At 38.9% G+C, this 144179-nt stretch overlaps 2 protein-coding genes and 1 long non-coding RNA gene across 5 annotated transcripts; 2 read left to right on the forward strand and 1 right to left on the reverse strand.

Moving 5' to 3' along the window:
- The first annotated feature begins 9278 nt into the window (after positions 1-9278).
- mvb12ba (multivesicular body subunit 12Ba) lies at positions 9279-24094 on the forward strand. 3 transcript variants are annotated; one of them, XM_042395411.1, is made up of 10 exons: positions 9279-9576; positions 11878-12000; positions 13442-13549; positions 14545-14641; positions 14797-14926; positions 15556-15699; positions 17434-17528; positions 18876-18931; positions 19293-19352; positions 20837-24094. In XM_042395411.1, exons 2-10 carry the CDS (start codon positions 11890-11892, stop codon positions 20921-20923), a joined length of 888 nt encoding a protein of 295 aa, XP_042251345.1. In that variant the 5' UTR covers positions 9279-9576; positions 11878-11889; the 3' UTR covers positions 20924-24094. The 3 variants fall into 3 exon arrangements, with proteins under 3 accessions (XP_042251345.1, XP_042251344.1, XP_042251346.1); XM_042395410.1 differs by lacking the exon at positions 9279-9576 and adding an exon at positions 9626-9742; XM_042395412.1 differs by lacking the exon at positions 9279-9576 and adding an exon at positions 10879-10949.
- A 10894-nt stretch (positions 24095-34988) lies between these two features.
- On the forward strand, positions 34989-104337 carry LOC121885148 (LIM/homeobox protein LMX-1.2-like). Its single transcript, XM_042394332.1, has 8 exons — positions 34989-35091; positions 36600-36786; positions 89522-89754; positions 89863-90041; positions 91743-91820; positions 95538-95604; positions 97951-98115; positions 103712-104337. The coding sequence occupies exons 1-8, from the start codon at positions 35040-35042 to the stop codon at positions 103864-103866; spliced, it is 1116 nt and encodes a 371-aa protein (XP_042250266.1). The 5' UTR covers positions 34989-35039; the 3' UTR covers positions 103867-104337.
- Positions 100935-103794, reverse strand: LOC121885150. Its single transcript, XR_006092476.1, has 3 exons — positions 103709-103794; positions 101197-101316; positions 100935-101082 (listed from the first exon to the last, which is right to left on the reverse strand). It is a non-coding gene; the product is annotated as an uncharacterized LOC121885150 (long non-coding RNA).
- Positions 104338-144179: the final 39842 nt, after the last annotated feature.

Here is a 144179-nt window from a genome sequence, read left to right on the forward strand (position 1 = left end):
CTACCAGACTGAGATAATTAATATAAATTATTATTGCTAACAAAGTCTTCTCTGTATATGAGTAATAAGAACCATCAGGAAGGCCTCTTCCGCTGCAATAATTACAGAAAATGACAAACAGCAAGCTCATTATACATCATTTTCAAAATTTTGCAGTGTGAGGGGAAAGAAGCATTTGTGGAAGGAAAGGGATTAGAGCAGGATGAAGAGAAAGGGGGAATAAAAACTAATTAAGACTCTGGGTCTCTGGTACTCAGAAGCAACATGTCTTTCCAGAAACAATGTACCAAATGTGTCAAAATTATCTGCATGGCTACAGTGGATACCATGAGGGATATGTGGAAAAATATGGCATTTTGTAATTGTAAGAGAATTTATGCCAAGTAAGTAATGGAACACGCCAAGGTTCATCAAAGTAAGGCAAGTCAGGGTGAAAACATATTTGAACAACAGTCCCAAAGAATTAAATAATTTTAACCCTTCAATTATTTTTGAAGGGTGGTACCTTATCTCACCAGATAAGACTGACTTATACAAATAGGCAAAACAATGTATGATTGACTATTAATCAATCCCAAATCTTTACCGAAAGTCAAAAGTCTATTAATGTTAAATCAAAAAGGCCCAAGGATTGGTTCTTGGGGAACTCCACAGAACATGTTAGTTGGTTGGATAGTTGCCAAACTAGACAAAATAATTTCTGTCCTGGAGATGGAACTTGAACCAGTTTAGGACAGTGTCTTAGAGTCCAATCCAGTTTACCAGTCTGTCTAGCATTATTGTATGGACAACCATGTCAAAGGCAGCTTGAGGTCCAAAAGGACTAGGACTGAGATTTTGACTGAACCAGTTTCTAGACAAACATTCTTCAGAACCAAAATGGAAGGAAATAGTGTGGTGAAATCCTGATTGAAAGTTGTCAGAGTAATCATTTGAGGTTACATGTTTCTTGCCAAGCTACTCTTCTTTAGAAGCTTGACAATTTGAGCTTCCAAGGCATTAGGGAATTACTTGATGATACAGCTATTCAGTATTTGGTAAGAGGGTTATTGACTATTTGCTGCAAATCAATACCATCACCATTTGTCATGTTTACTAAAGTTCTTCTATGCAACACACCTTCTGAAACTGCTATTACAAAGATAATGCTAAAGATTCATTCTACTGTTGCTATACAAGCAGTTTCTGGTTCGCACCACCACAACATCTTAATGAAGAAATGCTGTTTAATGTTGTTGAATGGCTAGTATACTAACATTTAACACTGCATTCATATTCAATGCTACATTCCCATTAATAACACATGAAACTTTGCTGACTGTTCAACAAGCTTGTTTCTAATTTCCTTAAACTCTTTTATGCATGCACTCTCCTCATGAGCATTTTCATACCAGAGGTAGTTTCCATGGAGATAATGCCTGAGGTCATGGCATTTAGTGAATTTGGTTATCATTAAAGTGGGCTAATAATGATTGACCTTTGTGTTGTCCCTGCTGCAATTTGATTCACCAGACATTAATTGTCTCCTGATGTATGAAGTAGTAAGAGGCACCAAAATTTCTCTGATTCCCCTGGAATGAAGGCAAAATAGTGATAAAGTTAAAGATTTAAAGTGACATGGCAATTATTTAAAACATTTGAATTTGTTAAAATAATGTTTGTAATGTACACTCTGCACAATGTAATTTGGGGAATCCATGTGATGTAATTATTTTGTGTTTCATTAATCCATCTGGTTAATAATTCTGTGCATCTTGGCATCATGGTACCAAACCTGGAATTCCAAATTGTGATGACAAAGGAGCTGCACACAGGCATTGTGCCTGGCTGTTGTTTGTCAAGAAATAGTTACAGCACTTAACCCAAGCTAAAACCACAAATTGTCATTTTTACATTTCTGTTTGTTTGGGTTACACAAACAAGCTACAATATGTTAACTTACTGTTGGAATATTTATTAGTTTACGACATTTTGCCTGTTCGACCTTCATCAGGTATGCAGGCAAGCATCATAACATTTCCATATGGAAGCTGCCTCAATTATCCAATCAGAGGACCACAGAAATTATTTCAACTGAAGAACAAACATGTTGAGAAAGCACAGCCTGTCATCTGACACACCTGTAAGATATTCAGGTATGCAGAGACTTTTTCAATTTTTTCAGGTTAGAAACTACAACATGTGGTTAATATAAGGTCAGGCAAACATTGTGGTTAGGTTATTAAATAAACAACCCAAAAGATTTATTGCAGGTTTGTGATGAAAGACAGACTGTAGTCTTCCACATCAAATTGGACCCAACCTCCACAACTTTACTTTTCTTCTCCTAGGATACTGGGCTGGATCTAAAAAGTGCACAAAGGTTTATTTGGTGCTGTTGTTGAGTTCTGTGGAATCTGAATTGCGGGATACCCGAGTGAGCCTTTGGGGTAAGGAACACAACATTCAGCCCACAGGTTGAGGTTGGTGAGTAGCTGAATTTTACAGTAAACCTCACTAAATTTCACCAGTGAATCATCCATTGATGGCATGGGGTATTCATCAAACATGGACAGACCATTGAGCTCTCTCTGATTATTAGAGCCTTTGTATTTTGTAGTTAACATTTACTGAAAGGTCACTAAATGCCTTATGGCAACACGTGTTCACATAGCTTTCTCCTCAGATGCCCTCTCTTTTTCCTGGACACCTCCCCCATGCTCCACTAGCTATCAGCCCATGGTCTCTTAAAAACACTGCAAGATTGTAAAAATGGATATATTATTGAATGTTGGTGCCTTTCCTCGGCTGTAAGATATTTGTGATCTAGTACAGGTCAGGTTCATCAAATTAACATCCTAGATCATGGAGAACATTCTAGGTTTGGTAGGTTGCAGACTGGACCAGTCTCTTTTGCAAGTAGTATACACATTATAATCTAAATCCATCTTTTTCTCTTTCCCCATTGTCTTCCTATCCAACCCCCTCACCCCCACCCCCAGCTGCCCATCACTGACCCCACCTCATTCAAACCCCATCTGGGGCCAGTAATCATAGCAGTGCAGTGAAGGGATGATGGTTGTGGTGGCAGCAGATGTGACTGAGACACATTTCTGTTCTTGAGCCCTCCCCCTCTTTTTCTTTTTTTCCCCAATGGCCAACAAGTTCCCTGTGCGCCTAATGCGAGCTGACACATGGTAATAACAGTAAGAAGCCTTTCCTGTCCCGTGTCATGCACTGAGAGATTGGATCTCTCTTTGCAACGCTAAGGTAATTTTCTCTTGCTGGAATACATTTGTGGGTGGTGAGTGTCAGGTTCGGCCAGGGTTACACAGGAAGAGAGAAATCAACAACCCCTCCCAGATTCTCCTCCCTGGTAAATGTTTTGAATGATATAATACATCTGAGCAGTTTCTTCTTTTCCTGCAGCGTTATATTCATGAAACCTAGCACTGTCATTTGTGAGCCTTCAAAGCATGTTTTGCTTAGTACCCTATTGTTGGTTATCACCTATCCCTGATTCACTGATGTCTTTGTAGTCTCAACACAGTGATGATGAATGAAAAATAATTGTGCACACTTTCAGAAAGTCTGTCATCAAAGGCATTCAAGGTGCACTCAAACACAAGAAATGACGGACAAAGAAGACTGAAAAAAGAGAGCATGAAAGAGAAGTTCACACATTGCCTTCTGTCACACCTCCATATACCTCACCAAATGTGAAAGTGGTATGATTGTCAGATCATCTTTCAAGCCGGTAATTTGCTAGTGTAGTCATGGCTAGATTAAACTGCTCGGGGCTCCAGGGCAAAAATCAGCCACTGTACCTTAGAGGAGACATATTATGCTTTTTCTGGTTTTCTGTTATGTATATACTGTTATGATGTTGGATGTTAAACATGGTTCCCAAACTTGAGGTTAGTGTATGTAGAAATGAGCCCTTCAAGTCAAAAGCCAGGGCTTCAACCTGCTCTGAATGCTTCATTTGCAATGAGTTTATGTTGGCTTTTTGCAAACTAATGCATGCGCATGAATGGCTGGTTGCTAAGGTTGTTGCTAACGTTTTCCATGTGTTGTTTGTCTTGTCCATTTTGAATAAAGAATGAGAAAGAGTAGTGAAATCCTACTACTATAGTTTACGGTTTGTTGATGTAGCCTCCTGAGTGCAGCTTCTGGAAGCTAACCAATCAGAAGAGAGTGGACTCATCAGGAAGGGGGCCTTAAAGAGACAGGAGCTAAAACGGTCTGTTTCAGACAGAGGCTGAACTGAGGGGCTGCATAAAGGGCCAGTATAAGGTAAATAAGGAGTTTTTAACTGGAAATAATGCGAAGACATTCCAGTAGAGTCACGGATTAAAAATATGGAAATGTGCAGAATATGTCCTCTTTAACCTCCCATTTTTCCCTTTGTGCATTGTGTGCAATATTTATATGCTGGCATAACCTAGCATAGATTGCTAGATGTACGCACAATATTGAAGTGTCAAGGTATTAAAACACAGGGACATGGGGGCCCTCTTCAAGCCAGGGCCTCATGACAAGGTAATAAAGGACCCCATTGAAAGCCTTATCATATCAGTTGAACTTGTACATTAGTTGAACACATTCCCAGACAAATATTACATTTATCGAATTACCACTTTTACACACTTTTTGCCCAGAGCAACATATCACAGCATCTAATGGTCAGATCTATATGGCTCAAGACATTTCATCTAATGCCACCATCTAGCCAAAACTTTCACTGAAACATATGTAATATTAAAATCTAATGGACAGACTGCACTTCATGAATTTTCTGCTAATTTTCTGCACCCTTAGGGCAAAATGTCACTTTTACACACAAGATAGGTAATAATCAAATAGGCTAATTGCTGTGAAATTGACTGAATAAATCCATGTTCCTAAGCAGAGAAACTGTTTTGAATTTAATGTCCTCATGACCTTTCCTATAGCACCACTATCAGGTCAAATGGCTTCATTTTAGTCCTGCTATTAAAAATTCACCAACTGTTTTAATGTTCTTAATTCTCCAAGAACACCAAAAATCATCATCAGAATGTTTTTATTGTTTTTTTGTCTAACATTGCCTTATATTCCTTTATGCCATAGATAGACCTTTTGATGCTAAGAATTAAAAAGTTTTTTATTGAAAGAAGCATTACATTATTTGAAAGTGATTTAAAAGATTCTAAAACTTGAATAGCCTATTGACCACTAAAGTACTGGACATTTATGCTGAGAAAATACACATTTTACTGGCTTATGGCTGACATTTGATACTAAACTGAGGTGTGTGGCTTTGTAATTTTGTGTCGATGCTGCCCTCTTGTGAGCAGAGAGCAGAACTGTGGAGTGAGGGCATCAAGAGTGGGGACTGAAAAAGAAAAGGGAGAAACTTTAATTCATTAAATAAGAGGCTTTGCCCTCTGTTATTCAGTATTCAGTGCAAATCAACAACATGATTCCAAAATATGCTCAGCAAACAATTAAATTTTCCAATAGAAACACTGACTGATTTGTACCTGTGCTGGAGCTCAAACAGCAGTCAACAGTTGTTGTTCACCTAATGCAACTCTGATTCATGATAGTAGCACTGTGGATCATGATAAGTGAATAAAATTTAAAGTGCATTAGTTAGTTAACATCACACAATCATAGACAAAATCTTTAAACGTCTGCCCTCTGATAAAACACAGCCGATCACAGTCAAGCCAACAACACAAAGCTGCTTAAAAAAATCTGAACTTCTTCCTTAAGTATTTTCCCATACAAATACAATTGCAGCATCGAGATATAGTATCATCACATTCACTGTGGTGACGAGTCTTTAAACCTTTCCACGCTTGAGAGCCATAACAACAAACAGTTACTAAACAAATTTAAACTGACTCAATAGTTTGTCTTGATTTATGAGGAACAGATGACAAAAATACACTCTGCAAAACTTTATCAGTATTAATCCATAATTGAAAACATCTTCTTAACTAACTTAAGTTCACAAACCAGTCCACGCACACAATCTTCAAATTGCCATAACCCACAGGTGTCCCCACACCTGTCCATGCATGAGTGTTCAGGGGCGGGGAGAGATTTTAAATAATATAATAGGCCTACATATTTTCTTATCACATTATTGTTGCCTCTTAAAATACAACCAGTATCATGATGTGCTCCGATGTTGTTTAATATAATTAATACAGTATATGTAGGGTGTGTGTGGCACTGAGAATGAGAGACAGAGAGAGAGAGTTCAATATCAAAACTGCTCTTGCATTGTGTTTTTGCTCATCAGCATTCACACTTTTGTTCTTCAAATCTTTATTTGTTATTCTTCTGTATGTTTTTCAATCGCTAACTACTTCTACATACTTTCAGTGACAGAAACCATTCAAATATCAAAATGTTTGGCTCTTTAAGGATATTTATGCTATGCTAAGAATGTCAGAGATATAACCCTTATTTTCTATGCAATTAAAAGTCTAAATATGAAAATCTGATATTTCATATTGTTTGCTGTGTGACATGTTGGCTCAGTGCATAGCATGGCTGTCTTACAAACATGAAGTTGTAGGTTTGATCCGACCTGTTGGCATCATTAGTCTTGGTAGATTTTCAATACTATTCAGCTTTGAGGGGGAGCTAAAGTTACATTAAAAGATTATATATCTGAAATACTGTTGTCTTTAATAAAATGAAACTTGGTACACACGTTCTCCATGAGAATGTGCACAACATACTGAAGCATGGCACCAACAGCCCCACCCTATGGCCATTAGTAAAACACCGCCATACTACTTATTAACTGCCATATCTCTTTAATGTAATGTTTCATGGTAACCAAATTCAGCAAAGTTGTACACATGGGGATGCTGAACAAGTCTGAAGCATTAGATACAATTTCACCTGTAAGTGGTGCTACAAGATTTAAAACCTTGCTGCTGGAGCAGCAGCTGGCAGCAGCAGTAGCTGGGAGCAAAAGCAGCTAACAGCTTCCAACTCACACGCATCCTCTTCAGAAAATACACACTCTAGTTTTGCATGTGATTTGTTAAGTTTGTGGCGATCAATCCCACAGAATAAAAAAGATAATAATAATGGGGATTTGAACTATGTTCGGGACTAGGCAAATGCCTTACATTCATGCTGTAAATATATGTTATGTTTTGGTATACGATTGCCCATTCTGTTTTCTGTTGTTTTTTTACTTACTTCCACACCCCACTAGCCCAGTCAGCCAGTGAGCTAGCTCCACGTTGCCACTCCCTCGGAGTCCCGCCTCTTCCGTCTTTCTACCAGTAGATTTAATTCAGTATGGCGGGGGTCGCCGGTGTGTGCAACAGCAGGAGAGAAACCCTCATGTCCGGAGTAAGCCTATCCTTGGCGATTAGCGCGCGTTTCAGTCCGCGTCGGTAAATCTACCTTGGTTGCCCGCGAGCCGTGGATACTGCAGCCTCTCTGCCTATCGCCACGAATACACCAAATCGTCCGTATTTTCAACGCCGGACAACGCACGTTGCCACCCGTCCCCTGAACCGTGAGTCGGCTTAGGCCGGGTGACTTCACTGTACTCTTTTCGTTATCTTTCTTCTTTTTTTTTCTTTCGACTGGGCTTTTGGGGTGAAGAACTGAACTGACTTCCTTATTTTTGTTTGGAATTCCGGGAAAACCCGAGGCGGATTATTTTGTTGGAACTGGACTGTTTAAACGGAACTGTATTGAGAAACGGGGAAAACCCGGAACGGAGCACTATTTTTGTTTATGGACCTGGTCAGATTGGGGCAGCAGCTGGAGAAGGACAAACTGAGCCAGGCACAATATGACCTGCGGAAGAAGCAGGGGAGCAAACTAAAGGAAAAAGGAAATTCAAATGGTGGTGTGTTTGTCCTTATTAACTCTATTTAAGTGTTCATTTTGTGTTATTTATATTGTTTATACAATACCACAAGGTCTTTCGAAAGCATTTTTTTTGTGGGTCATGAGTTAACCATGTATCCTTTGTGGGGTTGAGGATAATACGAATTGCCCAAACCGCTACAAGTTGCAGTGCTCTGATTTATTTTACTGTAACCACTTTGTAACTCTGTTTATAAATGTGCTATATAAATAAATCATTATTATTATGTGGCTTTGGAGGAGAAAATGTCCCTAATTATGTCATTGTGATGCCATTATGGTTATTTTAGCTTACGCTTGGAGACTGCTCCTTTAAAACAGAAAACCTGCTGGAAGTGTGGATTTTGAAAGATGTGGGAAATTACCAGGCAGTAGGGTCAAACATCAATAAGATACTATTATTTGTATGATGGGGAATGTAGGATCCAGTGCTTTTGGGGCTTGACTCATAGGGACTGAAAGTGAGGACATATTATCCTCTGCTGCTTTGATTTTGATTATTCTTAATTTAAAACTCAAGTTTGTGATCATAGAGTGTGGTACCCTTTGTGGTTTCTGAATGACTATGCCAAGATTTTCTTTACTAACCAATGAACCCCTCTGTGAAATAAAACTTGCTTATAAAACAATCTCATTCCATACTCTGACACTAAATCATCTCTACACTGCAGCACCCTGTATGGCCTGAAGAGCTCTAAGACTGTTCCGTGCATATTTGTGTACTGGGCCCAAGCACTTTAAGTGTTTGACGAATGGTTTTAATGCTCTTGAGGGAGAGATGAATTTGATGCACATGTGTTTGTTTAGAGTTACCAAGATCCTCAGTTCATCTCTTCAGATAGATTATGTTCACTACAGCCTGTTGAACATTAAAGGTCATAGCTTACATTATTGAAGAAATTCTTCTCAGGCCTCTCATGAAATGTATGTATGAAGTTATTGATTACTAGTTGCTGGTTACCCGGTTACCTAATTGAGCACAGTTTTATATAATAGAATGCCCCGTGTAAGCACAATAATAATAATAATAATAATAATAATAATAATAATAATAATAATAACACTAATAAAGGCCGTATATTTTTAACTTGGGGGCCCCTATAAGATGGAGCCTCAAGATCATAACAATGCAGGTTTTGCCTTGAGAACTCTATCATTTCAGTTTATAGTGTGATTTAGTATAACATACAGTATCAACACATACATTTGAAAATAATTAAATTACCATAAACTAAGTGCATGGTGCACATGGAGTCTTTATTGAAAGACTTTATTATCATTAATCTGTTGTGGTGAAACGCATGTATGACACTGGAGACAGCCCTACAGTCACTGCCAGCTTTTAAAAAGAATTTAAGAGAAAGCGTCCAAACACACATGATATTGCATTATTAGCAGATATGTTTGTTTACATGTATGTCCAATACGTAGGCTCCTGGCAGGCGATGGGGAGGGCTGGCTATCACTCCCCCGCTCTCAGTCCTCCCCACCGCCCCACTGACGGCCCCATCCTGAACCCGCTAGCTGGGGCACCACTATGCAAAGTAAATATACAAAACAGCTCATGTTTTGGATCGGCTCGCTGATAACAGGAATTCCGTAAAGATGAGATTCGCTTCGGAGCTGTGATTACGTCTGAGAGAGAATAACACACAAGAAAATAAACGGAGACCGGTCGGATTCAATTGTTATCCGCGCCTGGTAAGTGGACTGCCCTAGCAGTTTGCTAGTTATCGTTAGCTAACATGATCGATGTCGCAAATAGCAGTTAGCAGTTACTGCAGATTCGGCCTTCGTACGACGCTATGACATGTAAAGCTGCCTTTGTCTCAAATGATGGGATACTAAATTGAATAAAGATTGTATGGTGAGCTCTTAAATCGTCTGGCTGGATAACGTTTGCCAAACAGACTGGCAAATAACAGCCTAGCTAACCTTAGCGTCGGGTAGCTGGTGTTTGGATAGTTACTACTATCGTGCTAGCGTTAGCTGACTAGCTAGCAAGCTACTTTGTCGCATAGCTAAGCTATCTAATATATAGCTGACAAACCTCAAGAGCGACTAGCTCAAGCTGGTTATAATTTAGTGTTCATTTGTTATTTTGACGTTGATTGGATTAGTTGGGTTACTTAGCTGTCAACAGAACCATTGCGCTCCATGCCTAGTATGTAGAGAAGGACATGCTGAATTAATTTGACATATGGTCGTAGTTAACGATGTTTACTTAATATAAAATTATCTGGTAAATGCTTAGCGTGTGGTGGTGAACTCGGAACACAGCTAGCATAGTTAATGCACAAAGCTATGTGTTATTCAACATTTTTTTAGACATGAGGTATATATATATACCTGTCTTTAAAATATGTAATTAAGTGAAAATAGTATAGTAACTTAATACACTGGTTGTAAAAGTAGCAATTTGAATATGTTAAATACACGTGAACTGAGTCTTGTCTTACCAGTGAATTGTTTCTAAAAAGAAATTGCTAAAGACGGCTTTGAACGAACTTATGTTTATATTGAGTTTGGTGTTATGTGCATGCACACATCTTCCATATGTGTGTTGAGAGATGACAAATATACTTAAAATTTAAATTTAATGATTTAAATTGACTCGTTTTATGTGGATGTGTCGAGCTACTTGATGTGCAGACAACGAAGAAAATATTTTCCCAAAGTGAACCAGGTTTCTCAGTTACTTGGATGTTTCTAAAATCATGCTAAGTCTGCATATGAATGCACATTCAGCTACAGATGCCTGTATGTGCTGTCTGGATATGGAAGTGATGTCAGGAATCTAGTGTGTCAGCTCACTGGTCTACAGCCTTCTTTCAGTCAGCCTTTAACTTGCTGTCTTTGTGTCACTTCCTTAAAGAGAGTACCATGGTAGCCAAGGAGAAGTTATGCAGGACGCCTCTGTTGTCCAAACAGCTTCAAGAGGGTCTTCTGCTCTGTGTAAATCCCTCATTGCTCAGTACTCATTAATATGCTTCTGTGTTGCAGTATCTTCCAAGGTTGGATAGTTGTTCTTTCAGTCAAAGCTGTAAGAATGCTCTGCACTAAACAGATTAGAAGTGAGTGAAGTCACATTTACAAGGCACATAAAGAGGTGGCATGTGTAGCTTTGTAGCCACTTTGGCACACAAACCCTTCTCTTTATACACTGTAGACCCCAGTTGTTAGCAACAATCTAACACTGTTGCAGACCATGAATTCTGAAACCTCTACAATCAACTGGATAATGACAGCTTCATTAAGCTTTACAACCACAAACTAGAGACCTAGATCATTCAGAGAATGTATGGCTTCCCTAGGTATACCTACAACAAGGGGTTTTCTGAGCAATTTCCAGAACAGAAGTGCTCACCATCCAATTGCCAAAAGATACAATTCTTACAGAAATCTCCAAATGTCAAAACTTTTTGAGGCTAAATCACAGCATGAATTTTTCTATGGTGTTCCTCAAGGTCTTGGTGTCTTAATGTGGTATTTTGGAGGAATGTTTGACCATTTTTATCAATTCTTGAGTGGTCTTGAGACAACTTATGAGACATTACTGAACATGGGAATGGCCATCATATACTTCCATCATAATGTTCTAAGCCCTTACACACTCTAAACTTTCAAAATTTGAATAGACACCTTAAAAAAACACAATGTTTACTACAGATTTATGACTAGAAAAACTTGACACACAATGCTGAGCTGCATCTCAAATTATTCTTCATTCTTCTTCCCAGCTTTCAGATGATGTATACCACTTCTGTGTGGCATATACTGTTACCTACTATCTCCCCCTAAACATCCCTTTCCCTAGAAAAGACAAAAATGGGTTGATGGGGGGGTGGAAGAGGTTGATATATTTATCCTATGTAGCCTAGAAGATGTACTCATTAGAGATAAACTGAATTTGAGCAAGTTATTTCTGCATTCTCCACCGCTGTCTTACTTTTTCTGACCAGTTTCCAAAATGCTAATTTGTCATGGTGCTTTTTGTTGCAGACCTCTACAAAGATGCCTGAGGTTCGGGAACTTTCTGAAGCGTTACCAGAGATGCCCATGGACCCTATCACTGGAGTCGGAGTTGTAGCCTCCAGAAACAGGGCACCCACCGGATATGATGTGGTAAGTCCCTTAATACGACTCAGGTCAAATAATACGTTTTATTTACACAGCCTAAAATCCTAAGTTTGTGGCACAAGGCTTTACAATTTATACAAAACACAACACCTGCCGTCCTCAGGCCATGGGTCAGTATAGAACTTTTTAACTTGCTGGTTAATATCTAAATACTTCTGTCAGAGAAATCTGCTACCAGGACCTACATAGAGTCCTGCACTGTGTGGTACACTCATCTTAATACAAGAATGAATATATAATTGCAATAGAATTGTACTTACAGGAGATTGTAATGATTAAGTTTTGATTATTTCAGGGAGGACAATGAAAAATCGAGGTGGTCACAAAACCAGAGGGAGTCATTCTGGGTGTCCTTAAGCTTTAGAAAGATGGATTCATTAAGAGTGTTTTCTGAAACCAAAAGCAGCAACAGCTGTAGCACCACGCAGTAAACTTTAGGGGTGGGTGAAAAAATCAATTCACATAAGATTCTTGATTCCTACGATTCTGAATCGATTCACAAATGTCAAAAATCGATTTTGTAAATGTTAGTTAATATCGTGATGTCGACGGAATGAAAAAGGCGGAACTCAGCTGCAGCACCTGGACAATCTACAGCGCACACACACGCTGGAGTTATCTCGCGGTTCATCTTCAAACAATGCAGCAGTTGCAAGCATGTTTTGATTTAACGACTAAATAATCAGCTTTGCGAGATGAACGTAAAGCATATCGTGAATTTTCTACGCCATCGCTCGGAGACAGAGTTTAGAGGAGCAGCGATCGGCGGTAACAAGCAAGACCAGGTGACCAACACATACTGCAGCATTAAACAACTTAAACCAACTGTGAGGTGAAGAAATGAACTCGGTGCTCAGTCACTTCAGAAACCCTGCACCTGCTCAGCATCTTGGACAGCAATGTTCTTCCCTGGAGCTAACGATGCAGCACACAATAAACTGGAGCAAGAGACTGGAAATAGTGCCTTTTTTTGTATATATTCACTAGAGTATCAGTTTTGAATCGAGAATCTATTCTGAATGAAAACGGCACCCATGTATTGTTATAGTATGGAATCGGGAGATAAGCATATCGTCCCAAGCCTAGTAAACATTCACCTTTACTGCTAAAAGGGAACTGTGCTGAGTTTAGACATCAGAATCACTTTCCTTACACTGTTACCTACATAGCTGAAGTGGATCCATTTTAATTATTAATATAAATTATTTCCATTATCCAGCTTTTATTTGAGCTTAATTAAAAACTACTGATGAGTAGCAGTGACATGCAGTCTGTCAGAGAAATTCAGTGTTCTTTTTCTTTGGAAAGTTGACAAAACATTCGAGTTGTCAGGTGATCTTAACAGACTCAGTCATGTTAAATGAATCCTGAGGCACCCAGATACTGTAACAGTTTGATGACCCCAGCCTTCTCTATCTGCCTCCAGGTCTCTACAACAACAGACGGCCTGGATGCTGACCTGTGGAAAGATGGCCTTTTCAAATCCAAGGTGACCCGCTACCTCTGCTTCACCAGGGTCTTCTCTAAGGAAAATGTAAGTGATCTGACTTCACTGACCAGCTGTGCCCAAAACAATGTCATGATAATATGAAGTTATGGCATTTTAATAGACTGGCCCATTGATAACCATGGTTTTGAGCCTTTCTAGTCTTCGGACCACTCAAAGCACTTTTACACTACAAATCACATTCACTCATTCACACACATTCATACGCTGAATGGGTACAGGGGCTACCAGCAAGCAGCAACCTCCGGGGCTGAAAAATGAAGCCAATGCTGAAGTGCCAAAAACTGCAGTTCCTTGAACGGCCACTTGAGGCTCCAAAAGCGAGTCGATCCACATAGACCCCCATGTTAAAATGCCCAACTTTACAACAGAAATAAACATGTTTCTTGCCTGGTACAAAAAACGCTTTTGGTCTCTATAGCTAGTTTCCCCTTTCATGACAACTGTACTTGAGGGTGAACTTTTTTTTAACTCACTCGTTTAAATTTTATTAAGCCATAAAGTTCTGCATAATGAAGGACATGGCTGCTTTGAGTGACAGGTCCGCCAGCCGCTAGGTGGCTTATTTCAGCCATTCGGCCCGCCTCTTTGCCCATTTTTGATTGGCTGGGAGTGAGGCAGAGTCACGCACTGCCAAGATGGCGACGGCCGGAGCGGCTCACTTTGAGCTCCCAAACCGCTCTTCAGAAAGAGTGACGTCACGGTAACGACGTCCATATTTTCATACAGTCTATGGCTACCATGCAAGGTCCCAACCTGCCCATCAGAGGAAATCTAATCATTCATACACATTCACACAATGATGGCACAGCCATCAGGAGCAATTCGGGGTTAAGTATCTTGCCCAAGGAGACATTAACATGCAGAGTGGAGGAGCCAGGAATCGAACCGCCGATCTTCCGATTAGTGGACGACCCGCTCTACCTCCTGAGCCACAGTCTGTTCTTATATCTTCCTTGTCTTTTTTTCTCCCCAAAGTCTCTTGTGTTTTCATTTGTCCTCTACTATTCTTTTCTTTACAGAGCCATTTAGGCAATGTTCTTGTGGACATGAAGCTGATAGATATAAAGGACACCCTGCCTGTGGGCTTCATCCCAATCCAGGAGACTGTTGACACTCGTGAGTTGCCAAATTAAGTATTATTGTTATTGACCCCAAATAACAACTGTTGTGTTAATCTTTAAAGAATAGTTCATAACTTTTGTGGCATCTATGTATGATTAATGAAGAGTGTTTACAGTGAAATGGCTCTGTGTGTCTCTTGTGTTGTACAGAGGAGCAGGCCTTTCGGAAGAGGCGGCTCTGTATCAAGTTTATTCCACGGGACTCCACAGAGGCAGCCATCTGTGACATTCGCATCCTGGGACGCTCCAAGCAAGCCCCCCCTCAGTACACCTTCATAGGGTGAGCATCATGGGGATCACATGATGGGATGTTGTGGTTGTAGACTTGACAAATAGTTTTGTGTCTAAGGCCCTGTTTACACCTGGTATTAACATCCCTCTCGGGTGATTCGATCACGAGTGGACAGCTCTAAATACAGATGTAAACGCACCCAAGATGCATTGAGGATGAATTGAGATCCAATCACTCAGACTCTCTCTCTCTCTCTCTCTGACACCTGGTTCTCTTGTCAGTTAATAACGGACGAATTTGGTCTTTGCAAACAGAAATGATGTCCATGTTTATTTTCATACAGAGCGGGGAAGTGAGATCCGATCACAAGTGGTCACTCAAGACGCATGTTAATGCCAGATGTAAACAGATGTACTTAAAGCTGTCCACTTGTGATTGGATCACCCGAGACGGATGTTAATACCAGGTGTAAACAGGGCCTAAGTGAGTAGTATGTCTATGTGCATCATAGAGAAGCCTTATATCCTCAGACAAAGTATTAATGAGAGGAGAAAATATGGGATGTAACTTTGAGAGGCCTTTGTGTCAAGTGTGTGTTGTGTCCACTACTCCACATCATCTGTGGAAGTCTTCAGCTTTTTCTGCTCATCAGTACTTCTGACTTTTTTTTTTAACAGAGAGCTCAACAACATGGGAATCTGGTATCGCATGGGGACCGTTCCTCGGGCCCAGGACTCCCCACACACACCAACCACTAACAACATCCAGAATGTGAACTCCACCTCCAGCTCAGCCCCAGTCCCAGCAGCTCCTATGCCCAAGTATGTCTACTCATATTATGTTGATTTCAACACATGTCCAGCTGCATGCTTACATATGTGCAATGTAAGTAACTCACATACTATTTGTCCTGCATTACTGACAGGGCTGAGGCTGTCTGTTCAGCCCTGAATCAAGGAAAGAGGATGTTCACTGTCCTTCAACATCTTTTCCTCGAGGAAATGACTCTATCTTTAGTCATAGTGAAGCAGGAAAAAGTGACATTTCAGCTGGAAACCAAAGAAAAGTGCACGCATTATGTACAATGTGTTCTTGGAATTGTCAAATTACTTTTGATATAATTTTGTAACCTGAACTATTGTATGGAGAAAAGTGCATAAATTGAAATGAACTCCCTTATCTACAGAAGTACTTTACTGCTACTAATCACTAAAGAATACACTGTTAATCACAAGATGAACAGTGTTATAACGCCTAGTTGTAACAGCCTGTATTTAAAGGATAGGCTCACATTTTTAAAGTCTGTCTTAAAACAACTCTAACGTGCTCATATATTCAGTGAAAGAGTTATTGACCATGAAAAGATCCCCCCCCATAACCTGGTTTCATGGAGGAGATGGAGAACAAACTCTACCGCACTTATTCTGTTTCAAAATGCATTACAAAGTTAAATTGAAGTTAATAAGAGGCTCCAGCAGTCTCAGTTTGACAAATTATTTGGGTGTCTTCCAACGCTAGTCTTTTTAGTACAAAACTACCCCTCCACTGCAGCTCAGCAAGAAGGGAAATGTGTACTTTAGAAGAGATACCCAGTTGAACTCTCATATTAAAGTTACTACAAGGAACTTTCATTTTTTTGTTGATTTTAGCGGCCCCTGTGGACAATAGTGGTAGTGTTTTCCCAGAATGAAGGGAATCTCTAGCTTGCTTGACCACCGCTGCTGTCTCTTTCTCGTGCTGTCAGCTCGCTTGTGCTCTCTCTCTCTTTTTCTCACATCTTTTTTTTAAAATAAGTGGAGAAGCCAACAACAAGTTTAGTCTAGTCTAGTAACTTTCAAGCTAAACTTGGATCAGATGGAGGACTGTGTGTTTGTCCATTATCTCTAGCAGTGTAGTTCTGCTAGGAAGGAATCTCTACACAGCCAGTATGGAGAGGAGGAAAAATGAGCTATATCTCTTCCTGTGTAAAATAGTTGTCCAACAAGCATGTGCATGTATTGTATTAAGATATTAAATGGAAAACGTTGAGGTTTATATGTTGATAACATTTTTCACAGTCCTAAAAAGAGAAAACAAATGTTCCTGTGGTTGAAATGTCCTCTGTGAAACAGGTTGGAATAGTATCACTATGCTGTCTGTTTGCACCTGCTTCTATCAGCCTTTAGGTTTTAGTCCTCTTTAGAATGGTGCAGGTTTTGTGTGAATCCATGTTAAAGTTCATTTGGTGACAATTGCATGTAATGCAATACAATAATGTACTTTCTCATGAGAGGAAATCCTCAAATAAGGGCAGGTCTCTCAAAGCCCAAAGACAGGAGAGAAATCATGAAGAGACGACACCCCAGAGGGTCCAGCTGTTTCCTGTCCTCTCTGCTCTTCTAGGTTTAGAGCTTAGTGTACATCAGAATAACCATGCAAGGACTTAACTGCTCCAAGTTTCTTCACAAAAAATAAAAACACACAACAGTGAACATTAGCTTAGCAAGGATGCATAGATTCAGTGTTTGTCTCCATCACTAACCAGATGCTGTATGTGTTTTTTCATTTTGTCCCAGGCATATTTCCATGACCCTGCCGGCCAGTTTCAGAGGGAAGAACACTACCAGACCAGACTATGAGCACCAGAACTCCAACTTGTATGCTATCTCAGGTTAGCAACAGTTTGTTACTGTCTTCTCCTCAACATCCTCTCCCCAAAATCACGTCTTTTTGAAATGTGCCATTGAAAGACATGCATCACATGGCGTTGCTAGTGTGTGTATAACTGTACTTAAAATGCTACAATGTCTCCTGTTGGCTTCAATGTAACAATGGGCTTTATGAGATTAAATTTGGAAAAGGAAGTCTGAAGACAGCAGCCTCCCAGTTACATGTTTTAATTAGTACGCTGGTAGGGGTGTAATGGAGTGTGTACTTGTCCCAAACCCTTTGATACAGGATGTTCGGTTTGGTTTGCTCTGTGACCCAAACAATTACTGTCAAAATCGTTTTATAATCCACTTACTCTGACATGCCGAACAATAATTATAGAGCACGAGTTCCACCCAGGACATTTTGGCAGCGCACCACTTAGCTTTAGGATGCTCATGGATGTATGCTAGCCAGTTTAGCCAAGTTAGCTTGGTTACCCTGGTTACCAATGCTCATGTTGTGTCGCTGCCATCGGAATGACAAACAAGGGACCTGAGCTGGACGATCCTCCCGTGACACTGACTGAGCGCAACACTATTATTAAAATATGCACCGTTATCCCTGTAGTTAAATGATATGACGTCTCCCTGTCACCCTCCTCCCTCTGTGAAGGTCATCTGCCCATCCCCCTCTCCCCTCTGTGACGGTCGCCTTTGAGTGAAGCCATTCAGAACAACTATAAATACATTGGATTTACAACATTGTCGAACACGTCGGAAGAACCAGTTCTGAGCAACCATAAATCAGCATAAAACAGCTGTCAGCAGGTGTCCTGACTGAACTGTTTCAGTCATAGTTAGGACCAATCAGCCATTATTGGATGTTTACATTTTTCAAAATAAAAGACCAAAATGTTATTTTCTACCTTTCTATTTTCATTTCTTTTTTTTCTGCTGTACTGAAATCATACTGAGCTGTGACCCCAAAACCAAGGTATATACTGAACCCTCAATTTTGTGTACCGCTACACCCCTTTATGCTGATGATAACACTATGTCAGCGCAGTGCGGTTATCTGAATATAATGTTCAGCCAACTAGAATGAAGTATTGTGTGACCATGTTATTGTCACGGTTATTAATCACCACATATCTATCTATCTTTTCACTTTGCACTGCTGCACATAAATTAACCAAAACGGCAGGTGAAGACATCACACAGTCTGACCACTAAGCACCAGTCCATGTGATTGCACCATAAAAATAGGGCCATTTTTTTGTAAATTTGTAAATTTGTAAATTGTTATTTATTTGCTTCTACTGCAATTGTCATATTTATTTAGCATTTATGTGAATTCTCTTTTTCAGCAATGGATGGAGTGCCCTTCATGATCTCTGAGAAGTTCGCCTGTGCCTCATCTGATGTAAGTGTCCTGAGTTGAGTCTTGAGTTTTTTTGTTGGGTCACAGGTTTAATCCTCCTATAGCTGAGGTGTCTAGCCCTGCGTTGACTCCTCTCCTCAAGCTCTGCATCTATCTTTAATATAATGTGTAGAGCTGCAATGATTAGTCGATTAAACTGTCCAAATTCTCTGATTCCAGCTTCTCAAATGTGAATATTTTCTGGTTTCTTTAGTTGTCTATGACAGAAAACGGAATGTCTTTTGGTTTTGGACTGTTGGTCGGGACAGAACAAGACAGGATGTCGTCTTAGAGTTATTGAAATTGAATTTGTTTACATGACTGGACAACTAACCAACTTCACTTTAATGCTCTCCATGTTCAGCTGCAGCAGGTAGACCTCATGGGCATTACAATCAAGTCACTGGCTGAGATTGAGAAAGAGGTGAGTATTTCAAGAAAAGTCTTGTTTATTACAGATTGTCCATAGTTTCAGTCATCAGTTATGATGAGATCTGTCAACACAGCAGCACCTCCACAACAAAGTCTGACTTATCCCACAGGTTTATCCATTTTATTTCTCTTCCAGTGAAGTTTGGCTACCTTACTGCTTATCAAATTCTTATCTTTGTGGTGCCAGCTGATATGCTTTAGTACTAGGGATGCAAACAGTTAACCGCCGAGAGTGTTTTTTGACCGGTTACACATGTCAGTCTATAGGTTAATTTGCATATTAGGGTTGGGTACTGAACTCATTACTTCACGTTATCCATGTTAGCTCAGTCGGTGTCAATTTTTGGTACCTTTGCGGGACTGAGAATGAGCACAGCCCTGAATTTAGGGTCGTCCACTAATCAGAAGATTGGCGGTTCGATTCCCGGCTCCTCCAGTCCGCATGTCGAAACGTTCTTGGGCAAACCCCAAATTGCTCCTGACGGCTGTGCCATCAGTGTGTGAATGTGTATGAATGATAGGCAGGTTGGGACTGTGATGGAATTTTCCATCTTTAAGGGTTACAAATTGGGTTACATTGGGTCAAACCTGGGTCTTGAGGTCACAGAGTAAGAAACATCAAGTCTTGCAGAGAGAGACACTGCCTCTCCTTGGATATGCAGCTGTCTGTGATGTTTGGGGAAACAGAAACCTCTCTGGTAAAGGGTAAATCAGCATTGCTACGGTTACCAAGGTCGGAGGAGGCTTTCCTAGACAACACAGATAGGTGAATGCGTAGACTCTATTGACACAATCAGACATTCAAACCAGAGTGTGCTGACAGTGACCTGAAGTTCCATGCAACGTGACCTGAACCAACACAGGTAAAATGCAGTTCCTTGTTTAGAAACTAGTGAACCAATTAGACTAATTTTTCATATTGTAGGCTGATCTGTTCAGGTTAAAGACTAAGAGTCAGACCTTCAGAGGGCAGAACGGAAAGAGACAGCAGTTTGGCTAGAACACCTTGATGTGTGCTGTTTCAGTTCTCCGCTTGATCAAGTGCTTCAATGAACATTTTCAGCTTTAAGACATCAAAGGCTCGTGTCCGCTTTTCTCCACTGAGGTGCTGACCATTGATCAAAATATCCACAACAGGGACCTTGCATGGTAGCCCCTGTACCCATTCAGCGTATGAATGTGTGTGAATGGGTGATGTGGCTCGTAGTGTAAAAGCACTTTGAGTGGTCAGAAGACTAGAAAGGCGCTATACAAGTACAGTCCATTTACCATTTGTAGTCTCAACAAATAGAAATGTTCCTGTTATTGCACAGTGTGTCCACCAGAGGTCAGGGTGGTCCTGAGTTTGATGTGTTCATGTAAACCCTACACATAACTTACAGATGATGTGATGAATGTTTGATTCAGTGTAGTGTTGGATGATTTCTGCCAGGTCATAACACAAGGTAATAATCTCTGTCTTTCTCCCTTGGTCAGTATGATTACAGTTTCCGCACAGAGCACAGTGCAGCCGCCCGCCTCCCTCCAAGTCCAACACGAACCTCCCTTAGCTCTGAGGCCTGAAGGACTGTACCCCTCCCCTCCCTACAGACAAACCAGCAGGACAGACCAGTACACAACTACTGAGGACCTGCCCACAAAAAGCCATCTCTTCCATTTTCCACTACACCCCACCTCTCCACAGTGACCTGTACTGAGAAGAAAAAAACAAACAAGATGAATTTCCCAGCCTCTGGGAGATGTCGTGGTCTTTTTGTGTTCGTTATGCTGTTAAAAAGTAAAGGAGGAGTTTAACTGAAAACATTCAGAGACAGAAGCTGAACACAGAGGAATCAAATGGGTCTGGTGAAAACCACTACGTGCAACGTTGATGAGCCGGATTTCACAATGTGATTGCCTCATCCATTGTTGGATAACACAGAACTTTCTTGCTGAAGGAAATGGAAACAAATCTCCTGATTTAAAAATACATTTCCTTGTTAAAAGAATCGTTAAATGTTGTTCCCCTATGATACAAATCACCACATCCCACGTGAAGGACTTGTTTGAAACAAGATAGTGTGTATTTGAGTGTGATGGAGAGCACCTGATAGGCCTTTGCTCTCTGAAATGAACTGTTAGTGTCTGAGAGCAGCCGTTATATCGGCCTTTCTTGTTCATTACTCACCTGCTGGGCAAATGATCCCAGCTTTTTTTCTGGAAATACAAAAGGAAACATAATGGGATTTTATTTTCGAGCTTCTTGATGGGGAATGATTCTCATTGTTCTCTAGATGTTACTGTAATCTAGTGGTGTGACTGTGAGCGCACTTTGTGTTTGGGAATTTGTGTGCTTGCTGTTTACCATAGATAGTCAATTAACCACTCCTTCACTGTCTCCGTATATGAGCCAGAACCACTGTTACTGTGTGAAGTTTGTTAGACCAGGACTGCTGGACTACACATACCACTGATATCATTTCTGCCAACTATAACCCTAGTATTTGCATGTTTGTCAGGGCCGGGTATCAGTTTCCATACTAGTTCCAGTACAACACCTCCATTTTTGGTACAGATAGAAGACAATTCTTTTTTCACTACTAACATTTGTAAACCCCTTTTTTATTTAAAGAGCATATTAACACACCTTAACATGTTCAAAAAAGCTGAGTTTCAGCTGTGTTTTCAGTCATCTGTAGTGGCAGCATAACAGAGCATGTAGTGGCTACATTATGCTTGAAACAAACTTCTTCATATGAAGTGTTCTTCAGCCCTAAGGCACAAGTGTTTCTACATGTTTTGAATGGCCACACTGGTATCATAGAAAAGGACAAGATGCTGTAAATGGTACAAATAGGGATAAATGGTGCTCAGTATCAGACAGTCTCCAGACACACATTCATGGTGTTACACTCTGTTGTTCACAGAAGTTGACAGAGGTGTGAAGAATGACGACTGCTGTTACTACTGTTGGTTGCTCACTGCATCTTGATCTCTCTTCATATTACAACTCCAGTCAAATATAAGAGTTCTACATTTGAGCATGGCTCTATGAGTTCTGATGACCACCAGAGACTGTATGTGATACCTGGATCTCTTGCAGTCAAGAAGTATCTTGAACTCCCTCACTCTGTTTTTTTTCTCTAGAAAAGGGCAAAGAACTGCAGTTGCAGTGAACTCTGTTGACTGAGGCCACATCTGTTGATGGCATAGTTAAGTGACTAAATTAATAATTACTCTAAAAGGAATATTTGGTGTTCAATTACACTGGAACAAAAGAACCAATGTTCTCTAATGTTAAGCCGCTGTATAAGAACGTCGGCTAAAATGGGCACAAATTTGATTTAAATCAAATTTTCTGATCAAAGAATGATGAAGATTATGAATCTGAGCAGATATTTGTATTTGGTATCATACCCGGCCCTAGTTTCTTACTTTAACAGAACTATCTTCACGTGTTAAACAAACAAACATCTTTCAGTATGTAAGTATTTGTTACACATTCTTAAAGTATTCCTACATGAACAAAAACAATGTCCAGCAAAAGTGCTCTTTTTGTGTTTGAGTTGACTTGTTACATGTGAAAAAGCTTTGTGCCTACAAGTGCATATGTGTCCTCTGTTACAGTGGCAGGTCTTTGATTCTGCTTGTTCCTCCTCTTTACCCTTGTAGCTTGAAGCTGTTTAGAAGTTTGACTCTTCACATGAGTTATTTTTATTTTTTTATCTGTGTGACATGTGAAGCTCACTACCAACTCTGAACCACTACAATCAGTTTTAGTGAAACCGAAGGGACAGTGCTGGGTTCGTAGAAAATGCAACTCTTTAAACCAGGCTGCATTTCTATTGGTCCACAGTCGCTGTTCCCTAGCAACAAAAGCACTGCATAACAATAGTGAATGAAAACTACTTCCCCGTGTTTTTCTGTTAGCAATCTATAATAAGCTAAAATCAACTGATTACAACTCAACCTTGAACTCAGTAGACCCTCCATTTAAAAAAGATACTTTTAAAATCAAAGCCTGCATTGAGACAGTGTTCTGATTTCACTCCAGCAACATCTCTCAGTAGGCAGTCAATGTGTTTAAAAAGACTTTTCCTTTACGTTCATGCAGTATTGTCCCAAAAAACACCAAGGATGTTTGTGAACAACAGTGATTTAGGGTTTTATTTTGCTTATTTCGCTCCATTTTTTTTTCCTAGGATGGAAACTTGCAAGCGTGTCTTTATATTATCAAGTCATTAATGCATGGATTAACTACTTTGACTTTATATTTTTGTTTGTCTAATTTATTAGTCATTTCAGTTTTGTGACCATGTCGTCCTAAATGCTCTGTTGTTTTCAGAAATGTGACATCCAGTTGTCATTTGCACTGCTGACATGTTTGCTTGGAGTGAGAAGATGAGCAGATGGTGTGTGATTGAAGCTCAGTGTATCTGCCTGCTCTGTGAGAAGTTACATGTATCATTTCTCAGCTGTGGTGTTAACTTTCACACAGTTTTGCTGAAACACATAATAGCTAACTAATAAGATGTCTGCATTAACAGCAAATAACAACCCTGCTTTGATATGTCTGTTAGTTTGCATGCACGGTGACATGAGCTGTCAGAGGTTTCAATAGGAAAGTTACTTTTGTAGGTTATTGTTCCAAAGTCACAGTTTTTGTCTCATAAATAGATTTTATTCACTGACCAATGAACAAAACATCAGTTGAATTTGTATTAAAAATGTTTTATTAAACTATGATGAACTAAATACCTTGACCTGCCGCTGGATTTTATTTTGGTGAGAAAGGAAAAACTCGAGGGGTAGAACTTTTGCACACCTGCAGATGAATGAAGACCATGGCCCGACAATAATAGAACAGAGAACTCCTGCACACTCTCCTCTGTGCTAGCAATTAGAAGGACATTATTGCAAACAATGTTTTGGTACACATACCTTCATCAGGTTATTTCACAAGACAAAAGGAGAGACCATCTTAAATAGGTGCATTTTGTATTTTTTTGTCTATTCATATTGTCAGCATAGTGAACCATGACGTGATCTTGTATGATGCTCGATTCAAATGAGTGATGTCATTCTGTTGTGTGACCTGATTGGCCCGTGTGGGTCAACCAACCTATCTAACATGGTTTCTCCTTTTGTCTTGTTAAAAAACCTGATGAAGGTCTGTGTGCCGAAACATTGTTCTCAATAAATCTCCTCGGCAAGCACAGAAGACAGAGAAGACAGACAGATGTCTAGCAAGGCCTCAGACTTAACTGTGTCCCATTAAAGTTTCAAAGCCCAGATCACAGTTAGCCTCAGAGAGCACAAGCCAACAAAAACCCTCTTACTGTGGTTGTCTTCTATTGCTTTGAATGTGCAGAGAACAAACTGCTGGTGGATTGTTTCTCCTGCACTGTTTCATCTCTCTGGTTTTTTTTTTTTTTTAATTCCATGGTTTACTCACAAACATGAGTCAATTAGCTCTCCAGCTAACATGTGGCTTCTCCTGTCACTGCAACCACCCAGCAGCTTTATAGAGCTGATAGACATCTGGAGCTGCATCACTGCACCACCACGGAGGCAGAGGTGGAAACACAAAGGTTTTATGGTTATGTACTGTATGGGCAATTCACAGCACATGGTTAAGATATCTGTATCGGTTAAATATTGGAAAAGTGACACAATGTGTTGACTTTTTCAATATTTAACCAAAACCACTGCAATCATGTTTCCTCCAAAACATATTAGATAAAAGCATTTAGTAGTTTATACATTGCAGGGTTGCAATGACAAATCTGATGGCAACAATAAAATAATGAAAGAATTCATATTTTGACTATGGAACATGTATAGTCCAAAGTAACTCAAGACTTCAAGACTTTAAAGGGAGCAGTGCTTAAATGGAAAAACAGAACATTTCTCCCTGCAGAGTGTTCCAGGAAGTGCAGGATCATTTCTCTGGTTTTTCACATTTGCATTAGCATCAACAAATAAAATCCAGTCATTCCTTTTTAAAGAATATTGTCCTTCTTGTCAACAAATCTCATGATTGGATCTAAATCAACAATGAACTGCTCTACTAACAAGTATTGTGTGTGTATCCAAAGCCTGATATATCTTATTCCATTGTACCGTAGACCTCCAAAGACTAATAACAACGTCACAATTTCAGTCTCAGGAGAGTAGTGCTGTGTAAGGCAGACGCCATGGCACATGACTTTGTGCTACATTGTAAATTTCTTAAAGAACTTCAGTACAAAGTCAAGAGGTTGTGATATGTAGCACAAGAAGCTAGTGAAGCTGTAAACAGAACTGCATTCCTGCACATGCTCAGTGGCATCTGTGGTATAACCATAGTCATCATGATGAAGGAACATGTGAGCCAGTGCAGCGGTGTGGCTCATTCATGTGTTTTAATAGTTTTTGGACAACAATGGAGCTCTACAGCACAGAGGAATAAGATATGTCAGGCTTTGGATACACTCACAGTACTGGTTAGTAGATCAGTTCATTGTTGGTTTGGATCCAAACATGAGATTTGTTGACAAGAAGAAAAATATAGAAAATTGCCAACCACATCTTATAAACGGGTAACAATTTACTTAACTAATCTTTGTCATTAATGACTAATTTACAGCAAACATCTCATTAAAATACACAAACACACACAAACAAGTTTTTTCAGTCAGCATTCTTTATATAAAGTATACAGTTTATATATGCACACATACATATTGTTGGGGAGCCTAGCCAGAGTGTTGATGAAGGTTCTAGGAGGCAGACTCAAGACACTTGTTGAATGACTGAAAACAAGGGTGATATATTTACACTGAGAAACCAAAAGAACACGTGTAACTACAGTCAAACCAGTCTTAACTGAGGAAAACAACTCAAATCAACTCAAGGCATCACATGCACACAGCTACACAAACATCCTTCTCTCCCTGATCTCCTTCTTCTTCTTCCTGCCCTCCAATCTACTGCAGTCAGTTTAGGTAGATCCATATTTCTCTCAGAGTGTCTCAGTCTCTCACACCTACAAAAGCCAACTGACAATGTTACTTAGTTAATCAGTTAACTTTATCCAAACATACAAACAATACTCATATATATTCATATATTCCTCATCATAAGCCAAATACTAAGTACAAATCAAACAAATACTAATCAACAAAAGATTCAACTCACTACAATCCCACCATACTTGGTTTAATCTGTGACATCATTGATGACATCAGCAAGAGCATAAAACAGGAAATATTCAAAGGCCTCCTCATTAAACTGCTGGAAAGCATGGTGAGTATGATCAGTTAGAACAAAGAACGCTATTAAAAATGAGTTTTCTGTTGTCAATTAACCAGAAAATGTTGATGTAACCAACAAAACACAATGCTAAACACAAACCAATGGTATAGCATGCAGAAGCTATGCTGTAAAGAAACGTTAAAGGTCAGTATTTCTCCATTAAATGTAGTGCAGTAGAAGTATAAAGTTGCATCAAATGGAAATACTCAAGTACTTCAAAAAGTACAAAATTTGTTTGTAGTTATTTTTCATCACTTTTGTAAATGATAGGTATTTTTCATCAAGTCTGCGTTGTTTCTGACAAACATGTGCACATGAAAACAGTTGGAGTCTCATTTCAACAGAGAGAAAGTAATAATATAGTTCTTGTAAAACTGCACTCATTACCCTGAGCTGTCTTTATGCCTGTAGTGAAGTTCACTATAGTGGCTTCATCACTGTTATTCCACACACACACACACACACACACACACACACACACGTTAGCCTTCAGTCCTCTTCACAGTTGTACATACAGTCCACTTCCTCCAACAGAACTTGGAGGAGTGTGAATGAGATGGATTGTCATTATGTGTAATTAACATGTCAGTGATTACTGTTAGATGAATACCTGTGCTGGATTCAGTTGATGATGAATGTTTTCTCATAAATCTACAGGCAGCCTGGCCTGAGGGCAGCACAGACACACACTGAGGAGCGATGAAAGCTGGTGCAGCTCAGCTAGATGACAGGCTTTTGGTTGTCGTGGTTGCACTAAATTTTGCTGTATCATTAGCAGTCACACGTGAGTAAGATCTTCTTTATGATCTCTATGAAGTAAGTGCTTAACTTCATTAGTGTGCAGGAAGTGACTGACGTGTAGATCCGTCTTCATCATTGTTTACATTGTTACAATTTTGATCAGAGAGAAGAGAGAAGACTTGTATTAGTCTCCTCACATCAAGAAGGTTTGGGGCCAGCTGGGGCCTCTGGCATGTTCCCTGTGTTGCCTGCGTGAGTTTCATCCCACACACTAAAAACATGCAGTTCAGGCTGATACTAAATAACCCGTAGGTGTGAATGTGAGTGTGTATGGTTGTCTGTCTGTGTGTCAGCCCTGTGCTAGTGCTAGACTGGCAACCTGTCCAGAGTGTACCCCACCAATGTGAGCTGGGATCAGCTCCAGCTCCCTGTGATCCTCTAAAGGATGAGCAGGTAGAGACAATGGATGGATGGACTTCAAATGCTGATCATTTTTAAGGCCTAAGAACTTGTAATTGTTATTTATGTCAAAGAACATACGTTGGTGTTCTGACAGTGTGGTTGGAGCCAAAAGGGGCTTCTTGTTCATCCCTTCACAACCATTTATTCATGGAATTCAATAAATGACGGGTGACAAATTAACATAAATCAACATAAAGGTAGTTAGGTGTTGGGCCACCATGTGCTGGCAGAACAGCTTCATTGCACCTTGGCGTTGATTTTACAAGTTCCAAAAGATATTCCCTCATGTGGTGTTGTGATGATGGTGGTGGAGAGTGCTGTCTAACACGTCAGTCTAAAATCTCCCATAGCTGTTCAACTGGGTTGAGATCTGGTGATTGTGAAGGTCATAGCATATGATTCACATCATTTTCACGCTCATCAAACCATTCAGTGACCCCTCGTGCTCTGTGAATTGGGGCATTGTCATCCTGGAAGAGACCACTCCCATCAGGATAGAAATGTTTCATCATAGGATAAAGGTGATGACTTAGAATAACTTTGTATTGATTTTCAGCGTCCAAATGAGTCAAATCAAGTAGATATCTTTCAACATTAGTCATTACATTATCAGTCTTTTTTAGTGCCAAAGTTCCTCTTTTTGTTACTTTACTTCCACCACAGCTCAACAGAGAAACACTGTCTGGAGGAAACACAAAGAGAAATTTGATGCTAACTATTGGTACAACTGAAGGTGACCTAGATGAGGTGGTGTGTCCACTTAAATATAAGACAAGCAGTGAAAATAGATGCATGAGGGAAAATATAAGATGAGCAATTGTGGCTTGATTTTCCAAAACGTCTCGAACACATCACATAGCCAACATTTATCAAAAAAACATGTTTACAAGGCTGTCAGCTGCTGACGACTTCCTCAGAAAGAGTTTTACAGCTCGCTTTGACAAAAGCTGCTTGTTAAAATCATAGAAATGATGGAAGTCAATGTGTGGGCCACATTTCATCAAACAGCCTTTACTGTGCTTTGACGCTCTTTTATTGTCTTGTATACGTGTATAACACTACATTTACAGGCAACAAGAAGCATCTGATGGTTAAGATCAAAACTCCTCTTTTCTTTTCCTCTGTTTTAAGCAACAGCTGTTGGCAAATTAGACTGAGATGAGTTTGCTTAATTAGGCCTCCAAAAAAACAAGTATGGCACTATCCTATGGGAATAATAATGTGTCTTCATATTTAAGTTCACCGTAAAGGCACATTATTATCACACTGTTCAGAAACCTGATCAAGATATAAGTTCCTGAAGGTGATTTGAAATGGAGTTTGTGTACTGTACAAATGTTGTCACGTGTGATTTTTCTCTGTGAATAATATTTTATTAGAATGAACTTAACTTTTGTTTTTTATGAGAAATCATTTATTTTTTGTGCATTAACCGTAATTAAAAAGGTGGATCACAGTGTCATAAAATATTAAAAAATGAGCACACACTTACCACACATACATACACACGGAGCTACTGTATCATAATATAATCTTTAGATTAAAGGACGAGTTCACAATTTTTCAAGTCCATTCTAAAATAATAGTCAGGTGTCAAAATGAACATTGAAAGCACATTTGAAGGGGATCCTTTAACACTCTCTTTCACTGTTCATATGGACACCTGATTGTCAATCCGTCTCTTAAGATTTCTTTACTGGTTGATTTGGTGACACTTGTGGTTACTGGTGGTAATGGCAAGTGTGTGTTAATACTACAGGCTCCAGAGTTCTGTTTTAAATGATACTTTTGCAGCTACTCTCTCAGAAATGCAACAGAGGCAGCAGTGCAAGATTGGGCAGGTTTTTATTTGAAATAAATACTTAAAATACTTTTGGGTGGTTTGTGATAATTTGGGTAATTTTTGTACCTTCTGGGCGGTTTTCCATGATGAAAATGATTCTAATGAATCAGGCCCTCCTCTCTTCCAATTATGATTGAGCTTGACAGAGCACTAGTAGGCTTGACATGTAATGACTGATAACTGATAAAAAGCTAATAAAAGCTTAAATTTTTCCATATAATGAAGATAATAATATATAATTATCCAATAGACTTGGTGGAGATCATTTTTCAGTACTGTAACCGTGGTTTTGGGTTCACCTCATAGTAATAAATAGTAGAGCAGGGTCACATCTTTGGACCCAATACTTTATTTCTCCTCTTGCATTCCTATTCAGTCACAGAACATAACAGAGAGGCTCTGAGGTGCATGCGTGCATGTTGGTATTCTGTTGAATGAACTTCTGTACCACAGTGTCAACAAAAAGTGAAGTCAGAAATTGCCTGTAATAAATTCTGTTATTGTGAAAAGACTTAAACTTATCTTACCTTGATAAAGCTGTGATAAATCCTGTCTTTACTATTTAATTCCAGTAGTTTATTTGGCAGAGACAATTTATGTGACTGGTTGTCTGCTCATTCAGACCAAAGCAACAGCCAATCATATAACTGGCTCTTTAGGCCTCCACACATTCTGACCCACAGTGAACTTCTGGTTTTGACCACAGGGCGTCAGGATTGGCCACTGTATGAGGCTGACTTGCACCCTGCCCTCAGACTCTACCTTAAAAAAAGGAAACATTGATTGTATACCTGCACATACACATAGAGACAGAATGCAACAGGTCATACTCTGAAAACCACGCCCACTGGAAGGGAAAACAATTGGCGCTATAATATGCAACCAAGGGCTGAAATACTGACAAAATGCCTGTAGCTAGCTGAAAACATTAGATTTCAGCATATCAAAGAATTATTTTAGAACCCAATGTCTACCAGAGAGGAAAAGGTAGTTTATAGTACATGCTGAGAGGGTTATATTGTATAGCTAAGATGCAATACATGAAGGCAAGGGCTGACATCATGTCTACAGTAGAGATAGCACAACTGTATAGCAAACTCCACCACATAACAGTCTGGCATGACACTTTTCACAGCTGATATGGCGAGTACAGTTTGTTAACATAGGCAGGAAATTACACGCACAGACATGCTATCATTTCCCTTTCAGGGTCTTTTTACTGTTTCAGCTGAAGGAAGCTATTCTGTGATTTAAACATCTATTACATTTCAACCAGCATGTTCTCTGTGACTAACTGTGTGTCCAGGTATATGTGACATTTTCACGGAGGTTTTTTTAAGCTGCAGGTTGTCCATGCAGCTCAGGTTAGGTCTGTCTCTCCCACCGCTCGGTACACAGCACTGTTACATTATCCATTGTTGTCTTCTTAAAGGCTCAGTTTTTTGGTTCGGCAGCTTATAAAAACTTAGTTCTGCGTTCTTTACCTTGATGGTACTGCATCCCACCACACAGCAGCTTTTAGGCATTTTTCTGTTTGTTAGCAGACAGAAGTGACAAGGAGGCACCTTCACTCAACACAAAGTCAATGGAGAGCAATGAATTGTTTTCCCCTCCGGGGTGGGCGGGACTTAATTGTCTCTATACTAACACGATGTCTATTCAGCCCAGTATCATGCCAAAGCGTGTAATACACCTGCTGATCCACTAGAGGATACCGTGTCAGTATCATGTTTTGCTTCACCTAGGCGTGAAAAGAACACGCATGTACAATTTTCAAAGAGCCTGTCAAGTGGCGCAGTTCAGATGACGTTTTCCATATTTGGAGCATGGATGTATAAAGAGAACTGGATACAGGAAGAGCACCAGGCTTTGAAGCAAATTTGACATAGCGGCCAAATCATGTAATTACAACGTCATGTGATGCACACTGGCCCAAAAAGACTTTTTCCCATAGACTTACATTGTGAAAGAGACGTCTATAAATCAGTGGATACATTTTTTTTGAGCATCACAACCCCCGCGAAATGACTTGTCTCACTATCAGAATTAAATCCATTTGGTCCGATCACATTTCAAAAGCCTAGAAGAGCCGCATGATTGAATTGTTTTATCCTTATTCAAGTTAGCCGGAGGGCTAAACCTTAAGTAGTCAACTCGGCCTGCGAAAGTCACTAGTGTGCAAGCTCTATGGGTCGCACAATGCAGAAGATCTGGGTACTTTCATACCAGGAAGTCGATTTTTTTTTGCTTCATGCGCCACTGAGCAACTTTCATAGGAATGAACAGGGCCCTGCCTCCGATGCTGTATCCAGTTCTCTTTATACATCCATGATTTGGAGCGGCGGGTTGGGTGGATGGTTAGATCTTAACTTGCAAAAAATGGACAGTTTTTTTAAAAAGCGTAACTACAATTGTTGTGGTGTTTACTGTTGCCATGACAGTGAGGGTTGCCTTACCTTAAGGAAGTAGTAAATTAAACCCATACCGTGTTTCAAGTGATCATTTTAACCCAAACCCGAATCAAGTGGTTTTTGTGCCTAAACCTAACCAGACCTGAACGGTAACCACAGCGTTGTCACAACATAAAACAGCATTATTATTTAACAGTGATTTGTAACAGTTTTGGAAAGCAAAGACAAATGATGTCCTGCAGATTACTGCTGATAGAGGCGCCATATTAGAAACATTTATGCCCATGTAGAAGAATCTATAGATTAAATTTCATGAGTATTTCACGAACTGCTGTCGCCCCCTGCTGGTAGTCTACTGCACCTTCATACATGCCTATTTTTCAAGCCTAGGCCAGGCAAAACGTGACACTCAAGGTGTTCTCTAGTGGATCAGCATGTGTTGGGTTGGTCTGTGACAGTTGTATTATTCTGCTGTTTGGTTTCTTCATTAAAAAGGAACATTTGGAGGTCCAACTGATTTATTAATATTAGATTCTCTCTCTTCTAAATGGAAATAGTATAACTGAGTTTTAGTTGGACATGTTGATTAGCATTATATTATAATATACCTCATGCCCCCTTGATTACTTTCTACAAGTTGCCAAGAAATAATGTCCTGATAATACTCACATAAAAAATCAGACATTTTTCAAAAAAAATTTCAATCATCTGACCCATTTCTCAACAGGCTGAAAAACTAGATTACTGTTTGCCAGATGTGTGATGTAATTGCATGAGATATTTTCTGTATTAAAATAAAAAACACTTTTTTTCTTTTTACTTATGGGCACAAATTCACAGGCCTTTATTTTTAAATCCTAAAAATCATTTTTATTCAATTTGCCAATGACTCTTAAAACTTCGACGAAATTTTGAGTGATTGGTTATGCAAATCTAGCTGTTGTCTTCAAGACAATATTCTGTAAATGAGCCGATAAAAAAATCGCTTTTACTTATATGTTTCTATTTTTGCAATTTCTCCCATAAATGCAGATTATGTTCAGCATAATAATCCCGTCAGAGGTTTCCTGTGTGTTGGAGAGGCAGGAGGCTTTAATCCAATCAGCTCATTAATGTACTCCACAACCTCCGCATTTTTATGGCATTGACTGGAGGACAGACCTGTGCTATAATCTGCCACTTTTGATTAGTCTTCGTCTCCGTTAATTGAACCTGACCGTCGCGCATCATTCAATATTTAATTTCCCGTTAATAAAAGCTCCTCTCGGTCCTCGTATATCATGACGATTTCTATCTGCCAGCTGACTTTGAATGCAGCTCGAACAAAAGAGCCGACAGCTGATGAATATTGCTTTTTATTGCCTCTCTCACAGCTGATATCAGGCCTGCAGCGGAGAAATGATCAATCTGCGACGGTTTATTTGAAACTCCCGGATATCGTTCCCGTTTCATATCTGCCCGTTTAGAATAATGTGATGTTATATAGCGATTAGTGGAGATGTGATTGTGGGGTAATATTTCATATTTGAATCTGTGTGGTGAATGCAGACTGAAAAAGTAGTTGAGTCTAACAGTCATTATGCAAATACTAAATCAGGATCCACGTGCACAGATTTAATTTTGGGTCTACCGAAACTCATCTTATATTATTCAAACTCACACATGTTTATTCTAAATTCTAGGCAACATCAATACAATTAAAAACATATCTAGAAGTGTAGAATGTGTAGAAAATTATTCACAAGACATGAAAATATTTTACATATGAAATCATACGAGCTTTAAACAAATCGCGTCCTGAAGATTTCAGGTGACCTTCAGTGCATTGTTTTCCACAAGCAGACACACAATATAGTCCCCCAACACACCCCTCACCACCTCTGAGAAAAATCTGTTCTTTTTAAAAAATATATTATTTGGAATTTTCATAATTAAAAATCCAGTGAAATATTATATTTATTATATTATAGATGCTAATTCTCCCTGTGAAGGTTTAAACTGGTGGTTCTGAACCTGGGGATGAGGAGCCTCTCATGAGGTCTCATTCCCTCTCATTTTTTCCATTAAAAAATAATTTCCCTTTCTAGTGATCTTGGACACCTCAGGTGTATTTTTTCATTTTTGTCATATTTATATAATATTTATTTCCTTTTCAAATACTTTCATGTCTTCGGGCCTCTAAAAACTCTTCCTATGAAAATAATCTGAGAAAGAAGAATCTTTGTTTTTTTTTTGGTTGAACTGCTAATAACTCAAGGTCAGGTGATGTGCGGGGTCACAAGTAGATATTGATTAATTCCAAGAGGTCACAAGCATCAAAGGTTGAGCCTCTGCTGTCAAGACCAACCTGGTGCAGAAATAATGAATTCTTTATTCATTATTGGCCTACAGGCAGAATTAAACATATTGGGAGCAAACATGCTGGAAACAGTTTATAAAATACCCACCATGTGTAGGTTTCCAGTGTAAAGTAGGCTACTTGTTAAATTCAGTATTGTGGAGGCGGATCCATCCAGAACTGCGGGCACCAATGCCGCCGCAGCGCGCTGGAGGAGAGCTCTGCGGTGGGCAGGGGGAGGGTTTCTGTCTCCGCTGCTCCCCTCTTTGAGAGAGAGAGACTCGGGATCGCGATGGCACATCAAGTTCAGGACAGCTGGACCCTTTTCTCTCCACACCTCTGGATTTACATCAGCTGCTGATTCCCTCCTCTGTCGATCCTTCTTGAAAACTTGTGAACGTTTTCAACTTTGCGGATTTTACAAACTCATTTTTTTTTTTGCTCCGTTTTATTTTGTGCCGCTGCTCTGCTTCTTTTGTGGTGGTTTCGGAGGTGAGAAAAAAAAAAAGCTCACAGTCCGGAATCACGCGGTTTATGGAAGTTGCAACAGGTCTGCAGCGCGCGGAGAGGCGCGTGTCCGCCGGCGATCACTCCGCGGCCTGTTTAAAGATGCTGAACGATCGTCTGCGGACTGATGCCAGCTCTCTGGAGGGAATGATCGGTGAGGCAACTCTTCTTTTCTTTGTGCGGGCTAGAGCTGGAATATAATCAGGTTTATGATCAGTCAACATCAGAATTGGACGCTTTGGCAGGTTTTTGGAGGGTGTGAACTTCATTTCAAAACCTCCTTTGTTTCTGGCTGTTTCTCCTTTTGGTAGCCTGTTAATTTGTCATTTTAATGGCGGAAGGTAATTCGGCGAAGCCAGTTCAGAACATATATATATATTTATTATTTATTCATTTCATATAATCTTACATCATTGCTGCTCTATTATTTTCTAGTATTCTAATGTTGAATTTATGCAATTTGTTTTTCTAAAAATCGAGTTCAGGTGAGAAACTGCTTCGGAGGAAAGTGTTGAGTTGGAGAGTTCTGCTGCAACTCCATCAGAAAACTTAGAATTAAAACATGAACCTGTTTTATGTTATAATCTAATCTTGTATCGCATCAATTCTTCATCAGTTTCACTGATTGTGCAGCTTCCTCATCATTTTATCATATGCTTTTTATTTTTTTAAATTCTTTTTATATCGGCCTAAATGCTTCTGTTGTAGTGTTCGTGTAGACTGTAGTTTAAAATTCCAACTAAATTCTTTTTACACACATTTTTTTTATACTTTCAACTGCATCACACATGACCTGTATGTCAATTCAAAAGGCTTCCACGCGAGATTTTCAAAGTGTAAATTAATGCTTGGTCCTATATGAAAATATACTTAATGTGTGATGTCACCATGGTGACTGTTGATAGACCACTTCTATTGATTGAGCGGCTATTAGATGACGCTGATCATGACAGAAAGACTACAGTGTGGGTGCACATTTGTTACAGCATTGCATTTGCTTTTTTTTTTTTTTTTTTTTACCGTATTTACACTGAAGAAATAATGAAAGAGAGAGTAAATATCAGTCAGTACAACCAGGTATTATTTGTTTTATGTATTTATTCATATGACACATATAAGAGACAAAAGACAAGAGAACACGAGGGACAAATGAAACCCTCAATAGGTTCTTGGCAGAATATTTTTCTTTATATTGAACATGACAGATGACTGATTCAAAACAAAACAAAACAAAACATCTTTGGTATCTGGAGTCACAGTTTTGGTTTTATTTATTGGTTCTCACTGTATTAACAAGTAATATATTAAATTCAGTGGCAACTTTTCTCTCCAGATATAATTCACTGTTCTAAATGTGAAGCGTTGGTAGGCACTTCCTACCCAATGAGAGAGAGAAAAATATTGTCAGTTATAAAACAGAAATATTGTTTGTCTCTATCATAATCCTGAGAATCAAACACAGTGCTCGTCACTGCCTCACTGCGTCTTTACGATTCTAGTTTTTGGTGGTAAATTGTGCAGTGATGACTTGTATCATATTATTCCTGAGTTACAGTAACGCTGACTCCTTCCTCTCACCTGCCATCTGCTTTTATATCAACTGTACCGCAACAGTTGAACGACGCAGTGCGTTTGATATAGTTTCCCCCTCCTCTCCGTCAGGCGGTGACTCTCCCCAGCAGGCCGTGTGTGAGGGCTGCACGCGGATCATCTCAGACCGCTTCCTGATGCGGGTCAACGATGCGTCCTGGCACGAGGAGTGCCTGCAGTGCGCCGCGTGCCAGCAGCCGCTCACGGCCACCTGCTTCTGCAGAGACTCCAAACTGTACTGCAAGACTGACTACCAACAGTAAGATCCTCCCTTTCTTTCAACCAGAGGCTCAGCGCAGCGGGCCTTCATGTCGGCTTGTAAAATTAATAAATAAATAAATAAATAAAACAGAAAAAGATTTTGCAAACATTTGAGCCATATGCAACATGTAAAGGGTAGTCTTATTCAAAAAAACATATTTCAAGTTTAGTAAATGACCAAAACAATTTTAGTCTCATATTCAGACATTTGTTTTTGACAGCGATCAAACAACTGGAAAAAAACTTGATGTGTTAATAAAATGACTTGAAGATTATTGAAATCAGAATTCAGGGAAACTAGGCCCTAAAAAATGACTTGAAGGTGTCATTAATTTGTTGTTAATGCTACTGGCCTGATGGTGATGAAAATAAAAGCAATCATGGCTTTTTTGTGGATATTGTTTCTTTTTGACCTCAGACTACCTGGATGAAATATTAATATAGTTTTTTCCTATTTCAAATGTAAATGTTTAAATATATGACAATTTCCATAACTTTTATATTTTTAACTTACTATTTTGTATTGTTAATATAAATTATAAGTCAAATTATATCGGTTGAAAAAATACTTGTTTTAAATATTTCCTTTTTTATTTATAGAAAATAGACGTGAATTTCATCCTTTTAATAATTGAATAATTATATAACCAATCAACTTTTGAATGTATTAGTTAATAAAAGGCTTAGTATTCATGGAATGGTATATTATTAATAAAAGATAAACATGTACTGTAGTGCATTGATATGAATTATATGCTTTGGTTGAGGAGATATTGAAAATCTGGTTTTCAAAATAATTTGTTAAATATGAAAATGACACAAGACTGAAATCTAATCCTGAAGAAGATGCGTGTGATCGCTGATGACTGATGATGTTCAGGTGACTTTTTAATTATAAAAACTGAACTTGATGTGTTGGTTGAGTTACAGATGCAAGTGAGTGAATGGGGTGTTTCAAAATAAATTTACATCCGGCTTTCATGCATAATGGTGTATAACTCAAACTATACATGTCATCAAAATGATGACATCAACAGTACTGACAGTACATAAATATGGACGTGTCTCCACTTCCTGCTGCTATGCAAAAGCGAAGCCAGAATATCTCCTTTCTGAGAGCTGCTATCTTGCTTGTGTGACATCATTTGGAGCAGGAGTCTGTGCAGTAGAGTTGGGCGGTGGGATGACTGCCCGCTGGGATACGCCCCTTCAGCCGTCTCGCCACCTAATGGAGGTTTGAGAGTGGTTGTCACAGCTGTCAATCATGAGGTCACACCCCCTTTTTTATATCATCAAATAACTAATTAAAAAAATTAGAAAAACGAGCACTTCCCACATTGTTGGGAAATATTGATTTGACGCGTTCCATCCGCTGACATGGAGGGGGGCGGGGCTTATGAGCCATACTGCAGCCAGCCAACAGGGGGCGATCGAGATTTTTTGGCTTCACTTTTGTGGCGCTGTCATGACTCCATATTTATATACAGTCAATGGTCTACAGTTGATTGGTGTGCAGTATTTTGATATTTGAATGGCGTTTTTACTGTATACAGCTGTGTTATGATACAAAAGGACTGAGTGAGATCATCATTATCAATAAGAAAAGTCATAGCACCCATCTAAGAATGATTCCTGATTTGACATATGTATTGTTTTGTTGGCAATAAGGAGATCGTGTTTCTCAGGATAGTTTTCATCAAATATGCAAATGTATGCAAACCTTGTGAAGACACAAAAAATTACACTCTGTTCAACAGTATTTGTGTGTTTTTGAGTTATAGGTGAGCAAAAAAGAAAAAGACAATATGAGTGTAGATATAGAAATCACACCAGCTGAAAGTCTTAACAGGGGGCTGTTTAATGTGTTGGATGTGGTTCTGGTTTAACAGTCCTGTGTTGATATGAGCAGTGTTTTTGGTGTGTGTGTGTGTGGGGGGGGGGGGGGGGGGGGAGTCTTGCTGTTGGGTGGTCTTGCCTGTTGTCTTCAGGTTTTTTTCCAGACAGCCTGGGCAGTGTGCTGACAGCAGGCCGTCTGACTGTCAGTCTCATCGCTCTGCTGGGTTTCTCTGTGAGCCTGTCAGCTTATCTTAAAGAGCTTTTGTCCAGTCGTGGAGCTTTAAACAGCTTTAAACACTGAAGCCATTGCATCAGTGTCACTGCTGCATGCTGTAGTTTTGGTCACCAACAGCAGAGAACATGTATCTTCAATAACATTACACTGCAGAGAAAACCCAGCCTACATTTTCAGATAACAGACAATAGTGAATTTCAAAGCACCAAAACCTTTTCAGTTTGAAGTTGCAGTAGTTTTTAAAAAAAATACCATCTAAAAACATTTAACTGTTACATATAAATTGGGGGAAATATTTAAATTAAAGTTGTAACAGGATTAAGATTACAACCTGGAAAATTCATACATTTGTCCTTTTTTAGGATTCCATTGATAGTACCCATAAGTCATAAAAGCAAGAAATGCACATTAAATAAAATACAATTAACAATTACAATATAACATAAAAGGCAGCTCTAAAAGTGTTGCTCTGCTTGCCAACATCTTGTCTCATCTGGTTTTAGTCTCGCTCAGGGAACGACTAACAAATACCTACCAGAGGAGCAAATTCCATAAAAGGTGATATATTTAATGTTTATATTATTTAATATTTAAATCTATTTTAAAACATACAGGTAACATATGATGTCATTCTGACCCAGCTGGAGTTTGGTTTTGAGTCTGATATAAATATAAGGAATGTCTATAATCTAAATGGGATATGATGACAGTTTCCAAGTGCTTTGCAGATAGAGAAGATGAGGATTTTTTTGAAATGTTGAGAAAGTGCAGGAAGCAATGATTTCACAGTGTTGATTAAAACTAAGCTTGTTATCAAAAATGACACAGAGGGTTCACCATGGGCATAATGTGAAATATGAATTTACACAGAAATCTGCTTTAATTATAGTGAAGCATGGGAAAGGAACTTCAGTATGTATGGCAAACAATACAAATAAATCATGAGATTTGTTTGCCAGTGTTGTGGTGGGGTGATGCACTTACTGGTTTACATGAAGGCTTTTATTAGGAGTTTCAAACAAGGAAGAGTATCAATTTCATATGCACAGACAAAGCTGTGTTTTAAAGTAATTCTCCAATTGTTAATACTGGAACATGCCTCTTAAACGGCGCAGTGTATGGTCAGAGGAGGATCTCATTTGGATGATCATTAATTACTCTCCAGTATGGGAAATGTGTGTTGTATGAAAACATTCTTCATGTGGACAGAGTTGTAGAGATGATGTAGATTTGTGGAAACTAATGGTGTCTGGCTGCTCACTGGAATGTAGATGACAGTAGTTGAATACTGAAATACAAATACAGATGGATGTAATGTTTATTATGAAGGAAAAACCCAACAGACAGCTAAAATGCTACCATTTGAATTTCTGGATGTGGACTTATTTTACACCATTTTCATAATGCTCTTTTTAGATTCTTTGCTGTGGATTTTACCTCATCCTTAAAATGCCCCAAATCTAATCTTCAATGTGTATTTTTTAATTTGAAATGTAAAATTTCAATGAAAGAAAAAAGACCCTACAGTCTGGTTAAAATAAAAAATAGTTGCTTTGTATATTCATTTATACAAGAAAGCAAACATATCTCTTTCACAGCCATTTGGAGAACCTCTGGGTAGCACACATGAACTGAGGCTGTAAAATAAACTACAAGGAAAGCATGAAGGATAATGTTGTGCAATTTAAACAGTCTCTGTAATATTAGACTGATATGAGAAAAATAGCCATTGTTGAGATATAACAGAAAATATCATATAAATATGTCATCTAGTGTAACACTAACTTTTTTAAATACATGTAAAGCACTTTGAAATTGCCTTAAGTGTATGAATTGTACTATATAAATAAACTTACCTTGTAATAAAGTGATAGCGTATAAAATAACAAAAACACTTAATGAGCACTTTATTAGGAACACCTGTGCAATCTAACACAATCAAAATCAAAAACTCTGCCATAAATTCTATATTTACAAAGTTTATACATTTTCAGTTTTTGTTGACATTTTCAGAAAAATGATAATTCTACTTTATGTTTATTATTGAGGGCGTAGTGGGTGGTGGTGGTGTACTGCAGTGCATTTAAAAGTGTTACTAATATTTTGTCCACCCCATTAACATATATTAGGGGTAAAAATATTAAGAACACTTTTTATGGTAGAATTTATGGCAGAGCTGTTGGATTGGATTGCATTAGATTGCACAGGTGTACCTAATTAAGTGCTCGCTGAGTGCATCATAAGTGAATATAAAATCATTGGAGTGTCATATAAAATAATTATTAAATACAAGATTTTATATATAATTATTGTTTCTCATGCAAGATGAAATGGAACTTAAATAAACCACTTTATGAATGAAACACAATAAGTAAGCCACTCTGAAGGTGTAGGAGAGAAGTGCTGAGACAGTACTGTTTGCTCTGCTAATAATACTCACTATATGGAATAAATCTCTAATATAAGAGTCAGGTTCTTTCTATCAGCTTCAGCTCTGAATGACTGCGTGTGCCAGTGTAAGGTGAGAAGCAGAAACACAGAGAGCTATGACGCTCACTTCAAAGTGTGAGGGTTTGACAGAGATCAACGGAGGTCATGTCTTCCTGTATTTTTTTCTTCAGTTTTTATATACATTTCCATTTTTCACACATAGATTCTATGGATGACAGGTGTTTAATATTATAAAAGATGTGTGTACAACTTAAAATGCGTTCTCAGCTCAGTTTCAAAACTGAGGAAAAAAAAATTGTGAAACCCCCAACACACACACACACATCACACTTCTCACTACCCCTGCTGAGTCTCTTGACCTCGATATACTTCAGGTCCTGGTTATACACCACGGGCCTCCACTCAAACACAAACAGCCACAGGAAATTCATTAATAAACACCATCTGTAGAAGTCAGTTGCTAAAGAAACCTTAACTATAGTGGTGGCAGATGAGAAAACGCTATGAACCATTTTCACAACAGTAATTTGTATGAATTTTGGAAGGCATTGACAAACAGTGTCGTCTTGCTGGTAGCGGCACCAGATTAGATGATGCTCGTGTCATTTTGTCAGGCCATGACAAACGATGTGGTTTGTAGTATAGTTCAGAGGACTTGTTGACACCTCAGCCTGCTTCCCACTCATATTTTATACAATTACAACTGTGATTCATTACCTGTTACAGATGCTTCACAGGAGGACTTATAGAGGAGTTGACAAATACAAATGTGCTTATTTCTACTTACAACCGCATTACAGTGAGTTATAAACAATTTATTAATTGTATATATACTTCTTATAAATGTTAAACAGGGTTTTTTTTTGCATTATCATACCTGTGTGTGTGCTGCAGTCTGTGTTGTGCTGCATGATGTAGGCTTTCTGGACATTGACTACTGGGGCATCGTCTTATTAAATGTTGTTTTTAATCAAGTGCAGCTCAGGAGCAGCTTCACAGATACTGATGGGAGGATTTCTCCCAGGCCTCTGTGTTTTATACAGTAGCTTAAACGTTTCCCCTCCTCTTCCTTAGCTATTCAGGGAGAAAAATACTTATTTATCAGCAATAAAAGAGAGTAGTCAGAGGTTAAATCAAAGCTCGTCAGTCCTCACAGACTCTGTTTGAGGGGAGGTCAACTCTACCCCTCTGTAGCTTGTAGGTTTATGGGGATATTTTTACAACCTGGAAAGAAAAAAAAATATATCAAAAAATATTTTACAAGGAGCCTCAAAGCGCTGACAAACACAGTTACATTTACTGACTATATAGTGTGTGGACATTTATTAAAAGGTCGCTTCAGATCGTATTTATTTTACATATTCACAAGTCCCCTTTAATGTCTCAGTAAAACTGTCTCACTGTGTGTTCAGTACTTCACCACACAATATGCAAAGTATTTCATGAAGAACTAACCTCTTGTCTTTGGACCCATAGTTTGCTTACTCGTATCTGGCTGAATAGTTGATAAAGTCACACAGTGGCTTCTTCCTCATCACTCTCGTGTGAGGAGATGATGCCAACATGTTGCAAAGTGCTACTAGGTTCTTTGGACACCCTTTTATAAGTAGACACATGCTGATGTCTGTGGAGAATGTATCAGGGCTGTTTTGACCTGTAAAACACATCAGCTCATCATGCAGTGGAAAGCATAATGAGGAATAATTGAGCCTATTAGACTTGGCATAAAAGATATATATGTTAGTGTTTAAACAGAAATTGACATCAGTTGCTTATTTGTGTGAGTTATGTTATGCATGAAGTTGAATATCTGTATTATAAGTTGGAGTGAATGTTCTGGTGTTTCTATATGTTTATTATTGTCAACAAGTTTGTGAAAAGACCAAAAGCATCAATGTGTTAATCTGTCTTTTTTTTTTTTTTTTTAAGGGTAATTCATTTCCTAACTCAAACAGGAGGAAATATTGCATTTTCTGGGGACTATTTTCAGTGGTGCATGAATCCACATTTGGTTTTGAACTGCCTGGGAAATAGAGGGCGCTGTTGTATAGAGAATAGTGTTGTCCATGTACAGATGAATTGTACCGTTTCTAACATTTTCTCCTAAGTTATTTATAAAAATTGTGAATAAATGTGGTCCTAGTATAGAACCCTGCGGCACACCTTTTGTTAAAACTCATAAAGCTGGACTGATAGCCATCAGCTACGACAGCTTGTGTTCTACCACTGAGATAATTTGCAAACCACTTGATTTTTCATCAAATCAAAGTAGATTTCAAAAGAATTTGATGATTGACAGTATCGACAGTTTCTTCTACTGGGGGTGCGCCCGAAGCCAAATACGTTATTTGGCAAAGCACAAATAGTGGTTTTTTACAAACATTCATTTCATACAAATATTTAATTTTTTTTTTGTTTTCGGGAAGAAAAAAAAACCACGTCAAATACTAGTGTGCTCGTCGGTTACATCACTATCTCACTTTCTCTCTCCTCTGCTCCGCTGTTACGTCTATCAGCAGGTCTCAACGAGGGGTGTCACATCCACCTGCTACATGACGCACATTTCCTCATTTGGACATCACTCCCAGACACTTTAACACTTTAATATCTTAAAATTAAAAGCTTAACAAAAACAAAAACTGTATTTTTACATCTATTTCCACTTTTATTAAAATACAAATACAAATATAAATAATTTTGCTGCCACAACAAATATAGATACAAATACTGGGCTCTCTGCACATCCCTATCTTCTACATACTTTTTCATTCATAACAATATAGTGTCTCACGAGGCCATGCATATCAATTATTTAAAGAAGAATAACTTTCCTTTGTGTTTTGGGAACTGCTGCTCACATTATTCTAGTGATGTTACTTATGAAGCTGGATAATTAGTTTAGGCAGTAGAGTCTCCCAGGAGAACGGGACCTACTGTATGTTGGGCTTATTTACTGGGGTGAAAACGAGGCTAAAACAGGTGCTAAAAGATGCACAAACAAATCTCATCAGTGTAAACCTTCCACACAGAAAATGTCTCTATGCCCCTTCCCTCCATGAGCTCTCTTTGGCTTTATCTGCGTCAAAATGCATGAAGAAGACACTTAAACTTCCAACATCCAACAAATACAGAGAACAACAGGACAAATCTGTGTTGTTTTTTCCTCATGTGAATGCTGTGTTTCAAGCGCAGCAGGTGAGGAGAGAGAAAGAGAGAGAGTGAGGAGAGGGAAACAGAAAGCCTGTGAATGAGATAAATGACTGACCAATCAGTGGTCTGCAGTGTTTTCATGTCACCTTTTAGTATCAGCTCAGTTCAAGAAAAGTTTTTACACATGGCATGCTCTAAAAAGAGAAAACTAGACAGCAAAAACAGAGCTTTTAATCAAAAATGGACAGACTCTTATGCTACTTCCCACAGGCAGATCAAAGCCAGTATATCTCATATAAGCACAAATCTTTTGAGCACATATACCCACTCATATGATCCAAACTGAAGCTGCAGAAAATAAACAGCCCAATATGATCCAGCCCGATATGATCCATCCTCTTTATTTTACGATCCACTTTTTTTCAAAAGCTGTTATGTATCTTATTTTTAAATGCAGCCCTTATTATACTTGAAATGAGAAAAGATTCATTTACAGTACTTAACATCTGTGTATAATAGAATGTTAGTTTCTTTCATGTTGTTCACATCAACTGTATTAATTTTTCTACGTGTTGAAGTAGTGGCCAGAGGCCAAGCAATCAGCCTGTTCTGAACAGGCACATTTTGAAAAGGTGCTGCACTAGTTATCTCTAATTACAGAGGAGAATCCCAGGAATCTCAGCAGCTCAGGTCAGGTATTCACAGATACTGATTTGTTATGCTATTAGTGATGACTTTAAAATTTGCTCTGAACATTGTGGAGAATTTAAGATCAATAATAGATTTCTGTATGCAACAATAACTGTTTTCACATCTTGCTCCTTTGGGAAAGTATTGTCTTTAGAACCATAGAACCATAGTATATTGTAATAATTGTGCTCGTACCTCTGTGTAAGCCATCCATTTTTCATTTTTAAACAAGGAGGTATGTGGGATGTGTCATTGTAAAAATGAGCAGGTTTGTTTTATTAGAAACCAGAGGACCTGGTGTGTTGAGCATAAATCACAGCGGAGACCCCTGCAGGTGAGGATCTAGGAGTAATCCTGGACCTGAGCACAGCAGGCCATCCAAGACTCTAAATATGCTCCATCCCCCTGAGAGTAGGGGGCAAAGAAAAGAGAAGGGGGGTGTACAATGTCAACCCAAAGAAACAACACAGGAACCAGCGGGAGCTCCTTAAAGCACTGTTCTGTTTGGATACCACAGCTGATCAACGGCCGAGCTCAGCACTAGAAAAACAAGCCTTCATGAAAACTTTGCAGATTGAGTTTCATCGCCTCTCCAGACTCATGCCCCGGCAGCCGCAGGTTGTCCTCCTCCCACAGTCTCCAACATCATCTAACTACAATGATTTATGCTACTGGTCCTCTGACCCCATCTTGACTTCAAAAAGAGGCAACATGAAACAGTCGGAGGACGTGGAGTACAAGGAGCTGTGGAGGGAGAGTTTTCAGCCTGCAGTAGTCAGAATACAGCTACTGTCTGAAGAAAACCTCAGGCCTACAAAAGTCTGCTTACTGACATTTATACTACCCATATACATATGTAGAGGTTCAGCTGCCAACAAAATACACTAAATAATATTTTAACCATGTACCTAGATTAATTAAAACATAAAACATGATTTTTAATTTAAACTAAAGTCAAAATCAAAGTCTAAATTAAAGCTGTTCAGCTGTTAATGATCCAGGTGGAAATAGAGCAGGAGGTTTTAGCAGTTGGGAAATACATGTCAGGGTTCCATTTGGCCATATTGTACGATTGTTATTTATAAACTGGTGTGTGTGTGTGTGCATGTGTGTGTGTGTGCGTGTGTGTGTGCTGATAAAATTTGCTTTTATGACAGACCCCAACTTCAGCTCCTCAGAACTGTTTATTGTGAAGTCTTGCTTGGTGTCAGGCTTCAATATCTGATCATGAGGTAAAAATAACTTGTGTGGAAAATCTGTCATGCTTCATTCTGTACTGCACAGCAAACGCAGAAGGGTGAAAACTGATGAAACGTTATTAAGGATGAACCTGCAGAATGTTTGAATATCAAACTTGAAACTATCTATACCTTCCTATTTTACACTGTGTCAAATCTGCATCATAAAGTCCTGCTGCTTTGATGGCTAGCAATTCTAGTTGGCACTATACAGACTATGATACTAAAGAAAAAGTCTGAATCTAATGATTATGAATATGATCTCAAGTCATAAGGAGTGACTTCTAAATGGATTTGTGGACGTTTATCCTCGATTGACATTCAAGGCACTACTGTAAAGAGTAAAACAAACTGATTGTAGTGTGTTTGTGTGATGTCCTCATCTTTCTGTTTGATTGTGTTATGACTGAGAAGAAGTGGTTTGACATTTTTAACAAATTGTGCAAATCAGTTGACAGAGATTAGAGATCTAAAAAAATGTATTTGTATTTGGTCGCTAAAAGACAGATGTGTTGTTGAGTTTTTGTATCACAGGTGTGACCAAAATTTACAGTTGACATGGTTGAATATTACATACTAACTTTACTGTGTTCATAAAGGACTGTAAAGGTTGTAGTTGAGTTGTACAGAGCTTTGCTAGTGTCAGTATTATACAAAATACTGAAAAAATCCATGAAATCTTGTATCTCATATATTGACCATCAGATAAGACGTACAAAAAAGAGAAAATGACTACAGAAATAAATACATTTCAAAAATCAAACATGAAGTTGAATAATAAAAAGCAAAAATTAGAAATGTACATTGGATAAATTAATGTAGCCCCATAACAATAAAAACTAAAACACAAAAGATATGGCGCACTTTTCTAGCTTTAAAGGTTGGAATACAGGACACTGCTGGACACTGCACAGAGCAAAAGATACACATGATAACAATCTTCCTTTACATACAGTCAGCTTCCTGTTGTTTTATTACACAAGGTTAGGTGTTGGAGTCATTTAGGAAGTGAAATGTGTTTCTTCCCACTGACCTCAGAACAGCTTGGCATTCCTCTACCACACTGGGACAGACTCTAAAAGTTGAGAGAGCTACAAATCATGAAGGGGCCGCAGGCAGTCTTTGATGCATGCTCGTCATTCTGAGAGGATGATAACGAAGCTGCATTTGGCCATTCAGGATATGCTGTCAATCATGGGTTAATACCAATCATAGCTGTTTGAACACTGCTGAGTAAGTATTTGAGAAACTGTCAGGACCTTCTACATGGCAGAATGTGTGGATGATCTGCTGTAGTGGGCCTTAATGTTTAGTTTATGCAACAACTCATGCTGTCTGAGATTTAAACTCCATCTCTACACCTGGTGTAAACATGTGATCTGTATCTGGATAATTATGCAAATTATGTTGGTGGAAAGAACATTTAACTAAGGGGAGAGGTTTGACCCTGTGCTGTGATCTTCCAGGCAGCACAGGTTTTTATGATGGGGAGAACAGAGCAGCAGGTCAATGCGGCTGCTCTCTTTTTACCCAGAACATAATGCAAACTAGTCATTAGAGGATGAGATTGTCTGTCTGTAAGACATGAAATCTGAAATTACTCACTTAAATGTTTATTCAGTTACTATTCTCAACATAAGAAACACTTATGAATCATCATTTCCACCATTACTGACAAGTGTAGAGTAATTTATCAAACACTTGTATACACATTTACATATTTATCAAAGGTGACACATTGCATTGTAGGGGGTGCTCGTTAAGACAGTGTATATGCAATAACGGGAAACTTTTTACTCCATTGTGGATGGAATGCATTATCAAGAATGCAAATAAATGTATGATGGGTTTATTTTTTTAATATTTCTATTTCAAAATCTGATTTAAACATCCCTTATTTTAATAATGTGGTAATGAATTAAGGACTGCTCAAAAAAATGGAGCAAAAGAAAGATAGGAGATAGGTTGAGAAACATGGAGCCACTCCTATGAACAGATTTGTTCTCCATGTACAGGTGAGTTAAGAGAAGGTTAAGTTTTCATGTATAACTTCAAACAACAACAACAACAAAAAATCATGATAGAAATAAATTGAACTGAAGACAAAATAAATATTCTCTTCACTATGTTATCATGGTGTTGACATGCCATTAGTAGTTGTTGGGGAAAATCTGACTCTAACAGCTGCCTCAGGGTCTTTATGCACATTTCTGTTCAAGCTCTGTTGCACCTACTGTAGGCTGTAACATTCTCTCTTCTAATATTTCTGTGACTGTCACATGACCACCTCTCATATTAATCATGGAGCGCTTTGCTTTAGAATGATGTCTTTTAGCATCTTACTTCATGTCAAAGCGTTCCATCTTTATTTCTGTTGCAGTGCAGAGCTGCTCTGATAGATTCATATTTTCTATTACGACTACTGACACTTATAAATGTGTCTGCTGATATGTGAAAGCAGGATTTGAAGCTCTTATTACTCTTTTTACATTTTTGTGAATGACACTCACAAATGGAGCAGAATATGTTGCCTTACAATATATGATAATTTGAGGGAAGTGGATTACCTCTTTATGAATAGGTGGCTGAAACAAGTGATTTACAACTTGTAAGAACAAACCTCAGACAGAAAATAGCAAGAGAAGTTTAAGATAATAATAGTAAAATGTTCTTGCATGAGGTCCAATGTGCAGACATGAGGCATTGCTTTAGTTATGGCAAAACAGTGAAGTCATGGATGCTGTCGGCATCAGGACCTGACTCATAATCAGCAGTCGGACTCAGTCGCGCTGCTGCTGAACCTGCTTCATGCTGCTCTGACTGTCTGTCTTGATTGATTTCTGCCTCCAGCCTCCTGCTCTCCTTGTTTTTTTATTAGCAGCCTTAACAATAGCATCTCTTGATTGTGCATTCTGCATCTCTCATATCTCAGTGATATGTGTCTGTTGGGTTCTACTGTGTAGAGCATTGGTGGGATTCATTGCACTTCCCACTGAACCTCGGACTGCTGCTTTGATCTATCAGGGGGCACATTTAGCAGCACAGCCTGTTCTGCCAAATACAAGTGTTTAGCCATTTAAAATTCTACTGTTCATCCTCTCATGCAAGTGTCTCTGACAGAAGTGTTTTACTGTAGGAGATAGGTTGGAATCCCTACATCTGAACCTGCTGACTGTGTGTCTGATCACCCTCATGTCTCTAGAAGCCTCGCAATCTTCTACTTTTTTCATTTCATCTTTTTTTTTTAACCCACACACTTAATACATAAATGTCATAAACATTTTCTAAAATGTAATCTTAGAGGAATTATTTTAAAATGCATTTCCTGTTACAAATTAGTAGTGCGTACATTTTTTTGGAGACAGGGTTTATACATTTTTACTGTAACCATAAGCATACCTTAACAATTATGTGGGAACTATGCACCGATATTGATTGATTGATTTGTTTAATATGGTGTCCTGCACCACTTCTAGTGCTCAGCCCATATGAGCTTACAAGACACTAGACAATAGCCAAGATGGACACATAACAAATCACAATATACAGTTCCACAAATTCAAGAGGAATACATTTCAAAACACCTGGTAGAAATACATGATTTAATACACATCAGCATATAACAACCAACAATTGAATATAATCATGAGCTTTTGCACAAGTGTCCAATATGAATGTGTAATATGATTGGCATAATGTTAGCTATTCATAATGCTGATTCACATGTGCATAGTGCTGTTTTGTCTCTGTGTGTAATGTTACTGTAGTGCAACATTACAGACAGAGGCACACATGTATTTACCCGAAAATATCTGATGCTCATGTTATTAATTATCCTTTTGTTTTAATATTTTGTTATCATGTGTATTGCCCTGCAACCTGATATTTGATGATTTTATTGTAAATAAGGTGGCTTGAGTTATGATCTGTCAATCTACTGATGTAACTACATTCATGCATTGGAAAGACAGGCACTTATTTTTGCTACAAATCATCCATATTCATGTGTGAAATTTCAACCTTAATGCAATGGAGGTGAATAGCAGTATGTTTGTTTGTTTGTTTGTTTTTTGCTGCTCACAGCATTAAGTAATCATATTTAAAAAGTCCTCAGCAGCAGCATGTCTTTCCAGAAACTGTTTTCAGTTTCAGTTTTGTGATAATCCACAGACCTCACTGTGAACAATTTGCATTGAAACTGCTTTGAACTGAGAAAACAGTCCCCAAAAACTGCTGACATTGAGGTCTGTGGATTATACAAAGTAACTGTCATGTTTCATTTTTAAAAATTTTTTTTTTCTTCATTCATTTTGGTTTGTGTTTATTTTCCCTTCCTTAAGAGTCCATTCATATTGTGCCAGCTGTTGTTCATACATATAATTATTCTTACATGTCTTCAGTTAATCATACGTGTGAAAGCCATCTGATGCAGAATGTATGAAAAGGCTGTTATCATGACTACATAGTCTATAGACTTTTTTTGTTGGAAAGTTCATCTATTAAAGGTGACAAGAATAGAATACTTTTATTTTTTTTAAAATCTTAGTTCACTAACAAGATGTTGATGTGACGTAGAAAAGGGGAAATTTCAACCACAGGAACAATCTGGTATCATGTAGCAGTCTTTAGGATTGTGTGTACTTCCCTGTTGGTGTTGTTTAGGCCTGAGTGGAAGTCGATAGCCAATAAATGGTGTCTGGTCTGTGGGTTTTACCTTCCAGCAGACACCACATTTTTTTATGGCTCATAGTTTTATCTGCGAATACCCCTTTCCAGCCCAGCACCACCTCTGCACGTCATCAATGTCTGAGCTCAGAGAACTGCAGCTCTAAAAGTGTCCCTGACATGAAGGCGTTTATGCAGTAGATTCATGATGGGCCTGGGGATCAAAGACTGAGCCACAGCAGCAGAGCCAAACCACCGAGTGGGGGGTGGGGGGAGGCTGGAGGCGCAGGGCACAGGGTTGAAGGAGCAGAACTATTGTGTTGTGTAGGCTCATAACCATCAAATTTATAGCGAATCCTAGGGTGGGACGGCATGTCAGGCAAGTTTGTTAAATTAATTATTTTTATTGTCAATGACGAGCCATAGAGAAAATAAGAACCAGATCCTCCCTGTCCCTCACAACAATATGAGACACACAGACGTCATAGTGTGGACACTGTTTTATATGCCCCACACTCCAGACTCTACCACTGATTGGCTTGTTTTAGAGTCACTGCCCACAGCAGCTAATAGTCTGTTTTTGTGCTTACGACCCACTTTCTTCATACATGGTAACATACTGGCTGCTTTAAGGCACATTTCCACAAATTAAATATAAATTCAAAGGATAACTCTGGTTTATTACAACTTAAGTCTAAATATCCATAGTTTCTGTCATCATTTACATCAGTTATGATAACACTGTAATCATCCATTTAATTGCTGAGACCTGGGAGCATGGTGAAATCACTGCGACAAAGTCAGATTGTCAGTCAGGTTGTTAACAAACCAACAGTTTATCCATTTTTATCTCCCCCACTTTAAAGTCCAACTGAATGTTAGCACCCCTGAAATGATAGTAATCCGTCATTGTACAAGAAAACTGTGTGAAGCCTAACATAGTAAGTACGGAAGGTCAAAGCAAAGGCAAGATGTTGGTCTTTCAGATATGAGAGTACTGTGATTGATGTGTAAATCCATCCTACCCCCTACTGACACCTCAACGGTAGAATAACATACTGTTGTGACAGTGTAATGTTATTTGTTGCTTTTTAGTGCCATGATGTTCAGGCACAAATCTGTCACTTTGTCAGATGTTTGGGAGGAAAACAGTGTGTCTGCTGTTTCTTATAATATTATTGGCTCAGTGCAAGGGGGTTGTTTTGAGGAGATCCGGTTAGTGGGGGCATCTCAGAGGAGGTGCAGTCTGTTCACACACACACACACACACACATATACTGTACACAAACACATATATACACGTACAATACATCACCTACCATGTAGCGAAGAGGCTGTGATGAAAGTTGCAGTGTTTACAGTTGCTGGTATACTATATGTGTACCTGGAGGATTAAAAAGTGTATAAACTCTGGCAGTAGATCAGGACTGAATATCTCTGTCTAAATACAAAGTATCTTGTGGAACTTTTGCTCAGTGTAAACATGACTACACACGGCAATACTATGTTGCTAATAAGATCACAGCATAAAAAGTGGTAGCTGCTCCTTTGTAGATGGTATGTTAGACCTTTATCTGTAAGTTTCACTTCAAAACATCCTGCCATTGTTTTTTGTTCAGCTTCTACTTTCATATCCTGATATACTGCTCCCACTGTTCATGGAGTGAATATGCATCTTATGGATGAATAACACTGACGCACACTTACACAACCCAAAAGAAGGTGACTGTCCTTATGAGGAAAAGACAGCACTGGTCATTTGATCCAAGACTCAAAGGTTTGCAAGGCACGCAATCCCATAAACAATCATTGCATCTGAGTATCACAATCTTTATATTATCAGAATTTGATCCACTAGGTCCATTGAAAATCTGTAAATAATCTTCATAACATTCATGAGTACAGCAAGCAGGAAGACATCTGGCTCTAATGCCTCTGCTCTATGGGCTGGAAACCAGAAGTCCTTCTTAGCTTTTACATTTACAGTTTCTGACAAGAACCTCTTGTGTTTGTATGAATTCTGACTTTTGTCTCTTAGAATCAAAGGTGACACTGCTTTAGTAGTTTTAGACTATTCCTTCCTCACCATACACACACATGAACATTAAATCTTCTTAAATCTGTAATACCATGCTTATCTCATAAGCAGGAGGATGGGATGGTGGAGGGAACTACAGCAGCAAACCATGTTGGTTTGAAGGTATCAATACAGTCATAGAGAAAACTCTTATGGTTATAATGGCTGCTCTGCACTCCTGAATGGATAGGATTGGATGTAACTAGTCAGCTGTTAGCCAAAGAGCTGATGAATGAGATATCGTTGCTGCCATGAATGAAAGCAAACGTCCTAGTTTGTATTTAGTTTGAAAAACCTGTCGAAAATAACAAAAAATGTGTAGGTAATGGCACAGATAAGTGCTCTGAGTACTTTAGTAACGACTCAAGACTTTGACTTTGCAAATTGCAAACCATGTTTTCTTTGTTTTCCTTGCTTTCATGCTTTCATTTTGTTGTCTTCCCAATTCTTTCTCTCTGCATGAGCTCAGAGGATAGAAGCTCTCAGCTCTGACAGATACATGTTGGCTACGTATTTCTCTCTCTCCCCCTCCCTCTGCTTTCTCCTCTTTTCTCCTGTTTAATCGTTTTATCGGCGCTGCAGGCCTCTCCTGGGAATCTGACTGGCATTTAGCAGGCTGAGACGACACAAGACCCCAAGGGCTCATCCAAAACCTGCTTGCTCCAAGCTGTCCACATTATTAGCTTCCTGCTCTCAGAGGAGACCTCAGTCATTCACACACAAATACAAACACACACTGTGTTTTCATGATTCTCTGTTGTTTCCTTTCCTGCTCTGTGCTCCTTTATATCATCTGTTCTTCTCTCTTTCTCCTGTGTTCTGCCTGGGATTCTCCCTGGAGAAGGAGGAATAAGATGTGTGTGTTGTCAAAGCGTCTCCACCATCACTGTAACAGTAATTACTTCATTGATATTCCTCGCCTAATTACACTGCTGTGGATCATTTGCATGAATCTTTTCCCCCCTTTTTTTTTTAATCATGAGGGCAAACAGATGTCTGTAATCTTGTTGGGCTCTTTCCACTGCAGCATACACTACGTCTGCCTCTGGGCTCTCTCTGTAGCCAGAATACACAACATGCTGGGGAGTGTGTGTGTGTGTGTGTGGGGGGGGGGGGGGGGGGGGGGGGGGGGGGATCTGTGACAAATCGTAATGGTTTAGGTGATTTTTAACCTGCTACTTGCTCAGGGCTACAAGGGACAGCATCACTGGCCAATCAACCCTGATCGTCTTTTTTAGGCAGATTATCATTTATGGTAAATGTTTCAGTCTAAGTTTCAGTCTTATTTTGTCAGTCAGTGCTGTGATCAGTACTTTAGTTCTACTGAGGGGAAGAAAACCAAAGAATCCCACACACTCTCCATCACTTCAACACAATATTTTGGTTGTCAGACCGTAATCAGGCAAAATTCATACAGAACACTCCGTTTGAGTGTGCAGGAATCTTTAGTTTTCTCCAAAGGTGAAAGTTTTTGATCGTATGCCCCTGTCACTAAGTCAAGTCAAATCAAGTTAAGTCAGTTTAATTATAGAGCACATTTAAAAACAACAAACATTGACCAAAGTGCTTTATAGAGAGGATATAATTAGTTAAAACATAGAATATCTTGATATTCTATGCTTTGCTGCTATATTTTGAACCAGCTGCAGACGAGAAAGGGCTGACTGGCTGATTTCTACATAGGTCGAGGCAAGAGGAAATAAAAGTGTGAACTTTGCAAGTGATCTAAGATGGAAGAAGCCAGTACTAACAACTGAGTTGATCAGTTGAATCAAAGATAACACCAAGATTTCTCGCGTGGGACTTTGCATTCCATGACATAGGCCCGAGGGCATTGATTGTGGATGCAGACTTGCTGGACTTCAGTTTTATTGTGGTTTAGCTGACGGATGTTTTTTGCCATCCAGGATTTTACATCCTCAATGCAATTTAGAAGAGAGTTAACACTGCATGGATCACAAGGTTTCAGCGGCAGGTACAGCTGTGTGTTGTCAGCATAATAATGAGCCTAATTTCCTGAATCTAAAGTCCAAGAAGGAGATGAGTTGAAAATACTTGAGAAAACTGAGTTGAGAATAACTACTTTTTCAAGAATTTTGGGGAAAAAAATGTGAACTTTGAGATCAGTGAGTAATTAGGAACAGACAGATCTAAATTAGGTTTTTTGATTAGATGGTGAATGGCAACATGTTTAAAGCAAGCAGGGACATAACCATTGACCAGAGAGCTATTTATTAATAGTACAATACTAGGCCCAACAGCTCAAAGTGAATTCAACTAGTGAAGTCAGCAAACTGTGAGCTGATTGAAAGTGCAGAGTTTTGGACAGAAGAAAAGAAAAGCTCGACTCTCTTTTTTTCCCCTATTTTTTCACCATTTCATCAATACTAGAAGTGCAACTGTAGCAAGTGACTCACTATCCTCATCCATATTTTAAGACACTAGAAATTATATCCAGGTACAAAAAAAGCCTGAAAAGCCATCAGTTGGAACAGAAGTACAGAAGGTCATTGCTATGGAGATGATACACCGTCTCGTCTAATTGCATTGGTGTAAACCGGCAGGTTTTGCAGACTGGCGCATTGCAAGTATTGCAGGTTTCATCTCGTCTCCTGAATCTTTGGTCTGAGTTTGGTCTGAACTGGGCTAAACTCTGACAGATCATAGGAGGGTGGTGAGATCTGGGATCATATAGTGTCAATTTTGCTAATAAAGAATCTTAGGAAATATTCACAGGTATCCGGTGTTAATTCATGACAATTTGTGAGTGCAGGGTTGAGTACTATATTTATTGTATTGAATAAAACTTTGTGTCTGTGGGCATGTTTGAAGATGATATCAAAAAAACATAAAAAACTGAAACTAAACTAAAAAAAACTGAAACTAAAAAAAACTCAGAACTTATGGTGGGCAGGAGCTTTTTTGAAATTTCAACATTTAGTTATACCAAGGTAAAAAAAAAAAAAAAAAAGAAGAAGAAAGGAAAAATGAAAATGATTAAAAATTTTTTGATTGATTAATACAACAAGTAAATAACTGCAATCAAAAAATCAAAATAACTAGATGCAGAAGAATAAATAAATAATGAAATAAATAGAAAAACACAAGTCACATATATTTTTTATTCAGTTAACTGTTCAATTATATTTTCTGTAAATAAGGTCTAAATACCTTTTTCAAAGCACTCACCACATTGTCAGGAATAAAATCCTTTTTTTCTTTAGCTAAATTATTTCTTTATTTAAATTTATTGAATTTTAAATGTATATTTTAAATATAATTTACTAAACATAAAATAGTAGAAGCTGGCTGTAAAATATCCAACAAGTGTTAGGTTTTGTAATGTATTTATTTATTTATTTAGTTAGTTAGTTAGTTAGTTAGTTTTGTTTTTAAAAATGTCAATTTTTCCAGGTTGCTTAAAAAAAAAACAAAGACATTTTTAGGGCTTCACATCAATGGTACCTAAGACCCTGTGTGTAGTCATGACATCATTGACAAAACCTATTTTTGAGAATTCTATTATCAAATTGAAGGGAGGGACCTTCTCTCTCCATTTTCTGATAACTGCAGACTGTAGTACTTTCCATGTTATGGTGTCATAATTTTTAAAGCATAGGTAAAAAATAAGAATCAAATCTAATTTACGGCCAAATCATTTCAAATAATGTAAGGGATCTAGATAAGAGCAAATCCATAACATAAAACCAAACCATGCTAATGGTAAGGTAACATCAATAAGTTGAAAAACAAGTATTTATGAGGGTCCATGGGTAAATTAAGGAGACTTGATTAAGGAGTTCAGTATCACACTTTTAAAGTTGTGAGAATACTTTACCAATCCCACAACTCATGACACAATACCTAAGACTTAAAACCGGGAAGCATATTTGGAAATGCTAATGCTTATGGTTGTCAACACTGCACTGGTGTAATCAGGACCCAAATATACTATTGATGCCAGTGCTGTTTCCCTTTCATGGTACCATAATATCATATCATGCATATAGTACTATGCTTGTTTTGGGTGATATTAACATGGCTTTCTCTGACATGCTGCCCTGAATCAGACACGTGCCGGGAATGTTTATATATTTGATATTATTCTTGAATAAGCTCATGTGTAAATTATGGCACTAGCAGGTCATAAACCTTGAGCAGCTACACATGAAAGAGCGTCAGACGGCTTGAACAGCAGTGATTCACGTCTGCCAACACCAAGTTATTCCACTGCTGTGTCAATAAGAGGCCCTCTGCCCTGAGGTGACTCAGTGGTTACTATGGGAGTCATGCTGGCACTCTCTGGAGGCCTTATTGTACAAACTAAGTTACACACCTCAGAAACACACACATACACACTTCAGCACAATCTGATATAATATACAGCCTGCTATCTTAGTGTTTGACACTTGTACTGTCTCTCAGTAGTCAGTGGTCATGCTGTACACAAGGTTTTCCTGACTGTGTGCAAGATTATTACTGCTGATCAGCACAATGATGCCATGTAAAGGATTATCTGACAATATATCCACTTACTGTATACTTAGAGATTAGTATTTATTTGTTTGCACAGAGAACAAAACACAAAAAATTCAAAGATTTTTTTAAATATTGTGCTGCTGAGATTAAAATAACTAAATGGATTTAAAAGGCCATTTCATCAAAAAATGAGAAAGAAATAAAACAATGATTACAAACAAACATAAAAATAATTATGTGTACAGACAATGAAATAAATATGAGATGCACTCATGTGGATTGCTGTTAACATGCATATAAATGCTAGAGAAGGCTAGTGGAATACATGGCTGCCCAAACAATACTGCAATATGTGAGGTAACAGTAGATTAACTGTAATTGGTTCAATTGCAATGAACCAAACTAATTATTTTATTGACAATAACAAGTTTTCTGTTATCTTACTGGAAAACTGTATGACTATAATTTTTCCAACTACATTTTTCATCTAGTTAAACACCAATAAATATTGTTGATGGGACCTGAAATGGAGGTATTTTAATTTAAAAGACAAGACTTCGTTTTACAATCATTTTGTTTTTCACATGAAATATAATGAAATTAGATTTACTGACTTTTTTTTTTTAAAGTCTGGCTAATTTAAATCATTTGGAAATTTAACCAAATTTGCCTGATAGCTAAGTGTGGAAAAGAGTTTATGTTGTAGAAACAAGATTGTATCATCAGCAAAAAGTAACCGAATGAAGATGCAGTGACTGAATCATTAGATGAGAATTGAAAGGGACCCAGGGACCTAAGAACTGACTCATTATCATAGGTCTCATATTATTTGCTCAGTGCACCACGCTGTTACATTTGACATCATGAGATGTGTTTTCTGAGATCTACAAAATCTAAAAAGAAGTGACATTTTTAATTTCAAAGATTAATTCAAACTCTGTGTAGGTTCAAACAAAGCTCATATCAGGTCCACTCGGTGTGTCTTAAGTGTGAGTGACTGCACCCAGTCTCTGGCTTGCACTGCAAATTAGTGGTGACAACATGCTCTTTATATCGCAAGCCATGTACTTTCCCATGCATTTTATCAAGCAAGATCTTTACATCTTTACATGCCAAATTATTGCATCCTAACAGGTTAAAATCTTCTTTATCCTGTATTTCATGGTTTTAACATTCCATTGTGAAATCTATTGATAAAGGTAGTAGTATTAATACTTCTATGGCTTAAAAGGAAACTTGTTTGTTAAACTAAAACAGGGAGTGGACGGCAGTAATACACAAGCTATATTATTGCATAAAATACAATAAAAGAAAAAAAGTGGTCTTTCCATACTGGTCTCTACCTAAAATGACCAGAGAGAATTTGTTCAAGTTCATTGTGTGGAGTACAGCCACCTTTGAAATGTTGCATAAGAGCACATATTGCTGCTCGTCTTTATCTCTTGCTTCTGTGAGTTGAGAACATTCAGACTTAGTGTGCTGAGTCTGTAATGTCTCAGCTGATACACAAATGCCTGCTGACAGTCACTGGTGAGTTATGTGCAGCATTGAAAAAGGAAGGTGTCATTGTTTGCAGAGAATATTTGAAAGGATTGGAATTATCCCTCTAAAACTGCACTTGGCAACTTTAGATTTTTGTGGCAGCAAATGGCAGGAAGAGGTAACTGTTCATACCAGAATTACTGTCAGGTGACATCTTGTGCACAGCATGCTCATGTTTACCCACCCAGTTGTGATATGATGGCTAATTCCAAAGAATAATAGGGAGACAAATTAACACAACTACAACAGCAACAAAACTAAGGATCTCATTTTTTCAACTTGGGTGCTTCCATTGGTTAAAAATAATACACTTGGCAGCCCCTTTTAACTACATACATTACCTCAATGAAAAAATATCAGAAATATGATTCACATAAAGAATAGATAATGTCCTCCATCACTGCAGAGAATAGAATTTTCCAGTGACTGTACATTGTAAAATGTTAGAATCTCAATCAAAGAAATTCATTAAGTCTTGCAAACCAGCATATTTTTATAACATATGTTCTCATTTAAGTCATGCAGATTGTTCTCTGGCCATGTTTTAGATTTCTGTCTCCACCCAATACAATAAAGGTAAATGGTGCTTGTTTATAGTGCTTCCAGCATTTAAAAATCTATTTTGTCACAGGGACTGTTTTTTCTTTAGAAAGTGAATTACCCATTGTATTGGGATGGTGGCAAAAATCTCAGTGACAAATATCCCAAAAGCTGGACAAATAACACCAAACTATCTTTATTCATTATTTGTAATTTGGATGAACCCAACCTTTTAATTTCAGTTTGTCAGACCTGGTTGGAGATGTAATCTTTAATTGACAGCAGACATGGGGTGAATTCAACTGCTTTGCTGAAGGCAAACTTTGTGATACAATAATTATATTATTTTGTGTTTTACTAGCTGGATTTCAGAAGCAATTTATCCAGTCACTGCACACACATATCAGCCATGGTACTTGGAGAGACAGGTTAAAACATGTAGCTGTTTGTGACGACACATGCTTCCTTGGGTGAAAATGCAAGGATCACCTACACTGTCAAAGCCTCCACCTGTCTATTCACAGCTGTGGTGCTGCGGATTCTTAGCTGCATAGCTGACATATCTGGCTGGATTAACGCTGGCTGTATGAACAGATTTACCAGACAGATCAGTCTGTCAGGTACTGGCCCTGCAGGCCAAGTCTGAGTTCATTAGAGCCATGACACAGGGTTTTTATAATCTGAACCTGGGATCAAAGTGTTTAATGCAACAGCAGCCATCAGTCCTACTGCTGCTCCACACAACACCCTCACCCCCACCCTGCCCTCATTTATTATTGGACCTCAACATGATGATCTCATCTCTGAGGTCAGAAATAGTGAGGCTTCACTTTTTTTTTACTCTTTTGGTGGCAGTGATGTATGTATATAAACACAGTAGAAGTCACCTTGTGATAACTGATATGTTAGGACATGTGACCCAGAACATTGTTCAAGTTTCTTTTCCCTCCACATATTTATCCAGGTTCACAGCAGTTATACTGCAGTGGAAAATTAGGCCCTTTGAAATATACAAATAATTATCCAATTATGCAATTATAGTCTCTAAGCATCTATAGAGGTCATCTGATCTGGCAAGGTCAAATTCTATCAGCATATTCTGCCGCAGGCCTGCTGGGCACAGACTGTACCTCCATGAGAAAGAATGCAGATGATTGTTTCTGAAAAGCACGTCCATTTATGTGAATAATGCAGTCTATCTGTGTTCTAACTTTTTTCTATTCAAAGCGTTCCATAGCCCCAGTAACGTACTTCTATTCTTATTCATTTAACCACTCAAAGATTTTCTTCAGCTGTAAATTCCTGCAAAACTAATGCTGTGTTTGTCAACTCATCAACTCATAACGCCAAAAATTGTGTTTTACCACCTAAACCAGGGCAAGTTTCTGTAAAGATTATTTTTCATTTCATTACATGATTGAACAACACAACGGGGGATATTTACTAAAAGCCTGTCGCAAAATATGCACAGGGTGAAAAATCACCAGAATTTTAAATTTAGTGGGTATTTACTAAGACTACAGATGTAATTGAGCCCGGCGACAGTTCGTCTGATTTGCATTACATGCTGATTCATAAGATCTGATGTTGGGCTGTTTTGACACATGTTGCACGTATCTGGAAGTAAATGGAGTGCAATTCAAAATGTTTTCTCCTGCTTAACTTGGAATTCTGATATTGGATAACACCCTTTTAGAATTGTTATTCATGCTTAATAATAGATAAATGGTCTAATGTCAGTAAACTGACTGTATACTCCTTCTGTAAGATATAAAATAATATAACAGGCATACTTAATAAGTTTTACTGGCAACTTCAATCATATCATATTGCACTAGACTGAAGCTGCTGTGCTGACATGACTGCTACTGTACAGCAACTTTATAATGCCTCTTTATGACCAAATTTGTGGACTGTTGATTGACCAATTGACATTGAAATTCCTAGAGCCAGGTGCTAGCTTCCAAATAAAAACCTACAAATTTAGGGGTAAATATATCCATTTATATAAATATATAACATTTATCTGCAACATAGTGGTTAACAGCATATACAGGATCTGTAATACACATACCAATAGCCTGATTTAAAAAAAAAAAATCTCTAGTCAACATCAAAGAATAGCTGAAACCACAACAGGCTGGAGTCAACCTCCTGACCACAAATCAAATAAATGGTCTGCAGCTTTCAAACTATCTCATCTCTTGGTGTGGAATGACTGATGACAGGTAGAGAGTGTGCTGGGTCAGAGGGAGGAGGTGAAGGTAAAGAAATCAAGTGTGATGATGGAATGAAATTAATGGAATTTTGTTTGTAATGTTGAAAATCTCAACAGTAACAGTGTAACAACAGTGTCTTTCAGTACATCCAGTAATCCACACTTCTCAGGGTCAACAGTTTAATCTGTTTTCTGTCCAGTTTGTCTCTCTACAGTTTTGTTTATTTCCTACTCGCTGTGGAACATAGTTCCAAAAAGAAATTGTCCACAGTGTGCTCTGTGGAGTAACTGGGACATTCAGCTTCATTTGTGAAACAATCATACGCACACGCATACAGTGTTTAACATTCATCTGTGTTTTTTTATTACCCCAAAGCATTTGTAGCTAAGTGCATGGTTTAAAGTATTTTTTATACAATAAGCAGCTACAAGCATGGCTTGAAATTGAAGCCAATGCAGAAGTCCCTTAAAGTGCAGTACCACTGACGGTAGGTAGGTGATGGCTCCAAAAAATCCCTGGTTCCAGTAGACTCTCATTAAAAAAATGTCAACTTCTCTCATGAAATACTAAGTCAATACATTTTTTCAACGAGTCGTTATGGACTCAATTATTGAGTCGTTGCCGTTATCAGACTCAAACTCTAAAGTAAGGCTCTTTAATAAGTGTGCTGGTGGTCATATTGGAAAATATTGCTCTGTTAATAAGATTTAAAGACTTATAGTAGTTTTGATGTCTGCCATGTGGGCGTTGATTGACAGCTGTGATTGACAGCTGGCTCACCTGCTGCTCTCCCTGGCCTCGTGACTAGCACTGAGTTGTACTTTTGTTGCAATATTTCACTAAGTTTAATGTTACTTGATAACTATACCTGTCATGTAAGCTAGTTAACATTAGCTTGAGCAGGCAGCACTCATTGTTGCCAGTAAGCTAGTGTTAGCTTGGGTCTGAGGTAGCGAGGTTTGTTTCCAGAGTGTGAAAGGCAACACCCCACACTACTTATATGGAAGATTCTGACTCCAAATGGAAAAAATGGAGCCGACCATAAGCTGCAACTCTGGGCTTCAAACCAGTTCCAATGCAAATCAATGGGTGATGTCACACCTCACTATGTCCATCTTTATATATAGTCTATGGAGTTAACATTATGTTCAGCATAAGAAAGAACAGCTTAACCATAAAGAAGTTGTTTTTTTTCTAAACCTAACCAAACCTTTACCATGCCAGTGTCAGATCAATACATGCTTCTACAGTATGTGTCATTCTGCAGATCAGGGACCAACAATGTATTTTGTTATTTGTTGGTGAAATTCCATTCATCTTCATAATAATAGAATGGAGGTCTAAGTCTTTATGGCAGAACTCTCAAAACCTCAGCAAATAAAGCAAATTTCTGCATGGGTTCTAGCTAACCTTAACCCTAACCCTAACCCTAACCCTAACCCTAACCCTATTCCTATGGATTTTAGGGATATTTAATGATTTGTGTGAACTGAACTTTTAAGTAACCACATTTTCTATGCAGCCCTGAATGACAAAAACAAGAGCTGGACAATAAAAAATGCAGGAGTATTATCTTTTAAGGACTGTGGGAGTTTAAACTGCAGCTGTAGTTTATGAGGCTCAGAGCCTGACAGCACACAGTGTGGCAGGAAGACAGGAACATGCTGCTGAGAGCGAGGCCTGTCTGCCTCTGCTTTCTTTTGCTGTTTTTCATCATGAAAATCACGGCTGGTTCCTCTGACACTGGGCACTGCTCTAATGAATAGGAAGTTGTGTTTACCTTTATACTTTTTGGAAACCTGGACACTATGACATTTTGGTCCTTTGTGTTGTGTGTGTGTGTGTGTGTGTGTGTGTGTGTGTGTGTGTGTGTGTGTATTTCCAGTATGTGTGTATACAGTACATACTTATGTGTGTGGGTGTTAAAGTGTTTTTGCCGTAGATGAGGACATTAGTGAGATGTTTACTTTGGCCAGTGGTGAACACCACTGTAGGAAAATATGCAATTCTAGTCCCCAGACAATTCTATGCTTTAAAGAAACCTTTGGATTTTCATTCATTTCTAGTCTTTCTTTACTTTGTGACATGATGACATTCAACATAAACTAAATCATAAAATATAAACTGCATGATTTTATATGAGCTGTGTGTTTGATCACAAAAATTCAGCAGGCAAACATTTTAGAGTTCTATGGGGAAAAAAACTAATTTACAACTATAGATGATTACATGTATTATCAATTCATTCATTCCCTCTGCTTTGTATATATTGCCTGTACGCTCTTAACACCACTTGAACAATAACAGAAACATGGAATAAAAGCATCTTAAATCAGGATATGTGACTCTTTGATATTGTATCTGTAAGTAAAAAATAATATAAATCCAGCAGTAATATCATTCCTCCACTGGCACCATTGCCTTCCCTAACCACCCACTCACTGACTGTTGCCCAGATGACAGTAAGATTTAATTTTGGTTTGTTTTGTTACCGAAGCCTGCGCATCCAGGCACCACCAAATAAAACATATTTAAAGAGTGGTTTGGGCACCAGCTGCTCTGGTGTGGTCAGGAAACCACAGCCTCACTCTGACCAACAGGCTCACATCAGGCTTCAAGGGGCACTCCATAGATTTTACACATTAAGTTCAGTTTACTCTACTACTCAGCATGTGAAAACAGTTCCTCTGTGGCTTTGGGGGAGCTTTGTCGAGTCATGGAAAATTTAAATAAAATAGGAAATAAATAAAATATAAGGAAAAGGATAAGGGACACATAAAAAAAGAATCCTGAGATTAATCTGGGACGAAGGATTCCGTGAAAGTTATGACATTTTGAGAACAAATCAGAATTATGAAATTTAACTTTACTCAAACTTGACTTGATTTTTTTTCTCTAATTCTAAGATTAAGGATAAATTCTGACATTAAAGTCAAAATTATGATATTAATTTAAATTATGATAATCAATTATGAGAATAAACCTGACTTCAATTTCACATTTCTGATTTCATTCTTAGAATTGGTCATTTTTCCCACATGGCCCTGATTCATTTCTGTGTGAAACAAAGACAAACAGTAACGTTTATGAAGGTGGAGGTCTTCCCTTGTGTGCCTTCTCTGTCAGAGTCAGAGTCAGGTGTCAGTTCTGTGTGGGAGGACTGTAGAGGCTGCGGGGGAGGTTCAGACACTGAAGCTAGGTTCAAAAATGACGTCCAAAATGACATCATCACATCTTTCGCGTTAATGTGAAGGCTCCGCAAGTTGTTGTGGCGCCTGGTCGCACACTGCTGAATTTTTGTAACTAGACAGACACTGCACGAGCAGTCCTGCCGATCTGGCAGAGCTGGGATGACTGTCCCAGTTCATCAAACATTGAGAGACAGACAAGAATTTCAATTTGGAGGTAAGCAACAGTAATTACAGCACACAAATGCAATGTTTGGCGGTATGTCGATGTTTACTACTGATGCCAGGCAGCTTACTTTCCTTTACTTTCACTCTCCGTATTGTAGGTGATTTCATGTGTCTTTATAACATGTGTTCTCTTTTACTTATTGTCAGAATGTGACCAAACAAAACAGGAAAATAACTCTTTTGTAACAAAGTTTTGTAACAATTCTTTCCATTTCGTTTTACGGAGAACAAAGTAAACAAAGACCGGAAATGGTAACAAAGAACACTCATTCTTGCTTATTCATTGAATATTTTGTTTGTATGCCCCCTGGCATTTGAGAATACTGCAACAAACAACACGTTGAGCAGAAACGCCTCTGTACATGCTCGTAGCTCGCGCGCCATCTGCGGAGTCCTGCATCATGATGTCTCGCGCGAGTATAAACAAAGCTTAAGAGACAACCTGCACTGCCAGCAGTGATGTATTCTTTCTCATACTAATGTCAGGGCTGGGGATGGGAGGAGGGATCCCCTGGGAAATAAAGTCTGCCTCCACCCTCCTCCCCTCCTTCTTTAATGCTCTTCATATCAGCTCAAAGCCTTGCCTATTTATGAGGGTGTAAGTGGTGTTAAGTCCCTGTGCCTCCAGGATGTTTATTAGTAGCAGGTCCAGGCTGACTGACATGGTGGATGGAAATGAGTGTCTAACCTTTAACCCACAGAGATTAATGTTTATTTAAGAATATCTCCGACTGCTACTGCAAAATATTTTTCAAATAAGTCAAGATGAAGAGAGAATTTGAAGACCTGGGGAAATTGGGGAAATATTCACCCAAAATAAATATTCAAAAAATAATACTGAATACCAGTGTCACTACTACTATCACAGTAACAGCATGGCTCTGTGGATGTCAGTGTCAGACTGTCAATCCACCACTTTGATCCAAATTGAAATATCTCAACAACTGTTGGATTGGCATGAAATTTGGTTCACACATTCATGTTCTTGATGAATTCCAATAAATTTGGTGATCCTCTGACTTTTTATGTAGCACCATCATCAGGTAAAAATTTTGATTTGTTCAATACTTTGGTTTATGACAGAATACCTGCAAAACATTCCCATCAGCCTCAGCTGTACTTCGCATTTACTGCCATTTAGGGATCTGAAGAGAGCCAAGTATTTGTATTTGTATCTGTACTATGAGCATATTAAATTTTTATTAATTCAATTAAATTCAATTCAGTTTTATTTATATAGCACCAAATCACAACAAAAGTTATATCAGGGCACTTTTCACATAGAGCAGGTCTAGACCATACTCTTTAATTTACAGAAACCCAACAATTCCCCCATGAGCAAGCACTTGGCGACAGCGGTAAGGAAAAACTCCCCTTTAATGGGAAGAAACCTCAAGCAGAACCAAGCTCTAGGTGGGCAGCCATCTGCCTCGACCGTTTGGGTTGAGAGAGAAACAGTCTTACAACAGCGAAATTAAAGATGCAAGAGCTAAATATTTTTCAGAGCTCATCACCTCCAACCAGCCTAGTTTCCCATTTAAGACCATTGATTGATCAGTCAACTATCCCTGTCACTTCCAATGCAGATTGTGAAAGGTTTTTAACCTTTTTCATAGATAAGATTGAGGGCATTCAATTGAGAATTCACTCCCCTCACTTCTGTGTCTGACTTATCTTGTCCTCAGCTGGATACTTTATGTGTTTTTAAAGAAATTACTATCCAAGAATTAACTGAGACTATTGCACATATCATCAAGCCCACTGGACATAATACCTACCAAATTCTTATTAGAGGTTCTAGATACTGTAGCTCCATGCCTGCTTTCAATCATCAACAGTTCTTTATTTTCTAGATGTGGTTACCTTAAGACTGCTAGTGTTCAGCCACTTCTCAAAAAACCTAGCTCTGTTCCCTCTGACTATAGCAACTACAGACCGATTTAAAAGCTTACATTTAAATAAAAAATCCTCAAGGAAACTGTTTCAAATCAGCTGTTGGAAGTCTTGATTAATAACAATATTTTTGAAAAATTCCAGTCAGTTTTCCAACAGCAACACAGCACAGAGACTGCCCTGGTAAGAGTTGTCAGTGATTATCAAACCACATTATCAAACAGCATGATATTTCATTTCATTGCTACGCTGATGATACTCAGCTGTACTTGTCCTGCAAACCATCTGAATCAGCTAAGTTATCTTCCCTGCATATTTGCCTAGCTGTGGTTAAGGATTGGATGGCAGAAAATTTTCTCCAGCTTAATTCCTCCGAAACGGAAATCCTTATTATAGGCCCTGAGCACACTCATGGCCAAGTTCTGCCTGCTCTTGGCTCTCTAGCTCAGCATGTGGTATCCACTGTTAAAACCCTTGTAGTTATTTTAGATCAGAACCTCACTCTGGAGTCCCATGTTAAAAGGTTAGCTCACTCATGTTTTTTCCATTTGAGAAATACCTCAGAATTAGATATCTTTATTTCTTTTTAATGATCTTCAAAGAGAAATTCATGCTTTTCATGCTTCTTGCCAAAACATGACATGACCAAAACATACTCTCATGTGTTACTTTTATCATAACTTTTAACAGTTTTATGTGTTGTTTTGTTTGTTGACTGTGATTTTGGATGTCATTGTTTTCCTGCTTTCTTTTACTAATTTTTGTTTGTAAAGCACTTTGTAACAGTTGTTTTGAAAAGTGCTGTATAAAAATAGTTTATTATTATTATTATTATTATTATTATTATTATTATTTGTTGAGGAAAGTTATTTGTATTTGTATTTGAATAAAAGTGGAAATAGGCTCAACAATATTGTTATTTTGTTTTTATTACACTTCTAATTTTAGGATATTAAAGTGTTAAAATAAGTGTTCTTCAATAAACGATTTTGCAAAGTAGGGCTCCCACGCTGGGTCTCAAACCCCAATCTCCTTGACCACAGACAACTGCACTGACCACTCTGCCAAAGCTCAGCTCCAGCAGACACACAGACTTGCAGCTCTTTATACATTTACAACACAGAGACAGACAGCAGAGCGGAGCAGAGGAGAGAGATGGAGACAGTGATGTACCGACCTGTGCACTGTTATTTGACATGTTTTTTTGTCTTCCTGAAAAATTTTTTTTTAAAAAAATATTTGTACAAAATAAATAGTAGTAAAAACCCACTATGTTCTGCTTTTTCAAATACCATATTTGGATTTGGCTCCACCCCTAGTGCTAATCAGCAAATAGCAGCTTTAACTGTAAACTAATGGTGAACAGGTTAAATATTATAGCTGCTAAATATTAGCTTGTTAGCATTGTCATTGCAAGCTTATTAGCATGATGACATCTGCATTTTGCTCAAAGCACCGCAGTGCCTAAATGCAGCCTCTAGATAAAACAAGACTCTAGTCTTGTTATTAAAAGTGTTAAAAATGAAATGCATTGCACCCCTTCATAAAGAGATATTTATATCAGTGGGAATAAAAGAAAACCGATACGGTCTATTCCATTGTCACACATACGAAACAGACATGGGATCATTGTTTCCAGCTTTGCAGAAAGTCTGGCAGCAGAGCAGACTTTTTGTGGTTTAGTTCAAGAGGCCACCACCCTCTGACACACACACACACACACACACACACACACACACACACACCAATTTGTACATAAAACTTTATTGCAGGTTTATTTGAAACCCTACATGTGTAAGATTGTTTCTGCAGAGGTTGCAGGAACAGTGTTGATTTTCTTATGTAAAAGCACTGCTTTAATATGACAAAACATGTCTTGGGAGATGAAAGCAACTTAAAATCTGCTCATTATTATGAACAAAAAGTAATTCTTTCCTTCTCCACAGGGTTGACCGTAATTTTATATATCACTGGCTCTGTTTAGTTGCTTATTTTCAAAGGCACATCATTAAGGCATAATCTCTTGTTAATTTTTATTTGAAAAAGGCCTTATTCTTTTAACTGGTACTGTAATATACACACTTGACATTATCAGTGTCAATTGCACTGTTGATGATCTGATAAGAGATGTAGTGTTTCAACATTACCAGCAGGACATTTGTTTTGGTCTTGTCTTCATTTAGCGTGAGAATAGATTCATTTCTACAGCAAAGTAAATTGTACAAGAACTGTACAAGAAACAAGTGCTACCATACGGATACACACACACACATACACACACACACACGCACACACACACGCACACACACGCACACACACACACACACACACACACACACACACAGTAATTAACTATAAGCCTGGGAGGACAGAAAAGTTGAGTTTGCTTTTCAATGCAGACACAGTTGTGGTGAACCTCAGGTCGGATTATAGGTCTTGAAATCAACTTGTAATTTGTTTTATCTCCATTTCCATTCAGCTCTACAGCAGATTCTTTCTGCCATCCTTACTTTTTCACTGTTTCTCCAAGGTGCTTTTGGTGGTCCACGTGTCTTTATAGTTTTGGCAGGAGCAACATGGTCAATGATCTGAGACATAACATTAGAGAAATTGTCCATGTCCACATGATGGCAAGGTGTGCAATGTATACTTTGAAAAATCATTAATGAATATATTATCAGTATTATCATACATTAATGTAACATTGTTATCTATCAATAATTATCTGCTCAAAGGAGCATATTACATTAAAAAACTATGCAATAATGGTCAGAAATTGCAACATCCAGAACAGCTGTTTCAATATCAAGACCTTTGGAAAGGCAGGTAAAGTCTGTAACCGTTGTATGGGTGAACCCAGTGACATGCTGTTTGAAATCAAATGATTTTGAATTGTTTTTTTTATTAAATTGTTGTCAGTTGTTGCTATTATCAACATGAATACTGAAATCACCTCATACGATAATGCTGTCAAAATCAATTGTGAGAAAACTGTGTCTCAGTTTAGGAGGAGGATAGACAATAAGAACGAAGTACAACTTGATATGTACAAGACAGCTAGTAGATCTGTCACATTTTCTTATTTGCTTGTTCCTGGACTTTGGTCTATTGTCAATTACTACTTTAATAGGAGATGTCAGTGTGCACTGAATGACATCAGTTGAGTTACTTAAAATGGTAATAATTAGGACTCACAGTGTGTCACAAGGTGAAGGCCTTGCAGGAGTGTAATGTCAGTTCAGTGTTCATGGACACCAGACCATCTGTCTTGAAAAGTTCACTCCGGTTTATAAAAGTTGAAAAATATCCACAAAGGGCATATCCCTACTCTTACAGTAGCCTTTAAGCCTTTGAACTTAATGTCACCAAAACAAGGGGGAGGGAGTGGACCAGAATTTTTCAGCTGCCTACCCGAATCAAGTACAATGTCCACAAGACAGATGAAATCCTCCCTCTGATTGTTGGTGATGTATGTCATTGGTGCCCACATGAACAACTACAACAGAAGCAGAATGGTGGTCTTTCAGCAGAGTCAGAAAGAGTTTCCATAGCTGCCAGAGTTTCGGCAGAGTTGTTTACATCTTTAACACAGACTCCAGGGTAGCGGAAGGTTTGACTGCCGTTGACCGCGACATGGTGGACCATACATGATCAAATCATGAACATGGCCAGTGTTGCATGACGGCTGCTCCGCTGAACATGTCCACTAGACCTTCTGTGAGACCCACTGGCCAGCTGAAGCAGTTGGCATTCACAGATCATAGCAGGAGCAGGAACCATGTCAACAGGATATGTCACTGCATCAACCGAAAACCCAGTAAAGGTGCTAGTCAAAGCAGAGATCTGAGCAGAGATCTTTGGTTTGCAGGCGGCAGCTGAAGTAACTCCTGTGCGGATGGGACCTAGTCCGGGGTCGCTGTCAGTACGGGGGGATTCTCTGGGTGAGCAGTGGCCTCATCAGGCAGTACCTCAAAGCGATTTGAAAGGTTCAGCAGTGATGGTGACACAACCTGATGTTTTCCCTTCTGTCGGCCTCTAATAACCACCAGGCGGTCTGAGGGTTGGGGGTCGAGCAGGAGGACAGCAGGGGATGAGACCTTGAACAGTCCAAGGATGATCCCGGGTGATATCCGAGATAGCTGAATTCATGGCTGTGATCTTTCTCGTCTGTGCACCTGCGACCTCGACAAAGCCAGACAACAGAGAGTCCTTCTTTGGCAGTTCTTCTGAGAGACACCGGATATCTTCCTTGAGGTTGGTGATATCCCTGTTGTCTCTGGAGCAGCTGACAGTCCTGACAGGGCATGCCGATATTGTTGATACAATATTTGTGAAATACAGTGAGCAAGTCAGAAATTTTCCCACCCTGCTGACACTCACAGGTGTATGGTTTCACTTTGGCAGACAGCGCTCCAACAGTCAGCCTCCCTCAGCCAGGACACCCTTAGCACTTGTCATTTAGGGTGTATCCTCCTCTCCCAGACAACCAGACCCAGTGATCAAAACCGGCAAAATACTGAACAGTCTTATGTTAAAAAGTTTTCTGCGCTGATGTTTGGGCCAACCTGAAGGGCTGGGAGCCAAGTTGGGTTGTCACCACTAAGAACAGTTCTTGAAAACAACTTAAAATCCATGTCTGATGACTAAAATCCTTTATCCAGTTAAAAGATATAGTTAAAAACGACCAAAATTTTAAGAGTGTAGCAAAGAAATGTGGCTAAAAACTGGATAAAAAGTAATTTTCAGACAGAGCTTCGGGCAGGTACACGCATGTGAATCATGAACTGTGAGCATGGACATTAACTTATCAGAAGAAGAACTACATGGCAGACATAAATGAAGATTCCAGTATAAAAACAAAACTATATACAGTGTCATGGTAACCACAAACTTTGAGGATGAATTTATTGAATATAAAATATATAGCAGAACAAAAATGCCTGTTTGGATTAGTCAATGTAGTCATGTAAAATAAAACGAATTTTAGTCTTTAGTCCAAATATTAAATCCAAACATTGACCTTCTGCATTCAACACTACAGATTGTTGAATTAAATTCAGTCCATTTTCTAGGCACTTGAAAATGTTATGGAGCCTTCCCATTGTCAGACTATGATATATTGCCAAACCCTGCCACTGAGACATGCCAGTCCATGACAATGTTTTTGTTACCCACAGTTGTCATTCTTTTTATTGTTCAGGTTTTGTGCAGAAACTATGATATATTGATGTTTCTTTAAACACAAAGCTTGGTTTACATAAAAACAGCCAGGGGCAGTCGGTGTTCAGGACATTTGGAATAATATTGAATCTTACTATTGTTATTGTTATCACTATGGCTGAGTGACAGTTTCTCCAGGACAGGTATGTGCAAAGTTGAGTGAGCAAGAATAAGAAAAACACTGTGTGTGTTCTCACTCAACTTCTTGCATGCTTGGTCAATTAGTACAGTGGTGACAGTACACAGCAGGTGCAGTTTCATATAGATACTAATGCTGCTGGGAGAGGACTTATAGGTGAGCCTGATGTGTCAGTGCTGGAGAATTTCTTTTTTCATTCAAACACAGCTTTTACAGACGTGGTGCCTTAACAAATGAGCTCGTATTTATAAGGAAAGACAATGCTCAATAAATCTTTTATTTTGAACTTCTAATAAGACTATACATCAACAGCCTGGCTGCTTTCTAGCAGCAACGTCTGTTAAAGTCACAATATAAAAGTGTTGGATGGAACCAACAACAAGCTGAAGATTTTGCTGTTTGTACAGCTCTTCATGTCATCTCCTTCTCCTCTGAAATATCTCAACAACTTTCATGGATTGCCATGAATTATATTAATTTTGGTGGTTCCCAGATTTTTCATCTAACGCCATCATCTGGTAGTGGTGGAAAGTAACAAAGTTCATATCCTCAGGTACTTTACTTAAGTACGATTTTGAGGTACTTTTACTTTACTTCAGTATTTCCATTTGATGCTTATACTTCAACTCCACTACATTTCAGAGGGAAATGGCAGCGATGGTTACTAGTTACTTTTCAGATTAAGATTTTACATAAAAAGATTGTTAAACACAATACATTGTCGAAGATTAAACTAGTGGAACCCAACCAACCCTTTCTCCTAGAAATGATGTTCATATATGACTAATCTGCAACAGCAAATCCATCTTGCTGGAAACGTAATGCTGCTGAATAATGTCAACATAATGAGAAAATTTTGTTAAATAACATATTTGACAAGCTGCAAAAATGTTGATTCTGAACATATGAGTAAAATGTTCAGAGACAACGTACCTAGTTGTTGTTTTTTTGAGCAAAATATCCAATCTGGCAGCACAATATCTGCTAGTAGAAACTACAAGAATATTAAACTTTTTATGGTTGTATTTAGACTCTGGCAGCACTTGGTTCAGTTTAGAGAAAGATCATGGTTTTGGTTTAATACAGAAAATAGTCCACAGTGACTTGAAGCTGAGCATGTTTATTAACATTTAAGCCACACCACCGTCTTTCACTAACCTGGAGCAAAGTGCTTTTGTTACCTAACATAACCCAGACAGTGATTATTTTAGTCAATGCAACATAATTGGGAAAATAATTTAGTTGTATATGTTGTATATTCTAGTAGACAGGGTATCCTAACTTATGTGGTTTGTGACCCCTTACCAAAAAGCTATGTCTATGAATTGTTAGCAGTTCCTCCAAAGAGACATTTCATTTCAATAAATGAAAGAGGTCAAGTGATCCAATATTTCACAAACAAGCAAAGATTAGAAAAAATATACTAATTTGTGAAGCAGAACTTTGTTTTTCCCTCTTTCTTACCCTATTAATCATTTTAGGACCCCTTTGGAGGGGGCCAACCCCCATGTTGGGAAGCACTGGATTAAAAACGTATAATACGCTGTTAGGTAGTTTAGTGGATGCACAGCTAGTTTTATTTAATAGTGTAAAGTAGTTAAATGTAGCCACACCTAGACCAGCTACAACTGTAAAATGCTGCTTACACATTGATGTATCAGCATTAACAATCTGATAATGTTCCATATAGCTGGCTGACTTAGACACAGGTTTGTCATCACCTCTCAGTTTGCAGCTGGCCACCAGTCTTCTGTGGGTGTGTCTATTATCTTCACACACACAAAATGACAGTTTACACACTATAAATCATCCTTCCAACACGGATGATAAGGTTCATGTCCTTAGGTCCCTGTATATTGCCACTGCCATAAAGTCCTAGTTCAAAAAAGCCTTGTGCAACTCAGACACTCTCTGAAAAGTAAACTCTTTTCCACAATGTCTATGTCACTATGTATACACTTAGCCAGTGTATTCCCAAAGCTAAAAACTGCAGCTCATACAAACACAACCATGTTATTTAGTAATTTCATTTAGGTGCCTACAGAATTGTACTGTATAGCAAATAGTTTGAACCTGATGTTTTATTTGATTACTTAAAGTGAGATTGTGTAACTTTTCCTAAACAGCTGATGGAGCAGCAATGGAACAATGGTAAATGCTAAAACATAATGTAAGTCAGTCTGTTACACAGCAATATTCATCTAAACTTTGTTAACACCAGCTAACATGAGCCACCATAAGCTACTGCTCATACCAGCAAAATCCCTGAGTGGACTGAATTGCGCAAGGGTGTGTTTTATTTATGATTTATGAACTTTTCATTTAAAGAGATTTTATTGTGCTGTTTCTACTTCAAAAAGTTGTATAGTCTTATCTTTAAAGTTGTATTTTATATTTTAGGCTGAAAAGATAACTAACAGCAAAAACATATTAAATCTTATCAAAAGTGACACTATATTACGTGCCATTATATTTTCCCCACAATACTGTTAATTTTTATGCTTATCAAAAAACAACAGAATTGCTAGCACACATGTTTTGGCTTAGTTTTTGGTGTTTTTAGAGGTACTCTGGTGATTTAGTAGTAACCCTCCATATTTGAACACTCTAAAGCAACAAATTAAAATTAAGAATGGTCAAAATCAAAGATATCCTGACTTTTATTCCATAGTATGGGTCTAACTGTGAAAACACTGGATTCTACACTTCATATATTGTAACAAATCGAATACAAATTAGTAGAACTCAAAGCACACGCTGTGATATTATTATTTTTTAGAAATAACAATTTGCATCAGATAAAGGTATATAGCCTATGTTAAATTTTAGTTGTAGCATCCAGGCGGTTGCTCACAATAAGACACAGAGGTTCATGAAGACTGCATGTCACAGATAGATCATTTCAGTGTGTGGAAAAACAATGTGGAGGTGGACGAGTCAAAGGGGTGTTGATGTGCGCTGAGCAGCAGTGAGGAGAGCAGGTGAGAGGCTGGCCCCGGGGGGAGGAGGGGTTAGTGGCCTGAAGGCAGGGATATTGAAGGCATTGTGTAGTGACAGACTGCAGTGTATCAGGAAACAAATGAATTGTGACAGCCAGCTGGAGCACCAGCCATACAACCAGCCAGTGAGCTTGAGGCGGTGTCATCAGTTTAGGAAGTAATGATGAGGAGCAGCCGAGACCTGTCTGGGAATATGACTCTATCATAACCCAAACAGGTGCTTATAGGAGGGACATACAGGGGCCAAAGGGCCAGTTAGCCCTGAACAACCCAGCAGATTGCAGGTGGCCTGGGATGATATACTATGCATACAAATTTAACTGTCAGGAGAACCATCATTTTTACTACATTGACACATTTATAAAAATTTAACATTTCATAACTGTTTCAGCCAGACATTACATTATATCCTATCACTTCTCTTTGCCAAATACATTTTAGCCTTGGTGGCCACATGGTTCTATGGACGGCAATATTAGCCTGTTGGTCTCAACAATTACTGGCTGAATTGCCATGAAATTTTGTACAGACATGCATGGTTCCCTGAATTTTTAGAAGACAGGATTGTGGACTTGGCATAATCACAGAGCATAATAAATGTCATTTACAGACTTGTTGTTTCCACAAAGGGCCAGCAGCAGACTGAATTCATCCAGGTATTCCTCCTGCTGCTGAGTAGAGCCAAGGTACATGTGCAGTATACACTGTGATTTTTGGTCTGTTGGGCTTCTTTGTAGTGAGGTCACCATGTTTCCAGATCTCAGTGATTACTCTGGTGAATACAGTGTTATCATAACTGATGGAAATAATGGACAAAAATATGAAAATAAGACCCATGTTTTAATAAACCAGAATTATCCTGCAAGCAAAATGTGTGTTCAAACTTCAAAACAGTTTCTATTTAGGCTTTGTGACCTACATGCTACTGGACGAAACATGATTATAAGTCTTAAACACTGTTTAGATGAGAAATATTTCATTCAGGGTTGTGTGTGTGTGTGTGTGTGTGTGGGTTTACACCTGTGTATGCTTGTTCCAGACAGAAATTAAGATTGAGACAGAGATTACATTGTATTTATTTAGCGCCTCTCTAGTCTTCCAACCATTCAAAGTGCTTTACACTACATGCCAACATTCACCCATTCACACATACATTCATACACTGATGGCAGAGGCTGCCATGCAAGGTGCCAACCCGCTCATCAGGAGGAGTTTCTAATGCTCATTCACACACACACACTCTCACAAACACACTGATGGCACAGCCTTTGGGAGTCATTTGGGTTCAGTATCTTGTCCAAGACCACTTCGACGTGTTGACTGGAGGAACCAGGGATTGAACCACCGATCTTCTGATTGATCCACTTTGCCTCTGAGCCACAACCCCCCTCAGACAAATGAACAACATCACGTGTACTTGTCAAATCACCCCATGATGTTAGTTCATAACCCCCACCACAACACAAACACACACTGAGCTCAGCCTTGGAAGTCACAGTGACTTGGCCAGTAACTAACATTACCCAGAAGGGGGTAAGAAATCCCCCAGATTGAGATAAACATAAATATCAGAGTTTCAGTGTGGCTGCATGTTGAAGCAGGATCCACAAAGCTTCTCTTCTCCTCTTGAACTCTTCTGTCCTGTGGTTTGCTTCAAGGGTTTTTTTTGCTTTGTGGTGCAGTGTCTAGACAGTATGTTAGGTCCCAGTCAGTACACGCACACACACACACACACGCAGTTACAGCATTGTGTTTTGGGGAGTTCTCAATTGTTATTTGTCTCTGTTCAAGCTGTTGTCATGGGAACTACACTCAGAGACTATTGTCTTTCTCTGTCTCTCTCTTGCTGGTCTGTTTTCTTGCTCTCTGACTAAAACACAGTAATTCAAACTATTTCCTAGAAACAGACAGAGATAAATAGAATATGACACAACAACTTCCAACAGCATTCTGGACAAAGTAGCTTCAACTAGAGAAGCCAGACATCCACTATCTCTTGTTTCATTGTTCAGTACAATGAAGGCTCACAGCTCCAAGTTTGTTTCAGTACATTTAGATGTACAAATAGTTGCAGACAGAAACTAAGCCAAACTACTTCAGGGATGAGTGTTATCATTCATTTTCCATCATGGTCTCAACACAGAGTTTCTCACAATCACCAGCACACCACTCGTCTTTGTCTCCTGGTGTCTGCCCTCTGACCAGTGAAGAGTGAAGTAATTCATTTTTGTGTGTCCAGTAGAGAGATAGGATTAGTACATCTTTAGCCTAGCTTAGCACAAAGACAGGGGGCAGGGTGACCTATCTCTGTAGTGAACATACAGAGATGAACATGTATTCATCTGATTCTGTTCAACAGGAAGCAAGAATATTTCCCAGAATGTCACACTGGTTCTTCAGAGTTACACACCACCTGATACAAAACTCATTTCTATATGTTAGTCTTATCCGGTTTGCTGTCACCAAATGGACCCAACGAATCTCCTGAGGATCTCTTGGCTTCTGACATTTGTTCTTTGACTCTCTCTGTGTGGTACTTGGCATCAGATTTTGTTCTGGTTTGTTGCCAAGGGAAGACAATTCCAACTCCAGCTCCTTCTCTGTCTTCTGTACAACCCTATGCAGGCACCTCTGTACTGTATGTTCTATATGCAGGAGTTGAATGTGCCTGAGTGAGTAGTGTGTTGGGCACTCTGTAAAGTCTTGTGATGCTGTCTTGAAGCAGGAGAAATGATTGCAGCGTAGGTATACATACTGACAATATGTATGCACAAACATACACATATGTATATATATGCATGGAGGCACAAATTCTCTTAAGCATCTATATACATGCAAATATACAATAACCACACACACACACACACATACAAGCCTTATCCTGAGAACAAGAATGTGAGCATTCACCCGTCTCACGCAGGGTGTCCACCACTGCTCCATCACAGCCAAAATTTAATATCACATAACCTGCCAACAGCTGCCATGGCAACCTGCCCTCTCACACAATGCAATTTTGCAACTGTCCCTGAGCTCTGATGTAGAATCACTCCTTTATACATACTTGTATCGCCAACATACTAGAAAGCTTCCGTCTAGAATGCTCAGGTTTCATGTGGTTACAGTAGGATGCTAATTTTAGTGTTGTGTTATTGTTCAGGTGGATTATAGACAAATCCGCCAGCTGATTTTTGTGTTGTGTTTTCTTGTGATGACTATATTGCTACAGAGGCACAATTGATCACATAACGTTCAGCTCATTCATCATAAGGAGTTCTACTATTCTACTTATTTGTTTTACTTTTTATATGGCTCTGGAGCAGCTTTTTCAAGCCAGACAAAATAACACTGATGGTGTCACTTCAATTTGGGCTTGAGACTTCGAGTACAGGGGTTCCTGACCTTGTAATGCCTTGCATGTCAAGTAAAATTTTAAAACCAACCTTGAAAGTAACAGGGAGCCAATGGAAAGATATGAAACTGTATTATTTGTGATCTATGTTTAGTTTTTGTTAGGAGCCTCACTGCTGAGTTGTGAACCAGTTTGATAGAGAGGATTTGCTGAGGCAGGTGAACAAAGTGTTACAGCAATCAAACCATGACATGATAAAACTATGCAGGCACACATTTTCCAATTTTAATTTTATTTGGCTGCAGAAAGGCTCTTTTACATTGTTCCTTATTTAGAAAAACAGGACTGAATCAATTATTTTGGATAGAGCTCCAAATTTAGGCTGGGAAGAAAAGTAATCCTGAGAGGGAAAGGACATGTTTTATTAATAAACAAACTTGCAATCCATGATTTCTTACATTATAATCAGATGAAATATGTCATATAATAAATATGTGAAAATTGTGAAGTACAGTTCTCTTCTTTGCATCCAGAAACAAAATATATGGAGATAGTTATGGTGTTAGACCGAGCACAAGAATTTCATAGAAGTGAATTTACTGAGAATGATTTCATAGAGCAGAGGTTTGTAGTATGGTTTTCCATATTTTCCAAAGTTTATTGTTGGAGCACCTGGTAATAACTCAGTAAGGTGTGAAAAAATGTGCTGGCATCTGTTTAACCTGTGCTAAATTTGTTGAGATCAAATATAGCCTTTGTTTCACTGACATTTCAATGACTATATTTCAACATGCGCTTAGTTCAACAGTCTTCTGCACATATCTCTGATCAAAAGCTGTATAAAAGGGCTTAAAAATAGAAATCCTTTACATACACATCACAGTGTTATTGTGCAGGTTTACCAGTGAAATGCCACAACAACCACTGCTTAATTACTCCTGCGTACAACCTGGATAGTGGCTCATAAGACTCTTAAATGTGTACTAATGAACATGAGCGTTGAGTTTCAATGATTCACAATTCATAAATCACTTCCATCCCAATGCCACAAATGAATCCTTGTGCAGCACATCTCGTGTATTAAACTAATTAGGAAAAGCACCATGGGTAAAAATGTTTTTCTAAATGAGTAATTCACATTTTGCATATCTGATTATGTACTTTTATAAAAATGCATATACAAGCAGCCATCAAAAACAACAAAAAAATGTTGAAAAATGTAATTAGCATGTAATCATGTTCGTTTTGAATATTCTTATGCTTTATTCCACTTATGTTGCCTTTAAACTGTACAACAACAAGGACGGTGTAGGTTTGTTGTATGTCACACTGAGCGAGACTAATAAAACCTGTGTCAGATTGTGAGATGACCGTGTGGTGAATCATAGAGTTATAATGTGAACAAAAGAAGTAAATGAGAGCACAGACACATCATCAGCTCATCATCCATCTTCAGCTCTGATGGATGTCTTACAGAGAACATGTGTTTTTTCCCCTAAACTTTCTTCTTAAATAGCACTTACAAAATGTTATGGTAGTCAGTGTATTCTGTATCATTTCATGTTGTATTCTGATTGCTTGGTTTGTAGATGTGGGTTGTGGCAGCAGTCACATTGTAAGAATTTGGTCCCAATTTTCTGATACTGTGTCTCACATTGAGACAGGACCACTTTCCTCTCATGATTATCAACTTTCATCTCAGACAGCCCACAACAGCATGGAGTAAAGGTGTATTTTACAAAAAATATTGTTTCTAATTTGTGTAGAAAATAATTTAGCCAAAGATCATGTGCAAAAGATCAATTATCAGAATGTATCACTCTAACAAGGGTTCAAACTCATACTATAATATGTTATAATACTATAATATAAATATATACTATTAAAATATTAGATCGTTTAAATATGTCATTACAGTCAGAATACAGTATTTGTGTTCAGCATGAAATATTTTTATGATTACTTCCATTCACATATGATGCCTCTCACCCTTCAGCAACTTCCTCCCCTTCTTCCTTCTTTTTCCACTACCACCACGACCCCTGAAAGACTCTTTCAGTGCAAAGTGAACCTCCAGAAGGTGAATAAATGAGTCCATCTGATCGATTGCTGAGATAATTTCCCTGCTAACAAACATGTTAAAGTGAGTCCCCAGAGAATCTCCAGGCCTTACTCTGACTTCTTGAGCTTTGGCTGAGCAAACAGCACATCCCCACTCTCTGAATCCTGCTTTTATTTCCCGCTGCCTCCTTCACAATAATCTTTTGATTACTCCTACTAATTAAAACTCCAACAAGCTGCCACCCGAAGCCGCCACCCACCCACCCAGCCTCCTCCTTTAGGTCACCCAGCTCCCTGAGGAGGGAGAACAAACAAGAGAACAGTGCAGGAACACACACAGTCTGTTTTTACTCCTTCATCCTTTCTCCACTCCTCTTATCCTCTTTAATCCTGTACCTCTTCATGCTTGTTAAGCTGGAGCAGTGTGGAAGCACAGGGCACAGGGCCAGGGGGTCAAGGAGGCTCCTCCAAAGAGGCGGCCCCTAGCAGTGGTGGTCCATATCCTCACTGAAATGAACTGCTGAGGGCTTTTCATGAATCCCCTGTTGGAACAAACACACACTCACACTGAAAGCTTCACCAAACAAGATATTTAAATAAACAAGACTAAAAGTCTAAAGCTGCTTCTTGAAGCTGCAGAGTTCAGTACATCCAGCATGTGTTGGAGTATCCTCTCTTAATGTAAAGCCGTAGCACTTATAGGTAAAAATGTAATGTAAGTTTGTCCATGAGAAAATGTCAATAAAATCAAAAGGGTTTATTCTCATGGAAGTTTAAATGTGTTAAATGGGGATAAAACAATTCAATTGTGTGGCTCTTTTAGGCTTTCGAAATGTGATCGGACGGAACGGATCAAATTCTGGTGGTGAGACGAGTCATTTTGAAGGGGTGGTGATACTCAAAAAAAATTATCAGCTGATTTACGGACGTCTCTTTCACAGTGTAAGTCTATGGGAAAAAGTCTTTTTGGGCCCAATAGCGTCATGTGACGTTGTAATTACATGGTTTGGTCGCTATGTCAAATTGGCTTCACAGCCCAGCGCTGTTCCTGGGGGCTTGAGTAAATGTAATGAAAATCTGCCTTTTGGATTAGGAAATATCTTATGTGCATAGTTGACATGTATCCTGAGTTGTGCTCAGAGTCTAGAGTGTCCAAATAGAAAGGTGATGCTTGGCAGAAAAACATAACCACAGGTTACTGTAAGTGAATCAACACTGTTGCTGTTTTTCTAGACCTCATGCAAGAACCTCTCATACGAACAGATTTGTTCTGAAGTGACATGATGAATGATTTAAGGCAACTTGTCACATTCACCAATTTTCTTGTTTTTAGAATTTTCTCTGAGGTACAAATCAGACCAGACCTGTCTTTTATGTCTGCCTTTCCCCACAGGGAAAAAACAAGAACGTATTTTAATGTCTTCATCTGAAAGAATCTGGAGTAACCTCAACAATGAACATGTAAACTTCCACATAAATGTAGTGGAGTAGAAAGTACAATATTTCCCTCTGAAGTGTGGTGGAGTGGAAGTATAAGGTAGCATCACATGGAAATACTCAAGTAAAGTACACATACTCAAAATTATACTTAAGTACAGTACTTGTACTTGTACTTAGTTACGTTCCCCCACTGATACTAAACCATAATTGGCTCCAAACTAGTTATGATGCCTAGCTGTGATTACAAATCAGGCTTGTAGATACAAGTTTTAAACACAGATTTGAGGTGAACACAGAAGAACTTCTCTCTGCAGATGAATGTGAAAACAAACTCATCATTCTGCACAGAGAAGAGAACAACATCCAACTGAAGGACAAGAAGGAAAACATGTTTTTGAGTTTGAATGTTTAGTCTTGCAGTGTGTGTGGTGTGCACTTCTGATGATGCTTTAATGGTAGATGTGCAATCTTTGGTCATCTTGTGTGCAGTCATCTGTGTCATATTAAATAATATGAATCACTTCCAACCTGGATTGATGGTGTCTTCATAGACCTACTCCTGTGTCACATCTGGTCTTCAGGATTGCAAACATATTTTGAGTGTGATTGTTTGCTTTAAACAAAGCTTTGATGCTGCTTTTAGAGTTTTTTAAGTTATTTTGAACCATCAGTCATCAATGTTTTGTGTTATTTTGTCATTGTGGCGCATATTCGCAGTGGTTTTAATTTTTTTTTTCTTCTTATTTTCTTTGTCCTCTGATTGGCTACAGGACAGAGTAGATAGATGATTTGAGAAATTAAATTTAAACTAGATGTAATACACAACAGCTTGGCATAACACTGTATTTTCTTCTCTGAGGTTATAAGAATTTGAGTTTTGTCGGCTCATGTGTCAGCCATGTGACATTGAGTTGTCCTGCATCAAAGCCTTTTAAAAAACCATCAAAACAGTCCCTCTGACCAAAGACATGATGATCATTTAACCAACCAGGAGGACCACAGGTGGACTTAATGTAGCAAATCAGTGTGGGAGAGGGGATGTCTGTGGCTCAAGACTTAGGGTCATCCATTGCAGGGCTGGTGGTTCAATCCCCAGCTTCAGTGACTTTGAGTAAGGCACTGAACCCCAGGTTGCTCCAGATGCCTAGACCAGCACCTTGCATGCACACATTGGTACTGTGCAGCAGGTATTCCTCATGTTGTGGTGACATAAATCTGTTAACACAGTCACACTGTGGGGACTCACCTCCCTTTTACGGACAAAAAGCAAGTCCCCATTATGTAAATCATTACATTTTTAGAATACTTTGGATAAAGTGCTGTATGAATGCAGTCTGTTTACCATTTTTCCAACTGAAATATGTGAGGAACTAAAAACCGACTCCCATGAATCATGAATCTTAAGAGATTCATGATGAAACTGTTTGGAATAGAGTGACAAACTTTTACAACACTATATAGAAAAGATAGAGAATTGCCTTCAGTTCTGTTCAATTTAGTTCAGTTAAGTTCATTTCTATACTTATCAGTTCTGCTCAGCTCAACATAAAATGTCTTTGTCAGTGTGAGAGCATCAGCAAGTAAGCAGAAACATATAAGAGATAAAAAAAAAAAATATTGAACTGAATCAACTGAGACATTTTCTAAATCCTGTTTGAAAACTATTATTCATATATACATATCTATTAATATTGTTGCGGACAGAGAGAGAGAGGGGGTTGAGAGAGGAACTAGGAGGTGGACAGCAGAGAGAGAGAGCTGTTGAATAGAGGACGAGTGCAGCTGTCCAAACACTGAGCCTTTCTGTACCTGCCCTACAGCCACCTCCTTCCTCCTCCCATTATCCCTCTGTCCTGCCCTGCTTTAACCCTGTTCCCAGGCTCAACACTCTACCACTTACACCAGTTTACCAAACTTACTGGAAAGGAATATACCACATTTCTCCAAACTTATCCAAAGTTAGAAGACTGGCCTTTTAGCAATGTTAAGTTGTTACTGGTCATTAACAAGACTAGGTCCAAAACTAGTATATGGCTAGACCGTGTATGAAACACTGGAGGACTTTTAATTTGAAACAAGGGATACAGGGAGTGGTGACACGTGGCGACCAAAGTGCCCCGGGCTTTGACTGAAGCCAGTTATAGGGTCTTTCTCAATACCAAGTCAAGGTCAGACTTGTGTATTTGCTAGTTCAGACTTTGGAAGTTGGACTCGGGAATACAAACTTCCGAGGACAGGAGGATGCAGTGCGATCATTCTGCAATTGGAACAGCAGCGTACTTGCTGACAGCAGCAGCTCAGCTTCAACACAACTACCTGACTGTACTGTGACACTTTTTTTCCTCACAAAAAAATAACCTCACTAACAGAGAGATGCAGGAAATTACGTTATTCAGTCTGTAATGTAGGTATAATAAAAATCCAAACTGCTATGCAGTTTAATAAAAGAAATTTTAATTTAATATAGACTGATCTGTTCATTTTAATTTGAAATGGGGTGATATTTTATATATAGAGCCCCACAGGCAGCGCTGTTGTTCTGTCCAGTATAAACATGACTGGCCGATCATCTCAGGAGTCGGGCTGTTAGCTGCTGAGATGACTGGCTGGCATTATAATAGGTTTATCCAGTTTATCCAAATAATAGGCATTATTTGGATAAACTGACCACATATTGGGAATCTAAATAGTTACTTTCTTGCCTGAAAAAAAAAAAAAAAAATATATATATAATATATAAAACTATATATTATTAAAACTTAATAAAGTGACATTCAGTCCTAGAAGTAAAATTACATCAGCTTAAGCTCCGCCATTGCTGCCTGTTGGTGTGAAATGCATTCTGGGGTACTTAACATTGACTGCCTTTGGCCAACCAATGGTGTAACTTCATCACTCAGTCAGTCAGTCAGTGAGAGATATTTGTGTTTATAGGGCTGGCCCTGCGTCTGCAGTCCAGCCAAAAATAGGAAGTACCTTCCTATTTTTGATAGCAGTCACCACTTAAACAAAATACTTCATAATAAGTGATTACACCTTTGACACTCACAAGAATTACCTCTACTGCTGACTACTGTTAACATTCCAGATGCCCCAAAAATCCCCAAAAAGCAAACAAAACAAACTGTGTAGCGACACAGGAAAGCTGCAATAACTTATTAGGGATATTAGGAACTTCAAACCTGCCTACTTGCACACCTGTACACACCTGGCCATCACTGTGTAAAATGAGCATGATTTTAAGGATTGTCCATTTAGAAACATATTCCCTCCCACTTCTGCTGACAGATTAGTTAAATGATCTGACAAGCACATATTGTGAAGCATACTGAGGCCCCCTCTGGCTACTGAAATCTGCTGCTGATTTACTTTGCCAAATACATTTTAGAGGAAATTCAGTTGCCATCTAAACTATGTGAGTGTGACATTCCTATACTGCACAGGAGTATAGGGAGGAGGTCAGGGCACTATTATGTTGACAGTGGGGACCACAGTTCACCTCCTGCATCCTGCATGTTGTTAGGTTTAGGCTGCTAAAACAAGATAATAATTTTTAGTAAATGTTGAACAGATCAATGCACTGAATCTCCTGTTTCAAGTCAGCATCGACTTTTTCAGTATTTAAGCAAGGGCAATGAAATATGTAGCCAGTGAACACAACTCTAAACTTAAAGTGTTTTGAATTAAAACTTAATTGTGCTTCAGAATCCAGGAGATGGTTTTATATGATGACAAATGAAAAAGTATTGAGTTCAAGTTTAAGAATATTAAAGTGTGTAATCCAAGCAGTATCATGTTGGCTACAAAACATATTTGCCGATGGAAAGAAGTTGGATATGAATGTAATTTTTAGATGAGTTGAGGATGGTGGTCCAGTTATTTGATTGGTGTCTTTGGTCTAGAGAGCATATCTCAACAACTACTGCCAGATTGCTATGAAACGTGGAATGGATATTCATGTTCCCTAGACTAGGGGATGGATCCTAAAGATTTTAATGACCTCCTGACCATCAGAAGGCTATATTGTCATGAAATTAGTCCCAAGGAGACAAAACCTTCAGATTTTTTTTTGATCGCTTAGTCAAACTATACTTTTAATTACAAGTTCTTTTTCTGGCTTTTTGGAAAGTGCAGTCACATTCTATCAGTCACAGAACATGAAATTTGACCAATATCCAATCCAAGGCAAGGAGGTACAGAACAGAAAGGATCTCTGTACTTCATAGAGTTCCATTCTGCCCCAACACTCACACACACACACACATCCATGCACACACAGTTAATGCTTCCAAAAAGACCCTCAACAAACACTTCTGTCTTTTGTTCCCCCTCTATCTTCTCTCTCTCCTTGGCTTCTCGCATCTTTCTCTCTTCCCGCTCTCTCTCTCTCTGGGATGTTTTCTCACTTTCTCTCTGAACTGTCAGGAAGAAGAATGTGTCTATAGAGATCTGTGCTGGCTGTGACTGTGGCTCCTTCTTGAGTCCCAGTCTTGGCTTCACTTGTTGGTTGCACTCCTTCTCTTCAGCTTGAGGTCATCATACTAAAACTATAGCGTTAATCCACATGGCACCCTCTGTGAGCCCAGACAACAAAACATCATACTGAGTGCAGATGATGGAATGGATGCATTTCAACAATCCCTCTATTTTCTGAGAGAAAGAACACAGCACCTGCAGGATTTCTGGCTCTATGCAACTACTTCTACTGTGAGAGAAAGGGTATGCAAGGGTGGACTTAGTGGGATTAAATACACTCTAATAATTTGATCATAATCAATGTAAGGGGATGTAATCAGCGGGGAAAAAAGGCTCCTCCACATTCTGAGAACTCTTCACTGGGACAGACAAAGAGTCTGACTGTTTTCCAGTAGGACCCTGCATTTAGTGTTATGCAGAATATCTCCTGTTTTATACTATTACATTATTGGATCATTATTTTATGCATTAACATGTAAACCCTTCTTTAATAGTATAGTTGACTGAAGTGGAGCAAATTTTATACAGGGTATTTTTTTATCTATAACAATGCATCATATTTTATCACCTGATTATATGTTTCATATGTAAGATCTTAATCAAAAAATAGCTCATAACAATAACTTTAGTGGAGTGAAAAAGTACAATGTTTCATTTTAAATGTAGTGGAGTGTAAGTATAAAGTAACATAACATGGAAATACTCAAGTAAAGTACCTTACAATTATAACTAAGTACTGTACTTGAGTAGATGTACTAATTCACATTCTACCACTGGTTACTACCTTTCAATATGGCACTAGATGGTGACATGGAGGATAGTAGTTTCTTTTTGTTTTTGTTTAATCATAACCAGGATCTTTCCCTAACCTTTTTTTTTCAATATTTTTGGGGGGCATTTTATGGATTTTACTGGATAGCGACAGTTGAAAGATGACAGGGTATAAGGGCAGAGACACAGGGAATGACATGCAACAAACATTCAAACAGCAGCCACTGTGGTTGTGTAACATGCATCTTAACCAGTTGTGTACCAGGGCATGGAGCATCTTTCCTTAACAATAACCATGGACAAATATTGTAGAAAGTGCAAATTTTAAAAATTTTGGTATTGAATGCCATCCAGGGTTTTGCAGAATATCAAGGTTCTTGGTCATAAGGTTGTTTTTAGGAGACAGGGTTGGCTGGTGCCAACTTGAGTAAAATGAATTTGCATTTACAACAGGAGTGAAGTGACTCCTGCTGACAGTTTTCTCATTCATTTTCTCTGCCAAGATTTTCATTCAGATTTCTCTAAAACCTCTCTGAACCCTAAAAACATATTCTCACCATTTCTTTCCAAATTCATCATACAGACATTTTACATTTCTTTCATGTATTATTTCTCCTGATTGCAATTCAATGTAACATTTTAATGCATCTCTTAACACATGAAGGAGAACATTCATTTCATCTTCCCCATGGGCAAATGAATGTTGCCCTTGAACTGCGCTTTTCTTAACATTTGGAAATGACTTGTGGCTCATTTGTTGGCATCTTTGATAAGAAGATTAATGGGGAAAATCAGGCATCTTGAATTTGTCAAAGTGGACCAGACTCAGAACATATTGGTTGAGTAATATTCCCTCATCTAATAGCACCCACTTTCTTTTTTAAAGATCACATATTGCCTCATTAGGTGGTTGTGGGGAGCGGTTGGAAAATGTCCCTGCTCTTTCCGTCTGATTCAGCCCTTTGAGCAGGCCTCCTGTGGGCCCATTACAACATCAAAAAGCTTTCACATACACAGGGAGCTTGAAAGGGTTAAAAATAAGTGCTAAGTAATAGCTCATTCATTTAGCCTGGACACATCTGGCTTCTTTTCTAGTGTCTGGTTTTGCTGTGTGGAGATGAAGTTACAGTATATACAGTAATGACACATCGTACAGTCTATGCAGTGTAAAAAGTGTTTTTTTTCTCTCAGTGTTCCTGCCAATTCATTCCTCCCTCACGTGTGTTGTCACCGGCTCTTTTCTTTGTTTTTGTACTGAGCTGTTGTTGCAGATCTCCAGAACTGAAGTTCAGGGGTCTTTAATGGGAAAAGCCTGGGTAAATGATGGAGGAGGAACAAGTGGGTCTTCACGTACTCAGAAGAATAAAAGTGTAATGACAATAACAATTATGGCAGTCCACCAAGGACCTGGGTTGAACCATTGGCCTAAATATTGATTCTGTGTACTAATCAGCCCTCAGTCAACCCAGTAAAACAGCAATGTGTCATAAATATCAATGAGGTTGTGTGGTTAATGATGGTATGCTGTTGAGTGAAGGTGGCATCCCTTGATTGGTAACTTCTCATACCATGCTCATACCTTTATATGCTTTTCATTCAAAACCTATTGTCGCACTTACTATATTTTTTGTCATGATTAATATTATCGAACAAGTTTTATGGTCTTTTCTGTTAAACTTATATTTAAGTGCATATTCTAGGATGAGAAAAAAAGTGTCATGACAACCCAGGTAGGATTGTGTAGTATTCGTGTGCTGCTCTGGGTCCAGTTGAGGTCTGGCAGAAATTGTAGGGTATAAGTGTAAATTTGCACTGTTAAAACTCTTCTCTCTCCTGTATCTCCTCAGGTTGTTTGCCACCAAATGCAGCGGCTGTCTGGAGAAAATAGCACCCACTGAGTTTGTAATGCGAGCTGTGGGGAGTGTTTACCACCTCAGCTGCTTCTCCTGCTGTGTCTGTGAGCGCCAGCTGTGCAAAGGAGATGAGTTTGTCCTGAAGGAAGGTCAGCTGCTGTGTAAGAGTGACTATGAGAGGGAGCGGGACCTGCTCAGCACAGTCAGCCCAGACAACTCTGACTCAGGTACTATTTGATTCACTTTTCACCATCATTTCAAGCCCATCAGTCGAGCCAAAACTGCAGTAAACTAAAATGAAAAAACTGTGTTTGTTTTTCTCTGTCGGGTAACAGATAAGAGCGAGGATGAGGATCTGGATGTGAATTCAGAGAAGTGTCCTGCTGGTCAGGGAAAAGGCAGTGATGACAGCAAAGACCCTCGACGGCCCAAAAGACCACGCACCATCCTCACCACCCAGCAGAGAAGGGCCTTCAAGGCCTCCTTTGAGGTCTCCTCCAAACCTTGCAGAAAGGTGCACAGAGAAACCTCAGCATGCAATACTTTCAACAGAAGTGTGTTTCTAGGCACACAATAGTAATGTCTACCTAACATAGCCTGTATTAACTGGAAAAAGTTCACCATAGTGTTCTGGTGCTCGCTTATCCTGGACCAGGGGTTTTTAAAGTCTGACACTGTGGGCTCCCTCAGGTAAAACTGAGACAACTGCCCCCTAATTTTGGAACTACATTTCCCTGCTTTGGGGGGATGTTGCCTTGGATTCAGTGAGTTGTGGGCTACAACTTCAGCTCTGTTTCTTCAGCCTATATTTGTTAACATTTTTTATGCAGAATTAGCTATTAGCAGCTCCTGTGGATGTACAGACAACTATCACTGGATTACTTTCATACTGAAAAAAACTTAAAAATGTGATGATTCTCAGGCAAGTTCTGGAGTTATAGGGAACGTCTTTTTTCTTTGAATTCCAAACAGATTTATAGAGATGATAATGGTATTGTTGGGAAGTGTAAATTACATTGATTCTAAAAATATGTGTATCATGTCTGTGTGTTCAGATTTGACTATGTTATGACTCAAAGAAGGAGTATGAGTTTTGACTCTCCCTTCGTGCCCCCCTTTAACTCCCTTGTGCCCCCTACTGTAGGTGGAAGCTCAGAGTTTTGGACTTTCCTCAAACATCACCTCAATATGATCCAAGTTCCATACAATCAACTCAGTGCCAGCAAAATCAGACTGTGCTGATGAGTAGACTCATCAGTTACCAAATACAACTTGGATATGAAGGACATGCAAGTTGACTACTAAAGTATTTCATGTTGCAATGCATCAAAATTTCTACCCCTTAATCTCAATCTCAAGTCACAACTCTTTTAAACCAGAATTCACAGACATCATACACACACTGTAAAAATCAGCAGAACTTAACCTTTACATGATGTATGTTTCTCTGAGGTCTGTTAAAGATAGGCATCAGTAAGCATCCGCTTTGAAATCACAGAAAAGACATGCTTCTTATAACTTTAGATATTGGTTCATAATCATCAAATTTCTGACTTTTTCTCCAGTAAAAAGTTTTACAGCTACATCCATGCCTGCGTGGAAACTGCAAGTGTTTAGAAGTAAATGCAGCATCTAATTCTGTGCAGGTTCACCATCATGTAAACACAGAAAATTCTTTCTTCTTTCCCAAAAACATAACATCACAACTTCATATCAATCAGGATGATGTCAATAAACCTACTGATCCTTGATGGCTGATACAGAACAATTACAATCAGCAAATCAATCAGAGTGATCAAATCGATCAAAAATGGGGCTTCTGTATTTCATTCGTTTGGTGCTATCAATACGTTCTTATATCCCTGGAACCCTGACAATCCCCTCTATCCATTCATATATGGATATTTGTGCTGTATAGAAAACCCCTGGACATAAAGACACTTAGAAAATTTAAATTTATATTATTATTTATTTATTTTGGTAAAAGGTCTCCTTGAACATGTATAGTACTACTCACACACAAATTATGGCATACATGAATAGCCTAACTGAAAAAAACAATATATGACATGTCTGGATGACATTTATAGTTAATATAAATGGAAATTAAAAACAAACAAAAACACCATAGCATTCAAAGGGTTAATTACATGAGGTCCCCACACATTGTTAATGTGTGAAAAGGGCTAATGAGTGTGACTGCTGTGACCTCCAGGTGAGAGAGACGCTGGCAGCAGAGACGGGCCTCAGTGTACGTGTGGTCCAGGTCTGGTTCCAAAACCAGAGAGCAAAGGTCAGTGCAGAACTACACCAAAAACAAGCTGTCAACACTCACACTCCATACAACGGTTAACGCTGCTTTCACAACATGTTTGATGGAAGATAACAATGGGAAAGATCCTTGTGTTTATGAGCGTTCATGTCATCGTACAGCTGCCAGCTTACTGTGCTTGTGCTTTTCACTCCAGTAAGAGATTCCAAAACAGATTCATATTGACATCAGTCAAATCAAAATCAAACCAAACAGAGGCCTGCAAAGTCAAATGGAATGAAAATGTGACCCCTGTACAGTATGAGTACTGTACAGATTTTACTCATTTGGACGCTTCAGATAAACTTTTAAATACATTTTTGCAAAGAAGGAGGACTGTGGATTTTGTCTCCAATCATTTACATTGTAAGTGCATTATGAAGGGATCTTCTAATAGTCAGTATGAACAGGAGCAATGATTACAACATTTGGGCTCCTGACTGTTGTTTTAAGAAATACTTGAAAAATTGTGAACCTGTCCTTTAAGAATGCCTGGCACTGAAACTCCATCTTTTTAGTGCAACACACACTGACTGCTGATAGCGTTGCCTCATTTGATGGGTGTCAATAGCGCAGGCAAACCATGACCATTGGATGAAATGGACAAAAAGTTCTCAAACGCCTACCATTAAACTAATGTTACCTTAAATTTGAGGCACCCATGTTTGTTTGCTTTTTCAAGTTTCACAGTCATGATTAGGACTTGAATGTTGAATGGTGTTTACAAGTTGGAAACAGCTGATTAGTGTAACTCCCACATGATGTGAGCACAGAATAAGGACCAGCTAAAGTAAGAGCACACATTTCATTCTGTTTTTTGGAATTCCTGGAGAGTCATGGAATTGTCAGATGTTTATCAATTATAGTTGCTATGCATTAAATGTTCCTCTACTTCTTCAACAACTCAGTTTCACTATGAGGTTAATTAAAGTTTCATATAGGAAAAGGCATTAAAATAATTTACTCAGGCATTTTAAGTTATACGGATTAGCTGTTCAGATATGCTTTTTCCTTCAAACTGACTTGTCCATATGTTGATGTGTAAGATTCCTGCAGCAGGTTCACATCCACATTTTGCCTTGTTTTAATTATGACCCATTATCAGATATTAACATATGATCTGTACCACTTATTCATCATGTTTGTTGTGAATTAGTCGGTGTAAATGCAAAGGCCTGTGATCACATGTCATTATCCAGATAATGTATCCACAAACTGGCTGCATATTAATACCAAGTGGAAGTCTTTTTTTTTTTTTTGCCAAAAGTGCTTAATTGTCTAAACCAGTTCTTTATCAGTTAAGCTTCAGTGGATCAAGAATGTATAATCTACTATTTGCTCAGCTTGTCGACATTTTGAGGAATAAGCTTGTCAAAGTCTGAATATCTAATAGGCCTCTTATTGCAATCAATTATGAATCTATTAGTGTGACTAGTATCACATTGCTTGTTTACTCAGGTCACATAATCTACAATAGGGGTGGCTGTGGCCACATGTCGAAGTGTCCTTGGGCAAGATACTGAACCCCAAATTGCTCCCAAAGGCTGTGCCATCGGGAGCAATTTGGTGTGTGAATGTGTGTGTGAATGATTAGATTCTCCTGATGAGCAGGTTGGCACCTTGCACGGCAGTCCCTGCCATCAGTGTATGAGTGTGTGTGTGAATGGGTGAATTTGGCTTCTAGTGTAAAAGCGCTTTGAGTGTTCGGAAAACTAGAAAGGTGCTATATAAGTGCGGTCCATTTACCATTTTACCATTTACCAATATCAAATCAATGCTGGCATGTTAATTTTTAATTATGTTTGTGTGTACTGGCCACTGTCTTAGAGTGTTTGCACAACTGTAGTTTGTTTGCTCTGGTCCGAATCAGCTGATGAGCTGATGAGTTGGTGAACTTGGTGCGTTTTCCGCTTGGTTCACTTTCTTTTCACACAGAGAAAAATTGAAGCAAGCCAAAATGCAACACCACAAGCCATGAGAGAAAATTCACGTCATTCATTGGTCAGATGTGTTTTAGGCAGGAGCAGGAATGTAAACACAGGAAGAAGATCCACTGGCCAAATGTAACGTATGTGGAGCTGTTTTGCTCAAACTTGCAGAGTACATGTCAGGTCAGATTGAGGTCGGATTATGTTCCCACCACAAACGAACCACTCCAGAGTTCATGTGGACCGAGACCACATCCTCTAAAGGGTCTCAGTACAGCTGTTTTGGTCCTCACAATTAATGTGTTCACACCTGCCAAAATGAATTGCACCGAGGGGGAAGATGAACCAGAGTACAATTTAACCGGACCAAAGAGTGCAGGTGTGAAAACACCCTTACTCTTTCTTCTCTGAAAAAATTCTAAGACAACTTGTCTTTTTGCATCTTGTCCTGATAAAATTAATGATCACGTGTGAAGGTAGAGAAGCTGCTGCAACACTTGACTCCATGCTGACCTACTGCTGTGTGTGAAATGAATTAAAATGCTTGTTACAGTATCTATACCACTCTCACTTAAACCATAATGTTGCCAGAAATACTCACTAGAACACAAAATGTGTCTTTCACTGAAAATAATCACCAACAAATACACTATTTTCTCCTGTTTGAGTAACATTTGTTAAAAACCATAGTGACCAGCTGTTTTAGAAAATTACTGAACCGTTTTAAAAATGAAATTATAAATTAGTGAGGTGTTTCTAAAGATTTACAAACTAATGGGCTTTGGGTCTGAGTGCCACAGATAGTGTAGAGAAGTCAGACTGTTCTGAGAGATGGAATGATACATTGTTGGTTTGGGTACAATTGAAGAGCTTCAGTTTTCCATAAGTCTACTGTACAGGATTGATGTTGTCTTTTTGGTGTCAGATCTTGACTTCAAACAGACATACCATTCACTGGATTCCAATGTAATACAACGAGGCAGCTGCTGTTTCCCTAACTTGTATCAGATCAGAAATAAAGTTGTAGGTATATTGTATTTTTTCTGTAATTGCAGGTAACTGGTGAAAATGTCATTAACATACAGGTGTCCTACTAAATGAAAGCCATACATGTGCCACTGTAGACGGAGGGGTCAGTTGAAAGTTGAAAGAAAGCGCTCTTAAATTAAGGGGTTTCTTCACCTGTTTCCAAATTCATATGGTGCTATGAATAATAGGATTATCACCACAGGTGGATCAGTATATTTTATTGTTATTGTTGTTCTCACTAATCAGGCATTAGATGTACATGATATTTTGTTATACTATACTGTATGTGTTTAGAGGGGGACAGCACACCCACAGGTGGGATTCATTTGGCATAATGTTCCTGCCCCAAGGGTGAGAGTCAAATGGTCAAATCAACGCATTCCTCTTTCTCTTCTCCATGTTAACAGTTGAAGAGCACTCTGAGCTCTTATTGGTCAATGTCATTATTGGGCAGACATCATGTAGTCTGAATTCAACATAAAGCAATGAATGCAGGTCTTATAGAATATTCAAATTCCTTGAAGTTCAGAGCACATGTTTTAGTTTCAGCTGTCTGTCCAGTTTATCTCTCAGGTATGGTTTGATCACCTGACAGAATTTCATACAGTATCACTTAGTATTCTGAATATAATTTAGAGGATATTTACAAGTCAGCTCTTTCACATCTTTGTAATTGATTGTTTTGCCAATACATGCCTGTCAGTCAGACACCAAGCTGTTTACTGTGTTGGTTTATTTACAGATGAAGAAGTTAGCCCGCAGACAACAGCAACAGCAGGAGCAGCACAACAGCCAAAGGCTAGGCCAAGGTGAGGATTTATGATTTGTGTGTGTATTCTGTACTGGTTAGCTGCTCTCTCTGATGTCACAAAAAGAAAAGCACACTTGATGTCCATGTGCAAGATGTAATCTGTCCACTATTGTAATTACAGTAATTACTGGGAGCTAGGTAATTTATGAATTACAGTATTTGGAGAAACAGCTTGAAATATGAAATTTATTATGAGAACAATAAACAGAGCAGAGTCAGTCTACAAACACTCCCTGTTTAGTAGGCTTTAGCATTATTATATATTCTAAAGCCAGAGTGTCATCTCTGCTGGTAAATCTGAGTTTTTTCCGACAGCAGGGCTATAAAGTGTGGGCCACAGCCATCATTCTCTGCAGCACAGCTCCTCGTAGCTAGCAGGCTTATTGCCACTGTGGTCTCACAGCGGATATGAGCAGACAGTTTAGATAAGTGGCTCAGTGCTTTGGCAAGCACTGCCTCTATCTGTTCAGGGACTTCCAGCATGTCAATATTGGCATAGCAGCGGGGTTTATTATAGTGGAAGCTGCCGCTGTTAACCAAATGAGCTGAGTAAACCAGCAAATGGTTGTTGTTTGAAGTTGATGTTAGGATGAGATGAAGCCTCCTAGACGACTGGTGAGACATCCTCGAGATCAAACAACCAGTCAGACAATGTATGTATGTATATACTTTGATGAGAAACTGTTTGTTGTTCAGCATTCATAGCTTACTGAAAAACATGGATGTACACTAGTGTCTGTTTCTGAAGAGATGTTTAAAACCTACTGCTCCAGAGCCAGAAAATGTAATATTTCATGCATGTAAATCAATAAATCAACAGACAGATGAATACATTAGAAAGAAAATAAACAAATGAAATAACTGTTAAAACAATACACTCTAAAAATCACTGGGTGAAAAGTTTGGGTCAATATAGCACCAACACAATACTGGATTAATGTTGTTTTGACCCAGTTTTAGTGTTATTTTTTATTTTACTATTGGATTTTTTCCCCAAACTAAAGCTTGTTATAATCTAATCTACTCTTTTAAACTTGCATGTCAAATTTATTATTGATTGTCAATAGCTTGTGTAACTTTTGAATGTCATATGCACATCATTTTATACAAGAAACAATACAATTGTGACAGTTTTTAGCTAAAGCTTGTTCTGTGTAACACTGGGTCAAAATAACAGATAGCTACTGGGTAAAGCTAACCTGATGTTGTATTGGTGCTATATTGATCCAAACTGGGTAAAAACTGAACCCAGTGATTTTTAGTGTGTACAAGACTCACAGATAGACAGGGAATCCAGATTTGATCACTGACGATCCAATTAACCCCTTTCATTTCAGTTGTATGAATAAGCGTATGATTACACTTATAGGGCTTTTTAAGATATATGAAATTTTGAAATTCGCAGCTCAAGAGCGAGTGGTGTTGAGGCAGAACCCATTGGTACATCACACCAGAAAGACAAATCACATATGCAGGAAGCCTTTTCATGATCCCACCACTGCTACCACTGCGCTACGCTGAGTGCGTCTGTAACTTCTGTTGCTGGAGTTTGCACTTCAGCCAGATGATGAGCAAAGCAGGACACTGGAAGTGTTGCTGGTTGTTTAGCTAAAAATTCTTTATATAGCCACATACTGTATATATGTCTCCGTTAGCCAAATCAATATTCTGATTGCATCTGTCACACATTCTAGCCTGATGTTGAGAAGGTGTCAATGCATCCGTCTCTCCAAGACACAAACATAATCTTCACTGTAACTACATCAGTAAGTGATCTGGAAGTAGTCGCTAGCAACAGCAGCTGAAATGACAAACAAAGAAGCCTTCTTTATCCCTGTTTGTGTGTAGCTGTTACCTAACTAGCTAAACTGTGCAAGTTCTGTACTTCTGACCTTTTTGGCGGTTATCAAACAGCTTCAAGTGCATTATCACTACCCTCTGAACTGGAGTAGGGTTTACTGGTTGGCATATAGCCTGGAAAAACAAAGATTGTGATCTGGCTGATGGAGACGCTTATACTGATGTTTTCAATTGTCACTATTTTTCGTCTCTTCAGTGGAAGCTCCAGTGGATGTTGAAGTCACATGCTTCTGTACAGTCTGTTTCAATTGCACTTTGTTACTTTCTGCTTATATCGATACACCAACATTTCTGCCTCAGCCAAGTGCAAATTGAAAATATGAATAAAAACATGTGGATGGAAACACACCTCATGTCACACTGAGTCATTGAAGGTGGGTTAGGTTTTAGTTTATGGGTGCCCTCACACATAGAGTAAGACAATGTAATTATAAGATGATCACTACGGTCTTCTCTCTCTAAGTGTTTCCACTGACTGTTGCAGAGGTGATATCAGGTTGCATGGAGGGCCTGCTCAGCTCCTACTCAGGGCCGCTACCTTCAAACCAGCAGCAGCTGGTTACCATGGAGCACAACAGCTACAACACTGACCCCTTCCAGCAGGGCCTCACCCCACCGCAGATGCCTGGAGACCACATGAATCCCTATGGTGAGCATTACACTCTACAATGACTGTACCTGGATTTGTACAGCACCCAACCCAGTGTGAGTCTTCAAATCTTTACAGGGGTAAAATTATTACTTCCTAGGCAGCCACTGGTTTCCATTAATGTCACTATAGTATGAAAATTTCTGTTGCAGAGCAACCCAGTCTCATGGCAGTTTGTGAATAGTCATGAAATTTAACCTATAGACTTGTGTACATGGACACAAATTTTCCAGTTTTTTTGACACTCAGCATGACTTTCAAACTAATGTATTTCAACTGGAAGTATGCTTTGTGCCTGCACCACGTTTTTTTTTTTTTTTGTCAGTCAGGACTCAGGAGCACAGACACTGTATTGTTTTTTCTCATTTGTTATTCTTTTTTTTAGCTTTAACTGCTACATTAAGATTTTATCCTTATTGTTATTTCTTTATTTAAATTTAATTCTACGGTAGCCTGGTCAGTGGTCCTGGTCAGTCTGGTGGACTTTTCTCAATATAAAAACACGAAAGTGTCCTTGATACCTCAACAATACGAGGTTAATGTTAAGGCCATCAGTTTAAATTATTTCTCCATCATTTCTGAAAAAAAGGTTTTTTTTGACAGTTTTTGATAGTAGTAGGCTGAGGAAGTTCATTGTGTTATGGGCAGATGTGGCACATTCAAACAGTGTTTTGGGTTATCTGCTGTTGGTGGGCTTCATTCCATTTCAAATTGCCACCAGTCCACCGGAACCTGAATCCAAACGCCACTATGTCTGTTAAGCAAAGGCGTTTTACAGCCTGTGATTGTAAAGCTTGAAGTTGCTTACGGCCATACCACCCTGGGTGAGTCTGATCTTGGAAGCTAAGCAGGGTCAGGCCTGGTTAATACTTGGATGGGAGACAGCCTGGGAATACCAGGTGCTATCAACCCAACTGGTCAAGGCAGGTGGCTGCCCACCTAGAGCCTGGTTCAACTTGAAGTTTCTTCCTGTTAAAGGGGAGTTTTTCCTTGCTGCTGTCACCAAGTGCTTGCTCATGGGAGAATGTTGGGTCTCTGTAAATTAAGGAGTAGTCTAGACCTGCTCTATTTGAAAAGTGTAAAGTAGGTAGGTAAAGTATGTAGCACCAACTCCTGTTGTGATTTGGTGCTACATAAATAAAATTGACTTGCTATATTTATATATATGTGAATGAAATGATATCATCTTTCTTGAAACGTGTGTGTGTGCTTATGTGCACGCACGCATGTGTATGTGTGTGCATCACTGCCACACTGAAGACAGGGTTATCAAACTGGACTCTAAATTCCACATCCCTCATTTAATCCCTGCACTTGTCACTTTTATATATTTCATCAAACTGGACTTTAGATTGTGCATTGCATTAAACCTCAACTGTTACGTATTGAATTATTTATGCACGTCACATTTAATTTTTGCTCTTGTCACCTTCATATATTTCATACACTTCATTTCTTTGTCCATAGCACAGTCTATATTTCCTTTGTACTGTCAATATTTCATATCAAGTTTTATATCCCATTTCAAAACTATTACTATTCAATTCTGTTGATAGATTTCAAAATTTCAATTTAATTTTAATATTACTTAGTTTATTTCATTATTATTAATATTACCTTACTTTTGTCTATTTTTAGCCTTCTGTGTTGCATTTTTTGGCAGCAAATTCCAAGACATATTCTTTGTATGCTTGCATTGGCTAATAAAACAGATTCTAACTGAATGGGCTACTGTATGTCATGCTGACATAGAATAACAAAACCAAGAATAATAAAGATACAAGGGTCCAGAGTTGTGTAAATAGTAGCCTATGCATGTGTCTATATTTGGTATTTGATGACCTGGGAATGAGAATGGGTTGGTCTTTCCAGCCCTAACCCTGGTCCCAATCCTAACCCCAACCCTAACTCTAAACCTACCCCTAACCCAAGCACTTCAGGCATTCCTCCAAGCCTATAGCAATGCCCTAAATTGTAAGCAGTGTTGTAATCTCTGAAGGTGACTCATTTTGGTTACTATTTCCACTAAAAAATAAAAAACAAACAAAAAGTTTCATCTGAAACTTTGTCGTATAAACCAAATACATCATTGGAGAGATGTCGTCCTGGAATGTAACATATAGCTGGCCTGATTCACTCAACAGTTCATAAAAACTTCATAAAAACTCTGATTTCAATCTCACTGCTTTGGTTGTTAAAATGTCACATTCTGTCAGTCGGTCAGTCAAACTGTCAGGTTTTATCATGTTTTATGTTAGCAGCCCATTTTCAGAAAAGGACAGCAATATTAAATCTCAACATTTTTGAATGGAGTTCTGCACACAACAAGTCAGCGGGTCCTCCGGTTTGCCCACGGGACTGACACGGACCATTGACTGTAATGATAAAATTAAAATAAAGAAATAAAAACAAGGATAAAATCTTATGACTAAATGTTGAGTAATGTAGTGGTTATAGTTTTAAAACAGCTTCTGTGCCCCCCGAGTCCCAACTGACGGAAAAGAAAAAACGTGGTGCAGGCATGACAGATACTTCGAATTGAAATACATTAGTTTGAAAGTCATGCTGAGTGTCACAAAAAAAGGAAAATTCATGTCCATGTAGGCTACACAAATCTACAGATTAAATTTCGTGACAATTTCATGAACTGCCGAGAGACTGGGTTGCGCAGAGATGTGAAACCTGTTGATATACAGCACATAATTGGTCACAGTGAACATAAAACAATATCACAACTTGCACAAAAATGGTGGATGATTTATCTTGAGCCAGTTTTAAAAGTGTTTATTACAATCCAGAAAGAGAAAAAATATTGGATTTACAGATTTAAAAATGTTGAAAAGAAACATGAGAGCCGTGGGAATGAGCTCAGACAGAAATGTTATTCAGCAAGTAAAGTGAGCCTCCTTCCAGCTCACAGCTTTGCAAATTGTCCCTCCAGTTCTGGGTCACCACTAATGATAGAAGCTTGAGTTGAGGACAAATTGATTAATTGAATAAAGTTAATATACAGCTTAAATATTTCCCCTATTATTGTACCAACAAAACATCAAACAAATGTAGTAACATCAACTTTTTCACCAGTGAAGTGCTGTTCTGCTTGCTTAGGTATTTTTGCTGAGTCTTCTTGAGCAGCTCCTCTCCTCCACTGATAGAAAGCAGGACGGCCTGAGCGTAGTGACCGTCGTTCAGACATAGCTCCTTCAAAGTTACAGATTAAAGTAAAATTGATAAGGCTTTTCTTTTTAAACACAGCAACATATATGTGCTTGCTGGCTAATTGTGTCTGCCTGCTGTTTGGTGCTTTTTCACTGAAAACAGCTGCTGCTGGAAACCAGCTTGATGAGAGCGCTAGACTGAACCAAACAATAAAGCTGTAGGCAATAAAACCAAAACAATAAACTGAAAGATGCTATATGCTATATAAGAGTTGGCTATAATTCTCTGTAAATTCATCAGTACAACTGACACCTTTCACATTACACATAGCCATTTGATAACCAAAAAATATGTTTGTTTGTTTTTTTAGTAAATGGGATAAGCCTGCAAAAAAATGGTATGGTCATTCAAGATACACTCATAAAATGTTTTAGTACACCGAATAGTGCCACTAAATCCCAAAGCTTCCTTAATGCTCACTGATTTCATGAACTCAATACTGTTCAACAGTGTACTGAGATCTACAGACCTGAGGGTGCTATAGCAAACTGAGCAAGTTAGAGAAAACAAATCAACAAACCAACAACAGTGCCAAAAATTAGAGGACAGCATTCAGGATTCAGTTTGTGTTTAGACTCAGCCATACAACATGCTGTGGTAATGTGTTGGCACAAAGTCAAAATACTCTATTACTATTATCTATTTTTCATTTAAAATAAAGTTATTAGTGATATGTAGGGGACAAACACATGCACACCTACTGTACCTTTGTGACTGTACCTGTCGTCTTTACCCTGACTCTGCTAGGGGATTAACCTCTCTCTGGTGTATTGCCACTTCCCTTGTATCCTCAGCCTCACCAGTGAGCGAGAACCTGTGAGTGTTTCTTTTTAACACTAGAACACCCATAGCATCCCTACCTACCATAACGACTCTCTGCTCCCTCCAAATCCGACTCTTATTTTGTTGGCGGTGATGGGAATCACCCAATAAGGCATGATGGCTGATTAAAAATGGATGACCCATCAAGTTGTCATCATTTAGACCCTGTGAGCCCAATAAAGCCAGTGACACCCAGGAGAGCAGTGCTACACATTCCTGCAATTAAACATTTGTACTCAATGAGAACAGTGTGCTCGTGCAACCACACATGTACACAAACACAATATTACATCTTTGATGTCTATCTTCGTAGAAAACTGTCACTGTGATGCTAACAGCTACAATTAGAGACACACTGTTCCAAATGTTTTCCGTTAACAAAGCCAAGCTTGTTAATGTTATTGTCACATCAAAGTTATTACTATTTAATTTGAATTTCCAGTTGCTGGTTGGTTTTATTTTTCACAGAGGATTGTTGCTATTAGAGTATCTCCCTTTCTGTTGTGACATAATTAGTTAAGGAAAAGAATGATAACACTTTATAATACAGCCTGCGATTTACAGTATTATTTTGTTGTTTGAATCAGGTACTAATAAAATACTTACTGGTTCCTACTAGGGCTCTCTAAGCAGCTATTATTTGAATTATCTAGAAACTTTTACAAATGACATAACTACTTACTGTCATAAAAACAGAGGAAAGGACAAACAGCAGCAGTGAATAAAAACAAGTTGTGCTGCTCAGATGCTCTCAGCTCCAATGTTGAATGTTAACAAAATTGGCTAAACTACTTTTGAACCAGATGCTGGTACAGCCTCCCCTACTTTCCAGTGTGATTGATTCTTCAACTAACAGCACTGTCAGCAGCAGGAGAGACACTCCTTGGTACGCTTGGATTTTATAAGTGAACTAGTATTAGGACGCACACTTTTTATTTCTTAGACCATGTGGAAAAGTGATGATTTTATCACAGATGATGAACAAAGGCATTACAGGTAAAACACAAGACTCATGTAGACTGTTAAAGGATTTTAGTGTAGGGCAGCTGCTCTGCTGGTGAGATGGATTGTACTATAACTGGACGGAAGCTAGAATAATATATTTCTCATAATCGTAGGTAAGGTGTATTGAAGAAAAAAACATCAGTAATAATGTCGATAAGAAAAAGCATGAACTACAAGCACAACCACACTGAATGTGCCCCATGAGTACATAAGTCCATGTCTGCGGTATGTTTAAGTAGATAATTGTAAAGACAACTTAATAAGATGATAATACGTCATGGCTGGTGTCTGTCAGCTTGTTGCAAAGTTATTTTTCCACCTATCGACAAAAAAATAAATAAATAATGTAGTTATAAGTTTGGGTAAAAAATTACCTCTTCAAAACTGCTGCAGCTGATCTCATCAAGGTAGCTGGTGGGTAAAAATTGATAAATAAGAATATAACAAAGAACAACAAAACTAATAGAATAAAATGAAGCCCAAGTTACAAAAAAAAGACAGTGTGACACTGCAGTTGAGTTTTGTTTGACTTCCTCTCTGTTCTTACCAGGTGACTCCATTTTCCACGACATCGACAGCGACACGTCTCTGACAAGTCTAAGTGACTGCTTCATGTCCACTCCAGATGTTGGCTCCTTGCATGCTCGGGCAGGGAACCCCATTGACCGCCTGTACTCCATGCAGACCTCCTACTTTGCCTCCTGAGACCCCAAAATCACTGTCGGTGCCACCTCACCTACAACACCAACTCCCGGACCATGAACAGTGAGCTCACAACAGTGCAGACACAAGACATACAGACCACAGAGTTGTCCCGCAAGACAGAAACCAGTAGGCAGGGAAATACATACCTGCAAAGAATCCACCAAATATACCTGACTGACCTCCACCAGCCAAAGCAAAGGGAAGCATGAATTTGACTCCATATGCATCCCACTGTCTGAATCTGGGATTAATGCAGTAGATTGTGATTGTGAATTGTCAGTATTTGTACAGATATCACAGCAAAAGTATTTATTAGCGGTATAAAAAGTGGGAATAAAGTTCAAATCAAACTGTTTCACATAAACATTAGGCTAAATGTTTCTCAGGAGGTAACACAGTTGAAGGTGCATTAATAATATTTTCTGTTGTTTTTAATGGGACAATTAAGCAAATATAGTTTTGGTGATGTAATTTTAGTCAACTACCAAGTCTCTTTATTGTAAAAAAAAAAAAAAAAAAAAAAAAAAAAAAGTTGGCTGTGTAATGTATATAATGTACTATAAGTAGTTATTGTTCCTCAGACACATCCAAACATCCAATTTTGCATGTTAGGATCAGCAATTTATTTATTTCTCAAAAACATGCTGGTATACAATAAATCAAAAAATATATATTTAAAAGACAATATGATACCATTGTGGAGTACAAGAAACAAACACATCCTAATTCATTAATTGATTCTGCTATTTATCATTGTATTTGTGTTGTTTTAATGAGTCTGTAAATTAGTATCACTTTGCTATTTATTTCTCTGTTGAGTTCATCTGGACATTGTCAAGAATGCATTTTAGATTTGCTAACTTACCAAAGGTGTTGGTACTTAAAATAAAAAATGCATTCTTTTGAATTCTTGTCTTTTGTTGTTTTAAATGAAAAACAGTTAGCATGGAAGGAAAATTCCACCAATCGCACATACTAAACATTCTAATAAAAACTACTGTGTATCCCAGCTCTGACCAACAAGTTATGAATAACACAAGTAAGACCCCGTTTACACCTTGCAATAACATGCACATGTGATCTGTATCTAGATATTCTATCTGGATATCTATGTTAATGTGGTCAGAATGTGATCCTTTCATTCAGACCACATCTGGAGATCTGATTGTACCTCAACAGGTGTAAACGCAATCTGTACATGTTCACATTCTGAGGAAGAAAATCCACCAAGTAAGTTGAAAGGTCACCTAACTCCGTCTCTTGTTGCTAGCTTAAGCAAGCATGGCAAAAGCTACAATTAGTAGTGGTAACCTTAAGTCTTTCCTCACAAAAAATGAATGATGCCCATCAATGGTATTGCTTCCCTTGATCTGGGACACAGTCCACCAGATCACCAAGGTATTTTGCATATTGAGATCCCAGCACAGGCCCCGTTTACACCTGGTATTAACATGTGATCTGTATAATGACATCCGATCAATGGGTCTTTGCATTTACAGCTGGCATTAAAATGCATTCTCGTTTTCTCAGCTGTGCCCACATTGTGATTGGATCTCAATATGCAAATTAGCTAGACGGAGCTGTTGGATTTGTGGTCAAGGAAACTGTTGCCATGAACGGACGTCATTCACTTTTTTGCAAGGGAAGACTTTCAGTTACCACTACTATTTGTACTTTTGGTAAGTGGTCACACTGTACGGATTGCATTCATACCTGGTTGAGATCCAATCACAATGTGAGCCTGACTATCTCCATATGTGGTCTGGTCGATCCAATCTCATTCTGATCACAAGTGTTCTGAGTGCATTTATACCTGCATTAACATGTTTTTCTTTATCTGCATAATGTATCCAAAATCAGATCATATGTTAATGACAGGTGTAAATAGGGTAACAATGTAGGTAGAGTCAAGATAACAAAAGCACTTATTAATACCAGGTGTAAATGCAAAGGCTCAAGGATCAGATGTCGTTATCCAAATATTGTCTCCAGATACAGATCACATGTTAATATCAGGCGTAAATTTCTAAGAGGCCTAGTAGTCTTCAGCTATGCTCTGAGCTATTCAAACATAAGCCTGCTAATATTCTCACAATGACGATGTTACTGTGCCAATGTTTTGCATGTTGAACAGCTTGGTTTAGCATGTTACCATGCCATCATTTGCTAATTAGCACTAAACACAAAATGCAGCTGAGGCTGATGGGAATGTTGTTAGTTTTGCAGTTATTTAGTCATAAACTAAAGTATTGGACAAACTGAAATTTTGACCTGACAGTAGTGCTGGATCAAAAGGCAGGGCATCATCAACATTTTTACAATGCGTCCTGTGGGGGAAAAATTAATGTCTGTGCCAGTATTTCGTAGAAATCCACCTAATAGTTGTTGAGAAATTTCTGAACCCAAAATGTCAACCAAGATCAAAAGTCAAGGGATCACCAAGGTTATTAGGATTCAACCTCTGGGAACCATGAAGGTCTGAGCAAAAGTTTGCATTGGGAACCCAAAAATGACACAAACACAAATTTACAGAAAACAAGGAAGCTACTGCCTGGCTAACAGCTGAAGCTAGTGCTCTGGGGAAATAATAACTAAATAAAAGATGAGCCTGTTTGCATGCCTTCAGCTTGCTTATCTAACCTGTGGACAGTGTAGACAGCAGCACTTGATCACTCACACAGTCTGGGGACTGAGGCATCAGAACTGTTTATTGCCTTCATTTTGTAATGTCTGTCTGTTTTGCAACAGCCTAAAGCACTGTGGTTCCAGAGTCCTCTTGTTAGACCACCTCACTCCACAGTAATGAGTTTTAAGGTGGCATGTTGGTCAAGTGGTGGACAATACTTGGTCCAGAAAAAGATATCTCAACTACTATTATTACTAGATATTCATAGCCTTGATAAGATAAATCCTTAAGATGTAGGTGAGTCCCTGAGCTTTCCAACTTGTACCACTGTCAGGCATTCCATTTGAACACTTTGTTCCCATGAAACTTCCTGTGGATACTCATGTTCCCCATATAATGAATTCTAATGAATGCATAAGAAATAACAAAATCAAATGTACCATGAAATTAGCTTGGCACATCTTTTCCTGTAGGGTCAAAGTCTGAGATTGACAGGTGGATGAGGAAACATCATTGCAAAGACAAAGCTCTTGGTTTGACAGTCAATCTACACTGAAACCTTAGCCTACTGTATGGTCATGAGCTCTGGGTAGTGACCAAAGTAAAGAGATTGTGCATATAAGCAACTGTGGCCCATTTTTGACCAAAGAAGCCACATTTCGACTGCAGGAACTTTCCCCAGATACTAAGAACCTTTTGATGAATTCAGTTCCTCAACCTGCGTTTCCACTGGAGGGACCAGGGTCTACATGAAGTTCCAGGGAAACTGTCTTACCCCCAAAATGTCCCTACTGGGAGGATAGTACTTTCTTAAAGTACAGGAACTTTGGGGGTGGGGTTTGCAGGAATGGTCAAACACACACAGCTTGGCGGCTTCAACTTGCGTACCGCTTCATTTAGGACCAGTTTAGGATGAAGGGAGAACATTTCTCTTTGTTTGATAATGTTAAAAGCAAAGTTAATCTTTGTTGTCAGCTTCCCGACTCATTTTGAAAAAGATGAGATGAGAAATAGCTCAAGCGAGCTGAGAGCACCAGCAATAGAGAGGGAGAGGGATAGAGAGAGAAAGAGAAGGAGAGACAGCACGGTGGTGGTCGAGTGAGGACGAGGAGTGGCGGTAAAGAGAACAAAGCACTGAATGAGAGAAATAAAACATTTTCTGATTGTTTCACAGGGATTATTTTCCAAAGCACAAATATATAACCATCAAATACTCAACAGATGATTTACTGTGGAAACATTCTTAATTCATTTTCCTCCTTTGCAGTTCTCCTTTTCAGTCATTCATGACATCCAACTAATGTAGCAGTAAATACAAAGAACAACAGGACAAATCTGTGTTGCTTTTTCCTCATGTGTGAATGCTGTGTTTCAAGCACGGCTGTAATTTTTTAACTTCTCCTGGGTCTAATTTGCATGATCTTCCTGGTTCATGGAAACGCAAACAGGACTGCACTCCAGTTACTAAATTTCCAAGGTTAGCTCCTGAGATTAGTTCCTCTGGGCCCAAAGTACCTGGAACTTTTGGTTGAAACAGGGATATAGAACCAAGGGAACTAATCTCAGGAATTCAGCAGTTCCTATTTAGGTTTCCACTGCATCTGAAGAACTGTATAGACTATGTAAACTTTACCCATGATAAATTAAAGTGGGGGCGTTAAAACCTCCCCCCACAGCAAGGACTTTTTTCCCTGGTTCTTCTGGTCCAAATGCAGGTTTAGTTCCTGCAAAAATTCCTGTGGTGGAAACATCTTATATAATAATTTTCCATTGCAAAGTTTCTGGGTTCCGGGTGGGATACTTGGACATCCAGAAGTATTACAGCTCACAGTGGGACCGCTGCTTATTCTTACTTAAAGTAGTCAGTTGATGTTGGGGAATATGAATGGAATGCCTCCTGGAAGCCTACAAATGGAGGTATTTCAGGTATCTGGCCTGGGAATACCTCAGGAACCAAAGGATGGATGGAATGAGGATTCAAGCTGACCACAGCCACAGCCTTTTAAAACAGCCCATTATGTCCATACAGACCCGGTGTTATGGGTGGGTCTTGGGGAGCCAGGCCCGCCCATCCAGGAATTTGGCTCTTCCAGGAGAAATCAGCTTCAACACTGTTTTAATACACAGGCTTACTGGGGCTACCCGGGCCTGATGACATGAAAGGGCCCACGAGGCTCAGGATCAAAAAATAAAATAAAATTCACAGAGAGGGAAAAAAAATTCCTGCCTCATTTGTACATTTTTTGTCTCGCTTTAGAGTGAAGTGAGACATCTGTTTCTTGTGTTTAGTATCTCTGCTGCTTCTGAGTGGAAACCGGAAGTGCGTCATTTGTTTTATTGTCAGCAACAGTTGTCACCTTTACACTTTTAATTTACCTCTTTTTTAATCTTTCTGTTCAGAGGCGGTTTCTCTCAGAGGCCGAAGGAAGCCTGGCCTCCCCATAAATATATTCTAATAAAGAAAACAAATTTTATTATACCCACATGTCTTTTACTGATTTTTGCCAAACCCTTGTTATCAAATCAACATATTTTTCTTCTTTAGCTAGTGTAGCGAGCAAAACAGTGCCATTCTGCTGCGTGTAACAATGTGTAGTTGACGTCCTCTGCTCTGTCTAGCGGTCAGTAAAATGCATCGTTCAAAGGTGCAGAAAGGTGCAGTTTTTAGAGAAAAAAAGTAAAAGTTTTAGCCAATCAGACTGAGGCCAGGCTTGACTGAGCTTACCACTGAATGGTCAATTAATCGTTAAAAAAAACGAAACAAGGGAGACTTGGTTGAACCTGGCTTCTCACCAATCACTGGGACCAGTGCTGGCATTGCCTCCTGTTTGACCGGTTAAGCTGCTCTTTGAACAACCCATAGAGCTCAACAGGATTTGTTCATCTGGCAAACCTCTCACGGACCATAGAGATGCATTACATCTGAACACAAACTCGATCAACAAACAACTTACTTTCTCACTCACGGTGGCACAAACACAGCAGTCCTGAGTGGGACAAACACAACACTTCTAATGTGGTGAACACAACTAAACAGGTAGCAAACTTTAACTACTCCTCAGAGCACAGCAGGCAAAAGGACTCAGTGGTCCATCAATTCACACAACAATAACACAAGCAATAAAGCTTAAAAAGCTAAAAGCCAACAACACACAATATAACACTGCCTCTGCCCAGATGCCTCTTACTTGGTCGCTTCAGAAAGCGAGCTGGGTGTGTGTTTCAGTCCATCTTTCGGTCCGGCTTGGTTCCTCAACTCAGATGCTGACAGGGCCTTCCTCTCGCTCTGTCGCTGGGTTTGATGGCAGCTGATCCTCAGCAGGTGTTGCGGAGAAAACAAAGGTGTCAGCCCATTTAAAGACAATGCAGTCCTTCATCTCTGTGGAGAAATCCTTTCTCCCTTCTGCAGGTACATTGACAGCGCTGGGTTGCAGCAGTGGTCTCTCTCGGATCCGGTGATTGTGTTTGGGCGAGGGAAGAATCTTCCAGTTGGTGGGGAAAAAGGTACACATGCACGGGATTACCTCCTTTAGCAAACTGGTTCACAGAGAAAGCAAAGCGTCCTCCGATGCAATTACAATGGAAAGGCAATGGATGTCTGTGTGCAGCTGGTACTTAAAGCTGTGGTGGCTGCATCGCCGTGACTTCCTCTGGCATTGGAGTATCTCCGCCAATGAGAGACAAGAGTCTGTGGCTTCCTGGATTTAATACCAAGGTGTGAAATGATCAAAGCATGATGGGAGATGGAGAAAGGGAGCTGGTGAGGCTTCAGATTTTACATGTAGGCCTGCCTTTGTCAAATCCCATGGTTTAGGTCCAACATGGTCACGAGTTAAACAGACGGTTGGCTGGTCAAACCAAGCCCCCAGGAACAGCACGGGGTTGTGAAGCCAATTTGACACAGCGGCCAAACCGTGTGATTACAACGTCACGTGACGCTATTGGGCCCAAAAAGACTGTTTCCCATAGACTAACACTGCGAAAGAGATGTCCGTAAATCAGCGGATACATTTTCTTGAGCATCACAACCCCCGTGAAATGACTCGTTTCACTATCAGGATTTGATCCGTTCAGTCCGATCACATTTCAAAAGTCTAAAAGAGCCACACGATTGAATTGTTTTATCCCTATTTGAAAGTCGAAAGTTGCTAGTGTGCTTGCTCTAATGGCCCGATGATCCTGGAAGATCCAGGTAATTTTATACCCGGAAGTCGGACTTTTTTGGCTTCATGCGCCGCTGAGCAACTTTCATAGGAATGAACACTGTATCCAGTTCTCTTAATACATCCATGGGTCAAACCCAGTGAATACTGGCCGTGTGGCCACACAGTTTGTACAATATTTAGCCACAAACTGTACTTTTAGTATGTACACAATGACAAAGCAGGCTAATTGGTTGGGTATGGGACACACTGCCATTGAGGATAAAATTATAATTACAAGATAGGCTATAGCTGCACTGCCAACTTATAAGCTATGTTTTGTTCCCCACGTTATAAGAAACATTACAAGGTGAATAGTCCTTGCTGAGCACAGTTTAACTTCAGTAAATGGTTAGCATAGATAATAAACACAGATGAGTATGTATTGATTAAAGTAAATTGATCAGGCTTTTAGGAGCCAGCTGCCGTCACTACGAGCAACCACAATGCATTCAGCTGGAAGTCACCGGTTAACATGGTCACTAGTTAAACTTAAACACCTGTTAACGATCAAAACATTACATTAAAACGGAATCATGCTTTACTTGACATTGATTAGCCCTGGACTTTCCTGCACTAATCAAGGACTCTGCCACGAGTATAACCAGGAGGAAGACATTTTAAAGGTAGGAAGGGACTTCTGTTGTTTCATCTGTTGTGTGTGTGTGTGTGTGTGTGAGAGAGAGAGAGAGAGAGAGAGAGAGAGAGAGATGGCATACAGGGAGCTGGCCTGTACCTTTTGGTGACACAATTTCTGTATTGTGTATGTACCCTTCACTATGGGCTTCTAATGAATATATGACTTGTATTTGGTGCTGCAACAGTCATAACATTAAACTGCAGTCATGAGTGATTGTTGATGCGTTATTGTAAGCAAATTAAGCATGGCTGATGTTTGTGCAGGTTGAACAGGTGGACGGTAGCTGAGTGGTGATGGTGTTTGGTGGGGGTGGGGTAGACCAAAATGCCTGGCTGGTTACTTTCTTCACAATTTACATCCAACCAATGTGGAGTGCTAATGCAGAAAGGAGTGCACCCTTTATGTACCAAGGCAAACAGTAAGGGTGTGAATGTCAATTTTTGCATCAAATCACAGACCTGCGATTAATGTGCACCTTTTTATTAACTGTAGCCACAATGTTTCCCTAACCAAAGAGTGAAGAGGAAAAAGAGAAGAGAAATTCACAGGAATCAGTAGGTGAGAGTTTTGCCTGAGGTGTGTAATGCTGTGAGATGTTAGGCAACACCTGGCCTGTTCCTCCATCATCCTGACAGCAGATCAGCACGGCATTCATGCTGCACCTCATTCCTCCCAAACCTACACTGAGATCGATCTTGATAAGCAGCTGCTCCTCTCAGACTTGCTTGCTCTTTTCTTATTCTTTCCCTTCTCATCTAACACACAAGTACCCTAAAGGCATTGTGCTGTCCGTTACTCATCAGTCCCTTCTCCCCTCTCTTGCTCACATTTTTACCCCCTCAAGGCAACATATAGATTCCCATTCTGACCCTAACTGAACCTACATTAAGCCTAAACATTGTAGTAATCTTAATTTTGCCACTTCAACTGAAACCTTCATCTGATGACATGGTTCACTATCTGCACTGTCACATGGCTGAATTAATAAAGGAGGCTACCATACTGCAAAACAAGAGAGGTCACACCACAAAGTGACATTCACTCATCCCTCAAAAAGGTGGAGCTGGAAACTTTGTGATATCGTGACTACTCGCAGGGCTAGTTGCACTTCACTCAATACTACTTGCTAGCGCTGGTCAGTCACTGTAGATTCTGTTTACTTCCCCCTGGCATCTTGTTCACCATTGTACACCATACAATAAAAAAGTTATTGAATAGTGAAAATAAAGCTTGTTAGCCTAGCCTGGTCACTAAAGGGACAATAACTTCACATAGTTTATTCATATCATCAACTCCTATCTCATAACTGTCATAACTGTCAACCGTCCATGGCTCTTTTGTGGAACAGTTTTCCTCCAATAGAGGAGGTGAAATAAAATGAATGATGCAACACAGCCAATAAGCTTCCTCCATTCCCTGAAGGTCAGCACTGTCATGACAGAATGCAATTGGTCAATGGTGCAGTTTCGCAGTTCAAAGTTCACCAAAGTTGAACTAGAAGAAAAAATTACTTTTTCACTTACTTTAAATTTACTAAATTTACTTCACCCCCACCACAGATAGAGGCAATTCCACTGGAATGAACTTAATTTGCTGTGATGTTTTGCCATTTTATATCCTGGTATGACCAAGCCTTAAAGTCATGTGACCCACAGATGGATCAATGTTTATTACATCCCAATATTAGTCATTTTGTTAGCATCCAAATTCATGGATTCATGTTGTGACAGTGCACTAGTGCCAAAGATTGTCTATATATAGATAATAGTATATTGATAGGCTACACTACTACAAATATAACAAGGTTGCATCGTATTTCTCCAGATGTCAAGATTAGTGTTTCTGGTGACGCGTGATAAAAAAAAGAAAAAAAAAAAAACTATTTAAAAGTGTTTCTAATATTTTGTCCATCTTTTATGTCCATTTACATACAGCATATGGAGAAGAAAAAACTTCAGTGTATTGCAGTCCCAAAAGTAGTTTGGCACCTCTCTGTGTCAACAACTATTTAAAAAATTGAGTATCACAGAGCTATGATTTATTACAGCTCTGTGTATTGAATTATATTACAATGTACAGGGGTTTCTATATTTCTGGTTATGTTAGCATGCAGTGCAAAGGGGCATTTAGGTAAAGCGGTCTAGGGGCTCTGATACTGCAGGGAGTTGTGAAATACGAGCTATGGATATCATGCTGGAAGCACTTGCACGAACAGATTTGTTCATAAGTGGCATGTACGAATGATTTAAGAGAATTTGTGGCATTTAATATAAGCATAAGCATTCCTTCTTTTCCGTCATTACAGCGCTGCTCTGATGGATTCATATTTTCTAATTGTTTCAGCTCCTCTAATATGACTACTGACACAGATAACTGTGCCTGCTTTTCACTCTTTGGGAGCATTTTTGTTAATGAAACTTGCCCACAAACGGAGCAGAACATGTTGCTTTATATGGACATTTTAGAGGTTGATTGTTCTAATGATCAGATTTCAAGAACATTTACCTCCTCATGAACAGGTGACATTCATCAGGCTGAAACAAGCAATTTCTTTTTTGTAGAGTAAAACAAGTTTGTCCAGTTAAGAGAGTTTGTTGAATCTGACATTTTTTTCTTGTATGATGCCCACTGTCTTAAAATGCAAATATAATATGCATAAAAAGGAAGAAATGTTGCATATTTCCCCCATCAGGACAAAGTCAGAGGAGATACAACCAAAAATCAACAGTTTCCAATTCACTCTTTTCTTTGAGTTATGGAGCCCATAAAATGTTTTTATTTGACCATGACCAACACATTTCTGTGACAATGACTTTACTGCTTATGTTAACCAAAGTTTAAACTTCTGAGACTGAACTTTACGCTTAACTTAAGTCTAATTGTCTTTTAAGTCCTAATCTTTAGGTTTCCTCACTTACCCTTAAGATATTTTATCCTTAAACAAACAGAACACACACACACCTGCATGTACACCCTAGAAAGACCAATCAGCTGCACAGCACACAGGTTCTTCAAACACTCACACCTCAGATTTTAATCAAATATTCCCTGCAGTGTGATTTGCATTTTAAAGTTTATTCATAGCATATGCACACTTTTTCTGGGTCACTACACAGTATATGTAGTTCACCTACCTCTCAACTTTGTTTCATGACTGACAGACGGTAACAATATTTACCCACCATGCAACAAATCCCTTCCTCCTCTTTGTATGAGCCGTGAGTGAACATGAGTGGAATAACTCCATTTGTTCCGCTCAGTCAAGCTGCTGGGTGAAAGACAAACAGCCGCCTCTTTGCCAAACAATTGATCATAAAAAAGTGATGCGTATTCACAGCAGCACACAAAGACAGCTCATGGTTTGAGTTCAGTCAGCTGGAAGATACAGAGTGAGACAGATGTCAGTGGCTTTCTGCACGATGAAACCTGTCGCCCAACAACGTTTGGCCTCAGTGTTACCGGCAAACACTTCCCAGGTGACTCAGAGGCCAAGGTGACAAAACATGCTTACAACACTCTTCACTCTGCTTTCATATAATAATGAGGAGAAGTAATGTTTCAAATATTTCCTTAAATTTGTATATCATCTCTACATATATGAAAACGTGCTTTACACGCACTGCTGCCTTTATTTATTTTGGTTTTCCAAGAACCTTCCTGGGGCCTGTTTCAGAAAGCAGGCTTAACAAACTCTGAGTCTAACCCCGAACTCTGAGTTGATGAACGCTGAGATGGGAAACTCCAAGTTTTCGGTTTCAGAACAACTGATCAGAATCAGTTCAATCAAGTCTGAGTATGCTTACTCTGAGTTAAGCGCATGCATGATGAATGAAAAAAGCCATCATCAATGGAGCTCCAATACTACGATTCACCATGGCTACAGGTAAATAAAAGGCAGAGCCTCCATTTGAATCCAGTGAACGTAGAGATATTAATGTATGTGTACATTCATACGGTGCACATTTATCTTTAAAAATAGAGCCTGAGTCAGAACGGGAAAAATGTCAATAAGTTAACACAATAAAGTTTTATTCAGTGTCGATCATTACTTCATCATTTACCAGACTTACATTTCCTTAGTGATGATAAAGTGGAATCTGACTGTGTATCAGGCTGTAGTTACATTACATTCACATTACATTACATTAAATATATTTAAAGGGGGCAGCAACTGAAGAAGAAAAATATAGTTGAAGGTTTAAAACATATAAACTTATCACAAAAAGTAAGGAAATTTGTGTTTGGTAGATTATTTCTTTGTTGTAACAATGCTTCTTGGCAGTAAATCTTATACCGTTGCCAATCAGGTGCCTGGCAGCACCTGTGAGCATGGGCCCTGCCAGTGATCTGGATACGGCCCGTGCAATACGGTGACTTCAAGCTGTTGTTCTGCAAAACCAAGCTGCAGCATTATTTGGAGTAAGCCCTAGTACCATCTCCAAAGTGAAGGCCAAGTTCCATATTATCAGAGACAGGCCGCGAAGTGGGCGTCCCAAGAAGACAACACCCCAAGAAGACCGTTTCCTCACCCTGTCAGCACTTAGGTACTGTAGGCTGCCTTGTACAGATTTGCAGTCAAGGTTTGCAGGACGATATGGCCGATGGCTCTCTGCCCAGACAATCCGGAACAGACTGCACGCAGCCAATCTCCGGTCTCATAGGGCTGCCAGGAGGTAAGCCATGACTGCCCTTCACCATCAGGCCCATTTGCGCTGGTGTCAGTAATACGTGCACTGGAACCTGAACATGTGGAGGAACATTATGTTCAGCAATCAGTCCAGATTCTGCCTATGGCAGTTGGATCATAAGGTCAAGGTGTGGAGAAGACGCGGAGAACGCTATGCTGATTGCTGCACTGATAGAGCAACATCTTTTGGTGGAGGCAGTGTGATGGTGTAGGGCGGCATCTCCCTAACTGGAAAAACAAGGCTTGTCATCATTGAAGGCAATCTCTCATTGCAGAGAGATATCGAGATGAGATTCTGCAACCAGTGGCAATCCCATATCTTCACAGTCTGGGACCAAATTCTGTCCTCCAAGATGACAACGCTCGCGCCCACAGAGCGGGCTTTATCAGAGACTTTACCAGAATTTGGGAGTGGAGAGGATGGAATGGTCTGCCAGCAGTCCTGATCCCAACCCCATTGAACACTTGTGGGATAAGCTTGGGCGTGCTGTTCGTTCCAGAGTGACCAACATAATCTTGTTGGCTGACTTGCGACAAATGCTGGTTGAAGAATGGGATGCCATCCCACAGCAGTGTGTGACCAGGCTGGTGACCAGCATGAATAGGAGGTGCCAGGCTGTTGTGACTGTGTATTGTTCTTCCACGCACTACTGAGGCTCCTGTTTGTCAAATGAATAAATTGTTAAATTACCAATATGTCTTGTTTCTTCAAACTTCAATCATCCAATCCACCAAACAACAAACAAGAGTCAATGGCAGAGTAAGCTGTTTGGCATTGGCAGAGAAGATTTGGCCTATTTTTCATGGGCGCAACCCACATACTCAGCTCTGCTGCTCGTCCAACAAATGCATGTTCCTTACAAATGTGGCACCATTTAAAAGGGTGAATAAGGCAATAAATCTTATACCAGGCTTTCCAACAGTATAAGATTTATTGCCAAGAAGCATTGTTTCAACAAAGAAATAATCTACCAAACACAAATTTCCTTACTTTTTGTGCTATGTTTAGATCAAAGATATAGAGACATGACTGTAAGCTTACAGTCTGATCAGTAATATTGTGTTTGGTGATTTGCACTTGAAAAGGTGTCCAGGTTAAAATACGGGACATTTTAAAATTTTAGACATGTATTTGTATGTTTGCTCAACAGCATTCAGTGATGCTGCTTGATCCTGCTCACTCAGAAATATTAGCTGCAATATTACAGGAACGATGTTCCATCAGTACGATCATCACATCATAAGTGATAGAGATAATTATTAATTGATCCCACACTACACACTAAATGTTGATACCAATTTTTTAGATTTAAACTGAGATTACACATTATGTGCAATAAACATTTCAGTACAGGAGCTATTCTAACAAACTGACAGCTGTCTTGTGTGCACAGAGTCACAGTATTAAAAAAAAAAGAACTTCCACTCACAAAAAGAAGAACATGCAGAGGTTTTATTCTGAGCTGACGCTGATTTCATGCTGTGTAATACTTGCATGTGAAAGCAAAAAACGCTGTTCAAAGAAATGACTGATGTGTGTAAAAGCAGTAACTTAAGAAAATCCTAAATAACTAAACTGACATCCAACGAGGATTTTAATTCTGGCATACAGTAAACCTCCACTAATTAATGTGCTTCAATACGCACTTTGATACAGACTGAATGAATGAGGAAATGAAACAGTTTGTCTGGCTGTGTAAGAGGAAGGAGACAGAGAGAAACTCAGGGTTTGTTGAAGAAAACCTGCTAGCAAGCAGATGTCTGTACTATGAAGCAGGGTTTGGGGTTAGCAAGGTAACTTCAGGTTTAACTCTGGATTTTCAGGGTTACAGCAGAGGATCAGATCACAACCTGTCAGCACCCAGACCACTGACCAATCAGATCACTAGAAATAAAGAGTCATCATTCCTACAGGATCGCAACATGGACAAAAGTCCTGAGTTACAACAAAGTGATAAGTAAAAAAGAGCAATATACATTTTTATAGGTCAGTGAAACATTTTATTGTTCCAGGTTTACTATTTCAACGCTGGTTTTAAAACAGAGCTTCTAACAAACAGAGAGATCGTTTACGACACGTCTCCCTGGAGTGAAGCTGACAGTGTGGATGGTTTTACTCTCTGATTCCATCACTGCAGCTCAGAATAGCATGAGATAACTGTGTGATGATAACTGGAAATAAAAATGAAATGCTGTCTTTCATTAGAAAAATAATCCATACACTGTTAATTGGCTCCATGATTATAAATACAACATTTGGGTCAGATAGACCTCATCAGTCATTAACTACTTTTCCACTCTTTGCTTCAGGAGCAGAACAGTCTGACATTACTTTTAATTTCCTTTTTTATGTGACATATTCAGAATGGTTTCTTCATCATCCAACTAAATAGTAAAAAATACTCATTCTATAAGTCATATATAATAATTCCTACATGTGTTTTAAGACTCAGTCTACTTTTAATATGTGGAAATCATTTTTAGGTTTTCTACATCTTATTGTGTTGTATGATTACAGGCTATCGTTTACTTTTCACTTTGATGAAAATGACTTTTTGCTGTCTCTAAAACAGAAGTTTTCCACTGTTACTTGGTATCACTGTTTCATCTCATATCATATGAAGTGCTTTATTCATGGTTCTGATGATGTCGGTCATAATTAAACAACCCCGCCTCTTTCACATGAAAGCATTGACTGAGCTGGGTGATAGCCAGCTTCATAGCACTGGTTATCTGGACTGCCAATGTTAGGCTCAGTGAAGCCAGATAACGAAAAGATATCCTGCATATGTTGAACTTGCTTTGTAGTACAGACCTCACATTAAGTTCTTGTCACCACTTTATGACAAGTTCAGCCCACTGTGTGCTGTGAATGGGTACACACCATTACCACACTGGCATACACCTGTAGTACGCCAAGTAGGCAGAGTCTGAGTCACATCATTTGACAGTTATTGTAGCTGGCAGATACACCAGATCCGCCCCCAAATTTCAGCGGTGAGCAGCGTTTATGTCACCATGTCTACATGGCCCACAAACACAAAACTGAGTCCCAACATTACTATGATTGTTTTGTGTCATTGGATTGTTTAATCTATTATTATTACTATTATCATTATGTATATATTTTTTATTTTTTGTGTTTTGTCTGACAAAGAAGGGGAGACCACACATGAGTTTTAACTAAAAATAGATTTATTGTACATAACTAAGAGATAAATGAAACTAAACACAACCAAAACCAAATATGATGGAAGCCAGAGGAGAGAGGGCAAATGACTGACTGCCTCCAGTTTATATAGAAGCTTGTCAGTCCAGTTGAGCTGAACCTCCCCGACTACCCAACTCCGCCCACCAGGCTCCTGCAGGCAGAGGACAAAGGATACATCTCAAATCTCTTATTTGATATTTCCTCGCTCCTCTCTCCTCGCCTTAACCAGAAGTTGTTCCTGGTCCACCATTTTGATGTCTTTTATTTTTGTCAAGTCTCTGATTTCTGCTCTGAGGAGCAAGGAGGGGAGCGGATACACAAGGGGAAACAAGAGCAGACTTCCCAGAAGACTTTCAGCTGAACGCCATGGTGTATAAATGCTCCGCCCCTACATCTGGTACATTTGAACGAGATGGCGGAGAAACAGTAGAAGTGTAAATGCCCGTTAATTCCTTCTTTGCAATGAATCGCTTTAATTCAGACGTGCTTACATTATAATGCAATCATATTATAATGCAAAAAGATGGGGATCCTAAACATTGTCATGTGTCAATAAGTTTATTCAATCCACAACCCGTTTTGTTATGTCATAAATCACACTAACAGCACCATGTTAACAATGTGTGTAACATCCTTGATCATTATTGCACAGCATTCCATCATTTATTGGACAAGTGTTAGAAACGGTCACAAAATTACAAGCATCCACGTGGCTGCCACATGGTATTTGCAGCTGCTCACTTCAAGGACCAAACGGGCCTGATAAACCATACACATATGCCTATCATGCTTTGTTCTGCATGTTATATGAGTGAAATAATGTGTGTCATGACTTGTAAAGTAGGTAGCCCTGTACTGACAGGTCTGGGATATGTCTCATTTAACAGGGGATGACAAAAACACCATCATTCATATCACCATTGTCCAAGTACTCATTAAATATAGTCTTTGCTGTAAATATTATGTATTTCGCTTATTGTAAGTGATCACGCTTAGGCTCCTCCTTCACTTTGCATGTGAGACTTCATATAGGGTGATGATGGCCATAGGTCTTTCAATGCAGTGGTAGCCACCATCATTGGGAGCCAGGATACCCCACAAAGATGTTGATGAAGAAGCCCTTCCCATTACATACTGCCTGCAGTTGTATGGATGGTAAAAGCCTTCTGTTGAGGTAATCCTGACCCTCTGATCCTGGGAGGGGTGTCTTGATGAGGACAAGGCAGCCATGGCACACACACACCTGGAGAACACTGGACTATTGGCAAGCCATGCAAATCCTTGGCCAACCTCATCCAGTGCTCCGGCGGTGGGCAGTCTGATGACCTCCTGGTAAAAGGCTGCGATTTTCTCTACTCCAGTGTGCACCAGTCTGCAGACTGTAGATTCAGGAACATGAAAGGCCCAGGACATCACACTTTATGATAAGCTGTGTGCCAACCAGTAGTCAGTGATCAATACATGCACCTCATGTGACCAGCCTTGTGTCTGCTTTGATGGCAGGATCCCCATTAAGGCCTCCATGGACTGACGCCCCAGCCTGTACTCAGGTATGACGTCCCTCTGGCCATCAAAGTACACAGCAAGGACTGGCACATGGGGATTGAGGCGTGTGTATATCAGTGCAACGTCAATCTACAAAAGAAAGGAAACAGGTATGAAATTTACAGTGTTCCCTCTGTAAATTTGTAGAAGGCCTTGCCAATACAACAAAACAAAACTACAATCTGGGGTGGCATTAAAATTAACCAATCAGATTACACCTCTACAAGGGAGGATTAGTTGATTGAGTAAATAGTGATAAATTCTGTCCGCTAGAAGGTGAATGTTTCAAGGACAGTTTCAACTGAGGAAAGTAAGGATATTTATTTATTGTTGCTAATGCTAGCTTGCTGATAACACTGTTTTTCATAACTGAACATGAATAAAAATTACAAGTAGTGAAGAATGGAGGACTGTTATCTATGGATTTAGCTGTCTGGTGAAATTTTGGAGCACGTAGGTGAACTTTTTATCTAGAGAGCCTTAGTCCAATGGTCATGGTGTGCTACTGATGTACACATAGCTTCACTTTTTATGAATGTGCCCTGAAACAACTTTTCACCTAATATAAGCTAGGAGTTGGGTTTGTGGCACTAATTCTGCAGTTGGTGCCATTAAACCATTGCAGGTTTTTTTTATGCGCAAATTGAATACTTTAATAAAAATGAGTGGATTATAGATGTTTTTATGATTATGAACCATGATACCAAATATCTGGCAGCATATTTTGTATTAGCTGTAGGCTATGTAACTTTTAGTGTTTTATAGTTTTTGATTGAGGGTTTTTTTCTGTTAGTAAATGGCATTTCAGTGTTGTGTTATTAGATGACCTTGGATGTAAGGCTAAGAGATAGATCAAGTTAATTTTAAAGATTTTTTCAACAAACTGTTGAAAAGTCTGTGTCGCAGTGAAAAACAGGTGAGATCCGAATGTTAAACACGAGTGAAGGCAGTTTTGTCTCTTCACACGTGTAGATTTGATCTCTCTAACAGGAATGCTAATTCTCACACATGCCACATTCTTGGTGCTGTCATGTAAATATGAGATAAATTGTAAGTGTCTATTGCAGTTGTCCCCCAGGGCTCTGCTCTGGGCCCACTGCACTAAGCTGTTAGACAGCTTCTGACAACACGCTGTTTTTCTGTGTCTTATCACCATAGTAATCTGACATCACAGGTGTGAGCGAAAAGACCCGCCACTCTAACTCCATGCAGCTCTCTACCCTGAGGACAACTGTGTCTGCCATTGGCTGACCCTGAGTCAGGAGCAAGGGCACCGGAAGTAGGGGGTTCATGGGGCCATTGCCCCCCCCCCATCCACATTCTTTTTAAGTCACGAATCATTGTATCCCCGCAAATGCCCTTATATTGCAACGCTAAAAACACATTTGAATCATTCCTCTCTGCTCTTAAGACATTAGGTAAAATAAAGCAGCCAAACATAAAACGGGAGGAATATTTACATTTTAATCCAATCAAAGGGGACATTGTCACACAAATCAAATGCATACAGTGTACACTGCAACCAATAAAATTGTTTCAATGCTGAGTGTTATGTTGTTTTAATGTGTTTGAGCTATTAACTTAGCTAGCTGAACTAATCTTGAAATAACAGGTCCAAAGCATTTCCTTTTTGAGTAAAGGCAATCGAGGAGCTCCCAAAGTCTATTTTGGCTATTGTAGGCTGTGAATGACATTTTCACAACAGCATGGCTTGTTGATAATATGTGGAGGTGAAGCAGTAGGAAAGTAATGTTTTTTTCTGATTTATCGTTAAATACGGATTTGGGGCATGGCTGTTTAGAACAAAAGGATGACGTTAACTTTCATATTGCCTGCTTGCTGTTACTCAGCTGCATTAGTGTTACTGTCCTGTAAACTCATAGTTTTGGGTAATAGAACAAAAAAGATTGTATCTAATCCCACAAGCACTAGTTAGCTGCTTTGTGTTTGGAGTTATACCACCACCCTATGGTGCAAGCAAGCTATAGTTACTCTGCAAAGGTTTAGTGACAGTCTCTGGTCTATCAACTGCTACACAAATACACACACACACACAGACACACACAAACTAACGCACACATACATTTTTACTTCTGAAAGTAATCCAGCGCCCCTGGTCAGGAGTAGGTACTTTGGTCTCCACAGATCTGGGAACAAACACACTTTCTCCTCAGCTCTGTACCTGTTGCCCTCAGTCACATTACTACCATACCTATCCTCACCTCGGAGAGAAACACTCCGTCCTAATCGAGTCTGTGTCTGAGACAGATGAATGGCTGCCAGAGGGCAGGTAGCTTCTCCATGTTTGATGAGTTTTACCCCCTCTTCTTTGAAACCAGTGCCGCCACTCTTCACATTTCTTATCAGTCTCCTTTTACCTCTTTTGAAGTGTACACAAAATGTTGCACTTTAAAAAGAGTCCGACTGCATTCTATGAAATAGATGGGAACATGAAGCACCTAAGTGTCAAATAATTACCACCATTTAACATTTGCAAATGAATTTTCACAGAGTAGTGTACCTGCTATTGGAAACATGAGAACAATGTTGTGTAAACTGCTTAATTCTATATTAGTCCTGCACTTTTATGCCAAATCATAACCAGGTACAGATTAGATATTACAATTCTGAGAAGATATTCCACCTTCACAAGTAAACAAGACTAGGTCAAAATCACATATATGGCTGAACCTTGTATGAAATGCTAGAGTGCTTTTGATTTAAAAGATATTTAAAAGACAGATACAGTAAGTCACAACTCGCGGTGACCAAGCCTCCAGAAAGTGTGCCAGGCTTTGACTTAGGCCAATTTGACATAGGGCCTTTCTCAATACCAAGAACACCAAGGTTGGAGTTGCGTACTTGCTAGTATGGACTTGACAAGTTGGGCTCTGGAGTAGAAACTTCCGAGGACAGGGGGATGCAGTACGATTATTCTGCAATTGGAACAAGAGCGTACTTGCTGACAGCAGCAGCTCAGCTTAATTATATTTATTCTTTATATTTATATTTATTATATTCATTGAAATGTGGTGATATCTGTACATGTAGAGCCCCAGAGGCAGTGCTGTAAAAACATGAAGCTTCACTTTACATTCAGACAAACTACTGTGGCAGCTAAAATTGTTAGATTTCATCTGTGAGAACATCTCCCAAAAGGAATTATATAATATATCAAAATGCTGCAGAGACATCAGAACCAGCGGTAAATTACTTAAGAGCTGCACAGATCAGTTCATCGGCTCATGTTCTCCCTGAGACGACAACAGATGTTGACCGGCCGATCATCTCAGGAGTTGGGCTGCTAGCTGCTGAGATGACCGGCTGGCATCACCCAGCCAGCAGCTCCCAAACATCTCTGAAAAGGTCGGAGCAAATTTCCAAATAGGCAATATTTGGATAAACTGACCACATATTGGGAATCTAAATGGTTACTTTCTTACCTGAAAAAATATTAAAACTTAATAAAGTGACATTTTAACAGTCCTACAGCGAAAATTACAACACCTCAATCTCTGCCATCACTGCAAAATGCATTCTGGGATACTTAGCTTCAGCTGCCTTCAGCTGACCAATGGTGTAACTTGTAGGGATGTGCAAAGGGCCCAGTGTTTGTATTTGTATCTGTATTTGTTGAGGCAGCAAAATTATTTGTATTTGTATTCAAATAAAAATGGAAGGAGGCTTAAAAATCCTGTTTTTGTTTTTGTTACGCATTTAATCTTAGAAAATTAAAGCATTAAAATAAGTGTTCATGAAGTGTTCCCTTGGGAGCACTTCAGCATGTGTCAGTAGCTCAGCTTTGTCACTGGTGGAACACCCCCAACTGCGGGAGTGATGTCCAAATTAGGAAATGTGCGTCATGTAGCAGGTGGATGTGACTCCCCTGTGGATGTGACTCTAGTTGAGGCCTGCTGATAGACATAACAGCAGAGCAGAGGAGAGAGACTGAGACAGCGATGTAACAGACCTGCATGCTGGTATTTGACATGGATTTTTTTTCTTCCCAAAAACAAATCTTTTTAAAAAAAATATTTGTATGAAACAAATATTTGTAAGAAAAAAAAACACTATTTGTGCTTTGCCGAATATCGTATTTGTATTCGGGCACACCTCCAGTAACTTCATCATTCAGTTAGTCAGTGACAGACATTCATGTTTATAAAGCTGGCCCCACTGTTCAATCAAAAAGTGGAAAGAAAAAGATTGTTTTGGATGAAAAATCACTTTGATTTACTGTAAATTAGATTTGATATTTCATTACATTTTCAGTTTCACTTCACATCACATGTGAAATGGCACATAATTCTTAATTTGTCATTTGTCATTATATGTCATTTACTTCATGGGAATATTTGTAAAAAAAAAAAAAAAAAAAAGAAAGAAAGAACCCTCGACATACCCAGTTTTTACTTAGCTGTGAAAGGACCTTTACAAATGTTTTGCAGCCTCAGTTAGATTAGTTCAGTTAGAGCACTTTGATCTAAAGTTTCATCCTTATTGACTCATTTATCAGTTTAAATGTTCTTTTTTGCCTCATTATTTCTCTTTCTCTTATTTTACTGTTATGGCTACTCTTAAAAGTATTACTCCGTTCCACTCCCCCACATATATACGCACATTATGAAATCATCTGTCATTTTTCTCTCCTCCGTGACCCGGAAAACGATCTCCCTCCGCCATCATGGAGGATCCTCCAGTCCCTTAAATGAACCTGGAGGAGCTTAGAGTGAGGAAACACAGGTGTATCCTATGCGGAAGTGTTTTACCGGACAGCAACACCCCTTTGTTGTATGTAGTGTGTATTGAGTGTGTATTGATTGGTCAGCTGATCTGACAGGACAGTAAACAGTCAGGTTGTTGTTGTAATACAGCAGATCAGAAAAACTACCCGTGGAGAAGGAATGAAAGCACCAACAGCAGCTGATCATAGCCTATTTATTTATAGGCTGGCTTAACGAAATAAGCCAGGCTATCCCGTTAGCCAGCTTGAAGCGTGAAACACCCCTCAGCAGACTAGTAAAGAAGAAAAAAAAAGAATAACTTTTTTATTCTATGACTGTACAGATAAAAACAAAAACTGGCAGATCTGCATGAAACAGAATACAGAACAATGCAGAACGCTGCACAGTTGTGTGTCTCCTATAAAATCATCCAGAGTCTGAAAAGCACATCGGACTATCACCAATTAAATAAGCAACATTTTATTTAAACATATTCTGCAGGCTACAGCTGTTTTTATTGCTCCTTTATGTCAGTTCTGTTCTTTCAGTAATTAACAGATTTAAATTGTCTATTTGTGTCTTATTCTGTGACAGTCAGATGATGATAAAACATTGGAGCAGTTATCAGGTGTTTTCCTTCCAGCTATCAATATGTAGAAATTATTAAGTAACAGTGTAAAGTGTTCATTAGTTGTATACGAATTTTAATTGCAAACTTTAGAGTTTAAACTGTTACTTAGTAATTTCTATTGCTGACATTCATATTTGACATTTAAGGCGAAGTGCATCATGACAACTTGTCGTCTCCTCAAAATGACGACGGAGTGAGCGAGGATGTCCGGTTTGATAAACTAAATTCCTCTGTCCTTGCATCTCTTCCTCACATCTCTCTCTCTCATCCTCGCTGGGAGGAGCTAAAACGCGAGAAAGAGACGTGAGTGAGGGAAGCGAGGAGACACGTTAGCGTAATGAAAAGCACCCAGTGTTTTTTCTTGTTTTTCCCAGCCTGCTCTTCCCTCCACACCTGCCCTGCATTCAGTCTCATTAGCCCTGCCCCTCTCCCTGTGTCTTCCCCCAGCCAATCAACTCATTGCCTGTTCTCAGTTTGGTTACCTGTTCCCCATTCCTTCATTAGTTCAGTTTGTATGCAAGTCCTGGTTTTCAGTTCAGTTTTGTTGGATCCTCTGTTGTGTTTGTTCTGCATTGTTCTGTATTCTGTTTCATGCTGATCTGCGAGCTTTTGTTTTTACCTGTATGGTCATAGAATAAAAAAGTTATTCTTTAGCCTTGCTTTACATACAGCCTCCTGCCTTTGGGTCCACCTGCTCCATTCCACATAACAAATACATTTTTTGTCAGACTAATTATTTCAGCTCTACAATTTATTACACTTTATCATATACATACCTTGAGTTAGTCTTTCTTTTTTTTTTCTTTTTCCTTTTTTCCATGTCATGTATGGTCTGTGTCTATCTAGTTAGCGTGAGTGGTTTCTGATTATAATGGCTGTGTGTACACATGTATGATTATGGTTGGATGTTACTCGTCAGCTGAGGGGTGTTCCATCAAGCTGGCTGATGGGATAGCCTGGCTTATTTCGATAAGCCTTGCTAATTTAAGTGAGAGTTCCGTTCCATCACTGCGACTTATATGAGTCCCAACTCAGTAACCATGGTAACTTAGTCAGCAGAACTAGCCTGCTCTGTGGCAGGCTAACGGTCCAGTTTAACTCAGCTGCATGTCAAAGAATGTCCGACGGACGGGAAGAGACTCTCAGAAGACACTTCCATCAAGTGTCTTTTCACACTCGCAACCCTTTTAATTGAAAGTATTTATAATTTAAGAAGTAAAAGTGTGCCAGGGTTATTTTGAAGTTATTTATTCATTCACTCATTTTGTTCAAGCTGTGAGAAAAAGAAAATTTAAATAAAGTCCAAACCATGTCCTGCTGTGTTTAAATGTATACAGTGGTAACAGGCAGAATGACAGAATCATTCATATACAACACTTATGCTGTTTAAATAAGTCACCTATAGAAATCATGTAGTCCACCTACAGTATTCATTTTGGGTCTCTTCATACATGACAACATGTGGAAAAACATTTTAAACTATGTAAATCTGTTTTTGTACTTGACTCCCATGATGAGCGGCTGCTGCTGCGTGAACACTGAAATCATGACAGAGACAGAAAGTCATTTCTCTCAATGACAAACGTAGTCTCCCCAAAACTTATGACAATAAAAGGGGGGGAGGATTTAAGTAAATTTCACCGCTATCTTCGCTATAATAAGGAACTTGTCATTGGCAAACGTCAGAACCCGCTGTTTCAAAAATGTGCACACTGCGTTTGAAGCAGCTGTACTGTATTTTGAAACAGTCATTAAAATCCGTATCTTTATATTCATGTAGGCTAATAAATATAACCATGTCAATTATATGGTATTCTGCATGACAAATAAAGAAAAAGAAAAGGTTATAATAATCATCTGCTTACAGTGATATTTGACCCGGACAGACGTGATCATTAGTCAAGTGGCTTCCGCTGAACTTATGTCCTTTTCCAGTTTCCAGTTAATTTTTAACTTTCAGTGATGCTTGTAAATGGACATCCTGTGAAAGAGAAAATGTATGATAATGTTGGAAAGTTGATTCTCTTAAGTTGCCAACACCATCATTTTAAATGAACATCTGATATTATCTAGCCTATTGATAACAGAACTACAGTCACTGATCTGAATGCTCATTTATTAACAAATAAAGATAAAACCATGAACAGGGACAAGCGCTGCTTTTCACTTCCACCACACAGAATCATCAAGCTGAACGCAGGGATTGAACCATCAACCTTCTAGTAGTAAGTTCACTCCTCTAACCTTTTCACCATCACTACCCACCTACAGGTATACATTTAATCTGTCATCAATTTTGTGCCAAGCCATCTCCTTCACCTTGTTAACTGTAGCAGTTTTGCACTTTTTGGTGAAAACTCCTTTATATTATATTTATTTATATTTGTTCTGCTGCGGAGAGGAACACCACTCTAGTTTTCTCTTCTTTTTGCAACATGGTATTGTCTTCGCGCACTTCAACCTTATTCCAGCCTGGCTAGACTTAGCATTGACTAGACGCAGCTAAGCTGCGTTAGCGGAACGGCTTGAGCCTCAAGTGAAAGTTGATGTTAATTCTAGCCAGGCTTTTTCAGTGAGCGCAGCTTTCTTTAGCTGCGTTGATGGAACATCCCTCTGGTCAGTTAGCCAAGCTGTTCATGAATGAGGCACCAGTGAAAGTGAAGCATGAAGCATCTTTGCTGATCAACTAATGCTATAGTGACTGAAGTGTTCTGCCTGTACTAACATTCTCAAAACATTGTCCTGTCTATATTGTAGTAAAGATATCCTGACCTCCATTGACTGCTCACTCAACTCTTTAACCCAGGGGAGGTGCGGAATCATTCTTCATATTAAGTTTCTTCCATTATATTCAAAGTCTGATTCTGTCTTTTCCAGGACATGTATTTGATCCTGTTTGCTATTTGATAACTCTCCTCAATAAATCTCTCCAACTCCACAGTAGATCCACTTAAATGAAGATGAACTGCTTCTCAGTATGAGTGACTGGCTGAGATTAATATTACAGCTGTTATGTTTGTGTTATTATTATAATTATTATTATTATTATTATTGTTACATGTTTTATTTAACCTCTGAAAATGTTCACACTAAAATGTTGGCATGTAACACACTATTAAACATTAACCGTGTTCACAGAATTATGTGGGTTAATCACTTTGTATCAAACAAATCCAACACCAACAGAATGTGTTAACATTGAGCTCACTGCTGTATTTTCTTATCTGAATATAAAAAAATATTATTTTCCAATTTAGTGTTCTCTCAGGTTTGCAGTGCTCTTTATTGTGTCTTCAGATACATATGTAACATAAACAGAAAGCAGCTTAACAATTGTCACCAACTTGCCACTGCCACCATGTGGTTAGGGTGATGTATTTCACTTCATTTTACATGTAAATCTTAATTGTGGAATCTGTTCTTTACATGAGAACCTGAGGTCAGTCAAAGAGCATACTCCCATGAAAACAAATATGATAACTACATGGTCCAAGGTCAGTTCATTAAGAACCTTAGAGCATATAATAAGTTACAGCATATGCTGTTTCACTATTGGAGATTTTTATTATCAGCTGCCTCCATACAGTGATCAAATGCTGAAAGTGATGTTATAGAGTCACTTAGTCTATTAGTTAATGTATCTTTTTCACTGAAGGTGAACTTTTGAAGTGATGGAGAAAACCAAAGTTGTTTTTTTTTCCATTAAAGTTCAATTCTGTCTTATAACATGAAGCCTTTTTATATTAAAAGTTAAACCACTAATGTAGAGTGGTAGTAGTACAGTAGTAGTCCACATTACAAACAGGTGAATGGGCTGAAAGCAACAAATAGACGGCACCATTTTTTGTCTTCAGGATTGTTTTTATTTTTAGACAAATTCAGGGAAATTACAAGGTTCTCCTATTTTGGAAGTAGTTAAACTACAGCAGAACTACACTTTTGTTAAAAGGGTACCAAGGCAAAGTTATATTTCATTTCCATACATGTGGAGGACTAATAAGAATAACTAACCATTAAATTAAAAACAGCCCTGGGCATTTTCAAAGGAAATGCACTATGTTTTACCAAGACACACTAAGCCACCACTGCGGTCAAAGTGAGTCAAACTTTTATGTGAGTTTGTGGTCTTCTTGTGTGCATGACTTTGTAGAGTTTGCCTGCCAACCAAACAACATTTAAATTGTTTACATAGCCCAGGGTTGCCAACTTTGAGTACTTGGCTAGAGTGAGATTTTGATGCCATGGGCTTAATCACGCATACATGCACACACACACACACGCACTTAATCACGTGCATATATTTGGACTCAATTGACCATCAGTGTTTAAAACAGCATGCAGTTGACACATGTGGTGGGAGTGGGAGTATAGGTCTCTAATGGTATCTAATGTATTTTAGAAGCATTTTTCTTATATTTGTTGAAATTCTCTGTACATACTGACAGCCATCAATAAATCAAATGAAAATCCAGTATTTGTGACCGTTGCTGGCCTGTAATAATCCCGTCCAATCATTTCATTCAGCCCAAATGAAATGTCATTTTATAGCAGGTTTCAATCTTGTTCTTTGACTTTTTTTAGTGGAATGTCTTTACATTTGAATAACAGATTGTGCCTTTAAAAATATTTACCAGAACAATATTTCATCTGGATACAGCTGTAATTTCCTTACCAGATTTTTCTCTATCAGATGACGCCTGGGTGGCCTCTGTGTTTCTCTTTCCTCTTTAAACTTTTTCTTTCAATCTTTTTGAAAGTTCTTTGCTTTCTCCTTGTTTTCCTTTCAACACTATTACATCCTGCAATTTTTCCTCACTGTTTTCTCCTCTCTCCTGATTCCTTCACTCACTCTGAAAATATAAATAGCCTTCCTTTAAAAATTTGAATGAGCATAAAGCAGAACTTTAACTTATATGGTGTTAGTTACAGAAATTGTGGACAAAACACACAGTGGTGATGCATCATCAGCCAATCTATCCAAACTACCAAGCTGGGCGGTTAAAACACTAATCAATCAACGTCAATTTAAACTTTAAACTTAAGCTCCACTTTTAGCTGAAGAGTTTTTGCTAGCTACTTATTTTGTGGTCCTTTTTCTGACATTATTTGATGCTGTACATGTCAGTTAATGTCATATGTGATCCTCTGAACTCTGATTCATTTGTCTGTCTCATGAAAGCAGTTCCAGTCTGCCTGCTGGCTTCAGCACGGAGGGTTTATTTGATTAAACACCGCATAGCAGGAGTGGGCGGTGGATTGTTGGTCATCCTTTGTTAACAGTAACAGCTGTCTCCGTGTCTCATACAAAGATACAATGTTCAAACGGAAAACAAAATGAGTGCTCGTAGAAGATACAACAGCAGCTGTGGCTCAGGAGGTAGAGCGGGTCGTCCACTGATAGTTAAGATCGGCGGTTCGATTCCCGTCTCCTCCAGTCCACATGCCGATGTGTCCTTGGGCAAGATACTTAATCCCAAATTGCTCCTGGTGGCTGTGCCATCAGTGTATGAATGTGTGTGAATGGTTAGTTTCCTCTGATGGGCAGGTTGGGACCTTGCATGGTAGCCCCTGTACCCATTCAGCGTATGAACGTGTTTGAATGGGTGAATGTGATTTGTAGTGTAAAAGCGCTTTGAGTGGTCGGAAGACTAGAAAGGTGCTATACAAGTACAGTCCATTTACCATTTAACAGAAGCTGCAGTAGAAAGCTGGTCTGAGCCTTTGACAGCTGTAAAGGGATGTCTGCAAACGCTATTTCAGAATTTGAGAGGTGGCTAAACAGCGTTCATGTGCGTTTAGTCTCCATTACAGCCCTGTGTATAACTGTAAGAAAATAATTTGCGTAGTTTAACCATCACTCTATACCAAAAAGACTCTGACTATTCATCTCTGTTGCTGTCTCAATGTTTTGGCGTGAGAATTGTTTGGGCAGCGTGAGAGCGTGAGACTGAAGGTGAAAGTGTGTGTCACACACCAGAAGCATGAGAGTTGGCAACCCTGACATAGCCACCAGTGTAGCTAACTGTTAGCTACAGAACATAACCAATGTTAGCTACGCTACACTAATTGGTTTATAGGTAAACTAGCCAACTGTTGTAGCTAACAAAGTGCTGTTGTATGCTAACGTTACTTGTTTATTGTCAGCTGTTTTGTACCTCATTTGGATATTTGCTAATCTAGTCGGTGTGAAATGTCTACATTTATGGTAGACGTTAGTTAACTGGACCCTCTTCAGTCATGCATGTAAGGATTAGGGGTGTTCTAGTATGTAGACTGTGGGTATAAGCCTGCCATCTGGCTATTTCAGGTGGCTTTCTCCTCCCCTTCCACTATCTGCCTGTTTCAAAATCCCCATAGCTATGTGGGCTACAACAACAACAACAACCTCCGAGCTAGCAACCTACATGCTGAAAATTGCAAGTTATGTTTGTCTTTTTTATCAGTAAAAGTCGCATTCAGCCATTTTTAATGCCAGGGCTCAAACAAGTTCCCCTAACACTATTTTAGCAAGGACACTGTTGCTGCATCCTTGGTTTAGCGCTTTCAAAGACGATTGTAATTGGTTTAAAGAAAAACAAACAAGCCAGAGCGTTGAGGGTTAGGGTTAGGGGTTAGGGTTAGGGTTTTTTTTGTTTTCTTTTTTTCTTACTAGGGGTGCTCTGACAAGCATTTTTTGATTTATTATGCGTGTGTGGTCTTTATGTTGTATAGATTACCGTGTGTGTGTGTGTGTGTGTGTGTGTATGCAGACTATCACTGCAAAAACTCCCCTACAAGAAACAATAAATATATTCTTTAAACTAGTCATATTTGACAATGGGGTAAACAAAACTGACTTAATAACTTATCTTGAAACTAGCATAAAAATATAGCCACTATAACACTGACCTTAAAACAAAAAAAGACTGAGATTAAAGCCTGTTTAGCTATATTTAAGCACCAAATTGTCATGAATTCAAGTTAAAAATATTTGAAACTAGATTATTCATCTTTAAATTCACCTCAGTTAAATATTATAATTTTTAAAATATGGCAAAATCCAGAATATTTGTCTTTAATTCTACTCATTTTAGGAATTTATATCTTAAAACAAAACAGAGTTCTAAAAACCTTTAAAATAAATTGAATGCTTCAGTTCTTAAAACATTAAATTTCATTCGTTACTTCCTCTTAAAATAAAGCACTAACAATGTTACTTAATTTACTTTATTTTACTCCTCTGACCTCTAAGACTCGTCTTAGACCTCTTCTGTGCAACTACAGACTTTTTTTTTTTTTTTTTGCCTTACTGCTATTTAAGGTGTTTGGAGGCTAAACAGCTTTCTTCATGACACCATAGAACTGGATCTTGGAGCAGGAGGTCATCCATTTGTGTTTCAGCACAGTGATGTATTGGAGGTTGTTTGGCTGAAGAAGTTGTGGCACAGCTCACCCATTATCTCAGTAACTGGGACAAATCAAACAAAAATGTACACATAAACCACACTCACACACAGGGTGTCAGACTGCATCAGAGAGAAGTTGTTCTAGAGTAGAGTCCAAGAGTAGAGATTATACTGACAGCATTTTTATTGTTCAACTAGGAACGCAACCTGAGGAATTTTGACCTTGCAATTAATTGCACACTTGCACACACTGTTTAGTCACATGGTCCAGTTCTTTGAAGCAAGGGTAAGCCTCTAAAATCTTTGTGGGTCTGTCTTGCTCCATCACAATATCAGAACCAATTACATTTTCTCTGGACTGGAACTCCAGATTCAAGAGTTGACGCACAGCAGCTTTATTTGACTTCTTGGTCTTGTACATTTCTTGGAGTGCCTGAATTTTCTGGCTTTCAAGGCTGCCACTCGGACCACTGGCTGCAGTAGGACATACTGTCAGTAAATGAATACAGGAAGGGAACTGCACCACCCATGAAATTTGAGGAGCCAAAGTAGTAGTCAGATATCAAACAACTTCCCTAGTCTTAGTAGTATGTTTATATTTAAACACCTACATAAAATAAACCCAATATTGACAGTTACATACTTCATCGCTGCTGTCATCTGTGTCTGCTAGCGGAGTGCTTGTTTCAACAGGTCCCCAAGCTCAACTACAGGGTGTTTGCAGTGAGCCACTCATAAGCATCATGATCACTTGTTGCTGAGCCATGGCCACTGTTGTACTCAGAGAGGAGACTTCTTTTGGGAAGAAGGGCCTTGGCCTGCACAGGAATCACATGAAGGAAGTACATGCTCCACCAACTGCTTCACCATGGCTGTAATTTCATGTTTGGAGGGATATCTGCAGTCATCTAAGGAAGCACTCATTATAGCAATCGTATTGGTCATGGTGTTTCAAATGAATCGACAGAAAAGGTCCTTTTGATAGGGTGACAGTGACAGGTTTTCTTCCAAGGCGCTGCTGCTCAAAATACAACCGCCTTACCATTTCCAGCTCATCGTCTGTAAACACTACATATTCTGGGCTGGGTAACTTCATAACCTTTAGAGTATTAGGGTCATCCAGCTTTGAGCTCTCACCGACTTCAGCATCTGTTATTGAACTTTGAAGTTCATCCGTATCGGCATGGTCCCAAAATTTACACATGCAATCCATAAGTGCAAAGATTCTAAACCCACAATTGTTTAATAATATGTAGGTACAGTTCAAATGGATTATGACCCAAAATCATTCACTGCTACAACTGCAGCAAAACTAAGAATAGTGAGATTGTAATCTCACTCACAGTGCATAATGTAAAACGGTATTTTGTGCTCTGTTTCTCAACTTATCAGAAGTAAACACACTTTATAGCAACAGAAAACATTAATAACTTATCTGTTGCTGTGTAGTGTTAGTTTGTGTGCTAAATGTCTGGTCAGTCAATTTGGAAGCAATATAAATTTCCAATCCTGTGTTTTGAATTCTGGTTATGGACCTCCCCTTTTTTAAACTTCAATCATAATTTGTGAAAATACCTTAAAGGTACCCTGATGAAGACCTTTAACATCGAAACCGGTCGTTTTTTTATTGCAAGTAGCCATGATTGAATAAAGGCTTTTTAAACTTAATCCTAATGTTTTTTGTTCCTGCTCCATGCACAAGTGCTTGAAGTTTGTTTTTCCCTCCTCATTTTTTAACTAATTGGGTCTTTAAGCATCCTCAGACACAGAGAAAGGTGGTTAATTTGTGAAACACTTTTAACATTCAGTAGCTATTGTTAGCTTTACAAATAAGTTGCTTATTGCTGTTTGTCAGTGAGCTACGAGCCAAATGGCTTTTCACCTCAGAACATGTTCTGGACCAATCAAGAGAACTCTGTCCTCAAGTTAGCTGGCCTGATATGTCCTCACCAATGTTGGCAGCTGTAACACAAGACAAATAACAATTCTGAACAAAGCCAGTGAAGAATTTTAGATGGGTAAATAAAAACACATGTCTGTGTGTGGCAACAAAAAGTATTAAATGAAAAAGGCTCCCTTTTGGGATAGAAGTTTAACTGTTATGGACTAATGCTAATAAGACAGCTTGGAATTAGCCAGTATGACATTACCATTAGCCACATTTTATGTGCTTGTTCAATGACATTATTGCTAATTAGCTAATGTTAACTTTATCTAACAGGTAAACAGGTAACACAATGCTAGTTAGCCAAATTAATGTTGCTTATTTGCTTAGCTAATTAGCTACATTAGCTAAACCAATTCACGCCACAATAGCCGTGCTCATTTGCGTCACATTAGCTTTGCTAATTCGCTAATTCGTTTGATTTGCTAATTAGCAATATTAGCTGGGGTACATTTGCTACTAATTGTGAAAGTATCTTTTTCATTATTACCTCTACTTGGCACAGAGCATTTGGCAAAGACTTTAGCTAATGTTAACAGCCAATCAATAGTTCTTGCAATATTGTTAATGTTACCTTTGTGTACTGCCATCAAACCTTCATCAAGTCCATCCATCACGGGTCATCAGTTGAGGAAATAATATGTTAGCGTTAGCTAACACTAAATGGTGTTAGCTAATGCCTGCTATCTTTGTTTCCCAACATGGACTAAAATCTCACCAGGGCTGGTATAGATCCGGTCTCTTGATGTTTGTCGATGGGATTTATGAACATGTAATTTCCCAAAACAGACCCGCTAACACTTCTGTTTTTCCCGAGTTTCTCCTGTCTTTTCACACCCTCTGCTGCTGTGATCCCGTTTTGTTGTTTCTCCCGCAAAACTCCCGTGATTTGCATAGCCCTCAACCTTTATTATGAATAATCGTAATACACACGGATCCATAGGGGCGTGTGCACAGCTGCTTTCTGTGCAGGTAGTCTTTCCTCCTGTCCTCTGTCCTCCTCCCTCTGCTACTGATGTGATTTACTGCTGCAGGTACCTCTGGTAGAGAGGAGGGACTGGTTTGTCTCAGCCAGCAGCTAAGTTAACAAGAATTTGCCAAATTTCAAGATACATGGCAAACTCCGATAAACAGGCTACATACGGACAGCTTTTGTGTTATTAGCCTAACCAGCGTGCTGTGGTGCTGTGGTATGTAAAACATACTAGTGGTGGATGGGACACTGAGGGCAAAGCAGTTGAAAATATTGCTTTTCTACACGTTTATGCTTGTTGAATAGGTGGTTTGATAAAGTACTTATTGGCTTTTTACTCGCAACAGTTTTGTTGCACTTAGGCTGGCTTTACATGGTGAAACTTTCACTCAACTTTAGTTGCTTGAAACTTAGGTGAAACTAAATTGCAATGGAGTTGTATGCTTTAAAGCTCTCTTCAGAGCAGTCTAAACTTGTCTGAAACTCAGCTGCAACAATTGCAAATCTCTCAACCTCATGAAACTAGTTTCATGCAACAGCAAATCAAAACGCTGATAACGTGTCAGGTGATGTCAAACTACTGTTGATGAGATATCATTTCAACTGACTTCAACTGACTTTTCATCTTGACAACGTGGCTTATCACCAAATTGGACTAAATTATGAAACAGCAGATGGTCTCTTGGACGCTTCAGAAGGAGATTTTCCTCATAGATTTCATGCAAGGTTGGTAACGCTAAAGTTTTTCATTTTGTCAAACAGCTAAGCCATGTCAACAAACAAACATGAGCAAGGCAAAGTTTGTTTAGGAGGATGAGGATGAGAAAGGCAGCAGCTACAACGGCACGACAGCTGCCTGACTGTCCTGTCTCAGCTCCAACCCGACTTTTCTCAAATTAGTAATTTCTCACTCCAAATCCAAGCTTCAGAGCATTGCTGTGAGTGATATCACTGATGGCCATGTTCCACCTCTGGAGGCCTGTAAGGTTGTGGCTTCTCATATCAGAAAACATCAAGATAACAGCATTTGATTAGAAAGATTCTTTTCTTTCATCTTTATTGAGCTAAATTGTACTTGAACCGTATATAAGACGTTATTTTTACAAAGCATACACTTCCAAAGCAAATATTGCTGTGCTATATGAACCTAATATTTTAGTATACAGCTCATGGCCAGTCAGCAGGACCTATTGCACAGTCTGTCATTGCCTGAGGCCCCTGTGGCCCTGTTGTGGCCTGTAACATGAGTGGTTTCCCCAACTTATGACGCTGATTTGTTTATTGTTTTATAAAGAGCTCTTTCTCTCCCTCTGCTGAGATCATTTAAAGCTATGGAATAATTTTTAAGCCTGAACTTGCACTGAAACCTTAAGCTCCCACTGCCAGACATTATTCATTAATAACAGCAGGCTCCTGATGACATCAGCAGCACACTGGGAAAAGAGCCCTGTCATAAACATTAAAGATGGCTGACACCTGTCTGCAGCTACATTAGCAGCTTGCTACAGTGCCAGGAGTAAATATATGAGAGGCTTGTCCTTCTGTGACCTGCTGCTTCAGGTGAGTCTGAAATACGTTTGTCACCAGCTGGCACTGACATGCAGACTGGTGGTTTATACCATGTGAGCTGAAATGATGTATTTCATGTATTCCTTAGCAACCAGGTCCACATTAAGAGCTAAAATACTGAAATATGAGAACACCCATAATGATGCATGGGTGTGTGCTTGGAAGAGATCAGAACCTATAGTTAGTTTTTACTTGGGTGAGATTATACGCATGTATGATAGTAGCTCAAGTTGCTATTATTGCAGTCAATTTTGTATTTTGAGTCTCTAAACCATTATTTTCTTAAAAAGAAGAAAAATGGATAGATTCAATGTGAAGGAGTGAAAGTCAAAATGTGCCCATATTCATGTTCTGGCAGGCAACGCACCTCTTTAACCTTAAAGCTGCACTAATCAATATTTAGTACATGCAATCTTGATGCCAAGAATGAGTGCGTCTTGCACCGTTGCTTGCCTGCTCAGAGCATGTCAAGAGCTTGGTGCACTTGTGTTCAATAACATTTTAGTCAGTGAAGGCACACTGATATAAACCTTTCTGAAATCACACAAACCCCCTTAATCATATTCTGCTCATCTTTCCACTTTTTTCTGGTTATGGCATTTATATCTACAAGACTGAATAATCACAACAGCTATCCTATCCTGATGGCCTTTGTTTACTCTGGTGACTCTCTATAAAGCCATCTGAAGGTGGCAGGTATCTGTTCCATCTGCAGTCTCTACTGGAATGATGTTGCACAACCTACATTCAAGGCACACCAGATCTGTAGGTTACATTGGTTTCATCAATCTGTTAATGCAGTTCTTAATCCTTTAGATTTTCCTGCAATTAAACCAAATTTTTAATCCCATTTTATGGTCAGAATTTCTCTTCTGTAATAGCCATTCAATGTATTTACATTCTGTAATCATCATGAAATCTTTTTAATAATATTATTTATTTATCATGATACCTTATGAAAGCTTTCCCAAAGACCTCAAAAGGTGAAGATATAACCAAAGTAATTTTTCTCTTCAAGCCCTTGTGTTTCTTCTCACAGGAAGGTTGAATCCCAGGGCGGTCACATGATTCAAACACATTAAAGTTGTTCCAAGTATTGATTGGTTTGTTATTAGTTTGGGGATAAGCACAGAGCTCTAGAGAGGAGAGGAGAGGAGAAAGGATGTTTAATAAAGGTAAGCTGGGAAGACTGAAACACGTTCAAGATGGAACTTGTAACTGATAGTCATCTTTGATATTCCTACAAAACTTTTACACTTTGTCTATAATTAAAGTAGGCCATATTCTATTAGTTTTTACTCATATGAATCATGCCTCCTGTAATGTCGATATGATGGAATGTAAATTTCAACAATGAGAAGTTCATCATCAGTACATCACTATAATTGTAAAAACAAGGTCTTTGGATGTATTACTGTTTGGAATATTTCCTGACAAAATGCAGAAAGTGGCAGATTGGCTCAAACTGATTGCTGGCGGGCATTCATACTGAATTCAGCTCTGCATTAACACTAAGCAGGGGGCTGAATTGAAGGTGGTGTGTCATTTCAGATACCGGCGAGACATGAAATACAATCCAGGAAGTCCAATTTGAGTAACAGATCTGTGATTTTAAAAGACTCCTCAGACACCAAAACGCTGCACAGTAATTTATGATACAAACATTTTACAACTCTGTAGATAATGCAGGATGACCACCGTTCTACCTGGCTAAGTCCTTGTAAGGTGCTGGAAAAATCAATGAGTCCGAAGTTGATGAAATAGATTTCCGCACACTTAGATCTACACAGTATTCACTTGATGATATATGCTCTGCTTATACATCATGATGTATGCTCTGATGAAGGTCTGATACACTGAAAGCTCACATTTTACAACGCTGGAAAGTTATCATGGCAGCAACTATTTTATCTTTCATTGTGACGATCGTGGCTGTACAGTAGTAAAAGAAAATATCCACCAGGAATGTGTGCTTGCTTGTGAAAAGTTGAGCTTACTTAAACTACTCTACTGGATGACCCAGCATTGTTTTGCTGAGCCCTCTGCATTGGCAACCCCCAACACATCAAGGTACTGCCACCATTCAAATTAATGAGAAGGCATGTGTTTTTTTTTTAATGCAGGGCTAATGTCAGTACTGAGCACAGCCTTACTCATGTTTTCTTTCCCTCCTTTTAGAAGAAATGGCTCAGGAAATACTTAAAGCAATAAGTGAACATCTAGGAAGAAAGCAAAAATTATCTGCTGATTAATTTTAACAACTCTTCACAAGACAAAACCCAACCCTGTGTTTGTACCGCAAAATCAATTTTTCCCCTGGATTTTTTTTATATATATCCACGTTTTGATGAGGTAAGACAATCAAAAGATTGTCTTACCTCTACGTCTCTGCTTCACGTCTCTGCTTCACTATATAGGCTACACTGCTGATTAAAGGCACGTATATATTTGATCCAGGACTTTCAGATGTGATCAATTCCTCCTCTCTAATTTCTTTGTTCACTGAAACAATAAAGGGCATTATGAAGTTACTGTCATGGTTGTCATCTCTCTATCAATCAATCCTATACCCATGTTATTTGTTAGACAGCAAATCACCCTATAATTACACCCTATAATTGCTGTATTTCAGCTTTGGCTGTCACACTGTCTCATATGTATGTGATGAGTTCCTGACACTTTATAGGGCCTGAGCAATCACAGATCCTCCATCTTGACTTCAAGACTAAAAACCACAACCCAGAGGCTACATAAACATGGAAGACGAATGGTAAAAAATGGATTGCACTGTGCTCTTCTATCATAATACACATGGTTCATATTTTCTCCTCTAAATCCCACTTAGGTGCGTCTCAAACAGAGTGCTTCAGTGCGGAAATCCCAAGTTAGATACACAGAGAGATAGATGGAACCTATCTTCCCTCCTGAACCCCTTGTCCCCCAGACAAACTCGGCTTCTTATTAAAGCATTAAGGACATGTTAGCAGTGGATGCACACTCAGACTGCTCTAGGCAAAGATTTTGCCTTTGAAATGAAAATATTACAGAACACCAAACTGAGGGAACATGCCACCTTTCTTATTATTCAGAAGGTGGAGGGAAACTTCTCATTAAATGGAGGGATTAACGGATGACACATGAATATAGAGTGATGTCATGTTTTTGGCAGATTTACCTCAGTGTATGTGGCTGCAACAAAGTAATAATAGTCTTTAGAGGATGCTTTTTAACCATTTTGGTCATCTCTTGACCTGAACTCTAGCACCAACATCAGGACAAAATCTCTCCTCTAACAACACTTTGGTCCACGATAAGGTATCTTAAAAACTAAAGGCCCAATTCCCATTAAATTAGTTGTAAACACTGACAGTCTTCATGAATCCCAATGAATGGATTTCTTATTTCATATTTCAGAAATATACACACATTCAGGACAGCACATTCATGTTCCCCAGAGGAGAATCTCTTTCCATTTTGGACACTCCATGAGCATTCCTCTATCGCTACCCTCAGGCCATGTCAACTTTGAATCCAAGCCACATATATCAGTATCTGAGATGGTGATTGAATTTGCAAAGCACATTTGTGGCAACACCTTTTTTATTTTGTCGCTGTAGCTATTGGCTGTTGGTCATTATCAGTGAGTCTCATGGTCAATTGGCAGACATGGTCTATATACAAACAGTCATGGCAAACATAAGTAATAAAATATCAAACTCAACTAATTAAACATGCAATGTAAAATGCTCATAGCATGTATTGTGACACATTTATCCTGATAGGCATGAATGTGTCACAGAACAACATGTTTGGCCCTAAGGGTAAGAAATCTTGTCCGAACTAAGAAATAGGTTTGGGGTTTCCACAAACTAAGAGAAAAGGCCTGAGGTTTACTCTTTGTTTAGTTTAGGTCAGCGTATGGGCTGTCATTTAGCTCGTCACCTATGACTGACTCTCCTCTCTCTGTTTTCATGCTCTTTTTCTCAGTCTCACTATGTCTCAGCCTGACCCTGGATCTTGATTCAGGTGTCACTATATAGACCTTAGAGATCGAACTGAAGCAGTAATGTGTAATGCACTTAGTGAGTAAATATTGTTCTAAACTCAGAGACCCACTGACAGTATCAGCTGTTTAAGAGTATTTTATGGCCTTTAGAGTCTAACGCTGATATTTATGTACTTTTACACTACATTCACTCAGTAAAAATCCGTGGAACAGCCATATTCATCATTTTAAGCAGTTCATTTTGTGTTGTATGCATACCACAAATAACTGGATAAATTCCTTGTTGTTCTGCCCTGCCAGTGACTGTACTCACTGACACCAGGCAGACTGCGCAGAAAGTAAATGGAGTTCATTTTTATTCCCTTTAACATGTTAAATAAGAAACATGATATAAGTCATGATGGCATGCAATTTATTGCCATTCAGGGCATCTACTCATATTCATATCTCCCAGTTCATAAGCACTTTATAGGTTCTTTCCATTATGGGGTGTAGCTGTGCCGAGCCATGCTATGAAGAGCCACAAGCTGGTGAGCGCTAACTGTTTTTTCCATTACAATGTGGAGGTGCATCATTTATCTTACTCCCTTTGATCACCTGTAGGGGTTTCTAGCCACTGACATAATATAAAAGCCATTCATTTCTCCTCAGTGTGTTGTAAGCGGTTGACTCCATTTTCCTAAAGTTTCCGAACAATAAAAAAAAGCCAACCGCAAAACTGCTGATGCTGACGCTGTGATTCTTTAAATGCTTCTCTCTCTCCTCACTCATATGTGATGACACATTTTTGAGCCAATCTGCTAGCTGCCCTGCTGGGCCCTGCTACCAAGCGGGACTACAGAGGCACAATGCAGTGTGGCTAACCTCTGCTGTGAGGCTATACTGGAAGCACATGTCATCATGGCTTGGCTTGCACAGAGCAGCTACAGCAGACCAACCTCTACCCATGGAAAAAAAATTTTGTGGTCTTTCCTAACTGTTAAATAGTTAGGACAAGACTAAAAGTGTAAAGCCCCACTAGCAGCGTCAAGCAATATGAAAGTGTTTAAAGCAAAATCAAGAAGACACATTTCTGTAAAGTTGTGAGAGGACCATGTAGTGCTGTGAATGATGATCAGATCCAGTGATGCTGGAACTGAACACGTAGCATTCCATAAACAAGATAGAGGGTGTACTCTTCATTTAACCAGCTTACTATGGTGGCTTCTTGCAATATTTCGAACTTACACACTGACTAAAAAGCACAACAGACAAATCCAAAAGTGGACAAATTCATATTAAACATGTAGTTGGATGGAAAACTAATAGAGGTATATGTAACAAATACAGAATACAATATTTCACTCACTGTCCACTTGCATCATGTTAAAATGAAATTTTGGTTTCAGACAACCTCTGTCTTATTTTGGTAGTTTTGTCCCTATTTCTATCAGTAATGATAACATTGTACTCACCAAATTAATATCTGAGATCTGGGAATACTGTGACATCACTTTAAAAAAAAGTCTGACAAGACAACAGCAGAAGCAGTCAGATGATTGTGATGAAATGACAACAAAAGCAGAAAAACAGACCCAAGTCGTGATAAACAAGAATTATCCTTTAAACATTTAATTTATACCAAAGTTATAGTCTAATCTATATCAAAGGTTTTAGGCTTATTTCTGTGCTCTCATCCCATTTCCACTCATTGTCATCTTCAATTGATTATGGCAGTAATGAAGTGCAGTTGATTCATTGCTTCACAATCACTGCCTCATTCTTTAGCTGTTTGGCTTTCAGCTAACTTGTGATGTCCAGTCATATTTATGCAGGTGTAAAGGGTGACCATTGTAACCTGACTCTTCTTACTAGTACCGTAGTTTGGGTGTTATTGACTTGAGATTTGTTGTTTATGTATGTTTGTTTTTGAAGATTAGTTCTAAAGCAGAATTCTTGTGTCTGCTCAGATTCTATGAGAACTATCTAAAAGAGCAAAGCCTTTTCTGCTAACTATAACTATCACAATGTTCTATTAAATGGTCTAGAGCTGCAAAGATTAGTTGAATAATTGATTAGTCGATTGACAGCAGAAATGCCAAATATCTGCTGGTTGCTGACTCTCAAATTTGAGGATTTCCATCATACATAACAGTAAAATGAATACCTCTGAGGTTTGGACTGTTGATC

This window comes from Thunnus maccoyii, chromosome 19, assembly GCF_910596095.1.
Source record: "Thunnus maccoyii chromosome 19, fThuMac1.1, whole genome shotgun sequence".
NCBI classification, from domain to species: domain Eukaryota; kingdom Metazoa; phylum Chordata; class Actinopteri; order Scombriformes; family Scombridae; genus Thunnus; species Thunnus maccoyii.

Coding starts and splice junctions, on each gene's coding strand:
- mvb12ba (XM_042395410.1), top strand. Junction 13,550..14,544: donor GGGTCTTCTCTAAGGAAAAT/GTAAGTGATCTG, acceptor TTTTCTTTACAG/AGCCATTTAGGCAATGTTCT. Junction 14,642..14,796: donor CCAGGAGACTGTTGACACTC/GTGAGTTGCCAA, acceptor TGTGTTGTACAG/AGGAGCAGGCCTTTCGGAAG.
- LOC121885148 (XM_042394332.1), top strand. CDS start 35,040: ATGCTGAACGATCGTCTGCGGACTGATGCCAGCTCTCTGGAGGGAATG. Junction 35,092..36,599: donor CTCTCTGGAGGGAATGATCG/GTGAGGCAACTC, acceptor CCTCTCCGTCAG/GCGGTGACTCTCCCCAGCAG. Junction 91,821..95,537: donor TCCAAAACCAGAGAGCAAAG/GTCAGTGCAGAA, acceptor GTTTATTTACAG/ATGAAGAAGTTAGCCCGCAG.